The 144,179-nt window shown below is 42.4% G+C and overlaps 10 protein-coding genes across 10 annotated transcripts; 4 read left to right on the forward strand and 6 right to left on the reverse strand.

Annotated features, from left to right (window-relative positions):
* The first annotated feature begins 879 nt into the window (after positions 1-879).
* Positions 880-8,061, forward strand: LOC128711655 (FERM domain-containing protein 5). Its single transcript, XM_053806538.1, has 8 exons — positions 880-969; positions 2,159-2,263; positions 3,261-3,303; positions 3,702-3,875; positions 6,346-6,725; positions 6,801-6,889; positions 6,982-7,208; positions 7,439-8,061. Exons 1-8 carry the CDS (start codon positions 880-882, stop codon positions 8,059-8,061), a joined length of 1,731 nt encoding a protein of 576 aa, XP_053662513.1.
* On the reverse strand, positions 3,908-4,426 carry LOC128711658 (uncharacterized). Its single transcript, XM_053806540.1, has 2 exons — positions 4,127-4,426; positions 3,908-4,066 (listed from the first exon to the last, which is right to left on the reverse strand). Exons 1-2 carry the CDS (start codon positions 4,394-4,396, stop codon positions 3,908-3,910), a joined length of 429 nt encoding a protein of 142 aa, XP_053662515.1. The 5' UTR covers positions 4,397-4,426.
* Positions 5,529-6,165, reverse strand: LOC128711656 (uncharacterized). The gene is made up of 2 exons (XM_053806539.1): positions 5,938-6,165; positions 5,529-5,873 (listed from the first exon to the last, which is right to left on the reverse strand). Exons 1-2 carry the CDS (start codon positions 6,163-6,165, stop codon positions 5,529-5,531), a joined length of 573 nt encoding a protein of 190 aa, XP_053662514.1.
* A 4,243-nt stretch (positions 8,062-12,304) lies between the features above and the next one.
* LOC128712401 (uncharacterized) lies at positions 12,305-27,855 on the reverse strand. Its single transcript, XM_053807294.1, has 21 exons — positions 27,790-27,855; positions 27,289-27,409; positions 25,900-26,576; positions 25,788-25,832; positions 22,819-25,716; positions 22,369-22,748; positions 22,089-22,299; positions 21,632-21,990; positions 19,576-21,568; positions 19,337-19,495; positions 18,317-19,269; positions 17,810-18,226; positions 17,316-17,726; positions 17,136-17,247; positions 16,217-17,068; positions 15,258-16,142; positions 15,053-15,194; positions 14,177-14,976; positions 14,027-14,107; positions 13,359-13,945; positions 12,305-13,286 (listed from the first exon to the last, which is right to left on the reverse strand). Exons 1-21 carry the CDS (start codon positions 27,853-27,855, stop codon positions 12,305-12,307), a joined length of 13,131 nt encoding a protein of 4,376 aa, XP_053663269.1.
* Positions 27,856-31,232: 3,377 nt separating this feature from the next.
* On the reverse strand, positions 31,233-36,632 carry LOC128716237 (galactosylgalactosylxylosylprotein 3-beta-glucuronosyltransferase S). The gene is made up of 6 exons (XM_053811158.1): positions 36,527-36,632; positions 34,313-34,396; positions 32,678-33,040; positions 32,094-32,356; positions 31,630-31,984; positions 31,233-31,294 (listed from the first exon to the last, which is right to left on the reverse strand). The coding sequence occupies exons 1-6, from the start codon at positions 36,630-36,632 to the stop codon at positions 31,233-31,235; spliced, it is 1,233 nt and encodes a 410-aa protein (XP_053667133.1).
* A 3,154-nt stretch (positions 36,633-39,786) lies between these two features.
* Positions 39,787-43,884, forward strand: LOC128713942 (ubiquitin carboxyl-terminal hydrolase 3-like). Its single transcript, XM_053808815.1, has 7 exons — positions 39,787-40,045; positions 41,833-41,980; positions 42,049-42,592; positions 42,660-43,160; positions 43,232-43,374; positions 43,447-43,593; positions 43,668-43,884. The coding sequence occupies exons 1-7, from the start codon at positions 39,787-39,789 to the stop codon at positions 43,882-43,884; spliced, it is 1,959 nt and encodes a 652-aa protein (XP_053664790.1).
* A 2,206-nt stretch (positions 43,885-46,090) lies between these two features.
* Positions 46,091-47,166, reverse strand: LOC128712019 (peroxisomal biogenesis factor 19). Its single transcript, XM_053806913.1, has 3 exons — positions 47,100-47,166; positions 46,876-47,005; positions 46,091-46,790 (listed from the first exon to the last, which is right to left on the reverse strand). The coding sequence occupies exons 1-3, from the start codon at positions 47,164-47,166 to the stop codon at positions 46,091-46,093; spliced, it is 897 nt and encodes a 298-aa protein (XP_053662888.1).
* Positions 47,167-47,861: 695 nt separating this feature from the next.
* Positions 47,862-51,761, forward strand: LOC128711702 (protein transport protein Sec24C). Its single transcript, XM_053806584.1, has 7 exons — positions 47,862-47,984; positions 48,064-48,765; positions 48,838-50,235; positions 50,312-50,480; positions 50,546-51,145; positions 51,313-51,506; positions 51,618-51,761. The coding sequence occupies exons 1-7, from the start codon at positions 47,862-47,864 to the stop codon at positions 51,759-51,761; spliced, it is 3,330 nt and encodes a 1,109-aa protein (XP_053662559.1).
* Positions 51,762-54,050: 2,289 nt separating this feature from the next.
* LOC128713840 (phosphoglycerate kinase) lies at positions 54,051-55,582 on the forward strand. Its single transcript, XM_053808710.1, has 3 exons — positions 54,051-54,118; positions 54,200-54,548; positions 54,746-55,582. Exons 1-3 carry the CDS (start codon positions 54,057-54,059, stop codon positions 55,580-55,582), a joined length of 1,248 nt encoding a protein of 415 aa, XP_053664685.1. The 5' UTR covers positions 54,051-54,056.
* A 4,719-nt stretch (positions 55,583-60,301) lies between these two features.
* LOC128716095 (trafficking kinesin-binding protein milt) lies at positions 60,302-104,181 on the reverse strand. The gene is made up of 5 exons (XM_053811016.1): positions 103,158-104,181; positions 65,279-65,557; positions 63,002-63,202; positions 61,359-62,936; positions 60,302-61,287 (listed from the first exon to the last, which is right to left on the reverse strand). The coding sequence occupies exons 1-5, from the start codon at positions 104,179-104,181 to the stop codon at positions 60,302-60,304; spliced, it is 4,068 nt and encodes a 1,355-aa protein (XP_053666991.1).
* Positions 104,182-144,179: the final 39,998 nt, after the last annotated feature.

Consider the following 144,179-nt stretch of genomic DNA (forward strand, 5'->3'; position numbering starts at 1 on the left):
CAGTTGCACCAAACGCACCTAGAACGAACCCGTACGCACACCACGGTCGTGACCGCGCACACACAGTCAGGCAGACACACGCGAGCGAGCGAAAAATACGTCCGAAAGATATCAGAACCATCGCTGTAGTTCGCTGCCTAGGGTTTTGAGCGTTTGTCTGGCGTGAATTACGACAAACGTAACGAAAACCTCAGTATTGTTAGCAACCCGTTTTCGAACGAGCAGTCACGGGTCGGGAAAAGGCAAAGCTGTGGCGTAGCTTGTGGTGTTACGGAACGGGTATCGTGCAAAAGCTGCCTCTGTCGCTAAGAGTGTCCCAGTGTTTCTAGATTCCCGATTCCATGGAAAGGTGTGTTATGTGTGTCGATAAACCCCAACGTCCTATCATCCCGTACATCTCGTAAGCGCATTATCAGGAAGATAACATCAATCTCAATATACTGATCGTTCGGAGGAAGCATCGTTCGGATATCAACAATTTTGCTGGTGGAATAGCAGTCTCCGCGGAAGTAGAACCGAAGCGCCACCAAATGTTTTGAGGATCTGATCCGTACCGTAATCGTAGAAAAGCGCTGTGTCCATGCTGCACTCCCGCACACAAACACACGCGAAGTGTGGTGTCGTCCTTGCAGAATATTACCCAAAGTGTCAATTATCATCGCATCCCGGCCAACGATCTCTTCCCTGTGCCAGATAGAAACAAGAAACCTCAGCGACCTTCTCCGAATGGTGGTGTGTGCGTGTGCTGGACGGTAGACAGTTGCTCGCGTATGCCCGCGAGGCCCTTGACCGGCTGATTGCGTTTGCGAGAAGCAGGAGCAACCCAAAACATCCATTCGGCCCAGCACAGCTATCCCCGGTTCCGGCAACACGGCTACTATGTTCAAGAGCCGCAGCGAAGGCAATGTTGTTTACAAGTGCACCGTTCGACTGCTGGAAGATCTCGATGTCCTGGAGTGTGAATTTCAGGTAATGGTTCCTATGGACAAAACCTGGTGTCGCTAGCAACATTGCGCTTCTCTTGCATCCTTTATCGTGATCCAGTGTACGCTCACTCTCGCCCTCTCCATTATCTCTCTTTCCCTTCGAACCGAGCCAAAAATGTCAAGGACTACTATTCACATCTATTTCAACTGGTTCAAGGACTAAACGGCCTCTTGACCACCATCCATCCTGGGGCCTGGTACGAGCCCACCATGCAGTAGGGTGCTCGAACGGGGATAATGATTTTGCATAGACGCGGGGTTCGTGCCTAACAGCTAGATGGCCAATGCAACAAAGCACTTCTGTGTATCATCCATGCAATCACACCACCGTGCTCCGGCGTTTAAACATGAACGGTGGCGCTCGTCACGAAGCGCATCTATTCAAGTGTGCCAATTTTGCCGGCACCGTTCCAACTGTTCGTGCATGTGTGCATGTTGGGTGGTAGCATTTTTTTTTTATGTTTACCAGCCGTGCTTTAGTCCTGACCGTACCTGTGCGATGCTTTGCACCAGGCACAAGGAGCAAGCAGGAAAGTAAGCGCGGCACCGTTGCATGACTTATGACTTTTGCGGATATCCAGGACGGCTCCCCTGTGAGTGATGGTCCCATGAACGGAGGTTTACATTCTAGCTAAAACGTGGTCCCCCTCGTTCAGTATCGCTATCTTGACGCGCGGATACATGCGGTACGGTGTCATTCGTTCGTGTTGCTTACCGACACGATCGGCCACCGTATTTCCTGGTAGTGCTGGTGGTCGATGAACGTTCCACGAATAAACCGTCGATAAAAGTGACCGATCTAAAAATACTTTCGGTCTCGCGCGGCTATCGTAAACTTTACATTAATTATACATTAGTTATATTAATTCCATCCGCACGCCGGTTCCAAACACACACGACTGACGCATTCTCGTGTATCCCTGCTAGCCTTTTTATCCACATGAAACAGCATGCTTCATAACGCTAGGAGGACGTGTGCATGGTGAACGGAGGATGGTCACCGCGGTTTCTTGTGGACACCGAGCGTATGGTGGAAACTTTTTGCTTCCCGTTCCATTTTCCCTCCTACCGCTACACACGCGTTATCGTAACCTATGTTTTTTCTTTTTTGGGAGGAGACGGTTGGACAAATGGTTGGTGTGTTTTTAATGTTGAATGTCTTCTATTTTTAGCCACACCATAAGGGTAGTTTTCTCCTGGACTACGTCTGCGAGCAGCTGGAAATCACCGAAAAGGATTATTTTGGGCTCCGATTTGTCGACTCCGCAAAGCAGAGGGTAAGCATGGGAACTGGAAGAGGGATGTGGGCAGTAGGTTAATGTCTCGTGTTATTTGAATCGCTACCGGTGCTGTGCGATAGTGTTTAACAGTTAGATTACATACTTGTATTTTTGTGGTCAAACATATAAGAATACGATCGTTTCTACTCTCTCGTAATTTAGAAATAGAATATTTTTGGAATCATATTGATGATAAGCATGAAGTATAAAAAAATAATACATATGTTTATTCTAGCATTTGGCTACAAAAAATAATGCTTTGGACAAATTGGACAAATCTTACCGTTGCGACACCATGTGCAACGTAGCTCCCCTAACAGTAACCTGCTAAATGATAGATATCATAAAGGCCGCACCCGTCTAAATAGTACAAAATTTTGTACTTCAAAAACAAATTTTTTTCTTCAATCTTGGATAAAATCTCAGTCACCTTAGGTAGAACTATTTGATTATGTTATAAAATAAACTATAAAAAAGTGTGTTGATGCAGAAATGGACATAACAATATGCATAAAAGATGTTTTTTTTTGTTATTTTCTTAGAGCTAAGCAGCTAGATGCGCCTAAGGTTAAACCCGCTAAGTTCGGTGATAAAAAAGTGTTTAATCAAAACATTTAATTGCGTTTAAGTCAGGTCAATCAGTTTTTAAACTATGATGTCCTTCAACTTTGGTATTTGGACTTTGGTGGTTATGATGTCTCAACATGGTTTTGGGATAATAGCGTTCGAAGTTCTGAGTCGGTCGGAGCTACTCGTCCTATAAATTTTGAACGGAGTGTCGCATGAACTTCCAGAGTTACAACCCCCTTAAAATAATTAAAAGAAATGTTATACTTTAATGTTTCTTCAGACGATCTTACATCGTTCGATACATTAGAATTTATTCAGTTAACAATTTGTACGATTTCTCGGGTGCTCTTACAGCAAACTTATGCATAACATTACGTGTTTCTTTGAATCTTTCTTCCCAAATGCCTGTGCAATAACCTAACAGCATTGGCTGGATCTGGCGAAAACTATAATCAAACAAGTCAAAGGTAGAGTGTTTGAGGTTTTTTTTTAAAAAAAATCAGCTGAAAAGTATTTTGTGTGTTCTTTCTTAATTATTGTCTTATCTTCTTTATTTTGATCATTTATATTTCTGCTCATGATCATGTTTGCATTTAATGATTATGAATGAGGTATAATTTATATCTTATGGTGTGTAATTTATGAATCATCATATTATTTATTATTTTGAAATTTTTTGTCTTCATTTTTAATTTATTTGCATCAATTCGGATCGGACCAGTAAATTATTTGATATAACTTTTTTATGTCTTTATTTTTTCGCATCTTTCAACGTTTTTTTTTTTTTGTTTGCTTTTGCTCGTTTGAATTAACAAATAGATCGCGATCGGTGTTTATTAATTGTACCATCATTTCCCACCACCAGATGTTGATCCACTCGTGCTTTCGTTTCGTGTCAAATTTTACCCGGCCGATCCCCTACGGCTAACCAACAATGGGAAACTGATGCTGTACCAGCAGTTAAAACGCGATCTTCGGCATGGTCGTTTGTACTGTTCAGCTGGTGAGGCGGCCGCCCTGGGAGCGCTTATAGTACAAGGTAAGTTAAATCGAATGGTTTCAGCTCGCTGATTACTGCTTGTCCGTCACAGCGATTTCGACAAAATCGCACTGCATAGTCTGGTTGTGTTTATTCTGGAAGCGGAATTCCATCTGCCAGAACGCGTTCTCGATCGGGAACATTTCCAGCATCTGCAACTTTAGCTCCGATTTATCTGCCACGTAACGTCCCTGGGAAGCGGAAAAGAGAATGAATACACGCTACAAACGTTTGAAGACAGTTTGTCGAACCTTTTTCAGTGGACAGCTTAGCGCAGGTGTAAAGATGTCCATATATTTATGCAGTATCGGGTTGCTCTCGATCTTCGAGCATATATCTTCCATGGAGATGTGTTCGTACGTTTCGCAGGCCTCCTTTTGTAGGTTGCATCGTTTCACAAACAGCTGTAGATGGACGGGTGGTTCTATTTCCTGCGTCACGTCCAAGATGGCACTAAGCTCGATGGCGTTCGGTTTTCCAAATACTTTCACCTGGCTCAAGGTTGCCGCAGAATTTTCCATGTGTTTACAATTGTCGTACGTAATGACGTTGTAGAACTGAAAATCACATCGTGCATATGAAGGTCCCACTTTGATTTGCACTGAAATTCAATTGTTATTACCTTTGCCAATGCAACGGGCACGAATACAACCTGCGCAAGCACTAACGTTAATATCAAACCGTTTCTAAATGTGGCACTCATCGTGACTCTGTCGCAAAAACTGTCAACTGATACCAAATGATAAATGTAGTCCAGTGAGCGCATTTATATTTGCATCAACGTATTTATATGTTATCTGTGGCTGGGCGTCAATTATACGCTCCAGTGGGTTGTATCATTTTAAAATTTGTCACAACTCCAATGGTTAATAAATAATCAAAAAATAATTGCACGATCGGCCGATTAATGTTAAGATAACAGACTTTGTTTAGCCTAATGGATATTTAGGCTTCAGTTTTTACACATGGCCATGATTTGCCGTGTAATGTTGGCTTTAATTTTATGAAGAATGTACTTTGCCTGATTCCCGGAATAGTTTGTGTAGCAGAGCTGTGTTACCTCAAACAGTCTGTCCTTGCTAGGGAAACTTAAAACATGGATATAAAATTTAGAACATTCCACTTCATTCCTATCAGATGATATGACAAAGAAGGAAGAACTTGGTGCGAAATCTAGATCACTTCAAAATATGAAGAATTTAGGGTTGTTCAAACCATAGACCACCTCAAAAATGGTGGTCTACAAGAGTGTTGATCTTGGCGTGTCTCATCGAGCGGTTTTGGTCGGTAAAGATTTTGGTCCAGAGCGGAGATGTTCTTATGTTATGGATATAAAATAATAGTCCAATAGAAAACAATTGTATCATTGTGTGAAAGTTATTTATCAAACGAATTAAATTGGAACAAAGGTGTTGTGAATTAGCATTTAATCGAATGGACTTAAACAAAAATGCGACCAAGAAACGACCAACAGACCGTTGAGTAACGGACATAATAATAGAATAATAAAACAAATTTATAGTATTTTGGTGTAACTGGACATAAAGTGTAATAAATTGAATGTACGGACCAACATTTATTACTTTTCGTAGAATACCAAATAGAAGTCTCAAACGCACTGCCAGAAATAGATGCTAGTATTTGAAGTACACCTCAATGGTGAATCCGGTTGCTCTTCTTTCTGATCACTACAATTCTAGCCATCATTTCGCTACAGTAAACTGTTCGTCCTGTCGCTATTTGAGTTACGCTGGTTACAATTTTCCATCGGTATGCACTGCCCGGTAGATTAACGATCGCTGACATATCCCACTTGGTGTTGATAAACTGATAATCTCCCGGTTTAATCGGACACGTCATGGGCTGCGACATACTATTTAGAAAACGATCTCTAAACCCGGCATCCTCAAAGTAAACGCAAAGCTCATCCGTTTCGATCGTGTTGAAGAATTCACACTTCGATAGATCCATCTCACAGCGTTTGATGTTTGCTTCGTACTGTAGAGGTTAGATAGCAAATGATCTTGTAAGTCCAGTTCCTTCCAGACATGTGATTCCTTACCTTCAGAGGACCTTCAATTTCTTCCTTTGTACGAAGTGTGCAGTTAAATAAATTCTCGTTGGGTTTGTTATTTACGCTATATTCTGGTAGCATTGTCACGGCAAATCGATCAGCTGGATCACAGTTATTTACACGGTCTATTTTAAAGTACTTCACCGTCTCTGCGATGACTGGAACAATGGCGTTCAAAGTCAACACGTTCAACATAATAATCGTTGTGATAAACATAGTGCGCGATAGGTAAAATCTAACAATTTACTGAACTTGTTGGCCATTAATGTTCTGTTTTTATGCATTTTCTATACGTTAATTCGCAAATGCAGCTAAGTTAGCATACATGATCCATATTCAGTATTCTCCATTAATTAAATTAGAAGATTAATTCAATGATCTCTATCTTCCATCCAGATGAGCTTGGGGATTTCGATGCGGAAACACACACCGGTGAGTACGTGTCGTCCCTCAAAATTGCCCTGCGACAATCGGATCAGCTCGAAAAGAAGGCCATGGAGCTGCACCAGAAGCGGGAACCGGGCCAGGAAGCAGTCGCGGTGTACGATGAGTTTGTCGGTATCGCGCGCAGTTTAGAAACGTACGGTATCGATCCACATCCGGTGAAGGATCACCGTGGTACACAGCTTTACCTGGGAATTAACTTTTCCGGCATCAGCACGTTTGCGGCTGGACGTAGAACACAGCACTTCCGCTGGCCTGAGGTGCACAAGATTAATTTTGAGGGCAAGATGTTCATCATCCATCTAGCGTACTCGGAGGATCGGAGAGAAGTGGTATGTGACAGTGTACTGCGAAATTCAATTAGGTTTGTGGAAGAAAGAGATATAAATATTTGGTTTTAATTGTAGAAAAAACATACTGTAGGATTTAAGTGTCCGTCAGGCGCGGCCTGCCGGTACGTGTGGCGATGTTCCATCGAGCAGATGTTGTTCTTTACGTAAGTTTTCAATGGCACTACTCTATGGGAGACCGTTTGATGAGCATGTCCTAACAAAATTCTCCTTCTCTTTATTCTCTTTTTCACAACAGTCTTCCAACTAGCCAACACGCCTCCGTTGTTTCCGGAGGTGGATTTTTCTCTTGGGGTACCAAATTTCGTTACTCGGGGCGCACCGAACGGGAACTGATGTCGGAAGCACTGCAAGCCCTTCGCCAGCAGAAGCTCAACAATACCAGCCCGAGCAAAAGGAAAGCTCAAAGTGTGCCAGCGACACCCTCGAGCCCTCAGGGAGATTTGGCGGAAATTCGTAAGTCCCGTAAGTCACTGCCGAGCGCCTTCACATTATCCACTAATGTATTCTGTTGTGTTCTTTTTTGTATTTCATTACGATTTTAATGCTCCTGTCCTGTGCTATTTCACTGTGCATCCTTTCCTTTGTGATCTCTTTTCGTGTGTGTGTGTCTGTATGTGTGTTGGATTGTGTGTTTGTGTGTGTATCTCGATTGGCGCTTATCGTGTTATTACCCCGGCTTTTTCCCCCGGCAGGATATAGTAGCCTTCCACGATCGACCATGTCGGAGCCGCTGGGCGGTTGCGGCGATCATATGGCATCGTCCGTGTACTGCACCGACAATCCACTGCCAACGCTAGAGACTGTGTCGGAGGAAGCGCGCAAAACGAACGGTGAGAGTAATGATCACCTGTCCGATTACTACTTCCGCGATTCGTTCGACCATTCGTCGTCCGAGTCTGGCTTTACCGCGGCCAACAGTGCAAACGCGATCGGCGATCACCACCATCGGCACGGGGCATCCTCATCCGGTGGCCATCATTCGCATCTCCATCACCACCACCGTCAGGCGTACACGACGGACAACATCCCAGCGCTTGCCATCCATAGTGTCACGAACCATGCGGCCAGCATCATCCAGCAGCAGAACGCAAGCAATAGTGCGAAGAATGCGAAAAAGTTCTCGCTGGTGCAGGCATTCGTACCGTCGTTTGTATTCGTCGTGGTGGTACTGATCGTATCGGCGATCTACATCCTCGAAACCGATTCCGAGCTGTTTGCCTCGATGCGCAACTGGCCGGAGATGATCTGTTTGCGCTACCAGTACTACCAGCCGCTGAAGGAGTTCCTGGCGAAAAAGTTTGGTGCCATATTTTGATTCATTCTGACCGGACGCACGGAAGCTTCCTGCACTGGCGATGATGGACGGACAGTATGTGGGCAGGGTGACGGATTTTCCACCTACTATCCGCCACAGGAGTACTTTCGCGAGCGGGATACGAGCGGCGTCGGTAACGAAACACCCATTACGCTTACGCTCACCCTGCCGACTGCAAGGGCTATGTGAAGAGTGGTAGCTTCTGTGTTGAACCCTACGAATTACAATCGGATAACATCGAAAACACTAACCCCCAGCTCCAGTATTTGCTTGAACAGAGTTATCGGTTAACATGTGTTAGTATTTTTCCATCGCGCTAATATTTGCAGTATTTGTTGTATAATGTCAATCATTTTTTGTTGTATTAGCACCGCTTCGCATTTTTCTCTGGGATAACGTTAAAGTATTCGTTAAAATTCAGTTATTTATTTATAAGGGACGATGGCTAAGGCTTGGCACAACTAAACATTAATTCTTAATTACGAAAAAAGGGTCCTTTTTCGATATTTTTGGTCCGCTACCGTATAAGTATTTGAGGAAAATGGGAAACAAACCAACCTGATATACTGTTCGTATTAGACGACATGTTTGCATATTCTAAAACAATTCGCAACTTCTCAACAACGAACCAACCAACTCCAAATCCGTCTTATCTGTATTTTTGACGCAGTGTTAAATTAATGAGAGATGATATTAATGCGATCGGTTTGCTTTAGTTTGATTGTAAGATAAAAGAAAATCCCAATCGAACGCAACGATAGGTAAGCTGTACCTCCCCGCTACGCTAATGCATTATTGGTTTGAACGTGCTAAAAGTGGCACTTTTTAATGTAAACTTTGTTAGACTTATGCTTAAAAACGCTTGGAACAATACCATGATATCGCACTTTTTCTCAAAACGCGCCTTAGCATTATAGTATGTTAGTCGATTTTGTAACCAAAGCGTTGCGTTCTGATCCTGTGCACCTTATATCGGTTCTAGTGATGCAGAAAAAAAATACAAACACTCTACTTCATCGTACCTCTCTTTTCTGGGACCACCATCATATACGGTCGCACAACACCAACCGCGCCAAGGTGTCGTTCTTCTGTGGCAAATGCATGTGCAAAAGATTTAATTCTCGAAAGGATAGTTAAGCGCATAAGGAAATCCGACAGGCATATTAAAAACCGTCGAGAAGCGACAAACGTGACAATGAAAAGAATATGTGACCGAATATTGGTAAAACAAAAACATGGAAACAATTTTACTTAGCTTTTGCAAAGCTCCACTGCAAAACGAAGATGATAGATTCAGTAGGAAATGAGCAGTGGATGAAATGGAAAGTTCCCCCAGGAAGTAAATCGCCAAATACTGAAATGGAGATAATATGTTGGATGCATTAAGACGAGACTACAACATAGTCGCCAACCTAAAGAAAAAAATCTTACAACACACAAACGGGATGGTGGTGAATGTTAGAGAAATTTACTTAGAGATAAAAGAGTGTTACCTTCTTCCTCGGATTACTTGCAGTTGTAAAGTGCAGTTAGGCGTGTATGATATAAACCTACGACGAGGATGGCAAATGATGGCATAATTAGCTTGAGATATGCTTAAACAAGGTTAAATTCACATCGGGGAAGCGAACTGTTCAACGTTCAAAGTCAACGGCTCGAAAATTTGAAGTAAACAAGTATTAGCTATTTAGAATCGTAGGATAGCTCAGAACCTGCTTCATCATTCCAAATTATCGGACCGATATTGAATAAAACAGAAAGGCCAGTGATAAGATACGCGTAGGAAGATGCAGCAACGGCATCTCTTTGTCTCTACTTGTCCGCGAAACAATGGCCTGGCGAACATGGTGAACAAACAAAAAATAAAACGGTGAACGGAAACTAAGTATTAAACGCTAGAAATATCGTCGAAAAATATTATCGTTCCATCACTGTCTGCATGAAATCAGTCTGCTTTTGCTTATGGTCCTCCAGGTGCATCATAGCCTGTATGCTCGCTTAAGAGGGTTCTAGATATACACATTAATACGGAAGGACAAAAACTTCCAAATAGCAGCAGCAGGAGTGATTTTTGTGTGGCCAACAGCTAAAACAAAGCAGTATTTGCAGGAAGAAGATACATGAGACAGGTAACTAACAAACGTTAAACTCTGTTTCATAAGTGGAATATGTAACAATTAAACAGAACACATGTGCATGGTGACAAGCTACCGAGTGGAAATGTGGAATCTTTGAGCAGAATGCATTTTAAAAACAAGCACCAACACACCAACACAATACAAAAAAACGAAACAAATTGCTTGCCTTATTTGCTATCGCACCGCGAAAGATAGAGAAGAGAGAGAGAGAGAGAGGGTTAAAGGTGTCCCTTTGGTGACAGTGAACGTGAAAGCATGATTTTATGGTGCGATTGATTGTAGAAGAAAACGTAATGCTGCATTTAAGCAATTCATTAACTTTAGCTAGGTAATTTTGAGTATTAGCTCGAAACACTCATACACGTGGGTACCCAACATAGGGTAGCTTATGTGCGTGTGTGAAGGTGGACACCATACACGAAGGCGCAATTTATCAGCGATACGTCCATTACTGTTCGAATCCGTTCCGCAGGATGTTAGTAATTTCCTACGGCACACGGAAATAGCAGCTCACATTTTTACGGCTTGAAGAGAGAAAATTTGTACGCTTGAGTTAAACCATACACGAGTATTGTAGTGATTTGGCCTTCTTTATTTATTTCGTAAGATGTCGTTAGGGACAAACATGCTTTAAGATTGTTTCAAAACAAAACAAAATCCTTTGTAATTTTCGTCAGTAATTATACCCGTTACAACCATTGGAACACGAGATGGAAACTCTCCAACTAGCGACAATCATTATTGTTTCGTTGTTTTGCTTTCGCTTGATTTTTGTTTCGGTTAACTGCATTTAATTTGCTTTTTTTAAACTACCAACAAAATGCCACCGACTAGCTGGATTTATGCAAGCAGCAGTAGCAGCAGCCGCAGCAGCAGTAGAACATATCAGAATGGAGAAAATAGACTTAGGAAATAGTTATGTCCCAAAGCCCAAAAGCCCATGTAAACATGTCAACAAACGCTAACACTACGATCTGAGAAAATGATCTCCGAGTTCCTAAACTCTCCTCATTGCAACTATACCAGAAAAAAGATAAAGAGATGCAGTAGTAAACGATTTCCGGATGCCAATAATAGCCTCTCGCTTTTCCGTAGAAAATTGCTTGCTTTTATTTATTGTTTAGCCATTTTTAGTCAGTACAACAGCACCCAAAACATCTTACTTTTATTATTGACCAATTTGGGGTGCAACAAGAAGATCGCGAAACGCATCATAAAAACATTCACTCCTGTACGAATCGTTTCATTTATAATCTCTCAAAAGATGCAGCAATGGTTTAGTGTGAAATCCATCGTTGAAATATTTGAACGAACAGATTTAAATTGAAAATTCCCACGGTCAAGCCAACGCAGTACACGTTCGAGGAAGGAAATGTATGCAATACAAAACACTTTAACTAAGCACTGTTTTCCGCTCGACCTCTAGCGTGTATACAGTTTGTGAAAGCACTGTAACTTTCCAAGCTTCTCCCGGTTCCCTGTAGCGTGTAAGTACAAGTTAGGTTTGTTTTCGCAATAACAGTGCAAAACATTTAACAAATACTGAACTTTGCGCAAAGTTTAAAACAAATTTGGTACAGAGCGAAGCACGCGCTCGGAAGTGTTATGATACAACACGCAGCACGTTAAACTTCCTGGGAGTTACAAAAAAGCTCGATACAAGAAATGGACGTTACAAAAGAAAAAAACAAATAAATAAAACAGCAGCAGGCAAGAAAGGTAAACAAAACTTTAAAACTTAATTCTAATAGGTTTTAAGATCAAGAAAAGCAAAAGCTGCAACAAAGAGAGTTAAGAAGATGCGAAGGTGAACAAAAAACCAATTATATGTAACCAAACTGGATAGTAATAAAATGAGATAATCTTTCCTACACGCATAGTGTTTTTATTCCTTATACTTTCACAATCCAAGAAGCTTTAATTAGCTGATTTATTATTGTTGTTATTTGTTTTAATATATATTAGAACTATATATACGTTTTTGTCTCCTTAACTTAACATGTTCGATCAATTTACTCTAGAAATATGCCGCATAATGTGCATAAAATGTTTATAAGCTAAACGTTCCGCCCGTTCGGTTAACCCTTGTGCTCCACCCCTCATTATCAGAACTGTTCGTACTCATCTTCCAACATAAAGTCATCGTCTGGCTGCATCGCGGACAGTAACATGTCTTCCGTCATATCTTCATCGTCCATCGAGAACGGTGAAGGATAGTGACACGGCGTACACTGCATGTACGCCACACCGGTATTGTGCCCAGTACATTCGCACCATTGACAAGTGTTCGGTTGGGCCGACACCGCAATACGTTTCGCAAACACCTTGATAAACTTCTTCGTGTTGTTCGTGTTGGAACGATCCTGGCGCAGCTTGTGGCCTCCAAATATGGACCCGTCGGTTTCCAGCGCTAGCGCAATACATTCGCCGAGCGTTTTCTTCGGCAGCCGAATCTGTTGTCGCAGTTCCGCATCGCCCTTCAGCTCCTTCACGTCCTTCTTCGTGTAAGCTACCTTGCTATCCATTCCGTAAAATAGCCGGGAAACGCGAGACTTCTGGAACGACAGGTCATGATCGGCCAGGATGTGAAGCTTGATGTCGTTCTCGAGCAGAAGTTGCGCCATGGAGGAAAAGTCCAGTCTCATTCTGGATTCGATGCAACGTGAGCACGGTAGCAAGATGAACGTTTTCGATGCGCCCGGACGGAAGATGAGCTTCGAAGCCTTTATTATGGCGTCGAAAATGTCTTCGTTCGTACCATTTCCGATCGTGATGTGATCGAAGAACGGCTGCAACCGATTGTACGTTTCAAACACATTGTTGCCAACGACGACACTGTGTGGGCGATCAAACGGCGCCAAACCACCGAACGCCACCACCCCAAACAGTGTATCGTTAATGTTCAACTGCTGCAGCTCACGGTTGATACCCTCTACCAGCAGATTGATGCTCTTCGTCTGCACAAACTCATTGTTGCAGGACTTTGCTTCCACGATAAACACCACGTCAGCCGCACTCGGAACACTTTCGTTGCGCAAGTTCTCGAACGATCCCTCTGCTACATAGGTTCCATTCATTAGCTGGCAGCTGAAAATCGAAACAACCTCGATATGTTATTGTATCCCAAGAAAAAATCACTTCGAACACACAAATACGCACCTGATGCATTTGTCCGGTACGCGCAGTAGGACATTCTCGAGCATACAGGCCTGAATGTACGCCAAGGCGGCCGTACACGCGCCTCGGTACAGCTCGGTAGAGTTATCGTTAGAGGGCTGCAGATTGCTACCCAAATCCATGCACATTTCGTAGAATGGCGTAGCGTCGAGTTCCGAGAAGCAGGTGGAAAGGTACGACATCTTTTGGTGGAAAAACTCATCACACAACTGACTAAGGTTATTTGAAGCTCTGTAATAGTTGCTGGTGTGGTTCGTTGCGGTAACTTGCGCGTTGCAACCCGGCAGAGCCCAGCTGTTAAGGAACTGTTCGTCTGTTTCGCTGTACTGATTGATGGAGGTGATCCGATCGTCAAACGGTTCGTTATTCATTGTACCAAGCAAACCGGCAACTCTTCCAAAGTACCATCCGTCCAATTCCAGCCAGCATAGGTGATACCGAAGACTGCAAGCAAGCAGGAAGCCGTGTTGTGACTGCACGTACAGCAGGTCCGACTCTTGGAATACTTCCGTCTTTCTGCCTATCATGGCAGGCAGTGCAGTTGCTTCTTTGCTGTTGATTTTCACCGACTGTACATGAGAGTAAATGTAAAATCATTTTCGAAATACATTTTTCTGCTAGAGATTTTGTTTACCACCAATCATACATACCATCTTAAACACATCGATCGCAATTGTTTCTTCGTCTGTTATGACCGTGATCTGTCGGGATGGTTGCTCGTGGTTTTGTAGCTAAAATGAAGGGAAAAAGTCCACATGCAATGTTTCATCGCCAATATCACGCAATCTCTCGATACGTACCGATGGTTCCAAAAGCAACGTAACCGATCGATTGTGGTAATCATGTACCAACAGGTACCGACACATGTTCGAATCATTCAGCTCAAGCGATACGAAACGTTTATCAAACGACATGTAATGTCTCGAGCCGATCAGCAGTCCAACACTCTTAAACGGTGGTAACCACATTTGCGGTTTAGCAAACGGACAAATTTGCTGCCACAATGTCCAGACCGTCGTATTGCTACCGGCAAACAGGTCCTGCACATCGGTGATGTACTTGAATTCAGGAATCTCATCAAACTTGGGCGTTTCATTGAACGCATGCCACGACATGGGAAGCTTCTGTTCCAACTCTATGATGCCATTATCCGGATCGAAGATGAACTTGGTTTTTGCCTCACGATAGTGATTTTCGGTCTGCAATGCGGTTTGCGCCATATGTGACAGCTTCTTGCGCAGGATTACCCACAATTGATGCAAGCGTCTCTTAACCTGGAACTCTTCAGCAAGCCATTCCACCTTCGCTTGCGCTTCGTCATAGCGCTGTAGGAAGAACTCTACGTACTCGATCTTGCGCAGCTCCTTGATCTCTTCCTTCAAACCCTCCACCACCTGGTACAACTCCCTTGCAAATGGAACCAGCTGGAAGTATTTTTCCCACAGGAACCGCCGCGTAATCGAGGAGTACTTTTCCAAGTTCGTGAACATGTCGTTCGTCACCAGATCCTTGTATAGATTGTCCAAATCTTGGGTGAAGTTCGTGACCGTATTAAAGTACGGGGAGTCTGCAATTTCTTGCGTTTTGTTATACAAAAACGCTACAAGAATGAAAAGAAAATAAGTGTTGGAAACCTGACCCCCCCATTTTTGTATATATAGCGACGAACAACTTACTGAATATTTCATTCCCAACATACCAGCCGACCGATTCGCCGTAATGCGCTAGTCGGATTATCGTAGGTTCTATGTTCTGTAGCATCTTGTGCCAAAATGTTGTTGCCATCGCCGCAGTCTTTTCCCACATCTCCTGAATATTCTGTAGAATATTAAGAGTACATTAGACTGTATCGCTATTGCGACATCTCGGTTGATACAGTACCTTTATAAACTGCAGGTGAATGTCCTTCACGAATTTATCATACCGCTCCAGGGAGTTTTCCAACGTAGATGAAAGGTAACGCATGGCATCACCTTGGAAAATTCTTCCAACGATATCGATAAATTTCTGGTACGTGATTTTCACTCGTTCCAGCAACCAGGTGATGGATTTGCCGAAAGCTTCTCCAGATTCGCCCATTACATTCCACAGTTCGGTCAGAATCTTTGGCAGCGATGTGATCTTATTTCTTATCGCCAACTCGTCGAGCACCGTGATGGTAAAATTAATAGCTGAGCGTATGTAAAAATCATCCGCCGCATACGACGCGTTGAGAAACTTTTCCAAATCTTCCAGATCGCCTTGCAGTACGCTCAAACCAGCAACGTCCTCAAGCAACCCTTCTACGTACGGTAGTGCGGCCTCGCTAATGCTCGCCGTCGTGTCCTTTGTTTCTAAGTATATGTGCTTGATCCAAAACTCGGCATACTCCAGCAATCCGTGGTGCATTCGGTTCACGTAATCTTTGATCCAGTGCTGGACATCCGATTTGATCTGTGGGCGCCACAGCAAGTGTCCAGTAATTAATCGCGAATGGTTCATCTTCAGATAGTAGGTCACGTCTACTTCGCGCGCATTATCATAGTCTCTCCAGAAGTCGAAATAGGCACTGCGCGAATCCGGAATGATACCGTACATGTGCACGTTTTCTGAACCGTCGGGCGTTACGTTGATCTTCATCTGCACCAGTTTGTCGTCGACGTTAAGGTAGAAGAATCCTACGGCATCTACCTCCGGGCCATCCAAAAGCGTTCCATTGATCAGATACACCGGATACGCACCCTCTGCCTTAGTCCACAGGCGGTATTTACTTTGGGAAGTTATTCGCTATGGGGAGTGAAGGAAACACCAAAATGTTAGCGATAGTACAACTCACACGGCACCACGTTTCCACAACAAACCTCGTAATGCATTTCCTTCTGGGGCACGTTTATCCAGCCCAGCACATGTCCGTGCATCTGCGACAGATAGGCACGTTTGTAGTGCGAATTCGAACTAACGCCGTACAATCCTTGTCTTACGCCGACCGAACCGATCGAATCCAGGTCCAAGTCCGACGCATCGTGCCTGCTAAAAAGATGGTACGAATAGTTCCAGTAACCAACGACCGGTTTCAGATCGTTCAAATCAAAGCCCATCGCCATCAGATGCTCATCATCGTCATTGTAACGCAGTTCCATCATGGAGCTGAACCAATGCTTCGGATCGGTAAAGTAATGTGCATTCAACGTGACATCCTGCTTGAAACTAGGATGTCCCAGAGCCACACGTATGTGCTGCCCATTGGTGGTGCTGTTTAACAGGTCGCGCCACTCGATCCCGCCTCGAATCGTCCGTTCTTTCGGTATTTCGTGTTCGTCCTCGGAGTTTTCGGTGCGATTCGGGCTGTACGAGAATGTAACATCCGAATCGAAGGCTTTCTTCGTGTACGAGTACCATCCATCCGCTGAAATGTTACGCTTCGGGTAGGATATTTGTAGCGTAAAGTTCTGTGACGCCAAGTCATCGCGCGAGCGGTTGGTAAGCTTAAAATCGTACGCAATCCACACGTTGGGCGATAGCTGCAACTTGGATTTCTTTTTGCTCACGTTATTCTCTTCCTCGAAATCGGCCGTCAAAACTACGGTTCGGTTCGAGTGGATAGCTTTCACGAGATATTCCTGACCTATATCCTTCCTCATCACGTGCAGCTCTCCGGTAATGTTGAAATTGGTTTTATTGTCCAGCTGGAATATTTCTGCGCGCTTGATGTCCTGTCGAATACGATCAGAAGTTAGCACCAATTCGAAGAATTGCAATTTAATTTCAAATTATTCTTACCAGCGATCTTACGACCGGATCTAATGTGCTTAACGAGTGCACATAAAGTACTCCCACCGGCATGTATTTATTCCTCAGCGTAACATCTATCGTTTCCTTATCAAAGCCAGCCCTGTAAAAGACACATCGAAACAGTTCGATTAGTTTGACGACTTGACTTTGCGTAATTATAGTACTTACCTTGATTCCTCTTTCGAGGTGTACTGTCCGCTAAGCACCTTCTCACTGTTATAGTCAATCTCTGCATGACCGTTTGTGATTAATGGTCGCTGCGCTAGACCATACTTGACCTCAGCAAAATGTCTTGTTTGCAACGGAACTTCGATCTTTATCGTACCTTGCTGTTCGCGTGCATTATTATTATTCCGATAGGTTGCTTTGGCATCAAAAATAGCGCTCGATTCCGGCCACGTTCCCTTCAGGTACCGTATGGATTCGATCGGGTTTTCAATAAACTCCAGCTGTCCATGGATCCACGATACGTTCAAGAACGGAGTGGTGCAATTAAAATCTCCCTTCATGTTAGACAGATTGGTAAACGCCACATTAGCGCTTGCCACCTTTGTTGATGCCGGTATGGAAATATTGCCACTGCACAAAGAAAAAATGTAAGTAAAACAGGCAGGATTTCCTATATTCTCGGTACCTATGCCTGTCAGTATTTTCCTACTTACCTAAAGAGATATAATAAATCGACAATATTAAATGTTCCGTGTGCGGAAAATGCGTCTTCCAAATGCCAGGGCCCTCGTAATCGTGCCATCAACTCCCGGCTATCACCATTGCGGAACATGTTCAACATCGACTGAATCCGTTCTTTGCGAACATCGGGACCCCAATCAAACCGTACCAGTGCGCGAAGATCACCAAAAGCACTGTACTCCGTATGGTAAGCGTACCGTTTGCGGCTTTCATCAGTTTCGTACGAAGTTTCCATGTTGAATGTTTTAACCGGCTCGATGAAGGGTAGATCACCGTTCATAACATAGGCTAACGTGTGTACATCTCCCACCGGCTTCGGTAGTTGTACTTTCATCACAGCCGACAGATCGCGGATGGAAATAAAGTCGACCGAAGCATTGGCGCTGAACCTGAAAGAATAAACGAAAGATGGTGATTTCCCTTCTCATTTTGCTGGGACAAACAAACATAAAAGTACTCGGACTAGAACGTTTACTTACACCCAGACGTTATTCAAGTTAAGATCACCGCCAAAGGTTAAGTTATGGTTGTTTTCCACATCCGGGCTCACGTATCGCACGCCTGTGCGGAAGTAACGCTCGACCGAGTTTCTTAACACTCGATTCTCCAGTGCAAACTGCATGTTCGACTTGAGTGCCCAGTTCCACAGGCAGCTAGCATTACCAGACACGTTTCTAATGCTGTACCGTGCAACAACCGAACCCGAAATTGGTTGTACATCGAATATCATCTCGATATCTGTCTGATCGACTCCGTAATTTACCCACGGAGATTGAAGATTAAACTTGCCCAGTGCTTTTCCATTCGCTTCCGGGCTTATACCGATGTTGAAATCAACATTTTTCAGACTCGGTTCGGACGATTCCAAGCCCACCTTCATAAACCAATCGGACATTGCCGATAATTTGAAGCTACCGTCCAGTTTGGCTACTTTGGGACCACTTTCCAGTTCGAGATTTAACTCGGTGATGGCCGAATTCTTTGTGCAATGGTACTTAATCGATCCGATCGAACCTTCCGCAGAAAGCGGTTGAAACACTAGCTCCGCTCTGTACGGTATGTCCTCAGTGATCGTTGCATCACCCTCTAGTTGGAAAACGTACTCGTTGCGATACAGCTGTCCGGATACGGCGTACTCACTACCCTGGCGGTGCTGCAGGCGTCCATGGATGGACAAATTTTTATAATCCTCCATCGGTACACTAAGGTCAATCGTGAACATTTCACGGTTCCGCTCCGCTTTCGCTCGAATCTCCTCGGTCAAACCATTCTTGTCGTGGAATTTCACATTACAGTAAGCTTTGGGCAATGGTGATCGGGTGATCAAGAAATCGGTACTAATCAAATGAACCGGTAGGAAATTGGATTGATATTTTCCGACGCCCTTTATGTAATGTGGCTTCGCAAACGACCAGCTTCCATCCATGCGGAACTGCAAACAATTTAGAAACAACGTATTAGCAACGTAAACAAACTAAATTGGTGTGACTAGAACTTACATTGCTGTACAAATCACCGTCGTTTACCATGAAGCCCAGATCCATCAGGTTTTCGGTGTTGGAGAAATCTTGTTTATAGAACACACGACATGCATAGTACGGCATGAGAGGCGCACGCACCCAAATGCTCATGAATGTATCGATGAATTCATCTTCGCTCTGCAGGCAATACAAGAACATAAAATTAGCACAAAACATTAACTATTACAACTTTTAACAAAACGATCGTCATCCCTTACCTCAAAAGACAATGCCAACGAAGCATCTGTGGTCATGGTTTTAGCGGTCAAATTTCCCTTATAGCTGTGGTCTTCCAGTTCTAGCGTGCCGTTCAGGAAAACTTTCTGCAAATTTTTCATCGGTGTCATGAGATCTACCAGCGCTTGATGTTTATGCACCTCGGCCTCATCCAGACTGTACTTGTAGTTCACACGGAAACCGGTGTTGACCCATTCCGACCGGTTGTTAAACTTCACGTTCATGCCAACCGTTATATCTGTCGCTTGGTAAGCGTACTTCAGTAACATCTCCGACGTTATCAAACTCGCCACCGGAAACGGTGTCTTGAGACGCAAGCTGTTCTGCATGTTCAAGAAATCCTTGAGATGGAACCGATTCCGGATGTCGATGTCACCTTGCGGTAGTTTAAGTTTACCGATCACACGATACCGCGACTTTTGCTCGGTCAGCTCCAGCGTACCTACGATCGTGGGTAGGACAATGGTGTACAGCTCAACATCACCAATAAAGTTAAGCAAGTTCTCTTCTTCATCCTCCTCGTCTTCGTACTCGTCCTCGTCGTCGTCCAACTCATCGGCAGCTTCATATGTCCACTGATCGTCTTCGACCATCGAGGATGCCGTTTGCGACAGCAGCTGTAGTATGAGGTTTGGTTTCGGTTTCGAAATCGCCTTCAGACCCAGTTTATAATCCGAAAACTTGCCCGACAGTTCCACATCGACGTACTCTGGTCGCTTACTGTCGATAACGACTTTTGCGATCAACGCACTCTCCTCAAACTTCTGCAGCGGCGTGTAGATGCGATAAGAATACTCGAAATCCTTCAAATGTAGCTTTCTCCACACGCCTGTACAGCCGAGCACCATATTGTTCATACCGGCGCGGAAATCAATGTTATCCGATTGTAGTTTTCCGCGTAGAATCACCTTTTCCAAATCCTTCAGCGGTGTCGCAAGGTGGAACTTCACGTCAAAGTCCTGTGTTGAGACGACCGCGTACAGCAGCTCTATGCCGAGTGCAGTTTTCGGTGTGATCACCTCGGCCACCAGATGCCGGTTCTTCTCGCTCACACCAAAACGTCCATTAATGTTGCGATAGTTTACGTTCGACGAGGTAATGTTGGTGGTCAGCATACAATCGACCAGATTGCGCACGTGTCCCTCGACAACCATTTCGTACTGATCGTCGTCCAGCTGCACCTCGGCGGCTCCGGTGATGGCACGGTTTTCGTTGAAAGATATCTTGGTTACAAGTGCACCGGTCCGGTAGCTGTTGAAAGGGCTGATCAGTTTCAGTGATCCGGTGATATTGTTATAATGCTTATCCACATCGTACTGCCAGTTGGAATGGACGGACAGCACTTGTGGCGGCTGGTCCGCTGGTTTGTGCTTCATCGAACATATCGTCTCGAACCGATTGGCAGTATACTTGTGTTTCAGGTGCAGCTTTACCGTAGGCACATGTTGGAGGGTGCTGGTTAGTTTCGTGTCCAGCTCGCAGTCAAAGATCTTTTCGTTCGACAGGTAGTAGCCCATCAGCTCCAGGGCCAGTTGCCTATCATTGGCCCAGTGCGCAATAAGGTTCGTAATCAGCTTATTGTCCTTGAAGATGAATGTTCCGTTCAGCACATTTTGGGGCCAATCGTTAAAAGTTGAATTCAGCTCTAACAATAGTGACATTTTCGGGAACAAATCATCATCCTTACGGGCATCCAAATGCACCACAATCGCTTCGCTGGAGTTCCACGAGATGCGGGCGTTGGCCAAATATCTTGGATCACTCAGCATTGAGTCGAACGTCCCACTGAAGGTGCGGTTGGGATAGGATAGTAAAAATATGCCATCGTAAAACCGATCCCTGGGTGTGTTTAATTCGCCCGACAAAGTAAATCGCTGCGTCGGATCACGGTTAGCATCCCACTTGATCTCTACTCCGATTTCCCGCTTCAGTGCTGTCGAATAGCCTCGCAGGGACATGCTGATATCGCGAACTCTGCAAAAGTAATGTAAGGATTAATCACCGTCTTCACTCCTCGTCTACTCGCATTTCATTTACTTGTCAATGTGTAACTCGATGTCCAGTTGCTTCACCGGCACCGATTTTAAAAATGCTGTAAACTTATACAGCTCATCCTTCCATTTCAACCGCGCGACGCTCTTGGTGCCATTCTCGACTTGTTGCGTATGCTGCAGAAGGATCTGGTACGGTTTGTTGTCGTAAGAGGCTTTTACAGTCAGCTTGTTGTCATGCTCATCCTGGATGTATATCAGATCACCGTACGCTTCCTTCAAAGAAGGTCCAATATGTGCCGCCAGCTTCGCATGATGGTAACTCTTCACGTTCGAACTGCGGTCCTTGTACCAACCGCTAACGTTGAGGGCGTGCATCGAAAACCAAATTCCCGTGAAATCGAACTAGGTACAACATGCAGGTTACGAGAAACAAAAAAAAAAACACGGAAAACATTAAATGTCATTACAATGCAAAAAGCGTAATGTAAGTGTATACTTACACTGTGCTCTTTCCGGGATATTTCGTTTAACTTCAGACTAGCGGTACAGGGATGAAAGCCCGGCACGGTCAGATTGAACGTTCCGAAAAAGCGAAACATCTTTTGGCGTGGAATGAAAAACGACACCACACCTTCCACATTCCGATTGGGGGCGTAACGAAGCAGCATCCGCACTGTATGGTCTTTACCCTTTTTGGCCGTACTTTCGTGGCTAAAACATAATTGGAAGGTTATGCTGCGGTTTATTTGCACTCTACTGCAGAGCTGTATGTTCACTTACACAACCATTGCCTTCATTTCGGTCTTTGATTGAGTGCTGTTGACTTCGAACGATAGGATGGTACGTTCCATCAAATTCTCCATTGATTGTTGATTATTGGCCGCCATGAGCTGTAGGCCGCGGAATGGGTTGTCGCTGGCGAATATAATTTTAACAACGGTGTCGTACGCTTTATCCTTTAAATCCGGTGCATTGTTGTGCAGCAAGGTGAAATCGAAGCGGCCTATTCCCTGTACCAGCGTTGCATTTAGCGCTACATCAAATTTCGGGTAAGCGCTAGAACGTAAGTCGAAGTTACCGCGGTACATCATTAGGTCCTTCTTGATCGCTTCTGCCAGTGCATTGACGACCACATGCTCGACCTTGTTCGAAGATGAAAACTGCGTAACATATGTTTGACAATTAGTAATATAAAACAATAGTCAGTATCGCTGTAGTAAACCCACTTACCTGATATTCCATTGAGTTGTGTATCATGTACGTCGCATCGTAGGAAATCGCTACGTAGCCGATTGTTTTCGCACGCACCCGCTTTGTTTCAAACATGATCGTGTAGTCCCACTGGGAGACATTGTTCTTCGCCGTCTGCCTAACTTGACCGTTCATGCCGGCAATCCGTTCGTTATTGATCGACAGATAGAACAACGGATAGTACATCCGGCCATTGCGGAACTCCGTCCTGTTGTAACCCATTTCCAACGCCAAATATTTACGATCGTTCACATTCAACGACATTTCCATACGATGCTGTTTCGGGTTGTTGATGTAGATGCCGACCGCCTTATGCGAGATGTTACCGTTCACAAACGACATGCTGGCCGTTTTACGATGGGCTTCGTGCGTGACATTGGCGCGGAATATTCGTGGTATGTGCGAATTGGGCGTTTCGAACAGCACCGACACGATCGTATTATTCTGCCGTTCGGTCCAGCTGTACTTCAGCACAAACATCTTGGCCGTCAGATCCGCCTTCTCCAGACTGACGTCGAAGTTGATCGGTCCGCTGAGAATAAGACTCGGTACCACGATATCACCGCAGCTGGTGACGTTTGGCATGCTGTAGTTCGCACACATTTTCAAACCGATCGCCTGATCGATAAAAGGCCACGTGCAGGTGGAGTTGGAGTAGCGGCTCTCGATACCAGCCTGGCGTATTTCTCGCCTTCCCGTCGACACAAGCATTTCCGACCGGATGCTTAGGATATCGTTACGATCCTGCGGCAAGCTAACCTGCAGCACAGCTTGTTCCTTGCCGCGTATCTTTAGCTGTGCCGACCAGGCCGAGCTTGAGTACAGGTTGGTCTTCACCTTGATCGCCGTACCGGCATACATAAGATCGCTTTTCATCGTGGCCGTCAGGTCTATCGTCACGCTCGGTTTTATTTTTCCCTCCATGTCCACCAGAAAGTTTGAAAAATCTACTGCCCGTACAATGCCTGTCATACGGAGATCGACCGACGATGCTCCGACAAGACCCAGAGCCAAGGGCATCCCGGAACTGAGCGGTACATCGTACGAGGTGTCCAAAAATACAGACGATTTCGTGTAGGCACGCTCTTTCCCGGAAAACAAATCCTTTAACATTTTGCGCTGGTTCGCAATGCTGCACAGTTCCAAGCCATCGGTGTAGTAGCTCAGTTCGTTGCCAAATATCTTGACCCCGATCGTGAACAGCGGATCGTTGAAGTTACTTTTCAGGTGGTACCCGAGCTTGTCCACCTCGTCCTGTACTTTGCGCGCAATCAGGGCTGGCAGGCGCTCCGTTACGGCGGCACGTTTACGGCGCCCAACATCTTCAGTATCGTCCAAATCATCGCTCACCACCGCATCGTCTTCAAACAGCTCCAAAATTTGAGTGGGGATGTATTGGCGCAGGAACTTCATGTGCTTCATCAGTTGTTCATTCACTATCTTGGCGCTGTACGTTCCATTCGGACCGAAAAATCGGTGCACCGAATCTTCTAGCCCCTCAAGTCGCACATTCAGCTCGAGGAAGTTGATCGACTCGCCGAACAAATCCGTCGTCAAGTTCAACCGAACCGAGCGCGGTAGGTAGGATTCGGTACTGAAGATAACGTTACTATCGACCGTCAAGCCGAAGTTATACTCATCGAAAAACAGTGTCTGCTCGTAGTTGCGCGAAAACATACGCACGTCTCGGCGGAACTTTTTGCCAAAGTTTTCCCCATTCTCTGCCAGCAGGCCCTGCGTTGCGACCCGCACCGGTGACGCACTTTTGGCCAGGTTCGTCAGATGAGACCACACGAACGAACCCACCTGATTCACCTCCTCCGTTTTCAGCACGTGCTTAATCAGCTTCACCGACAAATAATCGGGACAACGCATGGCTTGCAAGTACGCGGCGATGCGCACCTCCACGTCCTGCTGGAACGAAGAATACACCTTCAAGAAGTAATCCTTCGTGCGGGTACAGTCACTGCGCCGAAACACGTTCACAGCTTCCACGCGCACCGACGTCGGATATTGGTCAGCTTCGATAATTTTGCGCAGCTCATAATTGAACCGCTCGTTTACCACGCCCATGTTGCTCAGTGACATTAGCAGGACGATCACGCGTTCATGTTTGCGACGATTGTGCACGAGATCCGATCCCGCATCCTGCAGCGTATCGAGCAATTCTTCCTCCAGATTCTGCACGATCGCCTGTACTACCTCCTCCTCCGCACAGTCGGCGTGTATTTTACAGAATGTGTGCACTACCGCGGTTGCCGACAGCAGGTACGTCTGGTTACCGGATTCCTTGCCGTATTCGATCAGCTCCTTCATCACCTCGAGCACTTCCTCGTTCGGGCGCGTCAGATAGGCGAACGATTCCATCCATTTGCTGGCAAGCGGATGGCTAACCGTTCCTTCCACGATGTGATCCTTCATGACTTTTACCGACGCGGCAGTACCGATATAAGGCAAGCTCTCGACCAAGTGGTTTTGTCCATTCTCGCAAATAGATTTCGAGCGCTTCACCAACTCGCTCAGTGCAGTATCCGACAGGACGCGGGCCGCAGTAAGAAATTTGAGAAAAACATCCGGAAATTCGCGCTTAATGTTGGGGAAACCTTGGGCACACAGCTCTATCAGCAGTTCCCGGGCCGCCTTGTTTTCGTTGTGGCTATCGCGCACCGACGGTGTGTGATCGTACAGCAGCGAGGAACGGTGCTGAATGTCAATCTCCTCGTTCGTATGACTATCATGCGAATACGCCTCCTCATCGACCAGCTCTAGTTTGTTGGACGTCTCGGTCACGGCACCGCTCAGCCCGTGGGAAAATGGTTCCAGCTGATGACGTTCGTAGCAGGTCACACTTTTATAGATCGAACTATCGATCGAAATCTGTGATATTTGAGTGACACATGTCAGTTAATGTCCCAAACTCCTAAACATTTACCACCCTTTATACTTACATCACAATAACTGGTAGAGTTGAGAATGGGCCATGCAACGTAATTCTGGGCGAAGAGAAAACATTTTACTATTACGTAACACACAGTAGTTTACACCTCCGCCGTAGCTTACCGAGCGAAAATCGTACGCCACCGTTTGAATAAACGATATGGTCTTGTACCGCCGCTTGCACGACATGATGTCCTTCGTCTTGCGGAATATCAGGCTGGTCCCGTTCCGACCGTTCGTCTTGTACTTCACATCGCACACACCGGACACATCGGTTTCCGTCGTTTCGTAGTCTATGTCAAACCGTGGCATCGTGTTTTGCAGGGTGGACAAAATTCCGCGCTTCAAATTCAGCGTCCACACTGGCTCATCGCTCTCATGGCACAGCTCGCTGATCGTGCCATCATGGAAGGCAAAGCGAAGCTCGAAACGCGTAAGCTCCTCGGCGATGGCTTCACTTTTCGGATGCACACCGCCCGGTTCATCCTGATCGGATTCGAGATTATCCGTTGCGCTCGGTTCCTCTCCATATTCAACGTCCGCATCGTCAGTTTCCTGAACCGCTTGGTCGCGCACCTCGATCGAGTATAGTCTCAGTATACCCTGGCAGGGTGCGTAGTAGTCTATCTCGACGACGGACGATATGTGTAGCTCTGAGACGTTATCACCACTACCGACCAGGGCGGTTTTCACGTACATAGAATGGTCATACTTGTACAAGGTACCAACAGTGTACCGGAACTTATTGTTAGTATTGGAGCACACGGGCCGTCCACATATGCGAGGATCTTTAAGAGGATCTGCAAGCACCAAGGATTTTTTTTTATTTTCTTTCCTGCTTTCGACTTCCGTACATGTTACAATTTGTTATAATGTCTTTTGTTTGCGTGAAAAAAGCATTTTCTATAATAATTCTTCAGGCTCAATAAACATTTACGTCAACTGAGGCATGGACTCTGTCCAAAAGTGAACTAAAATCTCTCAGTTCGAGAGAAAAACCCTCTAGAATAACGAGCTCTGTGAGCTGCTAGTCTAATGACCTGTTAACGAATTATGCTCTGCAGGCTCCAGTTGGTAGGACATGTCCTAAAAATCACACCGAACAACTCTACTTGAAAAGTATTTTTAGGACTTCCGGAAGACAGAAAGAAGGATTGGGAATTGGTGTTGCGACAATTGCTAAGCAAGCACCAATCAAATTACTTTCCTAAGCCCACAAGGTTTTAAGCCGGAGTAAGTAGGCGACCAAGAACTCCCATGAAGAATTACCGGTAGGATTACTCTGTTTCCAATATGTATAGTGGCAATCATAATTCTCATGATGCCGTATCTCATCATTCGTCCCACATTCCTGCATTCGGTTTCAGCCTTTAAGAATTGATCGAACCGTAACTTCAGACATTCTAGAATGTCAGGAACTTGTCCTCGATAGGCAATAAGGTTGTATGCTAAACTTTTGTTCTACGGATTGTATGTACGCCGTACTGTAAACTTTCTAACATTTGTACTTACTTCTTTTGTAACCGTCAACTGTGCTAATCAGTGCGAGAAAGAACATAAATCCACGCACTACACTTTTTCGCCGCTCCATATTTGCATACGCTTTAGTCTTCGGATATGCAAATAAACAATACTTCAGTAATCACTCATATTCCTCGAACACAGCACATGATTCGCATTCTGAAAAGATATCACACGAAAAAGATAAAAACAAATTGTCGGGCACCCGGTACAATCCCATGTATCGTTTAACTTGTTGCTTTTATTTGTTGCAAATATTAATTTCTTTCACTGATACTACATAACTATCAACCGTTCATTTCACTTCACACACACGATTGACATACATCCGGGCACCAAAATATTTATACACAAACTTTGAACCGATCACGAACACACAGTTCACATAATCTTATCATTTAAAAATTAAACAACACAGCACGATCACGTCCCAAATCCCGGAATCTGTGTCGTTCCGTGTGTAGACAGGACGTACGTTCCCTTTCTGCCCACCTCGTAATGCTCATTCCATCTAGACTGGTGCAGTTGAATCACTTGAAACCGATTGTCCGTCGACATCACCGTAAACTTGAACTTTGGCTGCGTACGTCAATAAGCGGCGATTGTTTGCTTGGTTTCCATTCCATCACTTAATCTCACACCGCTGCTTCTTGTGCGTAGTTTTCTTCCATGCTTCATGCAATCAGTGACTTTGTTGATAACGAGAGGATCATCTTCCTTTCAGCGCACTGACGTTGGGATGTCATTCACCGTGCCAACGTGGAACCAACTGATCTTCATCACACTGATCGTGCAATGCTGAGTGCGCACAATTTTCACCTGATCGGCATGATCAGTTTCACTTATAAACCCATTTTGCGGGCCAGCTGTCGGTGAAACACTGTTGAAGGTGTTTAAACTAACTGGTATGCACTTTAGTAGCACATGGTTCTTCGACGTGTCAGGTTGCGTAATCAAAGCATTCACGATCTTCTTTTAACAATTGGGCCCAAAAATTCCAACTTACACCTAACTAGAGCATCGATATCACCACAGATTTTCGATTACCTTGCGAAGATATCGTGTTTTATCTGCGTTCAATCGCCAATTCAACACCTCGGTGACGGTATAACTCCTAATCGCAGTACTACGGCACACACCGCTCAACTTACTGGAGCAAGATCACGAACCGATCCGTACCAAACGAACGAACAAACTGACTGAGCAGGAGTATGCCCTGGGCCAGAAATCCCTGCAACTGAGACATCAGCCCCGATAGTGAAGCGACGTGATGAAGATGAGCATTCTCTTTATCACCAGTCTCGTGTCAAAGGTCTTGTGCGATCGGTACAATATAGAACGGAAGAAGTTCATGGAACGACGGGCAGGACGTTTACTGATTTGTACGTGTTGAGCACTCTCTCGTGAAAGATTACGATAGCAATATTCTCCCAGGAAAGGAGTCTCGCGATTATGCTTTTTTCATGATTCCCGTCGCAATCGATGAGCCGTGAAGACAATGCATTATCAGACACGCTGAACAGAAATAGCCAGAGGAAATCAGCAAACTGGCAGATAATATATTGGTAAAAGTAAAGTAAAAGCTGCTGATAAGTTTGTGGAACGTTTCCCGATGCAGCCGACTGTATTCTGAAAGGAGTGATAGGGTTTAAATTGTATAAAAATTGAATTTATTATTACAGGGTTATTTATATACTGAATTATATAAACTAATAGTTTGTTAGTAACAGGGTAAACCCCTTGTTTTGTATACGTACCCGTCTTGAAAAGTTAAACGCAAACACGAAATATTACATTTCGTATGTTTCCCTTTACTTGTACCAATCTTTTATTTTTGTCCAATTTTTACCATCACATGATATCAAATATCAAAATTATAAAAAAATGTTGCTCATTTTCCATCTAACTACATGCCTTTACAGTTTTATGCTCAAACACTCTTTACAATCGATACGTTTTGTTTAATTATTACAGATCTTTTTGTTTTGTGCACTGGTACAAATAGATTAACGTTTTGTAGAACTGGTATTCAAATGCACCTACACTGGCGTCTGTTTTAACCATGAGGAGCAAGAGTAGTAAACATGGGCTGAAGCTATCGAAATTGATATTAAACAAACAATATCATTTATGTACATGCATTAGATTTCCTTAGATTTTCAGTTACAAAATTGTTGCTTGCACTGTTATGCAACTTGTAGTTTCGGACAAATATAAGCCTAAACATAAGTTGGTTGGACGAATCAATAAGTAAAACCGTTCATTAAAATCATTTGATTGTCTGGCACGGGGTTACAATGCAATGCAAGGGCAATGTTGAATAACTTTCTAAATTAAAATTTAACAGCGGAAACATAAACGAATTTCTACAGTGCTTACAAACATTGGAAGAAATTACCCCTTCATTTATCCCTTCCCGGGGGAAGCCTTTATCAATTTCAAACCGGTACTACCATCAGTGGCACACATTACGCATACAGATTCCAGATCTCATTTGTTTGTTTGTTTTTTTTTACCATTTCCGACCATTTCATTTTCATATTACTAAATATTGTGTCTTTTTAACGATGCATTTGTCAGGAGTCTAAAATCAACCGCTAACGCTCATTGGAACTCATTGAAGCTTAACTAATATCACAAGGAATCTAAGCTAAACTGGACAATCTATAGCTATCGCTATTTACCGTGAGAGTTTGGTTCTTTTCTATTGTGCTACCGATGGACTAGTATTACTGAGAGTATGCTAAATTACAACGATTTGTGTGCTTCAAATGAACTCCCAACATAAGGAATGTATCCGTATACAGGGATATACAGGGATGGCTGATGCTCAGCAACGATTTTCCCTCCCCCATAGTTGGTACCAATCAAATTCATGGAGAAGGATTCTAATGAAGCGTGGCAAACACACACACAAAAGGGTTTCGAAAAAATGTCTTCAACAGTACTTCCTACACAACCTAACTAAAACACCTGGTTTGTATGCTTCATACAACAAAATATCAAACTGTAATTTTCACACCAGCCATAGGTCTTTGTTTCGTTACATTTCACGCTTTTAGTAGATTAATTAAAATGCAAAACACTGTTACAGCGCGTATACAGCATTTGCAGTAACTTTTACAACCATTTTTGTGCGCAGACGAGTGGAATACAACGCTAAAGTTTTCATTCTTTACCAATAATTAAACAAACAAGCACGTTGATCATGTGTCTTTACAATTGTAAACCCTTGCAATGCAAGGGTCAGGAAATATCTAAATGATCAAAACACAACAAAAGAGAACTAAACGGTCGCACGAATAAAGTTAAATTAAAACAACCTTATTTCGTTTTATCTGTTCCAGTAAAGTAACAGCTTTATAATTATCCCCTCTTTCATCTACCTACATGTTTACAGTTCAAAGTGTGTTATTGTTCGTTTATGATTTGTTCTTTCGCTTTGCGATCGAATTTGCGCTCTTTGTTGCTTTACTACGATGTGATCGTTTTGCTTGTTGTGCGCGCTTGTCTGTGAGTTTAGCGACTGTTGTTGTTGTTCGCGATATATTTTTGGCATGAATTAATCATAGGCTTTAAAAGCTACTAACCGACTAAAGGAGTACCTAATACGTAGTAACTTGTCCACAATTTCAAGGCATTTACAAAGTACAATTATATTCGTTCTAGTGTCCAATTGTCACGTCACAAGTTATTCATTTCGGTACTCTGGGTAATCGGTACTAGATAGAAACGCACATGCTTTATGATCTGTTGCTAGTGCCGTGTATGCACAGGAGTCGATGGCATCGCATTTTAAAATAAACAATTTTACGACTAAAGAAGTAGTGGAGATGTTGCAGACGCATTTTCGTGCAGCTCACTGAAGAATTCAATTGAAAGCGTTTTAGAAGATAGTGACTTAGCCCCACTAGCCATCGAATGGATTTCACTTATTAGCTAAACCAAAACGACAAAGGTTTGACACTGCCATTCACAATGGCCTGGGCTGTGGTTCCTGCGAAGAAAAAAGACATAATTGCAACAATAACTATGAATGATATGTGATGTTTATGTTTTGGATTTTGAGGATTAACAGATACAACACATCGTAACAGCATTATCATGAACACTTCTCATCACATCGGATTTATCTTGAGCTAATATTGAAATAAACAATTTATAACACAAATATTATTTCTACAAATATGCCTGATCCAATCAATCACTTAAACCACTTGATATGTTAAATAGCTTTTATGCTGGAAACGATGCGTTCATAAAAAATAACAGCCATACACACACGACCTCACTTGCAATGCGATAACGTTTGCTGTAAACATTTACACTTACCTTCCGATTCGCTGATATGATTCACTCCCATGCTTTCCAGCCGGCTCAACAGTGTGCCCAGATTCAGCTTATCTAACTTCTGCCGGTCCATTGAGATTCGTACGGTCGGCGATTTGCTGCTCTTCGTTTGCGTGTGCCACACGAGAATTTCCGTGCAGTTGCGCGCCTTCGGCTCAATGTCTTCCAGCTTCAGCCCGATGCTCTTCAAAAATTCGTCCTCCTCATAGCCGGCCTTGTACGGCATCGTTGCGTTAGGGCTGAGTGCCAGGTACTCGAGACTGACCGCAAACCCGGCCATATCCACTGGCCACTTACGTTTGGCCGGCCACGAATCGAAGAAACCCTCCACGCGACCCTAGTTTAAATATCCAAGAAAAAAAAGCAAGAAGGAAACCAATGGTTAGTGTATCATTAGTTTCACACTGCTTTATTGCCCAGCGAGTGGCCAAGAGTGGTTTGCTTACGTTTCGCACGATGGGCGTACTGATGGCGTAGTCCCCAATCAGTCCCACCGGAAACATAGAAACTTTCTTCGTGTACCGAATCTCACTAAATAGCTTCAGATCGAACGTGTTGTCGTCATCGCCAAAGTAGAGGACGCCCGTTTTCTTCTGATTTTGCCGTATCCAGTTTAGTGCCGCACGTCGATTGGCGACACCGCGGGGTGCATTCTTCCGAGCACGGTACATCTCTGGCATGGGGCTAGCGAGCAGGGTGTACGGTATGCCTATGCGTCGAGAAAACAATAAAGATAAGGAAAATATTCAGCGGGTTACTTTTTTTCTAGTAAGAGATTGCCAGATATGAATACAATCTTGGCCACATTGCTGAATTTGGCCGAAAACGTAATTATTTTTGTCAATTGTAAAAAGCGTCATCTTTGAAGAAGTAACATTAATGGCTATTAGAAATCACTACAGTGTTGTTTAATATAAACTTATTACAAAAACAACATTGTGTGCAAAAAACAACAATGAAAAAGATTAAAAGATCACTCTGACGGAAAGATACAGCTGTGACTATTGCCCCGTCATGCCGAAATACTTACCAAACTTTTTAATATGACTGTTTAACGTAGCGCTACAACTGCTCGTGTCGTCGGCCACGATCCAGTGCAGCCGGGCCACGTGCATCAGCGTTTGTCCGAGTCGAATTATTTCCGGTATCTGCTCCCGTCTCGGGTAGGTCGGCGTAACAAAATATATCATCGGTTCGGTCCCATTGAACAGTTGCAACGATTGCAATAGTTGCTGGTGCTGTTGATGGTTCCGTTGTGTAGTGCTGGGCTCTTCCGTTGTCTCGGACAAGCTGGTTGTAGTGTACAATGACTTCCGGTGGTCTGTGTAACTTTCGTAGCAAACTACCAACTGCTCATTTTCCAGCAACAACGGATATTCTTTCTCGTAATCTTCTAAAAAAAGGAAAAAAGCAAAGCGAGAAAACCAAACCATTTGTAAGTTTACAGAGATTTTATATTAAATTTTCACTTGACTAATGTTAGGCAATGGAAAATACACCGAACTGGACTCTGATGCTAGAGGAATGCTACATGATTCAAATTTCATCGCGTCTTTAGAACGTCCGTGAGAGCAAAGCAATGATTGTAATTATGCGTTGAGAAAATGTCAATATAATGTGGCCCAACGTATGGCCACCTTTGGCGCCTACCATTCCCTCCTTTGAAACGCTTCACGTGATAAACATGTTTTTTGATCAGATATCAATATTTTCACCTCGTCTGGCCGGCCGGTATTGTGACTGCCGGGAAAAAAAACATCGAAACGAACTTGCAGGGGGTGGTAGTGTAACATCTTATCATTTATCATTTTAATTGCACTGCACAACCTTCAGCAAAATATCAGTTTCCCATACCCATTGTAAATAATCATTGTTGCTCTAATCTTGATGTTGTTTTTTGCTGTTTGACTTGTTTATAGATTGTAATTAAATAGTCACATGTTAAACATGAAAGAGCAGTTACTATATGGCTTCGAAATTACCGGAGTATCATGGTTTTTTATGGCACCATTTTATGTCATGCGGATGTCGCTTTTCTCAAACAAAGCAAAATTAAATTGCTGTGATTTGCTGAAGTCGAAACTTTGGCCTGATATGGCTCAGAAACTACCCACATCAATACGAGTGGAGATCCAATCATTATTGCACTTGTGAGGATAGCAACGAGAGTTCAGAATTGACAATAGGACACATTTACATCGAAGAACTTTTATCAGAGCTCATCAAAGAATTCCATCCATTATCACTAAGGATTTGTGGAATCAGTGATCTCAAGAAAAAAGTTACTGCGGCCAAAGGTAGCAAACTGCAATTTATTCATGGAGGCGGCCAGATGATGGCCTTATGCGTTATGATGCCACTACAACCGGAACATACTGTTTACGTTACCGACTAGAGCTACTGTACAAAGTAATACAAGCTACTGGTGATACATATAGGGAAGATAAATTATATAAAGCCCCAGGCGATGAAAACCACAACAATGCGGTGCTGTAAAACTAAGCGAAACCGGTGTACACACTTCGGGTGATTTTCTCCACTGTGTCAACAGCCACTGCAATTGGCTAGCCTTCCCTGACGGCGCGAGTGAATCAAAACAACACATCGGTGTTCCCGTGTTTTCCCTCGGTCCCCAATAACTCGTCTTATTATTGTGTGTTAGTACCTTTGCGTGGGAACCCTTTCTTGCTTCTCCATGGCAGATCTAACCGTGTAAGGACATTCGTTTCTTCGCTTTCGTGTTTTTTGTCTGCAAAAGAAAATTGTTCATGTAAATAGCGAGAAAAGCGAAATCGGAAAATTTTGTGTGCGGAGAGTTTTTTGTTATGTCACATGAAACAGCAAAAAAACACCGAATAAAGTTTTTTTTCAACTCCAAAACCAAAGCTGACACAATCCAAAACCCTTTAATAGTTAGCCAATTTTTTGTTATGAAGTTGATATTATGTTAAGTTTTTATAAACAGCATAAATTATTCGTTGAAGTCACAACTTTTAAACTCAGCTTGATCGATTATTTTAAACAGTAATCTCTTCATTCAACCTGCACAAAACTTAGTGATTTTATTTATTATTTTATTACTATTTAGTAAAATCTTTACATTTCTTAAATATTACTTACATTATTCATTTTATAATTTCTATGTATTATTCTTGTCAATGTTTACATATTTAATTCATTATCTATAATCTTAGTGCACACACACATTAATGGGTTTAATTTGGACAACCAGAAAAAAGTACAACTCTGCTTTCAATCGTTACCAGTAGAACTTTATCACTTATAATTTCATCAATCAACTTGCAATGTGCCCCTTAAACCAAATCCACCACAAGTGGGAGAGAAGAACCGATACAAGAGATAACGATCAGAGTTCCCCAAAAACGGTCAAGTGTGCAACAACACTATGTGTGCTTCAAAGCCAAACCATCCACGCTCGCGGTGACATCAAACATTAGTCATCGACAAAGTACCAAAGGGCACGCAAAGCGAACTGGCCAGCAGTAGTGTCTCTGTAGCAAAGCGAAGCACATTGTGCACGGTCAAATAGTAGAAGCGCCCCGGAACAGAGTCCAAAATTCAATAGCAAGGAGAAGCAAAGGGGAAAACCACCACCGCCACCGGCACCACCAACACCAACCGTTCTGTGTTCCACGTTTATCACGTGGCCTACTGCAATCCACTACACTTTGCGTTTGTTTCTTCCGGTAGTGTGCGCACACCACACACGACCTGCTTGGATGAGCATCGTTAAAACAATCATAATCGGTATAATTTCTTCACCAGTTTTGATCCTATTACGGTTACAGGTTGGGAATTGTCAGGTAATTCGTGGGTAGTTATAGATATTACATACAATTACAGCGCACGCAGGTTTCGTGCAATTTGAAACGGTTACTGTGTACAGAAATCATAATACCATTCATTAGTGTTATAATACCATTCATTAGTGTTCATTAGATTTCTAATCAAAACTATCAAACCATCGAACCAAACTGGGCACAACCCGCCGTCACAAAAAAAAAAACAAACCGCGACTGAACCATTGCGTTGCAATTTGTTAGCGAATTTAATACAATCTTTAAATCATGATTTTGTACAGTTTACACACATTTTATGTTTAACATAAGTTCAAGCTCATGAAAGCCATTAAAAATACAATAACTGAACATGAACTGAATGAATGCCTCTGGATCTTCACTGTGAAGATCCGTGACTTCTCAATAGACCATCATTAACCATTAATCCTCGAAGATCCATGAAAACCCGAAGATTTCAGACCCTTGACGATTTATGAATTCCCAAAGATTTACGACTGCTCAACGGTTTATGAATCACCACCAAACGAACTTACCTTCTGAAATAAGAATAGAATATGAAATAAGTATAGAATACTGATTAAATAACCACCGAGCATTGCTCGCTTTCGATTGCGTAGAGCAGTTGAGCTACTATTCTAAATTATACTTCGTAGATAACCTTAAATGGTTCATAATTTTACACAAACAAATTCTGCTCAATTATGGAACGCAATCGAATACAAGCAGGACCTAGGTTAAATCTTCAGTAAAAGAGTTCTTATTTCAGAAGCTAACAAATATTAAAATAAAAGTGTCAAAAAGCAAGACTTCTAGACGGTTTATACGGCGTCTTGGAGGATTTATAAATCCTGGAGGATTATGATGACTATTTTGAGAGTGTACTCACGAATAAAATGACTCTTTACTGAAGATTAATATCGATAACGCGAATCAAAAGATTGATTAGACACAATACTACACAAGCAAACACACACATACATATGTATATATATATACAAACACTCGACCCTTGTGCACCGCGTACAGCATAGCATACAATAGCCATCGCTTTAACTTACCTTTGTTGTACACGAAAAACACAACAGCGAGCAGCAGCAAGCACGGAACAGCGAATTTGAGCATTTTTTTCTGCCGTAGGACGGAAGAAGATCGAGCCACTGCCATTTTTGTCACCAACGGTCTGCGAAATTTTTGCGTTATTTTCAGCGGTAGCTTAGTTCCTTCAATACCGGTTGATGGTTTCGCTGTACTGCTACTTCACCGGTGGCGGAATTATTGGGAAACTGAGATACCACGGATCTCATGAACCGGATTTAGAGCAGATATGATTCAGGAATCTTTTTCACGTTCACCCTTTTTGCACGCTTGCTGCTGCTTAACCAAAGGTTGATAAAAATATCTTTAATCAATCAAAAATCTTCACTTGCTTTTTCTCTGTGTGACACACATCCCCGTCGGTTTAAGTGCTGTTGGAAGTATCCGTATGCTGAAGTAGTATCATTTTCACACGAGGATGCTTATCTCGTTAAGCAAGCACTTAGCAGACGTCTTTTTCTCTGAGTGATTGATTGTCACTCGTTTACTTTATTAAGAAAAACCCTTTCGGTACGCTTAGCACCTGCTTTGATGGGTCAATAGTTAATGCCAGAGGTACGTGTGAAGTGTTTGAACATTCTCGCACAATTAATCTGCCAGCTTCACGTACCCCAGAGTACGTGTGGGGAAGTTGCCAAATAAATTCTCGCACACTTCAGACACTATCAAGCAACACACAACAAAACCACAAGAGACCTGTTACCATTTTCTCTGTTACGCGTTTCACTTTCACTGGTTTCGTGTTGTGTAACATAGGAGGCTGATTTTTGCTGCTACTGTTGCACGGTTGAAACTAATAGGGCGCGCAATAGTTGAAAGAGCTTCACTTTCGAACCAATAGAAGCATAACCGCGTAGACCGGATCCAGAACTCTTGGCTTTTCGGCACGGAAGTTTGCGAACGAGCGAAAAGCACAACGGAAAGAAACTACAGCAGACAACTTTCCATTTCGCAAACTATTGTTTTGCGAGACTTTAAACGCTGTGCGAACACACAAACGGACTGGGGCGCCCGAATCAAGAGCAGCACAACGCGCAGCAACCGCACACCCCACTGTTTTTCTTGGTACTAGTTTCGCATTTGTCTCTGCTTTATGCTTTTTTGTGTATATTTTTCGCACACTTTGCCACTCTGCTCGTCGGCAAGGTTGGTAGAAGGGATCGGGACCGTGCTTGCTATTTTCCATAGCACGCACACCGCTACACTTTTGAACCGTGCACCTGTACAGTCCAATTTACACACATTATTCTACGCAATAAATCGTCTCTCCTTGGTCCTTGAATGCGGATGGAAGTGAATCCAACATAGTGTTATTGCAATTTGTATTTAAAATACGAAAACTGGATGAAAAAATGAGGATGCGTAATCGACATGTTTATGGATTACCAGGAAGTTGACAGTTACGGTGTGTGGTAGTGTTGGTGCAAACTGTTGACAGATGGTGCTGGCAGCTAGATTTGAAGCGGCTAATAATATTTTTAAAATATTAGTTACAGAAAAAAGAATTCTACCAATTCTTTTATGGAGGAGAATAATTAGTATATACGAATCGAAGGCGGCCAGGTTCAATAATTCATAACAGAAACAATCAATTTTGGTGTAAAGGAAGAACAGACTCTGCCTTCATCCGTTCAAATGTCTAGTGTTCATTTTGGGAAGGCCATAAGGCCATTTTACACGACTCTTCTGAATAAAAATTATTTTGTATGATGAGTTTTTTTAAATTATTACGCTTAAATTTTTAGATGAAATGATTGTGACGTGAGGTGAATCAAACATTTTGAAAATGCTTGGGTCACCATTTTAACAACATCATGGAAACATTTTGGTAAACAAGTAATCATCTGATTTAGATAAGAAAAAATAGATTTTTCCCTTTTCCTAGTGATACAACCCTTGAGTACGTTATCTTGAATTTAAAGAACAGTTAAAATATTTTCTTGCAATTTGCAATATGGAAGTCATTCCCCCCGATCAAGCACGGTTTCAACTAATTAATTTGTCATCCCGAAAACAAGTTGAAGCGAGTGATGTTCGATTAGATTTCTTGATAGACTTTTAAATATGGTTTATTACAAATTTATCAACAAGTAAATAATTGGTGTTAGCTTGAACATTCAACTTAAATTGAATTATTAAAAAAAAGTAAAATAAACGCAAAATTAATCTACCGACGATACAGAACAATTTAAACTGCACTTTGCCTTTTTCCAGCAACAAGACGTGTAGAAACTACGCTTTAGCCTTCAAGAACATCATATGAGCAAAACAACACACTATCAAACATACGCACACGACGCAACGCTGCCCTCTTGCCCGGGGGTTGTCAGTGTGCGTGTTTGGTTGAATTTGTGCTGCTGAATGGTCTGCTCACTGTTCTTTTTTTACTACCACTGCAAGTTTTCCGTACCGTGTTTCGAAGACGCTGGAAATATACGCACGCACCAACGTGAAAATTTAGCAGCTTAAAGTTAAATGAAGTGCGTTGCATAAATTTCAAGCAAACCCTGTGCGGCTGTGTTTGTGTGTTCGTTCGAGTGCCAATACGGATTTAATTGAAGCGTGTGAAGAGGAAGATATAGAGCGGGGCGGGGGTAGTTTGAGCGGGACGGGACGGACGGACAGCCTTGTCGTCCAGCAGGAGTGCTGTAGTGCGAGTGCTAGAAAGAAGAGAACACGAAGAATTTAGCAAGGTAGCACACACATCCGCTAAAGGGGCCTCCGGACAAAAAAGCGCAAGGAAACGGAAATCAACGATACGGGCAGGTCCTGCACCATCATTTCCATCTGCCCCAAACCATCCCCCCACCCCCACCAACAACTGGGATTGTCTGACTGCTGCTGAACGGGTGCAAAAACAACAAAAAGAATAGTTTCTCGTTCTGCTGCCCTCGCTCTCCCGCATGGTGAAGTGACCGACACACGCACTACGACGGTATTACACCAGCTGCTGTTTGGTGCTTGTGAAAAAATAGGAAAGAAAACGACCTGTGCGAAGGTGTGCTGCTCGTAGTGTGCTGAAAAGCAACAACCCCACGAGCGAAACGAAGCCAAGCATCGTCACGGCGGGGTTTCATAAGCGAACCCAACGTAGATCAGCCAATTTTGTCGCGGAAACCCTTAGCAACAGAATATCCCAACTCCAGCCACCTCCCCACGAGAGGAACAAAAGCAAAGCACCCAAAGCCAAGCGCAAGTATTGCTTGCGTGTGGTGTTGTGGCAATGGATTGTCCGCACATCGTCGATAACGTAGGTCTTGGTAAGGAATCGATCAGGGCGGTGAAGAACAGCAACATCGCAGCTACGGCCGTTGCTGCCGAACCCATCACCAACACCCCCTTACGCGATGTGTCGGATGCGGTAGTACTGTCCGACGTAGTAGTTGCTGCCAGTCCGACCACTGTTCTCACGGTCGCCTCTACTGCGTCATCGTCCTCATCATCATCATCGGCAGCAGCGTCAAAGCATTGGAAATGTACAGGTAACATGATATAAGGCAGTGACACACGGTTCAGCAAAGATTAGTGTTATCTAAACGACACCACGACGCTCTAAGAGAGATGACGAGACACGGACAGTGTCTCGCCACCCCCCCAAGTTCCCGGGGTGGATAAAAAATCTTGGAAACAAAGAAAGCAATAGCGCAGACTAGAACGGAGTGCGAGAATTGTGAAGTGCGAAAACGAAACAAAAAAACCCCTCACACTACGCTTCTGTGCTGTAGGCTGGCCGTCAGTCGCCGAATTGAAGAAGTGACTCGCCAATGTCCTTCACCGTCATGTCATCGCGTTGTGTGGTGAAAAGTTTTGTGAATCTGAATTTTTTGTCTCCCGTTTTATCAACATCTGGTTGCTTTGCTGTGTATGTGTGTGTGTTTGTGCCTTGCCCACTATTGCTACATTTATCCCAACTCCCCACCTATCCACCTCTGAACATGGGTTGATAGGAGTAAACAAAAAATCGATATTACATCACACGTTAAATTTATTGCTCCTTCGGACGCTACTCTTCTCTCATACCACCAACGTGTGTATAGTTGCATCTCTTTCGATCTGCGCGAGGGATTGGGAAAGAGAAAATTGCACTCATCGCAAGCCCTTTTTCGTTGTAGGGATTCGCACATAGACCTGGGGGGACATACCTTAATTGGTGGATCGCAATAATGCGTCTTTGCGAATGGCTCTCAATATCCAATTCTAGTTCGAATTACTTTTGTCAAGATGTTAAGAGTCGAGTATAGGAACCATTTCAAAATTCACTCTTATTTTCCATATGCACCCCATCCTGGTGGTGCTGATTCTGAGGGTACTGTTCCATGCGGGGGACGAATCCCAGTGCATTCTCCGTACATTGAACAAAATTGAGGATATAAAATGCATATTTTTAGCCAGTACAGTGTTACAGTGCAGACAACTCTCTTTTTCCTATGTGTGCTCCCATATGGTGTCCCTTTCTTTCTTTCGCTCTGTTTGCCAAATGCCACGAACGGATTGAATTTTATCCGCATGTATGCTTCTTCAGTGTATAAACTGCAGAAGGTACTACAGCACTCAGAAACGTCACATTTCGCCTGCCTTGCACGGTGCACTGCATCATCATTATCATCATCATCATCTGCATCCCATTCATGGCTGCAATAGCGCAAAATACACATTCATGGCCAAATCAGTGTAGTGTATCCATAATTACCGTCGTAGTTTTCCGTCTATATAACGTGTGCAGCACACGGCGAGGGAAGGGGCACTCTTTTCTTCTGTCAGAACGAATTGATAATGAGAAGGAAAAGAAAGAAATGAACTTGGGTCGATCTTTTGTAAGCGCACACCGCAACGCATCACCATTATCTCTCGCTTTTGCTGTCTCTCTCTCTCCGATGCTCCTTGCCTTTCCGCTACGCCAGTCTTTCCTGTAAAACGCGTTATACAGGTTTACTTTACCTGAGCATTCTTTTGCGTGTGTGTGTGTGAGTGTGCCCTACAGCGCGTAACGCAAGTGAGAAGCGACCGAGAGTAATACGCTGTACGATGGGTTATGTGTGTATGTGTAGTGTGTTATTGTAGGGTTGTCTGCTGTATCGATCTGCTGAAAAGTAATGCAATCGTATCAGATATCCACCGTTTAAATATAGAATACGAAGAATTTTTAGTCGATTTTTTTTTTAAATATATACAATCGCTATTGTAACTATCTTGTGCTACTTTTATGGCACTGTATTTTCTTTTAATTTAATTCTAATTACCTTTGTTTTATACCGTTTTTTTTCTATAGAATGTTCCATCAGCAAAGACAACTGGATGTGTTTACAATGCGGTGCGGTACTATGTGGTCGCTACGACAACGGCCATGCATTGAAGCATTCGAATATGAACAAAAATCACAACATTTGCATGAATACGTCAAACCAGTCAGTCTATTGGTAAGTGTGGTTGAATGAAAAAAAACTCACAGGCACTGTTTATCAACTTGCCCATTGCCTTATTGCAGCTATAAATGCGATGAATTTGTGATCAACGACACCAATGACAATGCACTGGAAGAACTCCGGCAAGAATTAAAGGAAGGCAATGGCGATCAGATGGATACGATCTCTGAAACGTCCTCCACGCTGGAAGAAATCAGTTCATCTAAATCGACGCAAGAAACGGCCAGCACATCCTCGTCGAGTGACTCCGGTTGGGAAGAACCATCGCCAACGGCACTGATTACACCCGTACCGATACCGACCGTTGCTATTGTTAGTTCGCGAAAGTTGCGTCCCCGCAAGCGTACAATATCGAGCGATAGCAACAACGAGAACGGTGCGACCACTGCCAAACGGAAGTCGATGCGGCGAGTCGTCGGATTGCGCAATCTTGGCAACACCTGCTTCATGAACTCAGTATTACAATCGTTAAGCAACATACAGGAGTTTAGCTGCTACTTCAACACGATGCCTGCACTGGAGATGAAACACAAACAGAAGTCGTACCATTCGCGCAGCATCAAGGAAACAATGGACGATGTGTTTGTCGTGGAGGAACTGCGCAAGGTAAATACTTCAATGATAAATGATGATTTAAGGATGATGTGAAACATTTACTTTCACCCACAAACAGGTTCTACTGAACCTTAGTCAAGGTGGCGATGGGTCGAAAGGTGCCATCTCACCCGAGTGTTTGTTTCTGGTCATCTGGAAGGTTGTACCACAGTTCCGTGGACACAGGCAGCACGATGCACACGAATTTCTGCGCTACATGCTTGACCGGCTTCACACCGAACTGCAACAGGTATCGTTTCCGGTAGAGCTTTCAGCACAGAAAGCAGGCGAACACAAAAATCCCTACAACGTATCGGGGTTAAGTCATCTCCAGGCGAAGGGCCGAAATTCCATCGTTACGAACGTGTTCGGAGGTGTACTGCAGAGTGAGGTGCGCTGTCTAATCTGTGGCATGGAAAGCAAAAAGCACGACCCATTCCTCGATCTATCGTTAGACATTCCTGAAAAGTTTTACAGCAAAGATCACGCCTCGGATGGTGGTGGAAATGGAGTGGATGCGACAAGTGGTGGTGCGGCGCCTGTTTGTCACATTGCCGACTGTCTGTCCAGCTTTACGGAGGTACGTAGATGACGTTGAGCAAGTTCCGCAGTTTGAGTATTAGTTAAAATTGATAATATATGAATTTGCAGGTAGAAGAATTAGCAGAAACTGAGCTATACTATTGCAATTCGTGCAAATGCAAACAGAAATCGACCAAGCGCTTCTGGATTCGTCGATTACCGAACGTGTTGTGTTTGCATATAAAACGGTTCCGATGGAACAATTTCTACAGGTACATCATATATTCTATAGCGATTTTTTTTTAAATTTAAACTGATCTGAATTGTATTCCATTGGTCCACAGAACAAAGATCGACCTGAGAATAGCATTCCCCATAAACGCTCTCGATATGTCACAGTTTGTGCTAAATAATGGACCGGAAACGAGGCGATCCAATTCTAGCTGCAACATTTACGACCTAGCCGCCGTTATCGTGCATCATGGCAATGGGTACGTAGCTTCAACGTACGCAACGTCCAAACAATCTTGTTTATACATATTTGCCTTCGGCTCTTCATTTCCAGCTCCAGCTGTGGGCATTATACGTCCTTTGCCATCAACAATGGTGTCTGGATGCACTTCAACGATCACACGGTGAAGGAGGTGAACAGTACGGCGGTCGCCGAATGCAAACCATACATCCTGTTCTACATCAAGCGTGATCCAACGAATGCCAACCGACTGTCTACGATCGGTACCGCGGCACCAGGTGCTGCAGCGGGACCCAATCAGTCGTCCTGAGATTAAGTTATTTCGTTTCCGTTCAAGACTGATTAAAATTCGTAACTGTTAATCTGACTGATGCTCGTTCGTTCGTGAACGCATTTTCTTTTCGGGGAGGCACCGGCTTTCGCATAACATGTGCATAATACGTTTGGATACAATAAAGTTTGGTTTGAATGTGATCGACGATTCGGTGCGAAAAGTATAAAGAATTCAATGGTACCCCACCAACAAAACCATTGCTACCGTGTTTGGTTAGATACCATTGTTTTGGGTTTACTTCATTTTAGGCCATGTTGCAGTGGTACTAAAAATGCAATACAATGAGTACCCCTAGCGTTGATAATAATGGGTACAAAAAAAAAAAAAATAAAACAAGTGTAGGCAAAACGAAATGATAAAACGTATGTAGATGCACAAATGCGAATGCGAAGAAAATCTAAACAAATTGCGATGCAACGGCGAAAAAACATGTATAGAATAATAGATATGTATAATGTAGAATTGGAAATAGTCTACAGTACGGCTATAACGTCATAAGGATTCGACGAAGTAAGATAGAGTAATTTAATTTTTATACCTAAAATTACCTTCTGTTTCTTTCTTTTACTCTACTACAACGTTTCCTATTTTCTTACTCGATTGCTGTCCCAGTGCTTTCCCTTCTTTTTATATGCTGCCTCTTTTTCCTTTTCTACAGTTTGTTCTATCTATTCGAGTCATAAAAAGAGAATATCGTTTCTTTACTTCTTGAAGATAATGGATTTGATATGTGATAAACAGATGCATTTTAGTTTTTGTAAGGAAGTCTTTTCGTTCCGAAAAGAGTGCGCGTACAGCAAGAAAATTGTAGAAAACGCCGTTATGCAAAAAGCAAACAAAAAGAAAAACGATCAAATTACAGTTTCAACTCACACGATGTTGGTACAGGAAAACGTGTTAAGTACTAAAGACACAGGAGTAGGAAACTAAAAAAAAAATCACATAAAGGCCGCTCAGTTTCGTACACTACATAAGCTATTTTAAGGCATTAAACCTAAGTATGAATATATTTTAAAATTGATAATTTATAAGATTCTCAAAGAGGCCGCCCCGAGTTATTGTGATGTTACTCCTGTTTTGTCTAGGTTTTCTCCTTTTCCTTTGATAGAGAGCGTTTCATCTGATTTTACTACTTCTTCTATGTGCTGGTTGCCATGCAATCTATAAGCTTTTTTATTCTGTTTCGAGATTTAAAATTACTAACACTGTATCAATCGCCAACTAATCTTCTTTCAGAAGACACCTTTTAGAAGTCAATCAGATGCAAATGTGTGAAATCTTCGCTGGATACAGATTCTTTTCTTTTCCAGCAAAAATGCATTATCACTGAACCGAAAGTAAACCCATCTTAAACTTTATTCCTTACTTCTAAAGTACTTTTACTTCATTCGATTTGTTAAACGAATAAAGCGGAAAATGGTAGTACGGAAACGCAATGTTGAAACGACAACAATATTACTATTACCGATCGCTGTGACATATAAAAGACGAAGTTATGACACTAAAACAATGCGTGGTACGAAACCGAACTTTTATAGCAGCAGACCGGTCTGGCGAGGTAAAATAAAGGAAATAGAAATAGGGGGATAGGGCAAAAAGGCAAAATTCATCTAACAAAACAAACGAACAGTTGATAGGAAAAATTTAACGCATCTTTAAGCCGGGATTTACATTACAAATTGAATCTATTCATTCAATGCTAAGCTTTCTTCTTCAATATCAACAGCAAATAGGCGAAGAGAAGCGAAAACAAAAAAAACACCTGAAATAAAACTTAATATTACGTGAAACAGCATAACACCGGAAGGTAGCGTGCTGTGAAATGGAAACAGATTGAAATGAAAAGGAAATTCAGTTGTTAAGGGTAAGTTATACAAAACTACACGGTTGTGTATACTTCTGTGGAACGCTCATGGCGTTTTTATTTTTAATGAAATAACAAAGTTGAAGCAACCCAAATACGGTTCACCGGAAATATTATTCGGCCCCCGGAGGAGAAAAATTTAAATCTAACAATCAAAGGCTCTATGCTAAGCTACCAGAAAACACACAGCATACCCGGTAATACACCTGCAGTGTCAAGCCAACACCATCCATTACACCGACATTGGGCCTAGGGCACCATATTTGTTCGCTCAGGTAATGGTCAACAGACTAATCCCGTCCGTTTGTTCCTTATGAGTTAACTGATCGGGCAGGGGTTCTGCTCACTAAAAGAGGATGGATCGATCGTGGGCAGGTTGAGATTTCCCGCACCCCCCATATCACCGACCAAATCGGTCGGTGGTTGGCCAAGATCCTGCATCGATTGCATCTTTTCCAGCACGATCTGAAACCGGTCCCGCTTCTCCTCAGCACTGTCGTCAGCCTTTTCCTTTTCCAGCTCTGCGCAGACTTCTTTCATCAGCTCTAGCTGCTTCTCGTACCGTTCTTTATCCTCCTTGGCTAGGGTAGCACCATGTTCCGCTAACCATGGTGGGTACTTAGCGACCAGATCCCGCATACTCGGCAACAACACGTCGGCCGACAGCAAGCTCTGCATCATATTTTGCATGAACGGTAGAAATGCGTTGTTTTCACCCGTCGCGTTCAGATCGATGTTGCCGAACATGTTGGCTACATCTTCCGGGCTGAATGGAGTCTGCAGGTTATCTCGACCCTCGCTCATCGCTTTTAATGCATCGCTAATACTTTGGCTAATCGAAGGATCCAGCGTGTTGACCGGGGCTGCTTCCGCCGCTTCAGGCGCACCTTCCGCACGTACCGCCATACCGGCCGCTTCTGCGATTCGTTGGAATCCGAGCATTATCTGATCGCTGTCAACCTTCTCGCCCCCACCGAATAACGCAGCCATATGCTGTTCAAACATTTTCGCTTGTTGGCTGTAAGGAAAAAAATTGAATTAATTAACATATGATAGTGAACTTACGTCCTAACGGGGGATGATGCTCGGAACCGTAACGGTACTTCATAAATTCTTCATTCCAAAGTTGCTCCGTTGGTGGATCTTCGTACAGCTCGCTCTGTTCACCCGCAGCACTATCAGTGGTCTGTTTTTTTGGTTCATCCTTCTGTTTATTGAAATCTTCTAGCGCACCTGTAATGTAACGGGTCGGGACATTGGGAATCATTATATAATTTGCACACACACACCCCGTTTTCCGGACACTATACAATATTGCGGTACTTACTGTCGAGCAAATCGTCCAATTCTTTGTCCCGCGAGCTGTCTTCGGTCGGTTTCTTAGATTCCGCCATTGGTTATACTACGTTTTGGTTTTGCGCTAGAACGACTACTCGGCGGGGACAGGAGATTAAACTATGCGGCAACCATAGGTGTACTATTGTACACCGTCCAAAAATTACTTCCTTTTTGCACGGGAACGTATCGAGAAAAACACGCACTGGGAATCTGATGCAAGATGAGAAATGAGCTGTCAAACTTCGGCAAACGTCGGGGAAAAACATGAACTTCGGGAAAACGGATGATGACCAGCACTCGACCCGACATACTAAACACGGCAGGGAAAACCTTCGTTAAATTACGTGGCACCGTTGACAGTTGTGGTGACACAATCAAAATAGACACTTTCATTTACGTACGTGGATATCAGCAAGGAAACAAAATTGTGTGTGCTCAACTCGAAAAAAGAATTTTCCCGAGTGCCGTTTGTGTATTTGCGTACCCAGAATTATGTTAATTGCCCAACAGTGAATTCACATTGTGTGGAGTTCTTGCGTCGGTAAACTGCTGATAGTAACAGAGCGAAAAGGTCAGTTGTGTGGGAATGCGCAAACCAAAAGATCCAACTCACCAACTGTGTTCGTGTGTGATGGCTTAAAACTGGCTGGAGAAAAAAATAGCTTCTCCCTAACATATCGGTTGTGATTCTTTGCAGAAAAGATTGTGTATTTTGGAATAAAAAGTTACGTGGGCGACATAATCCAACAGCATGAATCCGCAACTTGCGTACGGGCAATATCCGCCACAAACTTGGCCACAACAGCAAGTTGCCCCACAGGCGGGAGGACCCCCACCAGCGCCGATGCCTAGCATGAATGGAACACAACCCAATGTACGTAACAGATTAATGGAATTGTATAAATGAACAACATAAAACAGTTTCCTTAACGTATCTCTTTTTTTAATAACAGCATCAATTGTCCAACCAGATGCAAAATATGTCTTTATCGGGTCCTCCACCACCTCAGCAACAACAGGGTCCTCCAAAAATGGGTGTACCCAATGCGAATGGTCCCGCCATGGCCGCACCCCTACCATCGTCTAATTTTTCGAATCAACAGCCTCCTATGGTACGTCCACCGTCGACCGGGGGCCCAGCACCGGCTGGATATGGTCCACCTTCTCAGCAACAACCGGCACCACAGGGCCCGCCCATGATGAGTAATGGACCATCAGGGCCACCGCCTGCCGGTGGTGTTAGACCTCCGGCACCAATGACCGGTGGATACGGTCAAAGCAATGGGCATCAAATGGGTGCTTCCGCTCAGCAGTTTGGAGCAGCCGTGTCACCGATGGCCGCACCTGGTGGAGGACCTCCACGCCCTGGTCAACCTTTTCCACCTCAGCCGGCCAGTTTTCCACAACAACCGCAACCTACTGGATATCCAGCTGCTCCTGGTGGTGGTGCACCGCCACAAACACAAGGTGGTCCATATGGTGGACATCTTGGCGGTCCAGCGCCTCTCCAGCCACAGCAACAATTCCCAGGATCGGGGCTGCCTGGACAACAAATGCCTCCGCAGCAACAGCAGCAGCCACCCCAAGGATATCCGGTCCAGCCGGGTCAGGTGCCACCAATGGCCGGCGGTCAAATGCCTCCTCGAGTATATAATGTAAGAGATCTTCAAATTGGTAAAAAAATAACACATAACTCAGCAGATTGATTGTTCCTTTTTGTCCCACAGCAAATGCCGCCCGGTGCGGGTTATAATCAAATGCCTCCCATGGCTGGCCAACCTCACCAGCAGCAGCCACCCCAGCATCAGCTTCATCAACATCAACAGCAGGGGTACCATCAAGGTGGACCAGCGGGTATGATGGGTGGTCACTATCCAGCACCACCCCCAGTACCACAGCAGAAGCGTCTCGATCCAGAAACGATGCCCAACCCGATTCAGGTGATGGTGGAGAACCAGGATAACTGTGGTGGTATCTTTTCCACCAGTCAGCCCGGTCAGTTGCCACCGCTCGTGACGACCAAGTTCGTCACGCAGGACGAGGGCAACACCAGCCCACGCTTCGTTCGTTCGACGATGTACAACATTCCGCAAACGGCCGATATGATGAAGCAAAGCGCTGTCCCGTTTGCGCTTATCATTTCGCCCTTTGCACGCACGGTCGAGGGTGAATTGCCGATCCCGATCGTGGACTTTGGCGAGATGGGCCCGATCCGGTGCATCCGCTGCAAAGCATACATCTGTTCGACGATGCAGTTCCTGGACGGAGGTCGTCGCTTCCAGTGTCAATTTTGTAAGGCAACGACCGAAGTGCCGCCCGGATACTTTCAGCATCTCGATCACACCGGGCAGCGTATGGATAAGTACGAGCGGCCGGAACTAGTGCTCGGTACGTACGAGTTTGTCGCGACGAAGGAATACTGTCGCAACAGTACGCCACCCAAACCGCCCGCAATGGTGTTCCTGATCGATGTGTCGTACAACAACGTCAAGTCGGGGCTGGTGCAGCTTTTGTGCGCCCAGATGAAGAACATTATACGCCACCTGCCGGTAGATCAGAACCAGCAGCGTACGTCGATGAAGGTCGGCTTCATCACGTACAACAGTTCGGTGCATTTTTACAATCTGAAAAGTTCGCTCGCCCAACCGCAGATGATGGTGGTGGGTGATTTGCAGGAGATGTTTATGCCACTGCTCGATGGGTTCCTGGTAGATCCGGAGGAGTCGGCTACCGTGATCGATGCACTGATGGAACAAATCCCGAAAATGTTCGGTGATACGCGCGAAACGGAAACGATTTTGCTGCCGGCTCTGCAGGCCGGTGTGGAAGCGCTGAAAGCATCGGAATGCGTTGGCAAACTGTACGTGTTCCATTCGTCGCTGCCGAACGCGGAAGCACCGGGCAAGCTGAAGATACGTGACGATCGCAAATTGCTGGGTACGGATAAGGAAAAAACGGTCCTAACACCGCAATCGACCGTCTACAACATGCTGGCGCAGGAATGTGTGTTGGCCGGTGTTTCGGTGGATCTGTTTGCGTTCAACAATGCGTACATCGATTTGGCGACGATCGGACAGGTGGCTCGTTTGACCGGTGGCGAAGTTTACAAGTACACTTATTTCCAGGTACGTTGAGCGGTAATCAACACGAATCGGTTAGCGGATTTCTTATTGAAACGAACTTTCCTGTTCTTTTTAACAGGCGGATATAGACGGTGCACGGTTGGTGAACGATCTGCTGAAAAACATTTCGCGCCCGATCGCATTCGATGCGGTGATGCGCGTACGCACCTCGACTGGTGTCCGTGCAACCGACTTTTACGGTCACATGTTTATGTCGAACACGAAGGATATGGAAATTGCCAGCATCGGTAAGGCAGTGCCGCTAGATAATGTAACGTTTTGATTTTCTTAAACATTCGCGTTAAAATTTCAGATTGCGACAAGTCCGTGTCGGTGGAAATTAAACACGACGATAAGCTTACGGATGAGCTGGTGCTGATACAGGTGGCGCTATTGTACACCTCGTGCTCCGGTGTTCGACGACTACGCGTTCACAATCTGAACCTGAAGATGTGCACGTCGCTGTTGGATTTGTTCCGCTGTTGCGATCTCGACACCACACTGCTCTACTTCGCCAAGCAGGGGCTTACCAAGCTGATGGACAACAATCCGAAGGCGGTAAAGGATGCAATTGTGCACCGTGCGGTACAGCTGCTCGCCTGCTACCGTAAGCATTGCGCTTCACCGACCTCATCCGGCCAGTTAATTCTTCCGGAGGGTATGAAGTTGTTGCCGCTGTACGTGAACTGTCTGCTGAAGAACGATGCATTCTCCGGCGGGTCGGACATTTCCATCGATGATCGTTCGTACGTGATCTACTACGTGATGAGCATGGATTTGCCCACCTCGGTGCATTATTTCTATCCGCGCTTGATTCCGCTGCACGATGTGAACGTGGAGGGTGGCGATGCGGTCCCGGCGGCCATTCGTTGTACGGGCGATAAGATGCTTGAGGACGGTGCATACATTTTGGGTGAGTTGATATTGATGTACACTAGTTTTACTAGTGTTGGGCTTAATGCTTGATAAGAATCATTCATGTGAAACTTAAGTGGAGAATTTTTCAAATCAACGAGCCGAGATTCACTCAACACTATGTCTTACTAATGATTTATTTATATGTGGTTTTCTCTTTCTCAGAAAATGGTGTTCATATGTTCTTGTGGTTGGGATTGTCGCTGTCGTCCGAATTTACCCAATCGGTGTTTGGAGCACAGTGCACGCAGCAGATTGATACTGATCGTACGGGTTTGCCAGTATTTGATAATGCTCTTTCGAAGCGTATACGGGGTATCGTTGACAAGATCCAGGAGCAGAAGCGTCGTTGCATGCGAGTAAGTACATACCGATCGATCGCGCGTTGTTGATCTAAGTTCGTAAAATTGTTGAATACAAACAGGGTAATCAATTTCCGGTTTAATTTGTTCCTTCTTTCCTTCTTTCAGCTAACGCTCGTTAAACAGCGTGACAAACTCGAAAGTGTATTGCGCCACTTTTTGGTAGAGGATCGTGGCACTACCGACGGGTCGGTGAGTTACGTAGACTTCCTCTGTCACGTGCACAAAGAGATTCGGCAAATGCTGAGCTAGCTGGCCAACACCACTAGCAATGGTAATGCGAGCAGCGGTGGCAATATAGCAAGCAGTTTTTTCTCGGTCGGAAGGTTTAGATTTAACAACGGCAATGGTGGTACCAGCAGCGTCAAAACGGCTATCACTGCTGCTTCTACTATTAATACTACTTACAATACTACACGCAACACTGTTATGGCCAATTGTATCCATCCCGATAGCGGAGCCCGAACCAACGACGTAAATGGTAATGTGACCATGCATCATGCGCAACCATCTGTGACCGGTGGTGTGCACGTCGGAAGGGAACCAATTTCTCTCTCAGGACAGCATGCAAAGGCGAACAACACTTTCGACGGTACTTCGGTGCCACCAAACAATCGTTCAAAATTTATGAGTACAACACGTTGCGAAGGATATGTTGGGAGTCGCATTGCTTCCCGTTACGATGAGGACGAGGAGGATGACGATGGTGGTGCTGGTGGTGAAGATGTGGACCCCGATGATACCATTCCGGAGGAAGACGAGGAGGCAGAGGAAGATGTGGATGAGCAGGGAAATAATACGGTGCAGCAATGCGGAGCATCATGGCATCATCAACGTCCGTCTGTCCAATCGTCCTCTCAACAATTGCAATGCTCACGTCAGGAATATCGTGGAAGCGTCTCGCAGACACGTACCCGTGCAAATCGCTATCGACGCGCCTTCGGTGGCAGGTGGTAGGATGGCGTGCGGTACACACTTGGTGAGGAGTTTTGGTCAATTGTTTCACCAACAGGAAAAATTAGCTCTTTAGGTATTTTGTTATATTTGTCAGTTTTTTAGAACAATCAAGTGTATGCGAAAGTTCTTCTTTATTTTACAACGGTTCAGTTTCACTTCCAATAGCCTTTTTTGTATTTGTGTTATATTTAATATTTTTTAGTCCCACGATATATCGATATGGATGCGATTTGATTTAATCAATATTATGCAATGGTTCAGATAAACCGAATGCCATCATATAATGGGCTATACTAATGATTTTTCGATGATCACGTTTAACTGTTTCGTCTGCCTCGGTAGAACCATTCCGGTAATTTGGAAAGTGTGACCAGTAAATGCACAGATGGAAACTGGAACTGGTCTATTGAGAGAGGCAATTCGGCAGAATGGGAAACACTTTCGGAAAGGTGCACAGCAGCAGACACGTAAGATTGTATGTTGATATCGATTTATGAATCCAATGGTATATTATAAATAGCGAAATATATACAATTAGATCTTTAGTTGCATTCTTCTTAATTCGAAAAGCGGCCACCTTTACTGGTCCTCCACCGCACATTCGCTTCCGCTGTGGCCGTTTTTTGTTTTTCGCTTCATCTTTTTGAGACGCTTTGAAATAGCAGCCGGAGTCACCTGCAGCGTCGTTGCCATTCCTTCCAGTGTTTGTGTCCGATCACGGTCCAGCAGTGCCTCTATTGCGGAATCTTCAAACTTTTTCGGTTGCCCAGGTCGTTGGTTGTCTTCCAGGTTGAAATCTCCAGCCTTAAAGCGTGCAAACCACTTCCGACAGGTTTGCCCTGCCAGTGCATGCTCGCCGTATGTGTCCAACAGTTCCCGGTGACTTTCGGCGGCTGTGTTTCCTTTGAAAAACAAATGCAGCAATACGCCACGCAGAAACAATTTACTCGGCACAAAACAGGACACTCGTGAACCGTTGCGTTGACTGCACATAACTATCATGCCTCTTGTAAACAAAAATATGCTTCAAAGCATACCCACACAGTCAAAATGTTGGACATTCAACACATTTCTTTTGTGTACGAGTGTGAAGGAAGACAGTGAAGGATTGAATAAGCAAGGGCAGCCTTTTCGCTGATTAGTGGTGACTGACATCCGATTAAGCAGCTATGTTGATTGCATCTTCATTTCAATACGCTTTTTTGGGGCTCAAGTCGTAAAATAGGATACTTAAATAGCATTATTATTTAATATAGTTTTTTAAAGATTATTTTAAGCTATGTGGATGTTCTTTACGAAAAAAAAATTAAAGTTTTGATTTAGTTTGAATTGACGTTTTGTAACTAAACATCAATTTCGGAAGGTTTGCCCCCGAGTGGGCGTCCCACTGTGATGTCCTTGGTGTGACATTCAACATTTCAAGATCGGTGAAAATTTTACCAAACAGACGTTGGAAACAATAATCTTGTGCCGCTTGCCATCATCCTTATCGGTGCGCTCGTACATTGATTTCCGGGCGAATCCAACGTGAAATTGGTTCTATTGTACCGTCCTGCAAGAAGATTATCTCACCTGCTATCGACCGGAAAAATGGCTCTCAACAAGCTAAGCATTGAAAACGTCGATCTGAAGGGCAAACGGGTGTTTATGCGGTAAGTTTTTCCATTCCGGGGGTGGAACAAATCGATTCCTTTTCAAAGTAGGCTAATTATATGTGCTCTCCTCCGAAACAGTGTCGATTTTAATGTCCCAATCAAGGAGGGCAAAATTACCAGCAATCAGCGTATTGTGGCCGCACTCGACAGCATTAAGTTTGCGCTCGAAAAGGGTGCGAAATCGGTTGTGCTTGCGTCCCATCTTGGGCGCCCGGATGGCAACAAGAACGTGAAGTATACGTTGGCCCCGGTTGCGGACGAGCTAAAGAAGCTTCTTGGGCGTGATGTAACGTTCCTGAACGATTGCGTCGGTGCCGAGGTGGAAGCGGCCTGTAAGGATCCGGCGGCCGGGTCGGTTATTCTGCTGGAAAATGTCCGCTTCTACGTGGAGGAGGAGGGCAAGGGTGTGGACGCTAGTGGCAATAAGGTAAGCGGTAGCGAAAAAAGGACAGCAGCTCGAAGCTTATCACCATCGCAACGGGTCGTTGCAGCGGTATAAAAATAGGAGCAAATTGTGCTTTGTTTACTACGATTTGGCATTTGGACGATTTCGCGTCCAACCCAAAAACCATCCGTTGCATAATAATAATGTTCTCCCCCTTTTGTCTCACGGATGCCCCGCAGGTCAAAGCCGACAAAGATAAGGTGAAAACATTCCGCGAAAGTTTGGCCAAGCTGGGCGATGTGTACGTGAACGATGCTTTCGGTACGGCTCACCGTGCCCACAGCTCGATGATGGGCGAGGGTTACAGCCAGCGGGCGGCCGGTTTACTGCTCAACAAGGAGCTCCGTTACTTCTCGCAAGCCCTGGATAACCCACCGAGGCCGTTCCTGGCCATCCTGGGCGGTGCCAAGGTTGCGGACAAGATTCAACTGATTGAGAACCTGCTGGACAAGGTGAACGAGATGATCATTGGCGGTGGCATGGCGTTCACCTTCCTCAAGGTACTAAACAATATGGAGATCGGCGGTTCACTGTTCGATGCCGAAGGCGCCAAAATCGTGCAGAACCTCGTCGACAAGGCCAAGAAGAACAATGTGCAGCTTCATCTGCCGGTTGACTTCGTGACCGGTGACAAGTTCGCGGAGGATGCAGCGACCGGTACGGCGACGGTTGAGGGCGGCATTCCGGCCGGTCATCTTGGGCTCGACATTGGGCCAAAGTCACGTGAAGCATTCGCGGCCCCGATCGCCCGGTCGAAGATTATCGTCTGGAACGGACCGCCCGGTGTGTTCGAGTTTCCGAACTTTGCCAACGGTACGAAGTCGCTAATGGATGGCGTTGTGGCCGCCACGAAGGCGGGTACGGTGTCGATTATTGGCGGCGGTGATACGGCTTCGTGCTGCGCTAAGTGGGGCACCGAATCGCAGGTGTCGCACGTCTCCACCGGTGGTGGCGCATCGCTGGAACTGCTCGAGGGCAAAGTGCTGCCGGGTGTGGACGCACTCAGCAGTGCGTAAAACCCTTGCCGGCTGATGTTAATCCATTAAGCATTAAAGGTCACTGTCTCGTTATTATAATAATGTATTGTAGCAAGTTTTGTGTATTACAGCCGCCATGTCGTTAAAGTACCCATCTCACACCACCCTCTCCAGGGGGAACGATTAACCTGACGATTCGGCGAAAACCGGATCGCAGATTGTCGATGTAAAAGAATAAAACGTCTCGACGTCAAAACTTTTGAGGTTTCTTCCTCGTGGAATAGGCATGGGTTTTCGCAACCGAACTTGTTAATTCAGGAAGAAAACTGGATGCTGCCGGAAATGAAAGCGCTCTACGCAGAGACTTGCCTAACAGAACGATTAAGCTAGTTCTCTGAGCAAATATCGTAAATATGAAGACCGCACTCTTCCATCTTTTCGGACGAGCTTAACAATGAAATAACTTCACTATTATTTAGTTTAAACAGTGAACATTCTTGTTGAATTTATTGAACAATATGCTAGCTAAAGCACCGAGTTATGCGCTACGTTCATCTGCTGCAAATCTTCGAGGAGTCGATTTTTTCCCTTCGCATCGTACGTTGTTGAGGTTATAATTCTATTCGAGCGGCCTTTTTGTATCTGTACGTGAAGTTGGTAAGGAAATGGGTTATATTGAAATTTCGCACTGTTTGCCATTGCGTATTTTTACTTACGAATTATGCGATATGTGATATTATCGCTGCGAAAACATACAATATGTTGTATGCTTCCAAGGTGGCCAGAACATTGGTTATCCATTTGGATACAGCGATTGTAAATCGAAGACACAATTCTTGGTGCAATGGCGATTGCTTTCGACGCGTGCATGCAGCACGTCCACACGGCTTGAAGTTTTCGTAGGAAAGACGGGTTTTGGACCAAAGAAGCCAAAATGCCGGCATACAAACTTAACAGTGCCCAGGTGACAGAATTTGCTGGTAAACAAGGTTAACAAGCTCTAAACAAGGCCGTTGCAAGGTTTTACGCAACCAATTTATAGTTTTTTAACCAACCACAGTAAAAATGACCATCCCAAAAACCACCGTGGTACACGGGTTTAACGGTTATAATTTGCATTTGCTTTGTAACATTTTTGGAATCGTACATAAATTAAAATAAATGCCGGATAACTAAATACGCCAACTGGGTGTTCTTTCATCAATGAACAACTTGCCGGAAAATAAGGTATGGCAATGTGGCAGTTGAAGTTTAAAGCGTGTGGTACCCCATGTGTCAAAGTGCTGCTTTTCTTCCACCAGCTAGTTTCGCTACTTGCTCCTAGATGACGTGCACTTTTGAATAGAACGTTTGCAACTGCGATGTAAAGTTACAAAGTTATTGTAGGGCAATAAAACAAAGCAGTAATTTATCGTGACACTAAACAGTTTGAATTCCCACAAAAGAAACATGAAAACATGTCAGCAAATGTTCTATGTTTCTTTCACGATTCTTCTGGATTAACAAGTATTCAATCAATCACACCGTTTAAAATGGTTGAATTGATTCATTTTATATTACTGTAACAGTATGGTCTTTTTCTCAAACGGTGAAGAAGTTGAAATGACTTGGGCTAGAATTGCTTGCTTCATCTCTTCAACATGATCTTCCACGTTTTGTTGTAGAACAATCTATCCATGTAATTAACAGTACAGTAAACTTTCTCATTCTAGTAAGTTTTTAAGTTGAATTTGCATTTCTTTTTGGTTTTCTTTTTTAAAATAACCCCAAGGAACCACACGATGCGCGCATACCATTTTCCTGCCATTCAGCCATTGAGTACAGGGATAATTGGGTTATGTAATTGAATTTCGTTGACAGTTCCCAAATTGTAATGAAGGGTGTGTGTTTCTAGTAAGAACCCAAATGTTGTACAATCTAACTGCATGTGTAGGATTTCATGTTTGAATAAATCGTAATTTCATGATCATTTCATATCTTTATTTTGCCATTTCGATCTATATAAAAATAAATACTTAACTTTCTTTCGTTACAGCTATTCTGCAATTGGGGGGAGGTGTGTGTTATAACAACAAACTGTTCCACTTTTATCGGCCCGCAACTTACAGCATGTGCGTAAGGAGAGCGGCCCAAACACGGTGCGTTTTCATATTATGCGCGCTTTTCATTAGCTTTCTATATTTGTGAATTCGTTTCCTTTTTGTTTCCTCTAGTTTAATAATTATCTACAATAGCAGCAGTAAACTTGTATGTTTTTTTCAGATTTCCATCTATAACACCCTGCACTTTATAGTGTGTGTGTGTTTATTTCATCTTATGCACCATGTTTAGCACGTGTACGTGCGAACTTCCTTTGTCTCTTGGGTGTATTAGCCTTCACTCTATTTACACATCTCTCCATCATCATCCATAACAAACTGTTCAGCACAAAAACACAAACTAACGAAAGGCCTCTCTTCTCTATTGCCATAGCAACAAAACCTATGTTGATTCAACATTCCGTACTACCCCCATCGTTCTCTCATCACATAGCCTTTGCATTCGTTTAACGTCTCCTTTGATACGTGTCTTCTCCACCGTTCACAGCACCTTCTAGAGAAATAAATCGAAACAATACAAAAACTACTCCGGATATTCAGACATGGTATTGTGCCACGTGTTTCACGTTATCCTTTTACCACCCTTTTTACTAATGCGCGTAAATCTGGTTTCCCACTCGAAGAATAGTAAAGAAATAGAGTAAGACCCTACGAAAGATGAAATGATTTAAGATGAAAAGTTCGCTAAAGTCCTAATTATAAAGGAAGTATAAGTCCCATTCTTCGGGCAGCTTGTAAGCTACTACACGCACTAAAAAATCCGATTCCGACTGTAAATTTGCCTTTTTTCTGTCGTTTTAGTTTAGTTTGTCTATCTAATATCCTTGTTTTAGTGCACCTACAGAAAAAGAAAACAAGGATAAAGTAACTATCGGCTTGCTAGATCTGCCTCACTATTACTCTCTCTCTCTCGTGCTATCTCGCTCAAATGAATGTAATAAGATGAATGAAAGGAAATGTAAGAAAGCAGTAGTGTACAAGATGTTTTACTGTTAGGTGATAATTGTTGAAATATTACACTCCCTCTCCTTCCCATCCGCAATACTTTCCCTTCTGGTGATGGATCTATTTCGCTGATAGAGGCAGTTAAAAGATGCAGCAGTTTACGTTTTACAAAAAAGCTATATCGTGTGCCGATATATTTCAGAAATTGATGTGTTATACAGCGCAATGCAGTAAAGTTACACTGAGAGAACTAATATACTTAGCGTCACAGAGAGAAGGATGGAAAATAGTAACTAGGTCCGTCATTTATGTGTCACTGCAAAACATGAAGAGATACAGTATGGAAAAGTATAGTAGCGGTAACCAATATCTTTATCTCGCATTAACTGTTAGTGCATGATCTCATTGCAATTGATTCCGTCCATCAATGGGTTTGCACGAGCTTTTCCAGATTTTTTTTGGGGAAAGGTTCGGAACCGGACAGGAACTAATAGTGTGTGAGAAATGTTTACGTAATTCGACCATTTAGAGTTACCGTATTGCGTTGGGAAGGAAGGTGTTTACGATAAAAATGTATTTATGATAGAAACAAAGTATATTCGTTGTTGATTGGACTAGAAAAGCAAAATAATTCTTAGGTAATATAAAAAATAAGAACTGCTAATGTTACGCCCTACATTTGTTAGTCTTTTTTATAACATTTTTCGTGTGATGTGTAAAAAAGTTTTACTGAGCCATGCACCGGAGCTCAGTAGTGTTTGTGATGCGCCGCCAGCCACTACCAAATTACTGCCCTTGTAGTAAGCATCGAAAAGCTAAAATCATCGCCGTCTCAAACTGTATGTGTGTGTTTTAACTGTAGAACATATCTCGTTGTTCAGAAGAATCAGGATTTGGGTGTGATGTAGCGTTGAAGAATTGACAAATTAGTCCTACTACAATATACGCCATTTAAAGGTTAAGTATGAAACATAAATTTCTTTGGAACAGAGGCATGTCGTCCATGAGGCTGATTCTTTGAAAAGCGAAGGATTATTATTCTTGCATTGTGTACACTAACATACCACCCTTCGGGCGGTTCAGTTCTCGGTGGCATCGTATTTCACTGGACACGCCGGAATGTTTGATTCTACTTGAAGCTGGTAATACTCTTCTGCAGGAGCAGCACGAAATGAAAGCACCATGTATCTTAAAAAATACTGAAACTTCTATCAAATACAAGCGATGACGGGTAGGGCAGGCAGTGGTGTTCGAGAATACGATGAAGCATGCTGAATCTTTTCGTGCTTACTATTAATGTAGGGAGAAAACACGGTAGCTAGGGCGGTTTGGAGGTTGAAGTCCGTATTTCTCTCCGCAGTCCGGAAAACGGAACATATAAAGCACAAAATGGAGAATGTTTTCCGGTGAATGAAAAGAAGAATGAATGTTTCGTTAAGAATTTGACTGCATGATTATATGTGTGCGTAATATTTATGTACCGGATCTACTAAAACTTGGTTCAAATAAGGGAGCTTAAGTTACGTGTGGATACTATTTAAATAGGAAATAATTGATTTTTAAAATGATACAGCAAAGAAACTAATAAAGGTGGATAAACGACGTGGGGGCGACCATGATGAAACGAACTGGGTAAAACTACCCAAATTAACTTCAACCCGGATTAGGATCTGGTCCTCGCGCTCACACTAACTCACTAGTGGTTAGCGTCTAATTACAACAAACCACCTTTGCGTCCAAACAACAGCGAACTAATCGTACCGTACACGCTCTGACCAAGCGAACGACTTTCCTCCTTGGCCGTTGTTTGTGGTGCCGTTGTCGTTGATGGTGCTGCCGCGGCTAATTGCTGCTGTTGGTTCCTACGACCATCCTTGCCGCTTCCACCACTAGCCGTCTTTGCTGTTGGTTTGTTAGCCACCGTGCCAAGGTCGGGTCGCACGCCGGGCCGATTGGAACCATTCACTGTGCCCAAATCCGGTCGCTGGGAGCCACCGTTGGCGCCATTTAGTAGATTGCGGCGTGATTTTTGTCGCTGCATCTGCTTCAGTCGTGCCGCCGTCGTTGGTGAAGCTGTAGCAGCCACCGAACTACCCATCGTTTCCTTTGTACGCGGTTCCGATTCGAAGCTGGCGACGGACGAGCTGTCAGAATCGGAAGACATGGCCGTACTGATACCGCTGCTAGCACCGGACGATGAAGCCATACTCTTAAGGCTATCGTGCGACAGGCCCTTCGTCAGTACGGCTTTGATAGTTTCCTTATCGATCGTTACGAGGTCGTCCTGGTGTTGCTGCTGCTTACGTAGGTGCTTCAGGCTGGTCAGCTGTGCCATTGGGCTGCGACCACGACCGGTTGCTGCTGCAGTGTAGAGTGCGGATGTACCGTGCAGGGCAAGCGGACTGATGCCCGGTGGATGCTGGGGCGGTAGCATTATGTTCTCCAGCCCGATGCTCTCAACCTTCTCCATGATCTTGATAGAGCGCAGCGCTTTCTTTTCGAGCCGGGACAGAGCGACCTTGTTGCGGGATATGATTCTCGATGGTCGATCCGCTGGATCGGTATTGGAACCATGGGCCACGCTACCACTTGCACTGCCGGTAGAGGCCGTGAATCGTTTGCGCAAGATGTCAGCAGTCGATGCGAGCAGACCGGATAGCAATGGTGGTTCCGGTGACATAGAACGAGTAGGTGAGCCATCTGTAAAAATAAACGAAACGCACTTATTATTCTGAGCTCTTCTAAATTAATCCTAGGATTTTTGCACTTACCGGGACTATTGCAAGGTGTCACCGTCGGTGAAAAGTTGGGCCCGGCTGGCGTATTAAGTGCACTGGGTGTGACCGCTTTGATGCCCCGTTCGTTCAACATTGAGGCCAGTCCCATGTTTACGCTGAACGTCGAGCAGGAATTGCGACGCGACAGACTTGAGCGTGGTGTTGAAGGAGCCGTCGGTTGCCGCGTTGGACACTCGGACGTCATCTGGGAGGACATTTGCGAAGGCGGCAAGCTGAAGGTGACTGCCGTCGTACCGTCATCCGGATGTAGTACGGTGCTATTGGTGTACGTGTATGTGCAGCCGAATGATTGGAACCGCTTGCCGGGGTGGTCTTCAGTATCTTCGTCCTCTTCGACGTCCGAAAGCGAGTATGTCTGCAGACCGAGTTCGTCCAGTCCGCGTCCTCCCCGTATCGTGACGCCGGGACGCTCCTCGAGCAGGCCGCTCAGCGTTGGTGTTGCCAGCCGAGACCAGTGATGAAGCGTTTGCGAGCCCTCGATTGGTTTCACAATCTGCAGCTTCTCTGGAAGACGCCACTGACCATTACCGCTACCCGTTGCCGATGATGAAAGTCCCGAAAGTCCGGACGAACCGGTCGACATAATACTGTCCGGTGTGCGGCATCCAAGCGGTATGCCCGTCGGTTGCTCGTCGTAGCTGTATGTGCCCAGCGGTGCGTGTTGCAACATCGCGCGCCTAGCAAGAACTTCCGCCGGAGTAAGACGTTTAAGCGCTGCCTCCAGATCCTTCGCCCCAGGCGCTCCCGGTATACCCGTTTGTGCAGGTCCTGGATAACCATCCTCGGAATCGGCAGTAAGACTCTCGCGCGAGTAAGATCGGCCACCGAGTGAACTGCCACCGCCGTACATTGTGCTGTACACGGAAGAACTGCTCTTGTACGAATGTGTCATTGTCGTTATTCCGGCATTGCCGCTACCATTACCAGTAGTACCACCCAGTCCGGGATAGACGTACGGTGCCATGCGTGGCTGCGAAGAGGAACTCATCGTCATCGAACCGAGTTGCGAGAAACTATCACTGAATCCGTTCGGATTTGCACGACTAGCAGAGCGCACGGTTTCAAACACTTTTCGGTAGCCGGGTAGTTGTTGCTGTGCTCCCGAGCCGGACATTAGGCCACCCATCATGGAACTACTACCGAGCCCACCGCCACGCACCGAATCAATACCCGAATCCAGACTGTGCTCCGAGTACAGGGATGTTTCCATCAGTTCCGATTGTAGCGAATCCGGTGCGACGGGCATTCCCGTAATACCGGGAATAAGTGAACTGCGTGCGAGCGGTTGGGAGCGTTTGCGTTGACGGCGAAGTTGTTCTTGGGTTTCCTGCAGCAGGTTTAACACTTCCTGGTAGCGTAGCTTGAATTCCGCCAGCTCGCCCGCTAGGAGGTTCTGATTTTCTTTGGTGATGCTTAGCAGCGAGGACGCCTCCTCGTTCTCTGATGTCATCTGATGCAGTCGTATCTCGGCCTCCGCGAGCCGCCCTGTAAGACTAATGATCTGTTCATGCTGCAGCCGGTTCTCCTCCTTCAGTCGTTCGAGTTCCAAATCTGCGAAATGTATAGAGCACGGTTAGAGTGCTGGCAAACTTTGTGATCTAGTGAGTGATACTTACTTAAACCATCAAACTCGCTGTTGGCCGTGGTGAGCTGGTTCGCGATATCCGCCATCAGCCTGCGTTCCTGCTCCTCGCACTCGTCCGTTTCTTTCACTAGCTGGGCGGTTTCAGTGCGCAAGGATTTGTTTTCGTCCTCCAATTGCTTAACCTTCCGCTGCAGCAGCTCCAGGTTGATCGACTTCGATGCCGTCGGTGTGACTGTGTAGGAAAAGAACATGCGACGAATTAGAACTAGTCGCAAGGTTCTTGCAAATTTCGAACGCTCTCCGGGGAGATGGAGAATAAGGTGAGCGAAACCATCGCGTGAGAATCAAATTGACCCGTACATAAAAATCGAAAACAAAAGCACTTCGTCGCAGTTGTTGCTGCTACTACCGATAAGCTGTTAGCACTGGGACGCTGGTAACACGGCAACATCATCGAACGGACCAACGCCATCGATGGATTTTTGCTTATCGCTTTGTTTTCACTGTGCAGAAAGCACTAGTACGGCTGCTACTATTTCCATATAGAGACAAGCCCCTGCAAGGCTTGACCAACCGATTCGTGGCTGGTTGCTTTCTTCACTTGCTTGTCCTGTTCACTCTGGAAACAGTCCATCAGCAACAGCCCGGGACTTCATGGACGAGGTCGATGATTATCAATCGAAACCCATCACATCCTCGGGGAGATGATGCACACAAGCGTTGCACAGAAACACACACCCACACCCCGATTGAAGCGTTTTCAACTGCGAACAGAACACCTTTCCGACTGGACGGATGGATTCATATGGCACACGCGATGGGGCATGGATTTCATAACAGGCGTAGAAAATATACGAGCTTCCCAGCTTTTGCTTGCTTTCTCTATTGATTTTCAGTTTTTTTGGGGTGATTTCTATTTATTTTTGTTTTGCTTGTTTGGCGCATTCCGAGGACTTGGAAGGACGATTACAACACAACAAGAGCAAACCACACACGCGACTAAACTGTTACCAAATACGCGCCCCAGGTCGAGAAAAAAAGGGCACACTAAACATATTTCATCGATTTTTAGCTCGATATAATTCCATTACCCTGAAGAGAGAATGTTTTGTATTAGTACCTTGGTGTGTAGAGGGGACTAGACAACAATCCCCGGGGAGGGGTTCCTCATGAAAATATGAACCGTTTACGTGTTGAACTTAAAATTAGAACACTTGCCACTGAGTATATGCACCGCACTGCACCCAGTCCTGATACATTCGTATGCAAATTGCCTCCTATATTAGCGCCTGGTAGACGTGCAAATGACCCTATTGCGCCGCAACGCCATCGTTTGCGACTGTAAACCCCATCCAAAAGGAGCTCTGCCCTCTTGATAAGAAACTAAAGTGATTGTTTGAGCGATAACGTACACCACCACCATGTAAGCGTTGATTCTGTATCATTCCTAATTAAAATGCCGGCATCCTGAGGAGGCGTACTGTTTGGGTAAGAGGATTTCAATTTCACATTTGTCTCGCACGAAGAGATAAGACATGAGTTTTGTAGATGTCAAGTTCTTTGCTGCTTTATCTCGCTTCGGCAGTGCACGTCATCTTGCGGGTTGATCGTACACGGAACATATGATGCAATGCTATTGGTTTTGTTAAGCTCACGACTTACGGTGAATGTTTTATTACGGCAGAGATTAGAAGAGACACGAGAAGACTTTTTCCCCGTTTTTTTTTGCGTCTAAGTTCGTCTATGCGGCATTGCAATTTTGTCGTCGGTAGGGTTCACCGTGGTGATATTTAATCGACCGTTTCAATAGCTTTCACTCACGTCGGCTGATCACACACGTACGGGCGCGAAGTTTACACCAGTCCAAAGCTTCTCGAACATGGAGAAGAACTGAAGATTATTGTCTGCTATTTTGATAGTTAATAGCGTAAATCATTACATCAGTAAGTCAGATTGTGTGATGCAAGTAAAGGGCTGTGCTGCATTGTTATGCTACAAAACACAGAGCCTCGATCTTACGTGTTTTCCACAGACATGATCTTTCGCAGATGAGTGAAAGTGGCGTTGAAACTATTAATTTCGATATCCATTCTTCTGTCAAAAAAAGGGCAAAGAGTTCAAACACTTTATCGCTAATCGCAGGTTGGAACAGCTCACGCGCGGTGTTGTGTGTGCTACGTGTAAAGTATCAACTTTACACGTTTGGTTACAAGGATTTTTCTTTGGTAGGGAATTGTTGGATGTCCAGCTTCCAACAATTTTTATGAAAACTTCAAGAAGACAGAAGTTGAATGCTCCAACTACTTACCATTCTCACTGGTGTCGTCGGCATCGTTCGTCAGTATCCCGATCAGCTCGATCTTCTGATGCAGCTCGTGCGAGAGCTGCGCCCGGTTTTCGTTCGTAGTTTTTAGCTCCTGCTCCAGCTCGGCGACCCGGTTCTCCAGGTGCGTGTTCTGCGCTAGTAGCTCCTTGCCAATCTGTACCGTCAGCTCGAGGTCCTTTTCCTTCTCTTCCAGCAGGCGCGTTACAGCATCTATGTCATCGTACGCGCGGGTCATTTGGCTCACTCGGTTACCGCATAGGACTGTGGATGGGTAAAGTAGAAAACGGATGTTCTTGTTAGTAACACTAGCATATGCACGGAGAATTCAGTATTGCGTATATCTGTTCCATGTTGCGCTTACCGTTTGGAACACACTAAATATTATTTGCTTAGCAAATGCAACAATCGAGCTACAACTGAACGGAAAACGGAACATAAAACAAATGTCGGGGCACTACTACAAAACGTACTCTATGAGGTGCCCCCGATGGAAAGATAGTAATCAGTTAAAAAAAGGAAGAATTTTGTATTTTAAATGCATAATAGGTACCATCGGCACGTTTGTCGATCTATAAGCTTGATCTTTGACACGCGATTCCCAAGTTGCTCGCATGGCAAATCAGCTTTTGTTCAGGTGTTTGTTTAAAAATGGTTTGAAACAACTTTGTTGTCACGAAGCTGCCTTATTAGTATAGTTATCTGTTTCAAGGACGCTTCCGATATGACACACAAAAACGACCAAAGAGACGCTAGAATTGAAATGTTTAACACTTCTCGTTATGTTTAAAGCTCTCTAGAAGGGCTGAGAAACAAAGGGCATAACACCATAATTTCTTTACACGTAATCCAGTTCTCCCGATGGGGAGGACAGTTTTCCACTCCCTTAAATAATGATTATAAGTGGTTGGTTTCCCGGTTACGTTTCGTGGTATTGGAACGTAATGGAGTGTATCCTTTCCTTCACCCAATTAGCGCTCAGCGCTCGTCGTAGCACGGGAAGGTGTTTTTTTTATTTTTTCTTTAAGCTTTTGTTATGTTTTTAATGTTCGCCTTCCCAAACAGCAATTATGTTGCGGAATTGGTGCAGAAAAGAAATGGTCATTTTTCTTTCTCATGGTTACCGACGCTTAACGGTTTCAAAGTTAAACGAAAGGGCGAACGACGATGCAATTTGAAGATTTTTTGGATTATGCAATTTACAAAAAAAAAAAAACCAAAACAAAACCAGAAAACATCATTCGCTAAGGAAAGTAGCACTGTCCAAGCCTTTCTCGATTGAGAAGGGCAGGCTTGGCTGGCTGATCCAGTTGTGTGTCAGCAGTAACAGCGACTCGTGACGGAACCATTAAATAAAGCATTATGAACTATCGAGCAAACAAATTAACGAACGGGGCGTTAGGAAGCAGCATCTTTGCTACGCAGAAGCCGCACAAGATGTTATGTTTTTCCAACCAACTCCCATTTTGTTTTAGTTTATGAAACGATTTTATGACTTTGCATTACATAAGCTGTTTAAAATAAACAGAAATTTATGTTATTTGAAAAAATATATTACTATTTTTTTCGATTCAATTTATACACAATCGGAATAAAATAGACACGTTAAAACTATGAGTCATGAAACTTTAGTGAAGAAGCATTCGTATAATCAGTCGACTATCAGAGATTCATTAATTTTCAATAATTCTTTGACGATCCTTTAATCTATTATGACTCATGGATCTTTGAAGATTTCTGAATCTTCCGCATAGAGCTTCAAAGTCATTCACATAATGAGTCGAGTTTAAAAGATTCATTCATTCTCAAAAAATTATGATCATCCTTGAGGATCCTTTAATCTACAATGACTCATGCATCTTTGAGAATTCCTTCCTTCCGATTAAAGCTTCCAGGTCATTCATTCTCTTTAGAGACTCATTCAGAATCATGAATTTGAATCAGATTAACCCAACACGAGTTCAAATCATAACAATCACATCCATTTAATGGGAACACTATTTTATAACACCCCATAAATCGTGCCTGGTTTCAATGCCGTTAAACGGTAAGCAAATAAAATGTTAAACAGCAACACCTGACAATTCAACACGACAAATGGGCCATTCTTTTACCGAAGAAAAGGAGTGAGAAAGGCACAAAACTGTACAAAAGACGAAAAAAAAGAAACTCAATCAAGCAGCAAACTCTCTCAGCAAAGTACATTTGACATTGATGACTTCGTGACCCAAACGAAAGAATAGCAGTTGCGAACTCCCCCGCCCAGGCGCGATCGTGCCACCTTTAATGAAGTCATTATGCAACAATTCGTTTCTTTTCACTTCTATTATTTACTTAAAGAATACGATATCGAGTAAGTAACTGCGGGGCCGCACATTGTCAAGGGAGTGAAGAAGGTGCAAACTATTCACGCTCTCGGGCAGAGAGATCCAGCTTGTTAGATTGCTTCGCCCTGGATCACAGTATGACACGTACAGTACATTGTTTTGGAGAAAATGCTTTTAAAACCGAAACAAAGTTTGGATCCGGAGCCATCCGAACTTGACGTGTTTTAAAGAACGCATTAGCTCTTTCTCCGTACAGCAGCTCGAACAACAAACGCGGCAACATCACGGTGCTGTCTTTATTGAGAAGATCAAAAGCCAAAAAATTAAATGTCACGAATATGGGAATAACGAATGCTGTAACAATGTTGCCATTCATCACACCCTACAATTGAGACAAGCACTCCTCTTTTTCACTTGCCGTTTGCTGTGTAATGTCTTCATTCATTTTCGTTAGCAGCCCGAGCCAAATAATGTCCCGCTGTTCGTACAATCCATGCCCGATTCCCGCGGGCCAAACAACAACAAATCGAAGATCGTTATCGAAGCGCAGTCGACTTTCGATTTCGGTTGTAAGCGCCGGTGTGAAGCCACAATTTATTCTGTTGGTAGTGTTTTATTTGGCAAGACTTGTTAAAATCAGCGCAAAGATCGTGAGAAGAAGATTATGCTGGTTGGAGAACATTGGAAATTGCAGAATTATTTAATAAAAAACATTGGCCAAAACATACCTCAATAAAATAAATAATGTGTCAGTAGTTTACCGTAAATTCTAAAACCCTATGAATAAAAAGCTATCCGACACAAACAGTCTTGAAATTCTTCAATGTTTCATCATATTTTTTGACACGATCCAGCAATAGCACACGGACCTCTTTAGCTTATTCTCCAAATGCCAAACGAACGGGGCTGAAAAGTGTTCCAATTACTTAGCTCCCGCTTTTCATGGTGCACTTATCTCCGGATGAACCCCAGGCGGCTGCCGGGCGAAGAAAAGCTAATAAACGAGAGCTGTTGCTGATGTACGATCATTCACCGGCCGCACAACATTACATTACGAAACAACAAAACAAACGAAAGCTTCTTATTAACCTCCTTGCTGGCCTGAACCGGGGTGAGCGCCAGGGATTCGGAACCGTTTTCGACCTTTCACTTCGATAATTCGCCGGACGATCGAAGCTAATTCGATTGCGATCATTTCCTCTACCGTGTGGTTGTTAGCGCTATTTTCGCTTTTCTTCGCGTAGCGTGGAAAACGACCTGGACTACGGTTTGACTCGGGCGTCCTGGAACGTTTAAGCGTTTGGCAAGGTTGCTCAGTTCCGAGTGTCTTTAATTAGACCTTTGGCAGCCGTATCCTTCGAAAGGGTTGTCTTTAGATGTACTGTAACGTCCCTCTGGTACCTTCACTTTCTATCGTGTGTTCCTTTTCCTACCACAAAAATAATGCTGAGCCCGGTTTGAAAGCGAATTGTGTGCTAGAACGGCGAAGCAAAATTCCATCCTTGGTAAATAGCGAACGAGAAAACAAAAACATTGATCGTATCTTCTCGAAAAGCGATCATCTTGGGCATAAGCATTTACAGCAATGAATTGCACCCTTTGCCAGCCGGTCGAGCGTGGGATTGGAAAATTGGCTTCAGAGAATAATAATAAAATTCCACTGGTTTGATCGAACTGGCCCTTCTCGCTGCAACGAGCAAAATTGCAGCAAGTCAGCAAGTATTAAAATACTATTTCTCTAGTCACATCACAAATAATATCAACGATCCTGCTGAAAGGCTGATGGCCTTCTATAGTAAACCAACATCGACCGTTTTCACAGCTTAAACTGCGCTGTAAGTGGGCAGGCAAAGGTTCGTTCCGCTGACATTCGCATTGAGAAGGGAGAGTAAATATTTTCCCAGACTTTTTTTTGCGATGCAATCGAAAACGGGTAACTTCGAACCGCACCTTGTCGGCACCTGGCAGCTTTCATGAATGAGCGGTACTCGACCGAGTTGTCTTTACCGATTCTTTGGCCCTAAACGGAACCTTTTGGCGAGAGGATACACAAGAAGGGCTATTAAACATTTGATTGTGAATAGGGAGTAAAAGTTCAAACGCCAATAGATCAGACACTACTGCAACAGGTTTGCAAAGGCGAATCGAACACGCTCGGGCTCCCGATACGAAATACTAGACATGGTGCTGAGAAGGTGTGGATGTTAACTATGGTGTACCAACTGTAACATGATCGGTTCAATGGAAAACCCGCTTGTTTCTTTTTATTTCATTTGCTGTGGTTTTGTATCTGGTGAACGAATTGCAATTAGTGGCACCAATGCAGACTGAACGGGAACAAGATTTTCAGATAGGATAAAAAGCTTCCGAGCTCAAAGGTTCGAAGGCTCTGCTACGGAAATTTGTTATCCAGTAATATGGTTTTTCCATCGGGTTGTTCAACAATGTTGTGAGTTTTAAGAGAAATTAATCTTACATTATTTCTCTGAAAGAACCTTAGAAAATCATAGTTAACAAAATGAAGGGCCTGCAACTTTGACATTGTCGGAAAATGCCTCCAATTTGGTCTAATTACATCTTCAATAAATTATGCTTGGATAGGCAATATGATGATTTCAGGTTGAAAACTAGCATAATAATAGATTTTTAATTATCTGAAGTGCTTTATAATTGTTGTATAGTTATTAAAACATATATAGCTATGGAAAAAAACATTGAAGATATCTAGCAGACATAAAAAAAACACACACAACAAACAGAATTGCATAAAAATCACACACGCACACTTAAAAACAGGACAGAGAACACACTAAAAACCAAAAAAATAGCAGAGACCTCAACCAATCAACATCTCTTTCCATGTCAATCAATGAAATGTGGGTAAGAAATCATCAAACCTTGCCGTTTTCCATCACCTTGCAGCTCAACACCCGTCAGCCCACCCCCTTTACCAGTGGTAAGGGTTGTTGGCGATCGGTGGCGGTGATCCTCGGACGGTTCCCTTGCCCCACCACAACGCTGTCTCTTCGTGTCACATGCGAAGCCGGCAGAACTGACCAAAGCGGTCGGTGCAATGTGTTTCTCCCCGTGCAGTGCGGAAGAAGCGACACCACCATCACCACCACGAAGATTACTTAGCGTACTTTTCGATGTGGGAAGCAACTTCGCCGTACTTCGGTCAGCTGCTAGGGACACTGATGACGAGATTGACCGAGACCGAGACCGCGACCGTGCCCGGCGTATAGTGGACAGGAGCGTTGAAGCGATGCTTGCACCTCGGTGCTCGACACCATCATCCTCATCATCATTGGTGCTCTGCTTCGCTTCTCTACGTGGATGCTTTTTTCTTCTCGTAACCCAACCATTTTCCTCACGGTGTTCGGGCCCATCCTGGAAGTACTCGGTGGAAGACGCGGGTGAACTGTCCTGCAGACGTGCGGCGGATGGTGATACGGTGGCCGGTAGCATCGGTTCCGAGCGGCAACTACAATCGTCCGGTTCGGTTTCCGTTTCACTTGCGTTTGTGTCGGTGCCATGCTCGTCACCATCGTGTACGGCCAAGCTGGACGATTTGCGAGACTTTTTCTTGCGGAACACATTCACTGCACGGGAGAGCATTTTTGGCCGATTGGTTATGCTTTTGGAACTGTCTTTACCTTACATTCAGCAACATTCACGGTTAATGTTTGTGGACGAGCACGAATAAACGTAGTAGAATTATTGGGCGTTTTCGCTAATACGGTTCACAACTTTTTCGATCACATTTTTAAGAGATACTGGAGAACATTGATGAGATAACACTTGTAAATGATTGCTTTAGCTGCTTAATATTCATAAATATCCAATTATAGGAACGAAATGTATTCAGAATTGTTGACTTTTTCCATCTATCTACATGTTGTGAAATAGGACGACCACCCGTTGCTAAAGTTTTGGTCAAAGTTTTACTAATATTTAGAGAATTTCAAGCATTGATTCGTTAAACAAACAAATATGAGCATCGAACACACGTAATAATGTTTCGTTACCGGTTGAATCGCAAATTGCCTTGAACAGAACTCGAGATGGAACAGAAGATAATAATCAAATTACGATTAACCCACATTCGAAGCCATCTTCGCATCTTCGTCTGTGTCTGTGAAATATTTGCATGCCTTTCGCCTGTTCTGCTGCACGTGGAGCCATATTATTCGGAAACAATCGATTCTTTCCTCTGCAAAATTGCATAACGGACTAGTGATTCGCTCTGACGGGGACGAACCTCTTCAATAGCCTACCAGCTCCAGTAGCGAAACATAATTTTTTAACTGTTCCGTGAAGCAGCATGGTGCAGCTATCAGCAAAATATGGTTGAACATTATCTAATAGGCAATTGCGTTGAAAATCGTTTAGAATTGGACTTGCAAAAAAAAATATGAACAAAAAACAACCGAACATAATTATCTCCCAAGTCCAATACAATCCTGCTCCTCATAGTAGAGTTGAAGTGGCAGTGATTTCTTCCCCAAAGGAACATATTCGCTACAAATATATTAGCGACGCAAGGGAAGAGAAAAATGCATTAGCCTAAAAAACACGGAAAGATCTTCTGCCAACGACCGGAACAAAAGAGTTGCACCCGTTCGAGCCCGGACAGGTGTAACGGGGGTGCTGGAATAAAGCACTTAAAGTAATGCAAAACCGTGCACCGCTGCAATGCAGCGCACACACGTTGATGACCCGGCACACCACAAAGGGAGGCATGATCAACTATGGCGCAATTTAAAGTTCCGTTCCTAATTGGAACGGACTCCGTCTATTATTGCACGCGGGGAATGTGTCTGTTTTTTTTCGATCAGGAGTTCTCGCAGTTCTGAAGATGGCGGCAATTTTATGGTAAAGTTTCTACCGAGTTGATGCATTGCTGCAGGAAACTTCGAGAAACGCTGGGCAAACGAATGGCACAATGAATTCATTACTTAATAAATATGTTTTTTCATGGAATGACATAGTTTTGGATGCATTCAAGAGTTAGCTTCTACAATGGTTGCAAGCTAATGTCAGAAGCGTCATGTAATGAGCAGCAAAGATTTTCCACGGTCATGGTCATGGGTGATAAGTGACTGTGTGCAAATGATGCGCCATACTGATATGGTTTTCCCCTCTCCGGAGTTCAATTAATGCACACCGGGGTTGGTAGAAGGCTGAAAAAAATAAATCACATCGCACTCCCTCGTAATAAACAAATGTAATTCTTTGTAAGAGGGAGATGCATGTGGCAGTGCTGATTACTTTGAAGGAAGCTACGAAGCACTGGTGCTTCTTTTCTCAACGCTCTTACTCCTCTAATGGAGCAAGTTTCGATTGACACCTGTAGTGAAGGTAGGTAGCTGAGATGTGATCTCTCGCAGCATAGCTAACTGTAACAACTCCATGCGGGGGTTGCCCTTTTGCACAAAGAGAACAAAAAAAAATGCAACCTACATTCATTGCATTTACTGTACACCACACACGGTCGACCTTCCACAGCCAACTTAAATCATATTTACCGCATAATCGTGCATGTAGCTACAAGCAGTTAACATGTGTTCTCTTCGGGGAAAAAAGTCACAACCGTACACCGGGAGAAGCATCTAATGATGGTAACAATATAACCATGGTCCGGGGAGCTTTCATTGACAATCGGATAAGGGTGGTTGATTCCGTTCCTATCCCATACTGCACCGTCATTTCGAAATATGTTAAGATGCGTTGTCAGCAGACGAACCACGAGCAACGGAACAACAGCTTCCCGGTGTGTGTTAAAGGTGCCCCTCGCGCGAATGCTTTTGTTTCGTGTCATGGAAAACTTGTTGCAATTTACTTGCAGGCGCATCTCCCCGTTATGATGCAGTCAACCACACGGACAATGATAAAAAAAGCATAAAATTAGCAGCAAAAAAGAGAGATGTCAAGAAGAGCACACAGTTGCATTTCTGTTTACAATGCGAAATTACATTGCACAAATGATGCATCGCCCCGTGAGCTATTCGCGCAATGTGAGAAATTTCTGTTTAAAGTTTCATCAGGTTGCCTGGAACTATTCCTACGGAACGGGTCAATGATTTTTCGTCTTGTCCGCTGCTGTATGCTGGAATGGTTAAGATGTTCCAGGGCAGCTCATCTGTCGAAAGCTACAACACGAATGACAAACACAAAGGGTTTTGAGCTCAGTTTCAGTGTGTTTTGGGAAAACATTCCTTAATCTGTTCGTGAAGAAAACTTTACTACTCGTTTTCCATACTGCGCACACACCTCTTTTTCATTTCGTTCCTAACAGGGAGCAAAGGTAAATGGCCAGTGAGCGATGTCTTGTTACCGGCAACTGTTCACCTTTTCCGCATTGAGAAAGACCCTGCAGCCGGCGTTCTCTACCACCGTCGTTGTCGGAAAAACGGACCCGACCGCACAACATATTAGTGCCCAATTGATGTCCAATTATTTCGGGAAAATTGAAGTCTGCCGACGCACTGAAACGGTGTAGTTGTTGTCTGTAACGTTTGATGCGGTGGACTGGCAAATGGTTGGTTGTTTTGTCTCAGGAGCAATTTTCTCTTATGCATAATGCTGGCAGGAATGCTTACATGACCTGACCTTCCCGATTTTTATGATTTACTTTAACCACCACTTCTCCCTTTAGATTTAACTCTTTGCACCTTCAAACTTCAATATATTTGGAAAAATTTGGGTTGTTTTGCTTGTTTATCGGCAAATATATGGAGTTACATACACAACATCACATACACAGCAAGAGCTCATGCGCACGCGATTGAGTTGGGGTTGGAAAATGGGTTGCGAATTTTCCAATTTGCCACTTTTTTTTTGCTGGAAATGCAAACTCGCCCAACATCAACAACATCTCGACGACAGCCACACCATCACCAACACCCAACGAACAATCGGACGAGGAAAATTGATAGTTTTCACTTCACTGTTTGTATCTGTGCGGTGTTTGCGTAGAAAAAAAAAGCGTTCATACGCAGCGTGAAAATGGTATTATTTTTCACTTTCGTTACCCACCACCTCAGTTTTGTTCGTAAACTTTTTCCAGTTTTATCCTTCGTTGCAAATCGCGCACGCATAAAACACCGGCCAGACATTCGGTCGCGTCGTCAAACCAGTATCGCCATTCGTTTGCGGTGCGTGTGCAGAGCGATATTTAGGTTTTTATCCGGCGGAAATGCGGTAAAATGAGTTTAAGGCAACGACCAATTATCGAACCATTTCTCACTATCGACGAAAAAAAAGGAAATTATATTGTCGACTGACAAAAAAAAACAACTCTCAACCAGCTGAAACTATTTATTCGAGCACTGGTGGCCGGAAAAACTGAAGTCAGCAAAGCAACAATACGGCCGAATGTTAACAGTTTAATAATCTACACGTTTCATTTCACTGTGTGGAGCATGGAGTGGAATTCCTACCACTGTTTCTTCACACCTCTATAGAGAGTGGCGTTACAGCATTGTAAACGTTTTTGCATCACCATTCAAGAAAAAATAAACTCGCGGATTATATTATAGGTTCACACGTGACGAATACGCTCTGTTTAATTTTTTCAATTGCTTATTCAACGTTTTTGGTTTACAACCTTCAATCTAGAACCGAACTCCGAAACTGTACAATACAATAATGGTTACAGACGAGGACTAAAATAGACTGAATCATTGACCGTCTAACAACCGGTGGGTGCTTCCCAGTTAAAGAGAGCTCAAATGCAGGAGAGTATTGCCCAAAATGCGAGCATTGGATGCTGCGCAGGACCACGGTTGATATATTCAACGGAATAGGAAGCAACTCCGACTCCAGATATTCTAATGTTTTTTTTTTCTCTTTTACTCGATGTGAAGTATTTTGATTTCGTTATGCAATCTAATAAAAGTTTCTACAACACTTGAATGAATTTGTGAACGATGTGTTGAAGGCTCAAGACTAATACAATTCGATTTGTGATTATTTATTAAGTAGATGATTAAGTTCATCAATTTCTAAGGAATTTTCAGAAATATGCAATGCTTGTTTTATACATTTTCTAGTAATCTTCGCATAAGAACAATTTATTAAACCCAATATAAGAAAATTACTAATATAACAGAAACTTGAAGGGTTAGTAAGGAGATGATTTGGCCAAGAGCCAAGATTGATGCAAATGTTTCTTGAAAATCAAAACACCTTCTGCGTGATGATATTCTATGTCTAAAGCAGATCCAAATGCTTATTTATTAAAATTTAATACATTAGTTGGGTCACAGCAAAATAAACCATTGCGAAATATCTAATACTGACACTACTACTGCAGGCAGGCAGGAAAGAACAGTGAATGAAAGCGATATTGTGAAAGAAGCAACACGGAAAACGGCACAAACACACACTGTGACACATTGGCACATGCGCAATCGATGGGCCACACCACGGAAAACGATGGTAGGGCAAAGAATTGCGCTTGGATGTTGATGATTGTGTGTGAGCAAATAAGGAAACAAATTCTTTGCACTAACTAAACAACAGATTTCAATGGCGAATGAACAAGCATCGATGTGGGTTGAAATGGCCGTGCTGTACACAAACAAAACAGTCTAAATTGGAGACACCGCATAGCAAACAGGACATGACCAGAGTGGAAAGATTTCACAACATGACACGATGCACCTGGTTTTTCCTGCGCTTTTCCCCTTTGCAGACGTGAAATCTGAACTTCCGTCGTGCTGCAAAGATCGATATTTTCCTGCTGGCGATGAATGCTACCGAGCTCACGTACGCCAAATGATTCGGAGACTGTTCTGAGATATGTCCACCACTAATAGCGCAAGGATATTCTTGGACACATATCCTTGGAGTATTAAAAATATTTTATACTGTTGTAATGTTTGGATGCAGCATCCTTTGGAACTGTCGAGAATTTAGCATTGAAGACCAAACCTCTAATACGTAGTTGCAACACTTTCATAACATCCCTTCAAACTATTGGCTTTTGTACATATCGCTTCAAACACTCTTCCGGTTATGGCACATTTTGAGTAGTTGATTAATTTAAGTATTCAAACGCACTAAAACGCACACACATCCTGTTTTGCACCCTTTGTTTGTTGTTCCACGCAGCGATATCCGTCTACACGCAAGAAATGTCAAACGTTGACTGACTTCGGTTCGTTCGGTATATTGCTCCCTTCGCATGTCCTGGCCATCTAGCACACTACCGACTGCTTATTCTCCATTAGCCTCACAGCTGACTCAACTAGCACACGAAGTGTGCGAAGCGTGTTACTATTGATTGCACGATGGAGGTCATTGTAGGATACAAGAGATAGCAATATAAAAATTCTCGCGCTCTTGTAAAGCTTTCGTTAAGTTTTCTTCAAGGAATTATGGAATTTTGGTCTAAATTTGTTGTGTAGCCCTCTGTTAGTTTGCATCTTTAAACAATTTCTTAGCTATCACATTAAACTTTTGTGTAAAGACAGTAACGTGACACGCATCAGCAGATTAGGCTAACTTGACAGACACACTCTGTAACCGTAATAGCGTTTGTTTTCAATTTTCTTTTTCATTGTCATTTTCTCGTACATCCTCTGCATGTGGATTGTCACAGTCGTTTCTACGGATTCGATGCGTTTGTTTAGCGTTTAAAATGGATATCTTTTCTATTTACGACTGCCATCGAGAGAAGCAGCAATAATTGTTTCGTTTGTTTACCCACATACAGATTGGGAGCTTAAAACGGGTTTCACTGAAACGGGGCTTAAACGGCTATTGCAAGGCATCTACAATGCCACGCAACACATTTTCCTAAAGAAAATGTATAAGTCGAGAATGTATTGGAGGTTTAGTTTTCCCTTTTAAAAAGAAACAGATCTAATAAAGCATAAAGTAGCTTTAAAATAAGTCAATCGGAAACGGCGGCAACTTTAAATGTTGTATGCGTTAACCCGTGGAGTAACATTATTCCATTCATTGTCGGTACCATGCAACGGAGCATGTTGAAGTTTAACGTAGCAGGAAAATGGATGACAGTTTAAGACGGAAGCGAGTAGAGAAGATGCATGTTGAGACGATTATTTGGACGAAGGATGTACAAAACCCATATTAATTGTTTATCCGTTGTTGATCGAACGTTTACGTAAAATTGATTTTGCTTCGAATACGTTTCATTCAAGAGTGTTGCAAGCATGAATACTAATTCCGGCGATGCGTAACGGTGACGAGACGATCCACGGAATTGATTATGCTTTGTAACGAAACATCCTCCTCTGTGCGTAACAGCTTAACTCGAACAAACTTCAGTAGGAGAGAGAGCTTACAGTTTTTAAATAATTCCAAAAGGCAAACTATTTAATTAAGAATACTGACAAATAAAACATGTCATATGGATAACAGTACAAACTCTTTAAGTAAAAGTGTCAATGACTTCGGCCAGGTGTGTTGTGGCCGCGGTACACAAAGATGACTTTACGAGATCATTATCACGCAATTAAAAATGCTGTCGTGAGACGATTTGTTTTATTTTCCATTCAAGTGAAAGAAAAAGCTGTAAATTAAGCACAAACTACCATCATAAAACCAAAGATGAGTGCGCTCTCGGACGCATGAAAGCACAATTTCCGACAGTATAAAACAGCGGCGAGAATAATGTTGATTTTTGGGACTCTCGAAGCGAAATGAGGATTCAAAAAGGGAGTTTATGATCAAGATTTTCAGCACACAGTGAAATGGATGAGTGTTTTCGGACTAAAATGATTTTTCAACTTGGTGTATTTCAGAACAACGAACATGTAAAATTTTGAAGAGTTCATGCTTTAATTTGGATAGCAACCGAAGCCACACAATTCGCTACTCTGCGCACAGTTCTCACGTAATTTATGTTGATGAACGTGAGCTGAAGAATTGTGCAAATAAATTTGCCTGATGTGAGAAGTAAACTGATCGTTCCCGGTACAGCAAAAAATATGAGCTTCGTCATGGGAATGGCTTGCAGCAGACAGACAGACTGATTCTTGAAACTGTTGAGAATGTTTTTGTTTACATTTTAATTTTTATGTAGAATGGATTATTTCCATATGATTTAACTTTTGGGGAATAACCACGAACGCAATAATTTAGCTCCACGAGTCAGAAAACTTATCTTGATTCTATTTTTGTTTGATTGTTTTTGATATTGTAAAAAAAAAAACAAATGACTAAAGCAGAGCATATCGAATAAAAGAATACATATACGGGATGCTCTTCATTGATTATTTCTAAAGCACAGTTGTTCAGGTGACCACGACACGTAGGGTTTGCGTTGATCATTAAAAATAAATGTTCAATTTCCTGTTTCACACGAATCCAGGGAAACATTCAGAGCCAGATTTTCAAGACGGCACATGAAGAAAATTGGAACAAATGAAAACAAACTAAACCGCAGCTTTAATGCGAAAACGAGCTGTGAAAAGTTAGTTTAACCTCGGAACAGGAAAAGTGAAACGAAAATAATAAACGTATGTGAACAGAACGTACAGAAAGAAAGGAAAAACAAAGCACATTTACTCCACCGACCACACGGGGACGCGCGTTGGGCAACCTGCCCCGACGGACGAGCAAACCAATTCGATTTAGCTTCGGGTACCCACTTCCGTTTGCAATAAACATGTCCCAAAACACATCGTCTGAACTTTGCCTGAGCGTCTGGATCTGCGCGCGTGAGAAAGTATGGTCCGCGCGCATTACTTTACGCAACGAGAACAACAATTGCAATATAACATAATCAAGCTGCAGCATGAAAATCCGTGCGCATAGCCTTAATCATACAGTCACGTCCAAGGGGGAACTTCGTTGGAGACGGTTTATTTTTTGCAATGCCGCAGAATGTTTGAACGTTGTCTTGCAATTTTCCCCTTTGCGATTCGACACACTACGACATTCATCTCCGGCTGGATGCCTACGGTCTACAAAATTAAAGCGACTTGCAGAGAGGCCGTTCATTCAGCGGTTGGTGGCGCTGCTTTATCGTTACACCATTGCAATCTTTTAATCCCGTGAAAATCGTACCGACGACAACACAGTTCGTGATCGCCGCGATCACTCTTCCTTCCTTTGCCAGCATTTGTACGGAATTCCTGTTCCGAACCGTGCCGACGTGCTGTATCGTTTCTCTCCGCCAGACTTCAAGCTCAAGATTAAGGCAAAAAAAAAACATAGTGATAAACATATTTTACGCCGCATTCAATGCAAGCCCCGGCTGGTCGAAGAATTCATTGCGCGTTCAAGCGAAAGTGAACTAATCATGGCGACCTCCGTAGCGGTTCACGTCCGTTGTCACGACGGAGATGACGATGACCGCGAGGTTAAAATTGGAAAAAATCACACAGAAACACAGCGCGGTTTTTGTAAACCGGTGTCTCTTATGAACCTTTATATTTTGCGCAGGCGCCACCCTTTACCAATTGCCATTTTCTCATAGGAAAGCAACTCTAATTTTTCGGGGCGTTTTCCTGAGGTGTGTGCGCCCTTCTATTTTCCACGCTACGAAACGTGAAACTTAAGCGAAAGCATGCACCTTTCGTTATCGTTGGTGCATCGAATGGGAAAGTACTCGCTTTTGCGATGGCAACAGGTCAGAATGTTTGGACCAATGCTTTACTGACAGCGTAGAGTGATCAAAGGTAAGTTCGACTGTTGTCCCAATACGGGAAGAATAGTTGAAAAAATGGGTTTGAAAATCTGTCAGATAAAATCGGAATCTTGACATAAAGATTATAGCAAAAAAAACTGATGGCAACAAATGGAATCGAAGGGTAAATGTTTACATCAACATACAGGTAGTTCCCGAGATAGAGAGAGTTCTTGATGTTTAACAGCTCACAGAGTTTATTGTATAACATTCAAGCAAATAAGAAACATAAGACCTTCTAAGTATATCCAATAAACGAGTTACAGTATTTGTGAATGTTTTCTTACAAAATGTCGTCTAAAATGGCGAATGGATTATGTGCCTAACAAACAACTGTAAGGTTTAAGAGCATATAAACGGTATTGAATTCGAAATCGGGGGTTGCCCGGTGGTGTGTGGGTAGCGGCGCCGGTCTTCACACGACAGAACCGGTCCAAAACCCCATCCGGACCAAACCTCCGTACGCTGGACTGACTATCCAGCTACGGGTAAAAAAGTCAAAGAAAGCCATAAATGGCAGACCTAGAACTATTGAGGTTGTTGTGCCGATAAACAAGAAAAGAACTCGAAATCAAGACACTCGGACATTCGAGGAACCTAAATCTCCGAGGTCTTGCTATGACAGTGTACCTCAATTAACTATCTGAAGATGATAAATATCTCAAATATAAAATCTATAAAAAATTCAGCCACTAACAAACAAACACTAACTGCATTATTCAATTATAGCTGGAGAAACTAATTACATATCTGAAGGTATTGAATAGTAAACAAGCGTCAGCAACGTACATGTGAGCATTTATCGACTAAAAAGTAATTACAGAATACATCTCGCTCGCTTGCGTAACGCATGCGAGGTAAAACTTGGACCATTTCTCCAATTGATTCCGATTGGCATATACGAGCTGTGTAACACATTGTTGCCGGTACGTACGGAAATTGGATCACTTTTCCCAGGCAGAAAACAAGACAGTTGGTTGCACCTTGTTTGCATGTCGACCAGACCAAATCTCAAGCCTTAGCAACGAGTGCCTCCTCCGCTGTGGTACGAAACGCATTAATGTCTTCACCTCGCAAGAATTAGACGCGATCGGGGAAGGCATAATAAATTTCGCGATCACGGGAAGATGTCCGTTATTATTTTCTTTTGCTATGTGGGTGTGAGTGTTTTTCTTTTTTGCTTATTCCGTTCACACGCTGCCAATAGTGCCTCTTGCTGCCACCTTTCCGTTTGGCGTAATGTGTTGTACAACAACATTGTTCAGCAATTTATTTCGCGCTTCGGGAGCGAAAACACATACCACCCTGTTGGTGGGGGGGGGTGCACACGCACACGAAATGAACATTTTCAAACAATCGTTGGTACGAAAAAGAAAAGATTGAATGCAAATCAAACTGACCATTGTGCTAAGCTTCATCTATTACATGCTAGGGGAGAGATTTTTTTTTATGCAGTATGCTAGTATGCAGATCACCAAGAGCACAGGGAGGTGATGTACTATTCGGGGGAACTTTGAGGAATCGTTGAAGAAGGAAAACAGTAAAACAAAAACATTGTTCACTCTTTAAAGGGCCAAACTAGTTTCCCATGAAGGAAAAAAAAAAACAGCAATCCAATACTTTGGACACAGTGAGGTAAAGCAATTGATGGGAAAAGCTGATCGCACACAACGAGCTACCTCTCTCTCTCTCTCTCTCTCTCTCGTGTTGGCCGCCTACGCACTTCCGCGTGAAGCTGGCTTTTCACAATTTTGCATGCTGCTTTAAGATCGATCGTATCGATCAAAACAGAAGAGAAATATCATGCGCTTCTGTTGCCGCATTGCTGACTCAAAGGTGCCCCCGTAAGGCTTACAGGGTAGCTTAAGTGTCTACGTTAGGAAATAAATCCCAACATACGCCAAGCCGTAGGGTTGGCAGACACACGCTAACTATGGTGTCAACCTTTATCCCTAACGAATGAAAAGTAATTGCTACCACAAGGGGAAGAGACATTAATTCAGTGAGCCCGGAGGGAAAATGGGTAATCACGATTTTTCCGAAAAGCCTTTCAACTCCGAAATGTCACCGGATGGTTATCATCGATCCGCAAAAGGATGATTTATTGTGCGTGCAGCTCCTGGCGAGTGGCGAAGACTTCATCTTCTGGCAGAAATATTAATTGAATCGTTATCGAGTGTGGTTATTTGTTCCTTTTTGCCTTTTTCACCACTAGCAGCAAATGTGCAGACAAACAAACACAAGAATACCTTCACTTTCGAGGCTCGATGCACGAAACGGGGAATGTCACCAATCGCGGGCGCATGTGTTATTAACTTTACTTTCCTCCAACAAGCCTACGCGCATAACTTAACGCCAACGCGCAATCGATTGTAAGCATTTTGACTCCTGTTTCCACTTATTTGTTCCACCAGAGTGTGTGGCGAAAGGGTCCGAGCGGCAAAAATATAACTAACAAAGAAAGCGAAGCCAGGGGTGGATGGAAAGCATTTTCTGCCAATTATTTTCCGAGTGGAAGCTACAATCAATTCACTGTTCTAAACATATCATTACGCTGTAGGCTTTTGATTTCGAGCGAAGCTTTGTTTGTTCACCTCAGCTTAGATTGTAAAAGGTAGCAATTGTTTCTGGACTCTTTCCACATATACCTATGCCAAAAATGTTGTCAATTTAAATATTTGTGGAAAATTTTTAAGTTTTCGCATCGGAGCTTTATCTTTAAACTAGGTTACGCCTCGGATAAATACGACCAACAACATGCAGCAATACATCAATAGTAAGTCGTCGTCTAAGCTTAATCAAATAAAAATAATCGATCTTCGCAGTCTACTAAAGGGTACGAAACGGCACCTCCAGTTGTGGACGAGAAAATGTGGTTACGGATAATGCATTCACTGAGTACATCATCCCTCCAAGGGGTGCAAAGTAGGCTCTGTTCTTAATAGTCTGGACCCACCTGCCCCCTGAGCAACTTTTGACCTGGTTTTGTAAATGAAGGTTTCTGGGTTGCTACCAGCATATGACCATTTCCCATGCTTGTAATGTACTCGATTCACCGGTAACCTGCGCCGAAGCTGACCTGCGTGTGATCGGAGATTGATGATATGTAGGGTAGATGTGATAGAAAATATTCTCGCGAGTGGGTTCATCGCTTTAGTGCTCATTTAAGTCTAATGTTTCAAATTTGATTTCAACAGCAAGCTGAATGAAGCGATTAGTGGAAAAACGAGGCTTATAATTCTTACAATAATGCAATGAAAATGAACAAATAATTGAATTAATGAATACTTTAAAAAACGTACAGCAAACAAAGCTGCAAAAAGTAGCTAAAGTTTAAACGTAAAAAAATCCTTTGATACACCTAAAATGGAAAGGTCTTGAGAGAAGAAACAAAACTTTCAACTACCAAAACATGCAACTCTCTAAAACTGTGTCCCGATATATGTCATGCAATGTATCGGCCGGTAAACAACTTGCCTATCCATATATTCCACTTAACAAACCACTTTTTCACGCAAACCTTTCAACGATTGCATTTCGATGTACGAAAAACCGGTCCGTATTTTAATACTTTCTGGTTGTTCATTCCGGCCCAAGGGACCATTCCTTACATTACTGCAACGTTTTCCATAACGATACATGTTGAGGGATAATGTACACAATCTATCAAAAAGTCCCCATTTCATCGTTTCACTTAATATGTTTCATTCCGGTTATTGGCTTCCAGGTTACCGTGCAGTTGAGAACATGAGATGAAAATGTTTACGGTTGTTTTATGTGATGTGATCGTCCGTTCCTTGCTTTAATCAATGGAACGTTTTCCGATGGTGCAGCTCGATTGCTTGACGCGTCCAATCGATTGATACGTCCCCTTAGCCGGCTAGCCTAGTTTGGGACAAGTTTCCCAGAGTAGCTGGGTGGTAAAGTTCCTCAACTAACCCCAGTCATAACTGCAAAGTACAAACGAGTGATTTTTTGTTGTTGTAATCGCCTATGGCTTATCCATGTTTGTTCCGCAAACATGCCAACCCCGAAGGCTATGGAGCAAGCGTCACACACACGCCCGGGATGATTTTTCCTGAATCATCATTGATCGATCGATTGCCCTTACCCTTGGATGGCGGCGATCATGGCAATGGATTAACGATTGGAATTGATCGATTCGATCCCGTCGTGCCGTTTTGCAAAGCTGAGCAGTACTGCAAGAGTAAAAGATCACGATGAATTTGCCCTTTGGTTGTATTGGTTTGAGCTATCTTATTTAAGATTAAGTTGTAGGTTTTGACACATTAAATGCCTCAATAACTTGTGTATTGATCGAGAAAATCTCAATTTATTGATTCAGTTACTTAAAAAAGGTGCGCTATAAAAAATATATTAAACTAGTACCATACTTCAGGTGTTGTGAAAGGCTAAAGCAAAGCTATCTTTACAATAAATGCAACAACTTTGCAACTGAAGAGTGCAAGTGCAAATCATAAAAGCTTTTCAACTTAACAAATGGCTTGTTTTTGAACGTCATAAATTAAAAAAACATAGCAGCTAAAGCAGCGAAAATTTGCTAATAAACATTTCACACAGCGCTCATTGATGACACTACGGCGAGGGACAGAAAAAATACCTTCGAACATCATCCGCTCGCTGTCGTAACCACCGCAGGCCGAATGGTAGGACGTGGTTGGTTCGGTGAAGCGAAAAATTCCACTCCCGCCAACGGATCCTGGCGTGTGAGTTTCAAACACCATCTCATCTTCCTCACAAAACTGCCCCGTTGGTTCGTTATCCTGTTGCTGTTGGTGTCGTTGGGTAAGTTGTTCGTTTTTAAGCTGCACAAAATCAACATCTTCTTCAGCGTGTAGTTGCTGCTGTTGCTGGTCGTCGAAAGATTCGGAACGACGCAAATACAAATCAGGATCGCGCTTGTAGGAAGTGGAGCAACTGGTCGTCCGCAGTGCTGACCGATGTCCTTGGGAGTTTGTATCCGTTGGCACAGTTGGGTCTTGGTCGGAGCAACCATTTTCCAGCTCGATCGTACTTCGTTCGAGCGTTTCGATGTTCTTGGAAATGCCAAAGTTGGCTTTCGCTTTAGTGACGATGCCTTGCGTAAGCAGCTGGGCGAGTTCTAAGTTTAGCGGTGTACCGCACACATCATCCTCTTCGTCGCTGACATTTGTTCCGAGTCGTCTGCGATAGGGATGGCCGCCAGCGTCTTTAGGAAATTGACCATTTCTGCCATTAGCCCCTTCGTCCCGAATGTCTTCATAATCAAACACCTCGAAATCGGACGGCGTAGAGGAGGATTTATCCATTTCATCACCTCCACTTTTGGGAGATACATCATCTTCGTCCATTTTGAATACGATTAAACGGTGCCGTCCAAAACTAAACCATTAAGGCCAATGGACACATTACATATCGCGCATTATCACTTTCTTTCCCAATGAGCGAGTCGTTGCTGGATTGCTATCATTTCGCACGTTGCTGATTACAGCTTCCTTCCCTTTCATCACGCGCTTCGTTCACCATGTGTTGCTTCGGCTGTTGTGCGTTCATTTCCCATAAATATTTAAATTTCTTTTTCAACGCCACCAATCAAGCTGTTTGCTCTCTTTCTATAAAAGGCACTTTGTAAACGTTCACACCTGAGTTATATCAACGAAAGCCACAGTTGCGATTGTTGCTCTACTACACCTTTGGAAGAGTGGGGAAGAATGAATATTGGGATCGATGAAACTAACACTTTTCTTCAAATCTGATAACACGCGACTACCATTTCATCACCGATCCGAGGTCTGCTGTCTGCAGATTTGATCCGATCTTTTGCATACATCCCGTCGTATTAACTCGGCAGCGTACGTGCGCCGTTGCACATCTCGATGGTGCGTTCACGCCCGTTTGAAGGCGGAATCTGCTAACAATTGTTTCAATAGCAGTGTGTAATTACTCAATATCATTTCTCTAGCCGTATCAAGACATCATCACAATGCTGTTTAGACGAGAATCGGTATGACTTATTACCTCGTAATGCGTGCCCAGGCGAGATAAAGAGAATCGGAGGAAGGCATTTAATTTTCACACGCGTACACACATTCAACTCTCCGGGGGCTGGTGATGAAAATTTGCTCAGGTTTCGTAGAAATGAAAGAAAATAGCTAACTACGCGCACGTGCGTTAGAGTGCGTGCGCGCACGTGAACATGTATGATCCATTCTTTCGATTTTGATACAGCTGCATGGACGGAGCAACACAGCTCACCGGGTGAAATGGGTGCTAATACCTCGGGTGGCTATGGTTTCGCGAGCTGGGAAGTATTATTCAAATCAGCGGCGTACAAAGAGAGTGTGGTAAAATAAATCAAACTATCATAAAACAATTAAGGTGGCAGAAAAATGGGAGAAAATAAAGAAATTATTGACGTGAAGCATCGGAAAAAAGTATAACAAAACAAAGGCACAATGGAAACAACCGATAAAGTAAGCATCTTCATTACGTTGTTTAACCATCATCATCATCAGCAGCAGCAGCACAGATAAAACAAGAGGATAAAATAAATTCGGTGGAATTTGTTTTCAAAGACCCCAGTGCTATAATAAGTATTAAGATATCATTTAACATTATCGTTGGTGAAATGACAATTACAGCTATTGGCGTTTAATCTTTAAGGCTATCTATTGTTACCAATTAACAAACAGATAAATTGTATAAAATAAAGTGAAAGAAATTTGTAACAGTCCAATTCTTGGCACAGTGAATGTTCAAGCGAAAATTATGGTAACAGGAAATGCTCTTTTATTTATATAGACTTAGCAGAGATCTTTCGTAGACAATTAAACTATTATTTTTCGAGAGATTATTGGAATAAACCGATACTTCACTCTCAAAGGCAGAGCAATAAACAACTTAAGAAGTCTTAATAAACATATTACGAACAAAGACATCCATGTTAGTTCGCCAATAGTGTCATTTAATCCTAAAAAATAGAGTTTATCCCACTGTGGATACCGTAATACTTCTTGATTAGTTACTACGAACATAAGCAATAATCTTCAAACGCCGTCGGTACTCAACTGGTTATGAAGTACTCCATGTTACTGATTGATTGGAACACCTTGGCTCGTCCCAGGGCAAGGCCCACTTCTTCCATTTTGCTCAGGCTCATTGTTGCATTAGATCGATAAGGTTTCTTTGTCAGCAGCGGGAAGAATCAAACAAACACTATCGTAGTGCTTGGAATAAACATTTCACTTGCGTATCGGAAAACTTCACTCACGAACCATTGCACAGAATGTAAAGGGCGAGAAGCTAGCAAGGCGCAATTTGATTTTTGCTAACTATTCAATTCCAATTTTACGAACAAGCGACAATTAATAATCAATCAACAGAGTACGATTGTTTCACAAAACATTTTAACACCGGACACCTTAACTTGGTCAATTGTGCACACGGTTTACGACTATTTTTCCCCACGGACACTGAAACATGAACTCGTTTGAACGAAAACACTCAAGCTCCGAAGCCCTTTAAACGGTTCGCATGATCAATGCGAAGATTAACTGAAATTTTCACCAACACCGGCTGTTGTGACGCGCTGGACTGATGCAAGCGAACTGAGAAGCCGGTGGCGCCGTTAATGCGTCCAAAGGTAGGATTTTTTCTCGCTACAAACACCACTTCATCTTTGCGCTAAATGTTAAACAGCCAACACAGCGTCACCACCACCCTTGTAGCCACAAGCGAGAAGCCCAAGAAAAGCTTACCAAGCTGCGTTGCACTGGGTTTCGTGTTGGGTTTCGGCGCCCCACGATGGCAACATTTACTATCTCCGGCCCGCGAGAGCGCGTTGGCCGGGAGAGATCAAAACATTTCCCAGTGGAAATCAAAACAAATAGAAATTCACTCCACAGTAGAGAGTCACAGGCTGGTGAAAGAGAGTCCGCTGGAGAGAGGGCCATAGCGAGGGCATTCGGAGTACCATTGCGTTTTTGCCAGAAAAAGGCTAATGAAAACAACATATGAAGAGAAGTTAACAATAGCCTCTCAGAGAACTAGAAATGCACTCTACAGAAAGTGGTGCAGTCATTGCCGGTGAAAATGCATCCCAGGGCAGTGTTGCCAGACAGCGGAAAGATACAATTGACTATTTGTTAAACAATGATTTCTGCTACAGGTAATCTTATTGATGTTTGTAGTAGGAATAGAAAATTTACTTCAATAATGAATTTTTTAACCACAACTTCATTGATTTTTGGTAAATTTAATGCTTAAGAAAATATGTTATTTAAGCTCCTTTACAGCATAAAGAGCTAAAATAAACTTCAATTGTACAAAAAAAAACAAGCATATTAAAGTACCCTTCAACAGCTTTCTGCTCCACTCTACATTTAAATTATTCAACCGTCCCAAATAAATAATTAATGGCACAAAAAGCGCAAAGAACATTTCTCAGACGAATGGGGCGCTGCAGACGTCAGCGGGAGATAAGATTATTCACCCACATTTTGCTTTTGTCCATTGCCGGTTTAGGGTTGATAAGCTTCCGCAGTTTCTTTTACGAAACTCATAAAATCGTGCGATCATTTTTACACACTTTCTTCAAGCTCAACGTCCACTACTTAGTGTCGCAAAAGGTTGTACGCCGCCTGAAAAAAAAAACACACTATGACGAAGGATTTTACCTTATCAAATAATGCTTTACGCATGTCACGCGTTGATAGATAACATTCATTAATATTAATATTTAAAAATTCATCATAACCAGCACATGGTTGCTTGCTGCCTGGTTTTAAGCACAAGAGATAGTCAAAACAACGGTTGAAATTTGTAGTCGGAAGCCTTCACGGAATCGCGGAATGGCGGGTGAAAAACAAAATCTAATACCAAAAAAGAAAATGTCAAACGACAACGCGCGGTAGAAAATGAAAACTAACACTGGCGCGGCATTGCCAAGGGAAAGTAATTATTTTCTTCCCATCCTAATCAACGATAAATGCTCCAAAGCACACGGGTTTGTGGGCCATTGTGCTGTTTGTCAAAATTTCCACCCCCTATAGACTAGATGCACTAGTGCAACTGCATTGCTATAACCGGGGGGAAGGTCATCATTTTAAAGGCAGGGTTGTAAGTGACAGGTGAAGACAGTCAGGAAGCACTTCTCCCTCACTCACTTTGTATCTATGTTTTCTCGAAGTAAAACTCACAGGAAACTGCAATAAATAATGTGTGACACAGTGAAAATCGATAAATAAGCTTTGAAGCGGCGGAGGAGCTTTGATGTTGGTGGATTAACGAATTTATGTCCGTAGGCAGTAACGACACAATTAAACCAATTGAAATAGAAGTAATGCTTAATTTATCTTAGGAATTAGAAGAGACTACTATTCTTAGTAACCATTAACTATGCAACTAGCAACTTTATAAAACCTCTGAGATTTTGTTAATTCTCCCTTTTTTAATATAAATTCTATTTTTAGTGTACACGTAGAACTAACCACCCTTTCGCAAGGCTATCAACTATCCCACATCCAAAACTGCTGATCGAATCGTCATCGAGACAACAATCTGCTAAACGACCAATTATAATTGATCGCCGATTTTCCGCTCAGCACAAAGTAACCGGAAAACATTGGAAAACAAGGAAAATTTCACCGATCTTTTGGAAATGTCCCAATTGACACTGCCAGCAAGCGATTATGCAAATAGTTGAAGTAGTGGAAACAAGCGAAGCGAAACTATCACTGATTTCTAGCAAATGGTAGTAAATGTGAAAGAGAGTTTTATATTCAAGTGTGATCGAACATTCAGCGATAGATATTAAGTTTTATTTGAATTATCGGCTAACTTCCCAAATTGAAACGATTTGAAACGGTCAAAGCTTATATTTATGCAAAACGAACTCTTTCCACATTTTGCCTTTCCTTCCCGACACCGCCGGAGCAAAGTTTCGAATAGTTGATCTGCATATTTCATCACTAATCGGAAAATCGTGATCAGTTACCGCCAATCGACGGAAAGCGCGAGGAAACGAATGGGTGAATGTGAACATCAAACGAGTTTTCACGAAACAGAATTTAACGTCCAACCAAATATACTCGTCATTTGCTGCAACACATACCGGTGTGTCGTGACTACTTTTAGCTTACAAATCAATGAAATATTTGACCACTTAATTGCGTAATTACTAAGTGAATATTTCAGTATGATTCACCCAAAACCTTACGAGCTCGCTATTGCGGCATTATTCTTTCCGATTTTTTTGCCTTTGCCATTCGTTTGCATACCACGCAGTTAAGATTATGCCATGCGGACGGGGACCCAGCTAATAGTGCGGACTCCTACTAACCCTGTTTCGCTTCCTTTGTTGCCAAATTTGCCCACCGGCCCGAACGGAAGTGGTCTTTCAAGCATCCACTAATTAGCAACACTTTTATCCAGCAGCTACGACCTACGATGCCTACGCCTAAATTCAGCTTCCGTTCGTTGGATTGCGCTAATGCGGAGGGCAACAGCTTTAACACTGAGTTGCAAACTGAGATGAGCACTTTTGAAACGAATCAATCAATGCGCCATTAGTTATCCTCTGGGCATTTGTTGGAGCACGGCACGCGACAGAGACCGCGAGCTCAGATAGATGCGAATTATTATTTCATCACACGGGTAGTTGCTCGATAGATGATCTTTGTCGCGATTCCCTCTAGCCATCGGATGAGTTTCTGGTCATTGCAAATTAATCGACACGTCAAACCGAATTATATCAGGTGAGAGGTGAACAACACTTAAAGTGGAAAGTGAAAGTGTTTCTTACATCATTTTACTGGCGACTGGAAAGTGCACAGGACACAGGTGCATGGTGGTGATGGTTTTAAATTTTGCATTGAACGAGGTTTGATATTTATTACTCTTTGTTCATTAATACGTGAATATCTACACTATTAGAGCATCGATTCATTCGAAGCATCTATATATAATATACTTTTCATGTCGAGACTGCACTAATTTGGCAGTCCAATGAACATTTGTCGGAAAAATACCCCAAATAGGCATTTTAGACCATTTTTAGAAAATCAATATCAACCGGAAAAAAGGAGAACTTGCCTCCTAATCGAAAGGTATCTTTTATTCGTTGCACCCACCTTCCAAACTATGCCTAAGCGACCCATACCCCTTCGGTGCGATTCCAATGCAAAGGAAATAAAACGGCACCTGACCTAGTTTACTTTCCGGTTTGACCTAACACCGTTTCTGGTGACGGAGGTGAATGTTTTGCATCCATTTCATAAAGGTGAAATTAATTTACAGTTTCCTACCATTTCAGGCTTTTGGTTTCTGCGAAACGATTGCTAGAGAGTGGTCAGTCGAAATTACTTAGGAATTTGAATAAATAGTGTACATTATCAGGCAAGATGTACAATTCTTCGCTCCAACACAGTCTGGAGATGTTTTAAAAGTTACAATGCTCGGTTACTTGTCGGAATGGTAATATTGAACTACCTTATCAAGAAACATACACGAATTCGTGATCGTTGGAGTGTACTGAAACTTGGAGGTGGGACAATTCATTGGAACACTTTTCTCAATGTTAAACTTGTTCCACAGGCCTGGGATTGAACAGAGATTGAAATCTTCGGTACTCAGTTGGAACTCGCTGTCCGGGAATTGGAGAGACCATAAGATTTTACAAAGACAACATCATGATCGTGATCACGTAGACACCAACATTCCCTCTTCTCATGTAGTTTTTCTCTTTTTGTATTATGCATCAAATGTACAAACTAGATAAGCGGCCCGAAAAAGCCGTATATTTCCCTTCGGAAAAAATACTCCTCAAAATGTATCCGAACGAATCGCTGTGTTAATTATCCATTTCGAACAATTAGAACTGTTTTGCAAATAATGGCGGAAACTTTTCGCACACAACAAACTAGTGCAGGTTACGCCGGGTTGCGTTGAGCAATGTTGTGGCCATCACCCGGTAAAGAAGGTGGCAAAATGATCATAACAATTTTGGAGCTTGCTTGCGTCGTTTAAAACAATTCCTCGGTAGTCTTTTGACACATTTTGTCCATTCAAGATAAATGCGTTTTTTTTGTTTTAGAAAAAAAAAAGATTTCATCTTGAGAGTGAGATTATGAGCTTCACCAGATGTGATTGCCGCTTATCTTGCGTTCATTCCGTCCGCTAGGTTTGATTGCAATTGCCAGATAATTTGGAAGCACTAAAAAGGTTGAAGTTGTCTAATGTAAAAAAGTAGACAGAAAATGTACAATGAGATGGAACATTTAAGACAAACAAATAGTATTAATTACGCCCTTTGGAGGTGAGGTCAACAATAAGTTTAAGGGAGAATTGCCACATCATGTACCAAATATCTAAGCTATTGCCTCTATAGGATGCGGATAAGACTACAGCGCGGATGATTGTTTTTTATGACCAAAACCTAAAACGAAAAAAAACATCATTCATTTATCCTTTCTGCAATAGTTTAGGACATACCATCCTATCTCCCGGGGGGCCGCAGTTGATTTGTGTTTCTTCATTCCCAAAGAGAAATGGCTTTTGTCTTGCGTATCAGCAACCTTTATCTCGCACTCGCCACAACAACAAAGTCAGTTGATCATCAAGGGACAAACAGAAAAAAAGGCCAAAACTTGTCTCATATTAATGCCACTTGATGCGAGTGAAACAATGGGTTAGTTTCATTCCTCAAAACGCCTTTACCTTGGCATGCGGCTACAGCAAGGTGTGATGGGACGCCATATAGACGCACTTCGCGGGGCGCTTCTCGCATAAATGAGCGATTTTTCCTGTCCTCCATCAACGCATCTCCGGGATAGATCATAACAGTAGCTCGCTATATTTGTTTTCCCTCGCAGCTTCCTCCCGGCCTTTGCGGTACACACCGCTAATGAAACCGTCGATTAATTGCGCGCGCTGCTCTCGCCAAGTGTCAGGCTGACGATGAGCGTGGGTGCGAAAATTGTGACCCCGTCCAATTAATTCTCCATCTTCAACATCTCGTTTCCTTGGGCGAATATTTCCATATAATGAGCCTATTTCGAACTATGCACCCCTGGTCTGTAAAGTCTGTGAACCTTTGAGTCTTTGCCTGAACCATGCTGGACTTTGCGTTTCAATTAACCTCCAAAAAATGCCCGAACCCAAACTGGATCCAAACTTTCGCCTTCTTCAGGTAGTATCACAAATATGGCGTAGGTGGTCGTTTGCCCTTTCAGTTCTGATTTTGAAAATTATCACAAGAGAAAGTGAGTTGAATGTAGCGGGTGTATATATCTTATCACAAGCCGATTTCCATTTTCAGATACATTGCTACCTTTTCCGCTTGTCTGGTGCATCTTTTCGGACAAGGCCTATAAAGTATATTTTGAGTACATACGATTAAGGTTCATATAACTTAGCTAGAAGAAACGCATTAAATGTAAATTGTCATTGCAGAGTTCTTTATCCATTACAGAGAAATTCGTTATTTTGAGAATAAATCATGTCTTATAAATATAATCTGCATTCACTAGCAAGAGATGCTATAGGTTTGCCATAATAACTGCAATTGCTAATCAAATCATTACTAACACGTTGAACCGTGACATTCGATATTGTTCATCCATATGCAACTGCCAAAACAAATTAAAGTCCTTATTTTCCAAATTAATGACACTCAAAATTGCATAATATGTTTTACATAAATGCCCCATCAGTCCGTTCACCGATCGTATGAAGTATTGTCAATCCTTTAAAACGGTAAACAAAAACCGTTTTCATGTTACACGTCGTTTCCCTGCCCAATGACTTAATTTAAATCACCACGCTCCGATTGCAATTCGATTCCAAATGCATTAATCAACAGACATCAAAATCAACCATACCATACCGCCGCGGGCCTGTGTGTGTGGTACGGTACGCTTTTTTTTGCAAAAAAGGGCAAACGCTTGGGTGAAATTAAAATCATCGAAAGTGAAATGAATCGATCGAAAGATCAGGTTCCCATTCCGTTTCGGACACACCAACTCGCAACATAAGCCAACGGCATGGCCCGTCCCGAAAAGCATGTTCGTATAAGTATCAGCATCAGCTGGCAAACGTTCTCTTCTTTCCTTCAAAGTGGTTTCCAGACTCGAACGGAGATTAATGAAAACAGTGTACCACTTTCACTAGGACAGTACAGCTCATAGTTTCATTATTTTTTGCCCCGCAAAGCTTCACTTTCGATGACATGTAGCCAATATCATTTCGTTTGGACATGACATGAGGTAAAGTTCAGCGAAAAAAAAAAACATCTGAATCTGGAAGTAAATCCTTAGCGGTTGTTCCTTTTATTGCGTTTTCACGATCGCACGAATTGCAAAAAGCGATCGGCAAACGATATCCTCGCGATTACATTCATTACACAATGAGCGTCATCTCGTGTTCGTCGTGGTTGTTTGCCATTATTATGCAGACCCGTTATGTCGTTGCAAAATGCTGTCCCTGCTGAATGGTAGAAAAGAAGGCAAAACACAGTCCCATTTCGATTTTCGATTATGTCTCCCGTAGGGATTTTCTTCCGATGCGACGGGAAGCTTTTTCGTGTCTCTTATGAAGTTCCTACGCATGGTTTTTGATTTATCATCGAAAGGAACCACTCACGTCTTAAGTCTTTTCTGTTACCGAAAGAAGAAGGAAAAAAACAAACACGACAAATGGAAACCTAAAGTACACTAATGTGTTCACTCATGTGTTCACTCATGTGTTCACTGCAGTGAATGTGTATAGATTGCAAAATAATCCTACAATTTGGTTGGGTTAACCATTAAAAAATGGAGAAAATTCCTTCCTCAATAGGATATGAAATCATACGTTACAGTTTAAACATCTTTAAGATAATTGCATCTTTTTGCAATTGGATTTGAAATTGTATTGGATTATTATTAGAAAATGGATCTTATCATCATCATTAAAATGTATACTTAAGCAACCTTAAGCTGCCTTCATGTAAAGGGTCAACCTGATAATCGAAGGACATTACAGAGGACCTCCAATACATTTGCTAGCATCGTGTACGTAGAATTTATCAATTCACTACGCTGCAAATATTTTTTAGGTTAATATAATTCTATTAAATATCACAGTGTTCTGTCTCAATACAAAACCTTAAAAGGTCAAATATTACAGTTACAGTTTTTACCTTTAAAAAGCACACAGCATGACTGTAAGCGATATGGACATCACAATTATTTGAATTTATTTTTGCTGCCTTTGAGATAAACAACAATAAGTAATAATTGTGTGTAACAGTGGGTGGGGAGCAACGAAAGACTACCGTTTCAAGTGCACTTTCATCTGAGTGCATACAAAACTACTGCACAGTATGACAGCTGGTGGTAAATTTATCGCACCGTAAAATGGTTCCAATAAAACACGACACCAACCGATTCGGATCGCATTTCGTATTAGGAGAGTTGCGCGTCCCGTCTACGCGTAAAACGACGAACCATTTACCTTGCAAGTGTTTTTTAAACCGTAACCAAACGTTTATCCGGCACTGAGATTGCATTGCCAGATGTAATTCCTTCTGTTTATCGCAGTCTCGAGTACTAGCAGCAAGCTCTATTCGCATGGCAGATACCTGTTGTTTGAAGCTGTGTTCAATTTGTATGAATTTAACAGACAAACACTTTCGTGTCTGAGCACTATTTGGAATAAATAGCAGCCGGAAATTAGTTTTTAGTGTACACAAACGAGATGAGATTAACAACAAGCATGCAAAGTGGTGGTGGAGTTGAGATAAAATATACCGTTGAGGTACCTATACTTCAAAAGTGTGTATGAAAGCCGTTTTACTAATCATGTGCACACGTCACATGAGGGCTGTGTTAGCAGCAAATGACGTGACGATCGAAATCACATGACTGTCAAGCGACAAAGACCTTGAAAAACGTTAGCAAATCGGTACACCAGAAGTTGAATGTTCTTTATGCATTAATGTCCATTTATTATTTTTCGAACTGCGCCAAAAAAATCTCATTTACTGTTCTTCATGCTCCACAAACATGCCAAACAATGCTCTAAAAGCAACCGAACAGAGGTGTCGATGACATAATTGTTGCACTCGGTGCGCTATGAGCAACAGACACAACGCTTCGGGATGGCGTTCGTGAGGTTTACTCATCCGTGTGAAGTTTATATATGCGTTTTATTCGCGTAGTATGGTATTAGTGTTACACCCAGCAGTACGTTTGCATTGTGTTGGTGGCGGGCATCAAGATGTAGTGAAGGAATTGATTTCTTGGTTCACGAAATTTGTGCACGGAACCATGAAAGTTGACGTTCACACATCTCTCTCGTTGTGGCCTTCCAAAAAAGCTCCTTCAAAGGCGTAGTATGGAGCAGCCGCAGTGGCAGCCTAGTACTTTCGATCAATCCAATCCTATTAAAGAGAAATTTGGCGCCGATGCTGTTAAATAAAGAAATCATGATCCACGCAATTTTTGCGGACGTAAAACTAATCTGGGTTGGAAAGTGTTTACAGCCTTATACGGAGTCTATGCGAGTTTAAATCAAACACCCCATTAACATTAAAAGCACCGAAACCACTAAATCAAGGTGTATCAGGTGATTTCAGATCGAAAGTTGAGTAAATCATATGATAGTAATCAAACATGTTTCTGCTAATTAAATAAAAAAGTGCAAATGAGCAAATACGTCAACAAAATTCCAAGCTATTAAATTTTGGACGATCGTTCTGGTTCGGTTAGGAACTTCCCCGTTCTCGAACGTTACATAATAATTTGGACTAATGCCGGGTTCCTCTAGTTTTGGCTAGTTAAAATAATGGTGCAGCCCACTAGGTAAGTTTTATATATCGGTGTAGTAGTAATATCAATATTTCCCTCCACTCGACCAATAAGATCACGGCTGGGTGAGTTGGTGGCCACGGTACTCCGTAACAAGCAAACATAAGCAGTCCATTCGCCACGCCAGTACGCAATCAGCGTGAAATTCACGGGCAGTTTTTTTTTCTTTGGTTCATTCCAAACCCTCCAAACACCAGTCTGCCACTATACAAAAAACTGACGGAATAGTGCTAAAAAAAGATGTTGTTTTTGCTTGGGTAGTAACTATTACCTCAACCATTTTTCCCCTTGTTGAAAGATGGCTAACTATTCGTGTACCTTCTTTTAAGCATGACCTATTCGTACCGTTTCATACCCTCATCATTTGCATTAAAATTTCATTAACTACGGTCCCGCATGCTTCAAGTGAGCGCGAGAAAACGGGAAATCGATAGACTTCCTATATGCCGTTGCTTTTCTCCCCGTGCTTTCCGGCAACACCGGTTACTGCAGCAACTCGGACAGAATCGATTCCACATTCCGGGCGACCTTCAACTTCCGGCCGGCAGGAAATGGAACAGGTCACTCGCAAAATCACTCCCTCCTCTCATAAAGAACAACCCACTTCCTTAAACATTGTAAGAGGTTGTACAACGCCATTCTATTTATTAGAAATGTACTGCTGATGGATGAAACTAAAAGAAAAACCAAATGATAATAGGTAATCAAAGAGGAACATAACGTGGAATGGAAAATGATGAAACAACATGTCGGGAAAAACAACGAAAAACGAAACGCTACCTTCTTGCGAAATCGTACGGTGGAATGGTATAACGCACACTTATGTTTGAGCAACACGAACAACTTCGCAGACGGTGTAGAGGAGAATTACGTCCAAAAACCAACTACCGAAGGACACGCTCCGCGTTGCTGCTTGGAAGCTGTTGCGCTGGCAATAAAACAGCGTTGAGACGGAATCCTTTTTCGCTCAGGTCCGTTCCGTTCGATCAGGAAATGGAAGCGTATCCTTGCTGTCGATACACGCAACCAAACTTAGCACACATCTGGAACATTTAAACTTGATCGGGTGTTGACTTTATCGGTTGGTCCACCGTATACGTGATTCGACATTGATTTTATTTTTTGTGTTGCTGCTTCCAGACGATTCGCACGGTTCATTCGCTCAATTGATGGAGATGATTAATATCATCAAAGGCTTCATACTTCACATGCAAACATGACGCTGTACACACCACCAATCGCACACGCACATTTCTCGACCCCTATTCTGAACAAGGAACGATCTTCACGAAAAGAGGGGATAACATTGAAACGAGCTAAGCATATTGCAGTAACACGGAATTTTACACACTTCACCACATTGTGAATGCGTCACTTCGACACTTCGACTGGAGACTACACACTTTCAATTGGAAATATTATTAATTGGAGGTGGAAATTTTTTTAAAACACTACCGTACCATGGAATGAGGAATATCACGAAACATTAGTAGTAAAAACACGCGAACTGGGAAACGAAATCACATCACAAATTTCATAAAACCACGGAACGCAGAGCTTTGTGCACATCGAATGTTATGAATGTTTACGAAGAATTCAATCCGGGTGTAAACGGAAAATCCGAAAACTGACAGCTGGCACCCGAAGCATTTTCGAACACGACTGCAATGTTTCGAACTAAAATGTGTGATGGAAATTCAAACTGAACGTAGGGGCAAATAACAACATGAAAATTATAAATAGAACACCTAGAAACAAACGAATAAAATAAAAAATAACTAAACCTTGTTTTCAATTAATGTTGACATTAGACCACTGCACTGCTAGTCAAGTCGTTTTGTTTTACTAACAGCGCCGCCTAGCGGGCAGTAGCGTAACCAATCCACGTTCGACATATATTCGAACAACACAAAAAAACCGGCACGCCCGGCGACTTATGCAATCCGTGAAGCATGAAGCAACATACAAATTTTCGCGGTTCAGGCATATATTAGTGTATCTAAGCAATCATTTAAATAAAACTCATTATCGTGGACTTCCATATAAACTTCCATATAAAAAAGGAAAACAATCACAACAATACCAAGTTACACACAGGCCCCATAAATGATTTGTGCCCACAAAAAAGCGATAACTAAATTAAATTGTCGTCGCCACTAACATTATGCCGTAGCACGCTGGTTTGGTCACGCGATTCCCTTGGATAATCTGAACCCTCAAAGGAAAAAAAACTATCATTTAACATGAAGCAAACAAAACTACATTTGAATATTGACATGGGCGTTGATAAACTAATTCAATCTTGTGAGTAGAGCACAAATAAACCTTTCTCTCCATTTATTTCGCAAACAAGGAAGAGGTTTGTTAAATACAGTGCTGCGACATACTGAGGACAATCATTTGCTTTACATCAAGCTGCATAAAACATATCACCAAGGCTAGGATTACCTTGGGACAAAGGTTCCAAACCCAAAAATGGACCCGATCGATGACAACGATGCTATTTTTAATGCTTCCTTTGCACGATATCAGCTGTTTCGGTAGGAACACTCACAAGTGAACAATCCCCGTTTAGTCTTATCAAAGCGGAAAATACAGCGAGGTAAAAAGAAAAACTAACAGGAGATAAAAGTTTTTCGCTTCCATTATCATAATATTTTAGGTAAATTGTTTCCTTCCACCAAGCGAAAAATGTCTCAAGTGTTTAATTAGCCTAAAAAATCTACCTCTCAATGGGCTCTGCTCTACATCGATTAATTATAAAAGCAAATGAAAATCCAATAAACAGTGAAACGTATTATCGGTTACCATTTTGCATCGTTGTGTGTTCCGGGCCACACACTTGAGATGCGAACAATTTTGCATTAGTGCAAGGGGGGAAAAAGATCACGTGAAAGCCATAAAAAAGCGATGCAATTTTGCGATCCATAAAATCGCACACGGTGTACATCATGCCGGTAGGTTTCGCTTGCCTTCACGTTTGTATTGTTTAAGCGAGACCACTCGAGACAGGAAATATGCACATTTGAAACAAGACAGGAAAAAGATGAAAAATGGCAAAAACTGAATCGGCAGCTTAATGGATTCATACGAGCGTCCAACTGTCTGTGTAACTACCGGCATATGATAAAGGAAAAATCCACAATTTTCCTTATACCACTCTTCAAAATTGCTGGTGTCGTTCGTCTCTGCTCAAATGAGTTTACTTTTGCGAAATGTATTTATTATTTCATGCCCTCATGAGAGATGGCATATGGCGATGGAATCGGATCACGGGAGGGAACAAGCGAAAAAAAAACTTTGACTGACATTGAAAGTGAAAAGGGTTTGGAACTGAACGCGGGATATTTCTATTACCACTGCTACTTTCATGTTACCGATTTCCTTCCGCCGTTTGGTTGAAAAGGCCAAACTTAATGATGAGAAAATTGAAAATGAAATATTCCAATAATTTAATGCCTGCGTGAAGATGATCAAGATAGATAATGTACTTTGACGCTTACTTTATGGTTTGTTTGTATGCGATAGTCAATTGAAACTTTTACAACAAAAAAATAGCCTCAAAAATAGATATCACCGAACACCTCTAAACAATGCAAACGAAATTCCTCTGAGATAGAGACTCAGACCAACTCTCTTCGGATATGATTAGATCCGAAGGTGGAAGTCACGATGTCTTAGATAACGTTATCGAATCCTCCTCACTTTCAACTGTTCGCTTCCTAATTTCTACGCAACACATTGTGAGTTCTCCTCTATGCGCGATTGAGAAATAAGAAAGTGCACTAACCAGCTAGCGGCGATGATCATTTGACAAATTACCAGGAACTTCCCGAAGGACGTAATGGATAATATATCATCGCAACATCGCATATTGCGGCAATTGTCTCGTTGCTTCGCGTTGAAAAGACGTCTATTTGATAAAAATCACTTACGAAGCATCCGCAAGTAAGATGTAAGATATCAATTTATTAGCCAAAGCCGTTGGAACATCATCCTCATTAGTAACCACCTTGGGTTGAAAGATCGTCTCGAGTGAAAGGACACCGAAACTTTGCATCCGGATAAACAACCGGCAGTCATAGCAAATAAATACATACGACTGGTCAATGGTTTGCCAAATCTTGTAGCATTATTAACCAAACTGCACGAACGATAAGACCTCCCGGCAGGTCGGTTTGCAGACAAAGTAAACCCGCGTGCTGCACGAATGCGTACGTGCGGGAACGTATACATCTTAGCCATGGTGGTAACTTTCGTCTGAGGCCACTTGCAGAAGGGGCATGTGTGATGCAGCACACGGAAGCATTCCCACATTTGCCACATTTGGCATAACGTGCAGCCTGGATGATAAAAAAAACACAACGCTATAGCTTCTTGGCAACGCACGACATTCGTCATGTTTTGACAGTTCGAAGAAGGAAGATATTACGCAAACGGGACCGGTTTTAATCCCATCCGTGCCAGAGACCCGCAAGTACAACAGGCCCTAGCTGTTGTTTTAGTGTCCCCAGGGCACTGAACATGTTGGTCCTTTCGCATCGATAATAGCTGAAGGAGCGGCTACTGGACACCATTAACAAATGTAAAGGTCTTCCCACAACACCTTTCACTTTGCAGACGAAAGTGAAATGATTACTGGATGTCGCAATTTGATGGACGTCAATCAACCAGATTTCGTGGAACACCCCTCCATTGATAAGACAAAAGATGCAAAGCACATTTTCAGTAGGTACTGATTTTGTCGAGCGATTGATGAAATGATATCAGAAAAAACTTTGTAAGATTTTCGAGATTTCGTGATAGCTATAGTCATCAACTGAAGCAAAAGATGAATGATGTTATACTGATATGATGAGCTGGTCCAATTCAACTGGTAGAAATTGCCGGGTAGCTGCTACTACTTGGCCACCAATTATTTAGTTTTCTGCCCATTTCCACCAACTAGAAGAAGGTGCAGCAAGACAACTTTCGCCGACACTCGCTTGATGAAAATATTGATAGCGAGCATGCAGTTATCTGTCTTTTCCTGTCATAGTACAGTAATGATGGCCATAGAGCTTATAGATCAATGGGGAGTTGTAGTACTACTAGCCTGAGAAGTCACTAAATAATAATACCTTTTCCTGTAAGGGCTTGTCAAGCTACGTGATCGTCATGTTGCCACATAGTAGTAACGAAAAAGGGCGTTTCTATTTGAAGCTTCGGATATTAAACGAAACTTTCGATTTTAACACTGTACAAAGTATTAAAGTACAGCTATTAGGCTGTTAAACTGTTTTGATCGCAACTTACAGTCGTGAGATCGAATAAATTAGCAGATCAAGATGATTTGAGCTTCAAAATGATGTAACTAAAGCGATTTTCAATCTTGTTAAATAGTTTATATAACTTTAAACATACAAGCTTCACCTAATATTACTTACTGTTGGTAGATATTGAAAATTATGTTACATTGACTGGATTACTCACCTGGAAGAGAGAAAAAAAAACACAAAAAATTAGACATGTAAACGTTAGCAACTTGTGTAATTTAAATAATAACCTAAATTTAGACCTATAGGATGAAGAGCACTCTCAAACATTTAGAAGAATGCAAAACAGCAAAACAAATCACGCATCATTGTTTGGCACGGGGCCAATGAAACATGTTCTAAATATTGGTAACCTAGACCCTACCAAAGAAACGTGGTCCCATCTATCCATTCAACAACGGATCTGGGTTACAGCAAGAAAGAACAGTGGCTGCGGAAAGAAAATTGCTTACACTGAGGTTGACACTGCAATTTGCAACTCCGCTTTCTGCCCGTGCTGCCCATTTGTCACAATTGCATAAAAAAAGACGATGCGACAGTGGTTTAGCAAGATCAAGTATCATTATCATTACGTGTCTCTCAGGGTCTTCCGACCATAATTAACACCGTTTAAGCCTGCGACACCGGCACCATTCCGCCGGGACATTGTATCGAGCACGGGCGCTCAACCGTAAGTACACCCCATCGTAGTGAAGCGAAGTTTGATTGACCTACCTTTCTCGCCTGCTGTCCCCGAACCGGCGGTGGAGTTGTGTACCACTTTTAGATAGGCCAGTCCGTTGGATCCTCGCGCGACATAGTACGGATAGTCGGGGTACTCTCCCGACAGGCTTCGTTTGTCCTCTTCTTCGATAAAAACTGACGGATCGGGATGTACTCGATCGGTGTTATGCTTTGCCAACGATTCCAAGCTGACACCGTACAGGGCTTTAACGAGCGGCGAGTCTATCGACTCGCACGATCGGGGAAGATCCGGTACACTGCCACCTAACCGCTCCCGTAATCTCCGCAACCGATCGGATGCTTCCAGCTCCAGCTCCAAAAAACTGGGCCGATCATTTTCCTCGTCGCTGCTATTATGAAAGAGCGTTTTAGCTTCACTGTCGGAGGATCTCCTGATCTGGCTCGACGATGTTCCGTCCGCGTCGGAGGAGATACTGGTGACGGTAGAAGCGCTACCACTTTCCTCGCTAATACTTCTTAAGTAGTTTGAACTATCGTTTAAGGATGGCGGCACGTTACAAAATACTGGCGTCTGGCTCGACTCGTTGTACTGTAGGAATCGCCGCAGCTGGCGGAACTGGAAATGCTTGCTCTGCAGGTGTCGTTCGAGCACGGTGAATGTGTTCTGGAAACCGCGGCTCGAGTCACTCGGCCGGCTGGAGATGGACGCGGGCTCCGCATCATCCACCTCTGCCAACAGACCACCCTTGTAATCGTCATCACTAGCACCAATACCGATCAGTGAAGATGACAAGCTGTCAGTTTCACGCGCCCGCGATGATGACCGAACATCTCCTGGATGTTCACGGATTAGCGTACTGTTTAGAAAGCCTTTGCTATTCTGTCCACCAGCATCATCTCCAGCTTCATGCCACTGAGCATCACTGCTGAACAGCTTTCGGTAGACCTCTTCCTCATCCACCGTTGCATTTCGAACGGCAAAGGCAGCGGCTGCCACACTTCCACGAATCACACCCGAATCGGTAGTATCAACTACCGGAGGCACTGTAGACATTATTGCTATGGAGCACACACAAAACTTCCGCACGCGTATTGATCACATTCTTCCAGCGCGAGAAGCTAGCGCAACCGCCTTAGTTTGATGCTCGTGACCAACTAACCGGCTACACGGATGACTGCCAGCAAGGACTCACTTTTGATCACTTGTTGTTGCTTGCTGTTAAATAATTATAGCCGTCAGGTCACTTTCCTCCATGCGCTAGTGTTTTCATTCTTCCATCCACTTTCCATCCAACATCCAGAAGTAACGCATTTTCTGCAAAGACCTATTGTCGATCAAAACAGGTTCCCTACGTGACGTTTGCGTTGCGTATCCCTTTTGGTGGGGGGGCCAATAAAAACACGCAATTGTTAGGTACTTATGAACAATTCACAGATGGCATACGGACAGGAAACAGCAGCAGCAGCATCAGTAACAAAGGAAGAACAACAATCTTTCGGGAATCGAGCAGTGCCTTAAAACAAGCAAGGAGGATAATGATCGAACATACTGTTCATACAAGGCACCCGAACACATCCCGCTCAATTTCTTCAGCAGATGGAATAACACAACCAAAGGTGGAAAAAATACAAAACTCCTTGTTGGCATAATAATAAACACGAAATACCATATATGATGAGCTGGAAAACAGCTCGTTGTTGAAATCGGAAACCAATGCGCTTTTAGTAGGTTTCTTCTCCCTGGTTTTAAAGTAGTATAACAACAAAAAAAGAAGTTAACTAATCGGAAATTTTATTAAATTTAACCTCCTGTTAAATGTCACGTGTCACCTCCGGACACACAACCTGACATCTTGCGATCGAAATAATTTCAAATTGAAATGAATAATGCAGCTGGATTATTTTCCAGAAATAGCCAAGCACAAGTACAGGGATCTCAGGGAGCAAATGTCACAAATAAAGAGACACATAAAGCAGAAATTGCAGCAAAGATGCGAATTTCGATGCGTACGTGTCTGAATTACATTGCACTTGCTGTTGCAAAGAAAAATACACCACTCTTCTCAGTTTGGTCAAACCGACCGAGGAGGAAAGTGGAAATGTCGACAAGGTGAACTGGTAGCAGAATGCATTTCTTCCAGTTGATTACTTTGACATGAAGGAAATTATAGTCTCTGTTGTCTGCTTCATATGATGATTTCTTGTGTTTTTGCAACATTTGAGCAGTGGATTGTTTAATCGTATTGAGAAAAACTGATCGGCGTTATTTAATAAATTTTGTTTCATTAATACTGAACTCCCAACTGTATTAAGCGTTTTATTGATAGTTACTGCATAAAGATCTGCCTTCAGAGTAGATATTTAAAAGACATCCATAAACTACAGTAGAATTGTTTAACTGCAAAAACAAAAGTAATTAGATGGATAGTAACTTAGACGACTAATCCAGTAGTTATAGTGTTAAGAAAAGAAGATTTTTAAGTGAATAAAAAATCCAACTTCACCATATATTCTAAAATATTATAGCATATCATCATAGAATACCATGCCCAATTTTTTGTCAGTACTTTTGAATGATAACTAACATTAAAGAAAATCGTGAAGTTCCCTACAACTTCATTGGCATATCTTCAATAACTACAACCATACTTTCCGCCATATGTCTTGTTTTTGTTTTTTTGCCATAAAATACCGTGTTGATTGCCATTAGATTATCATCCCCCAAGTGGATACTCCCGAAAAAAAAACAGTGTTTACATATTGATAAGCCCACATCCATATCCCATCGAACGCAACATAACCGCATTATCGGAGCAGAACCGACAACCGATGTCCACCGATGTGTTTACCGATCTTCACCTATCGTTTCCCCACGCAATAATGGCTTCATTTCTGCAGTGGGGTGAAAACTTCGGGTGGCACAATGACCAAAGGCTGTAAGGAAAACGCATCCATATATGCCAGATGCCACAATGAAGCTTTTGGTACAGTTTTTGATGAAAAAAAAAAACACACACACAGCCCGTTAATGGGGATATCGTCGTGTTTTAATCGATGTCATTAGTGATGTCGATGTTGGGGGCATGAAATGAAAAGTTTCCGCCACCGCTTCAAACAAGCCACAGTCACAAGTTTCTTTTGTTTATAAATTCACACAACGAAAAAAACCTTCCAAAGGCAATTGGTCGTTGGAAATCCAAAGCCCAAGTTTCGAACCATCGCCAAACTAACTGTTTCCCACAAGTAGGTTATAAAAGTAGATCGATTAAAATTAACTTTTGAACCTTCAATTGAATGATGCATTTCAATGTTGTGGCCAAATGAGTTGTATCACCCAACTTAATAATTATTACTGACCTTAATTCAATTAAATGTAGGCAAAAAAGGAACTAAAACTGTTAGCACATCGAAGGGTTTGCAATCGTGTGCGATCAGTCTTAATGAAGTTGTATTTCTCACATTTGCTACGCAATGGGCAAAATGTGGCTCAATTGACTCCCGAAACCAACGGCAATGGCCCGTCCAGAGCGTTAAGGGTAGCGCAATTAACCGCCAACAATGAACGCGATTAAACTGTGACTAATGCTGCCGGTTTTGCCGGAAAATAGCAAAAACCACTGCTGCTGCCGATGTGGTTTTAGCGAGAGCTTTTCTTTTCGCCTTCTCTCTAATTTGCATGCTGCTTTTGCGTACTTTTGCACCAATTCTGTTGTTGACCAACCGCGTTACAAATGTCCCCGGCAAGTGGTGTGTTTCGCCCAGCTAGTTAAAGGTGCAAAATAATTATACACCAAGTGGAGTAAGTATTCACCTGCACTGTACACGTAACGCGCCGCGTGGTAACGGTTAGGCGGACGGAATCTTTCGAGTAGCTAAGAAAATCGATACTCGGACTGACGGGAATCTCTAGCTTTCGTCTGATATCAAACTCAGACTGCTAAAGGTGACACAGTTTGTGTTCCGTGCGTTTGTTGACATTACAGTGTTCGCCAATGGATTTTTTTTTCCTCCTACGTGATGGGTTGCTATTAAGGCTAGGGGATTTGGGTTAGCTAAACAAACTCCACACCTAGGAAAATGTCATTGATCCTGGCGTGTCCCTTTCTAACCAATTTATTTCGTCCTTGGTTTGTGGTGCGAACAGCGGAAGAGCATTTCCGAACAGGTTTTCACCTATCCTGCTGATAAAAGCCACGTAAAAAAATATTTCATTTTACTAATATTCATAAATTTATTTAACATAAATTCTTCCCCGCTTTTGGAAATAGTCAATCAACAACTGTTAAATAATGACAAAATATCTACAATTTTGCCCAATCATCTCCAATTCGTCAATCATTCGTTGTTTAAAACTAAAAACCATTCTACCCCTTCAGAATTACTACTGCAGGTTATTACATAATTAAACTGGTAGAATATTATGGAAGGTACCTTGAATGGTTATGAAGTATAAACACGAAAAAACTCCTGTCTCATTCGCCCAGCGCCTTTGTGAAGATTGGCGACTGACAGCTCTATGTCATTACAGTTTAGAAAGCGTTTGCTCGTGACCACAATTTTCTACTGCGTCATGATACGCTTTCAAAAGGCGTTTCAATCGAGTATTGATTTACGCCCAGCGTTGTATTGTGACAAACTGAACTGTCCAAGATGTTACTGAGGGAAAATATGAATTCATGACAATATTTATAACAAGTTCCTATAAAATCTGTCTCATTTCAACATAATTTCCTATTAAAAAACTACTCTATCACTCGAAAGGCAATCGTTTTTTTTTTCAGGGAAAAACTATATCGATTTCATATGCCCAATCCGACATTAACTATAGCACCCTTTAAGACTAAGCGCACTTAGCCGTATCTTATCATCCCTGTCATTAATCTGTCCAATATCTGTCATCGTAGCAATAAAGCTGCCCTTCCTGCAACTGTTGATGGTAAAAGCAAACTTCAATATGCATAAGCGAAATAGTAAAATGAAAAGCTAAAAAACCCACCGTGAAAACGTGATCGTCGATGCCGGTTGTGTGATCGATCGGGAAATAGGAGTGCACGTGACTATGCGAAGAATCTGGGCCAATTTAGAGCGGCCATCGTCGGCATCATTGTGGAACTAGCCATACTCCCAAAGTCTCTCCCCTAATTAAGACATAATTACTAAGCTGACGGCAGCGTGTCCGAATGGTAGCCACTTGCAATACGCAACACACGAAATATGCGAGCGCATTTTTAGGCAAATTAAATGCATTACAGACTCCGAATGAATCGGAGCCCCGGTAAGCAACGAGATCCGAGAGTAATCCGTTCCGCAATCACTCACCGCGATCGTGATCGTGTGGCAGGAAAGTAGAGATGCCCAAAAGGATGTAAATAAAGTTTCATCGATCTTTGGGTGCGCATAAACGAAACCCCCTAAACGGGCGTGCAATCGATAGCCGGATTGGGCCGATACGCGTTTACGATCATCTCGAGCGTCAAACGAGGAAGCTACAATTAGCCGCATTATTATCGGTGGACGAGTATTCGAAACAATGCAATAGCACCTGCTACGCAACAACGCTATCACGCCGGCTACCGTTTAATACCCTAATCGTTACACCCTCTGTTTTCACTCATCCGCATGCTGCTGTGTTCACACATTGTACGGACCTCGTAGATGGTTTTCGTAAACCGTCTCGGGGGAGCGGTCGAAACGGCACGTCAAGAAAGCGCCATACAAACGGCCGTGCTGCGTAAAAAATGTGATAGTATGCGCGCGTGAGTTTTGTGGAAAACGTTTCTTGTTTTCTTGGAACACCACATGCCTCAGTAACTCTAAGGTCCCTGTCGATTTAGGGATAAACCAGATCCATTCGCGCAGTGAGCATGTGTCTGTCGCATCGCTTCGCCTGACGACGGAATGCGCTACAAAATGCAATATGTGCATTCGTGTTTCGTCCCTGATTGACCATTACGGGGGTTTAAGTTTTCGAAGGAGTTTATGTTTCATGCAACTGTCACTGGCCGTATATTTAACGCCAACATAAGCTGACAGTTTCAAATTTAATCTAGATCATTTTTTCATCCCGCGCTTGTGAGATGGAGCGTGATTTACGATGACGGTGGCTACAATTGGCTGGGAGGATCAACGAGTTCGGATGGATTATGTGGTCACTTGTTGCTACACCCACACGACGAGCTCGTTAGCTGTGGAGTTTATTGGACGCATTTCACTCGCTGGGATTGGTAAGATGAAATATCTTAATTCAATTGGACGTATTGGATGCATATTGCGTGTGTATTATGAAATAATTAATTTTCTACGTTACTTAGTACGATCTGACAAAATTTTGATACAAGCACTTCATTGAACTGTTATATAAACTTTTATAAACTTAAATAAAGACCTCAAGAAGATGTCTCGTATAAATTTTGATCAATTCCTATCGATCGCCGAGCAAACGGAAGAACTGTATCGAATTCCAAATCCTCAGGAAATTCCAAAAATAGATTCTTGGTTTACCGTGGATCTCTGTAGTCCCCTGAGGTATTGCTCTCACAGACTTCAGTTTGGGTAAACATTAACATAATCACAAACATTCGAACGCAAGACTCCATTCCCTTGGGTTTCTTCCGCTACCTACCTTTGTTACGCACTTGGAATTGGGAGAAAACTATTCCTGTCTAGCTGAACAAATGCATTCCCCTATTGCGTCAGGAATTTTCAAGTTCAGCATCTTTGTTTAGGATAGAATATGGTGGTGATGTTTTCTGTTTGCATAGGGTAAAGCAAAGAGGACCATCTATGTAAAGACACCACATAGGAAAAGATCCAAACTTGGTCCAAGTGCTAAGAACCGTTAAAAGAATGCAAACAGTGGCGTTTGTCGGACGAATTCCAGTTTTGGGGACCAAATACTGCGAAACAGAATCTACAGAACGAACCATTCTGGCATGATGTCGTTCCATAGTCATCAGACATTGAGAGACCTCATAAATTCGTCCACGGGAATAGTTTATTTCAATTTGTAGGTCACAACTGCTTCAACATTATCTTGACAATAAACCGGATGTATGCACAGCATTAACAGAGCAACATTTAATGTTTCGTTCCAACAAAAAAAAACATGCTCATTTACAAACAATTATGTAGAGGATGAGAAACGACTGCAACGAAATAAAAGAAATGTCTCTCAAGAGCTACGATGTGGCAAACCGCAAGTCAATAGAATAATAATCGTCTTGTCTAATGATTCGGACAACACTTTCTTTCGCATCCGCGAGGTGGATCTTTCAACCCAGGTAGGAGGTGCAAATTATTTAACCACGAAAAATCATTAACACCCCTTATTTCTTTTGCCCGTTGCCTTCTCCGTTTGGCCTAAATGATGGGTGTGTTTGACATCTTGAAGACCATGACGGTTTGAAAGCCCTTTTACAATTTCTTTGGAAGAAATGCGCTTCCCTTTACCGTCTAAAGAAGCGATGATTATTTTACTAATTGTCACAGTGGGCATCTGGGAAGGCTAGATGGAGTGTAAAAATAGTTATTAAACATGACCAACAACAATACGGAGGGCTAGCGGTTATGATAATGGGTTCTGTCAAACATGTAATTGACATCATTTTCGCGGCCCGTTCACATTCTCTTCCGGGGTTATCCAAATGGAGGTGTCCAGTTCTCCGCTAAACCTTATTTAACCCATTTTATCTGATTGTAGAACATCTCATGAAAGCTTTACTGGTGAATTTGTTGACACCTTTTGTAAATTGGTGGGATGATGGTTGGGTGTAAAATTTATGACTTACTTCCAGCAACAAATTAAGATCGTAGAACATACATATTTATGATAAGAAATCCTACAAAAAAAGGCTTAAAGTCATAAATAAGAGACAAAACTATAAAGAAACTTCACAAGCTGCAAAATTCGAACCACGTACAATGTTTATCAGGTGTGACAAGTAACAAACAAAACAACAAAAAAAGAACATACAAGCAGTCGTGACATCATGTACCACTTGAAAACAGGAATGAGTAAAAAAGTAAATAAAATACCCTCCTTATTTGCTAAAGGACAAAAACAAACGTAAGTCTTTTCCAGTCAAACCGCACAAGATAATTTATCAATTCGCTATTTTGCAAACAAATTTATCAAAAGTAGGAAAAACGGAAAAAATCGCATCAAACGACAGCAATCACGTGGTGGGGTTTTTGCTGGCTGCAGTTTTGTTTACTCATCAACCCCCCTCGCATAAGCAGCCGTGAACGTTTCTGTGTGATTTTGGGATTGTTTCATCGTGCAGGCACAAAACCAAGCGTCACCAATTAACGTAACACCCACCCACCTGTGTTCGACCCAGTCCGATACGCCCCACGTTCAAGGGTAACACTTATTATCTTAACCGGTGGCATTAAAAAAAGGTCTTCCCTTCGCCTCTCATCAGCGTCTCAGCCCTTGCGAGACGGCTTGGAGGCTTTGGAAGAGTGATACCGCAATCTTATCGGCGGCACACGAGCAGTGATAGTGTGGATATGCCCCATGTCTGGAGATTAAAAGAAAACAAGGTTTCTCCTTACCATCTCTCTCCAACCCTCGGACCTGCAGTTTGGACATCCGCCATGCAAGCAAAAGGGAAAAAGTGGTACGTGATCATCAATTGAGATCGAGTAAGAGAGTGAGAAAAAGGGAAAATTGCTTGGGCACAAGCGATGCTTCTATTTTCCAAGCACGTGGCAGCCGGCCCTCGGGTGGTTAAAAATTGTAGATGGCAGAAAGATGCGCGGGTGGGCTCTGGTGCTGCCGCCAGGCGTTCGTTATGTTGCATGATACATTGTTTTTCCTTTGCTCTATCCATTCCATCAACACCCGCACTTTGTGCAGGTGGTTATTGGTGTGTATTCGTACTCCTTTTTTCTTGTACCGCGCGCAACCAAACGCACCTGAAATGCATGTGTTCGGTTTTTGCTCGATTGCATTCGACCAAAGTGATAGCGATGTGTGTCTGTGTGGTGAATTTAAGTTGTTTGAGCCATCCGAACGCACAAACGCCAAGAAACACCAAGGCCGCGTCATAGTTTACCCACCAAACCTGAGTCCGGGGGAGTGACGGAGTTGGGGGCAGTTTTTCCCGCTCATCGGTTGGATGAGTTCAACACCAGCCGAATTTCTCTCCATCGGTTTTTTCGTCCTCTGAATTCGGAAAAATCGACACCACTCTCGCCTACACATCCAATTTCCCACCTCCCGTATGGGGTTGCCGGCTGGTGGAAGGTGTTGTGCTCGCGGCAACAACAAAACCAATAGTCGCCGAACAGGCCCCGAAGTTTTGGTGTGCGAGAGGTTTACTTCGGCAGTACGTAATGAAATGGAAAATAAAATAAAAAAACAACGACAAAACTGATCGCCACATGAGTCGGGGGTGGTGGAGTCTTACAATGACGCTGGTGGCTTATGTTTTAACGCGCTTTCTACGTTCGAAAATGGACACGGCACGGCACACATACAGCCACCAAAAGCTAATCGCCGGCTTAGGGGTTACGGGCGCGCGAATGTTCTCTTGCGTCCGATTGCGATAATGACCAACGCCCCCGCCCAGGAAGTGGATAACATATGGAGGAGAGCAACAAAAACACTGGCGCGACGTCATCTCGTGGGGATTGATGTCCTTGATAAACTATTGTCTGCATTCGTGATACTCTCCAGAGAGTACATGATGCAGTTTGGACGGTTCTCTAGAGATGAGTAGATGAGAGTTCCTGTTGGAAGAGTTGTGTTCATTGTTGCTGTTGTTCTTGTTACTTAATAATGCTGTTGCTGCTGCTGCTACTGATGTTTATTGTATTCATACAGAGATTTTCACCGACACTTTCACAACAGGTAATTTCTTCATTTCTAACTCGTCTCAAAGATTCCCACACTTATTTAATAACGAAGCAAACTTTTCCGACAAGGATCCGTTCTGACACCGAGATACGTAATAAAGGTGAGGATTTATTTTTCTCTTGCAACTCTTGTCATTTACGCTGTTGTTGCTAAGGAGACGCAATTGAACACTACACTTTTTTCGACCTTTGTGCGTCGCAATGAAACGTTGGAAAACGTTCACGACCAGCACCAACAAATCCGTCAGAGCAGGCTTTTTTACTTTCCGCCTGTACTTTTCACTAACTTCTTTAGGATCTTCGTTGTTCTCCACCTCGCATTCACCAGTTAAACCGTTTCACATTCTAATTTTAATTCTAACGTGCACTTTTTTGTGTTGCGGTTACTTCAGCAATCACCCCGTGTTCGGGCGTGTACTGTGTCAACGTTGTTTTACCACCCCCAATTGGAAAATATCACCGGAAATACACATCTATCATGAAAGGATACGTCCTGGACACGAGGCACTCACACTGTATGTTACTTCCTACAAGGGTTAGCTCGTGAAGTAACAATATACGAAATCAATCAAACACAAAGTACCCACGGCGCGCATGTTTCTGACCACGAAAGGTGTACCATTTAGTGCAGCTTCTTTTTTGCTTTGTCGTACAACACAGACACCGGCTTTTCGACTCCGCCGACAGGAAGAAGCCCCGAATGCAAATGCTCGAAACGCGTATGTAGGCACAAACCTTTCGGAACGCGCTGAAGGAACTGCCGCCGATTGGATTTTACTGAGAATTTCTATAAATACAGCCTGTATATGCATCACATGATGGGTTTGTGGCGCGAGACGAAACACGCGGCCAGGTCGGACAGCTGACGAGACAACGCACTGTGTGTTCCACGAGGAGAACGATTCGATTCGATTTTGACTCACGCTCTCGCAACTTCGAACAGACGTCAGACGAGCTGACCTCAGCAAACTACACACACGCCCGGCCTAACGATAGCAGCGACCACATCACCATCGCCTTGCATTGGCTATCATATCGAGGTGCTAAAAGAAGGATTGACCACCGGCACACGTCGGTAACACACGATTGGTGGTCAGCCGGGAATTGATTTATCTATATCCACTGTGGACATTCGCACCAACATCCGCCGGATGTTGTAGAACGGTGTACGGATAAAGGGTACAGCTCTTACACAAGATCGTATTTCAGACGGTGGACAGTAATAAAAACAATTCGAACTAATGTAAGTCCTTTCTCGCCAGCATCTACAATTCTAACCTAACACAATTCGGGCCACACAACCAACCGCCACACAGTGTACGAGAAAACAAACTAACACCGCGAACAAAAAGGCGCCCGGATCGACGCATTCCAAAAGCGCTCCCTCTCGTCGTAGTAGGTCAGGGTTGCGCAAACCTTGCGATGGTTGAGATCACATTAAAGAATGTCATGATTTATTGGCTTAATATTTACCACGTCACATAAAACGGGCAAATGTGCAAGAGATTAAAAAGAAATTAATTTCGAATTTTTTACGCGAAAAAATACGGAATAAAATTTGCGATTCCACTTTAAACCATTTGCATAATCTAACATGCTGAACAAATATTCTGAAGCCCAATTGTACAATAGATCATTACGAAAATATATTAACAACTAAAAATAAAATTTAAAACTGAATAAAATAGACAGATCAATCCAAAAGACGACAAATGCGGAATGCCATAATGACATAATTTAACTTAATTTTTGCTAGGTTCATAGGTTCCATAAAGATAAAAATGTATCACTCACATACTCATGATAAACATAATAAAGGACGAAAATAAACAAATTTAAAAACATTGAAATCCATATAAATTTACCAAATGAAATGAAATGAAAATATTTACCAAGGGCAATGCATTCTTGTTACTCACTGGATCGATCAGTTTGCCAAACCCTGAAGTTGATTTTTTCTCTCATTTTCTCTTTCTCGTGCTCCGCTGCTTGTGGGGCCAGCTCCACAAACACACAAGCATTACTGCTCTGGCGAACATAGGGTTAACCCCATTTGCCTCTCTCTCTCTCTCTTTCAGATTCACGCACGCATCCTTCTGTGGAATACACACATGACACATACCGAAATGGTTGAAGTGTTAAACGGTCGCCAAAACGATAAAAACGATAGAAAGGCCAATCTCCGATCTCCGGTCCCACTGATACCAGCTCAAAACATGTGGCTCTCTCGGGGATCGTGTTGCTTCTCCGGTTTTGATAGTGTTCAATGAAACCATGAGCACCTTCACATTTAGCAGTGTTAAAAAGCGAGAGAATGTTAATGCCAGAAGCAGCTGACTCAATACAAAACAGCAAGAATTCGAATTCCATCCACGGTTCCGAACGTACTCGAGAAGCTGTGAACATGTGTTCAACTGTCAGCGACTCGACGTGGAATTAAACGGGACGAAGAGAATGCAAATTTCTTGAGCAATTGTAGGAAATTTACGCAATAAGGTTTATCGTGGTACCTTCCGGATGCAGTTGAGATGAATTTTAAACTAAACGGTTTCAAAGTGTATTGTAAACAGAGAGAACTTTGCATTATGTTCCAAGAGAATATAAATGGCAAGAGAGAAGTTGCTCTCTAATACAATGAAGAAATGATACAACTTCCACCAACGTTTATGTTTTCTTATCAAAAGGTTAGTGCTCTCACGGACACAATTACAAAGCACTTGCTTCGAGAATAAGAACGGTTGAACGGTGTAATTCGTTTTGTGTTTGGGATCTCTGTTACTAGGAGGCTTACTAGACCACTGCGATCCTGTCACTACCGAATGATTAACATCTCGTGGGCATTGCAGTCAGGCGAATGCGCCCAAGGCACGTGATTAACAATCCTACTTGGATCGATTCTTTCAAGACACTTCGGATCGATAGTGTTGAGTTCACAGGCATACCAAAAAAACCGGTCCCAGGGAAAGAAAATAGCAACGAATGCCGACACTAACCAGCATCGGTTTGGAGGTTTTTGTGTGCACAACTATTCTAGGGGAATGCGTGCCCATGAGGTAACAGGAATTTAAACCACGAAAACCTCCTGCAGTGAGTTTGCGAACAAAATACAGCCTTGTACTAACGCCAACAGTGGTTTGCAGCGGCCAGACAATTTTGGACATGGAAAGGAATTTGGCACAGCGATGTGTTTATGGAACTGTTTTTCAATCTTACCTCTCCACTGTTCTGCAGAAATAGTTCAAGGTGACAAAAATTGAACTCTTGCCATTTATTTTTCAAAAATGAAGCTGAATAAAAACGCAACAAAGGAAATATCTTCTCAATCCTGGACAAAGTCTCGGTGCAAAGTAGTTATAGGAAAGTGTCATAAATTGAATGACTCGATTCAGAGTCTTGTTTGGACAGAAGCTCAAAAGCACCATAACGATACATTGGTATAGAGAAGATATACGGCCATCCTCCTATTTACCATGCGAGTAACTCATACGCCACTCCGAACGTTGTTCTCGATCTGTCAACGTTAACGTCAAGCTAGCCAGCAAAACTATCGTAACCTGCATTGCCCGGAACTAACGCGGACGAGGTTGTGTGGTGGTAGAGCAGACAAAATAAACGGTGAATTTATGATTTAATGTTTCCTCACACAGCACCAACGTGCCACGTGAGCGATGGGCAAGCAGTGGAGCAACCAGGGTTAAAGGTAGTCGGAGGTGCGTCGAAACTTCAATGGACAACAGTCCACTTCCAGCACTTCATGCGTACTTCGCATGTGGAGCTGGAAGTGATGTGTTCAGCATTTAAATTTCCTGCATGACTTCGAAAACATTATTTCTCTTTTCTCTCTTTTCGTTTGACTGGTAGGGAACTGGCGAGACCTTCCTAAATACCTTCGGAGACATTAGTCATTGAAGCAGGGAGAAAATATGGAATACAAAAAAAAAAACAACCTTTTCTGAAAGAACCGGTCTTGGGTAGCTGTGGAGAATTCCAGCAGTGAGCAAAAGATTCATAAATGTGCATCAACTTCATCCGATCGTCAAAGAGTAGCGGTGATTCATACCCACCGGCATAAGCGGCAGTTGAGTGGAATCGTTTCTCAGGTTGCCGGGGTTCGTGTGATGCATCATCGCCCCAGTAAGAACTCTTTTTTTATTCAACCGGCTTCTTGTTGGCTTCTTCTATTAGACTTTCCGCTTACGAATGCGGAATAATAATTCGTCTAGCGCAGGAACGTTGCAGATCTCATTAAACATGCATTGTTTGCAACATAACTCACGCCCCAAAGCCATGTTTAACCAGTAGTGCTCCACAGCAAAAATGCCCTTCTGCCGACAGTTCTGCTGCTAACGGTCCGCTTTTCGTCTTCAACGTGCGGTTTGAACGCGTGAACAAAATAGCATTTTCAACAGATCACTTACCACAAAAGCATCCGTTGGGAGCGTGCATCATGAAAGGGTATTATAGGTTATTATGTTCATGCACATACCGATCGACGGTTGCAACAAAATGGGTGCGTTCTTAAGCTGTTATGCAGAAAAACAGAGAGATCCAAGAACTACTTCTAGCTACCTATCCCACACATTTCGTTCCACTGCCAATCTGGCACCTGGCTAGGTCGGCTGCTGGTATATTTACTTGCACATTCTAGATGCACCTTCAGAACTATTTTTTCAATAGACTCTCTCAAATAATTTGTATGTAAACACATTATTTTTTATGAGCTGCTTGCACGATTGCAGGGTGAAGATAAAACAAGTCAGTTTTTGTTGCTCTAGAGTCTAGACCATATCGTTGTATCGGTACCACTATTGGCATGGCTCTCCTGCTTTTCCTCAACCCACCGTCCCACTCATTATTATGCCATAGAAATTGCAACAGGAACGCAAAAATGCAATCCATAACGGTGTATCGTACACCGGTGGTCAAGGGCTTCGGGCATATTGGTTTAGATTTCCAGGTGTGCATGTTGGCAGCCTGAAAAGTAGAAAATCAAGTGCAGTATGAAAACACGAATAGGTAGCGCTGCAGGTTTCTGCAGCCATAAATGCCTAGACCAACCACGATCGATCATCAACAGGTTTGGAAACTGGCGAGCCTGAAAGAATGATCTTTCTTGTGCGTGTGCTGATGATGATAGCATTATGGTTCATTATCTAGTAACAAACAGCGGATAATATCTGTTGCACTGGAAGTGAGAAAAACGATCAGCACGGTGTTGTAGAACATCGACCGAAGAGTGGCAAAGAAATCGCAAACAGTAAACAATTTAAGCCGTTGTTCTCCACTAATGTTAACCAAAAGTTAATAGCTTTCTTTATTTACACTGCGTGTTTAATGGCCAAGCTTTTGCCTGCGGGTTTTTGTTTTCAAAATACCTCCCAGATCTTCTCGTTTACAAGGTGCAATTCTCTGGATAACAGATAATGGGTATGAGTTTATTAAACACACAACCATACTACCATATTTAAGTTTTGCTTTTGAAGTCGAATAAGCGAACTCCATCTGTGTTCGCCTCCGTGTGCGCACCCGCGATCGCTACGTAAAGGCATAAACTTGCAACGCAAAAATTGGCAAAAATAGCCAAAATTACCAATACACACGTTTCCCATTGCTGTGCGAATGATCGCACAGTCCATCTTGTCTGTCAGTCAATGTAAAACACTGTTGGGCCAGAAGTGCAACATGGCCTACCGTGCCGGAATGGTGTTGATTTTTCGCTATATTTAAGAGGTTTTCGCGTTTGGTTTCATTTGTTTGCGAGGTGGTTCGTATTTTTTTTCATTCTTTTTGCTGTTACAAACCATCAAACTGCCGAGTTGTTGCGAATGTTAAATAACAACGATCGCCACCGCACCCGATTGACAGTCGGGTAAGTGTTGAGAGCTAATACGCAGACAAGGTTGGATGATGATGGTGGTGGTTGGGGTTGCTAGTAACGTTCATATTCAAAGATACCTCACGTTTTTTTTGGTGGCCAACGCCCGAATGCAAAGAGCCATGTAGCCGTCCAGATGCCATCTGTGTGCATTGTGTGTCATAAAGATGGTGATCGCATCATAAGATCGCTATTGACAAAAGCGCTAAACAAAAAAATTGTCACAAAATGTGTGTTTTTTGTGTAGTAAAGTTAAACAGCTTCCCAATAAAAGTGTTATTTTATCGTGTCATTCATTGTACACGTAATTCTTTAAGAGTGAAGCTTGAATTAAACAATGACGAATTTAGTTTAAATTTAGTCGCCCTGTGCTGTTTCAAATTAAAACGTATCTGATAATTTGATAAACATTTTAACCTATTTCTGCTCCACATTTAACGACAATGTTCGAGAGAAATGCCTTTCAAATCCGCCTGTACAATGCTCGCTTTTAACAAGCATTTAGTACAAACAGCGGCAATCATAATTGGCATCAAATTGTACCCAATTTGGGGAGCTCGTCGATATCAAAAAGGTACCCTGAAAAATGACCGTGGGGTAATATTGTGCAACAGGGGAGGCAATTTTCTATTGGTGTACTTTTTCAACCCTATCTTTTCAGCGGGCCCACAGCATTTTGAGATTAATGTTGGTTGCAGGTGCGAGAGAGATTGATCCATACACTTATAAATGCCAAATTATCATTGCGCTTCAATGCGGGCGAACATTGATATCTCACCGCCAGTACAACTAATTCAGTGAAATACATAACCAACAATTGACAGCCAGATGATGTTTGAGTTGAATATTCAATGCAAAAATATCAAAAATCTTGGAAAATTCGAATGAATTTGCTAAATGAACGTTTCATAAAGTTCAGAGCTTTGAAGCACAAAACAAAGGGGATCATATTGTGTTACACAAGGAAGATATAGTCATAATCTTTGAGCACCAACAAGCAAGCTCGCAAGAAGCCCCTCATGCTTCACTTGCGAACTGATTGTTTGAGTAGACATTTTGACACCGTTTGACATAATCCTCTGTAATACCAATTGCTCACTTGTTCTGCGCTTTAGTGGAACACAGGATTGTTCTCACTTATTACGTAATGCAGAGCTGCGTTGAAGAAGCCATAAACGCATCAGATTTTTAGACTTCCTTTATACATCACAGAAATAAAATTTCAACTGAACCATCAATCACCATTCTAGTAATTTCCAAAGACAATAATCAATGGCTTCTTATCACGGTCGATAAGGTTTTGCAACTATGACTGATTCGCAAAGAAAGTAAAGAAAAGAGCACCCGATATCTCTCGCACAGGAAATTGTGTTTCTAGAATGCATTTTCTTATCATAACCGGCACATTCATTGTGTTCGATAAAATTTTCAATGATTGGACAAAACAAAACAAAATGCATCCAAATTGGCGTACGTGCTGATCCACGGTTCGTTGCTTATCAAGTGATTTAATCCTGTTAAAAATTCAACGCAAAAAAAAAAACAAATTCGTTGAGTGGAAAATTTCAAGCTTTATGTCCGAAGAACAAATGCTTCCTATTTATCGCCAGTCCATTAGCCCTGATCTATAAAAGATACGGTCAAAAATAGCTTTGCAATACGTATCTCATCTTAACAGGATTCGTTACACAATGCCTCCAGGTAAGCGGGAAACAATCCGTTCAGGATAATAATTACCGGATAGGAGATTTAATTTTATACCGTTTCTACCAATTTTCTGGAAAATTTCTTTCCCAATGAAGCCATCAAATCGTGTGACCGACTGACGGAAATGAGATGAAGTGTTCATAACGATGCCCAAGATACGGTTACTTAATCCAACAGCTCAGAATTTCCATCATCCATCTTGCACGCATCCGTGGTCTGTAGTTGTCTAAAACGAAACAAGGTTAATACAGACAGGATTTGTACCATGACGATACAAGACGATCACTCAAGATCATGCAGGGACAGCGTAACTGCCAGCATAATTAGGCAATACCTTGTACCGAAGGGATCGTTTGGGAAATAGTTTCCATCGCGGTGGAACCTGATTGAAACTTTCAGCATCGTTAAGCTTAAGGTCCGGATTTAGCGGTACTTTTGTTGCCGATCTATACCACATTTTTTTCCAATTTATGGTTACACCCATTCGGTGGGATTTATTTCACGAAGTTAATCATCCGTTTAACCGCTTCATTCATTACTGCTCGCGGATGGGGTGTGTTTCATACTGGGTGCTCTTGAAAGTAAAATGTACATATTATTTTCTATTTACTATTTGCAACAACGCAACGGTACAATGGATTACAGTGCACTTGAAGGGAAAGGAAGGTAGGTAGTTTAAAGATAATTAATGTATCTTCTTTTGCTGTAAAGGTTAGGAGCTATTTGACATCACTTATTGTATCGATACGATTACTAAAGCAAACGAGGTAAAGGATGTTACGATTTATGTCTCATCAAGTAGAAAGATGTGGACATTTCCTACACAAATGTTACAACATCGCTAACAAGCGAATGACCTAGCGGTCGGAATAATGGACCGGATCAGTTGCCTTTTGGCGTAATGAACAAATTGTATCACAAACAATCTCCAAGCAAATCGTGTGTGATCACACAATAATGAGTTGTCTACAAATTACACCATCTTAAGTTAATTATGGGATAAGAAAACATGGTCTTTTGGGACGATCTTTCCAACGAATCTTCATCAGTATGCCATTAGTTCGTCAAGGGTTACATCTTGCCATTTCTTGGAAGCTGAGCTACAATAGTTATCAAAATAAAAGCTCATTGATTATAAGGTTTAAACTAATGAACCATTCTCCGTCGGTACTACAGAAGAAGCGTATGAGAAAATCGATCATTTGAAATATTGAACGAAGGCTATTAAATGCCGTTATGTACATTCTCTGCTGCCGAAAAAACGACAGATGCTGTAATTATTTCGGATGATCACAACGGCTCACTTACGTGACTACCGGTATCGTGACAGTATGTCCACGCTTTACGTTAAAATGTACTAAAATAACCACATATTACAGAACATTTGAACATTTTAATACGATAACCATTGTTTTCGAGATCAACAATACTTATGCTGCACTCGTGATGTCAATAGAGGGTTACCTGGGGTATTGAATGCGTATTTTGTATTTAAATTAATCTTCTAGCTTGTCCGAGATTAATTGAACTAGATTTAATGCTTCACTCAAGTATAAGTCCCTGACAATATGTAACTTAAACCTAACAATGTGTAACACTTAAAAATAAATAAAAAATATGATCGAAATCGACATTTTCCAATCAAATTATACGTTGCTTCATGTGCAAATGAAAAATCATAGCTAGAAAAAGGCTTTTACGCGCCAATTAGCTTGCGTTTATTTTGCATCGATCGAACGCCAGTGAGGTGTCGCTAGAGTCACGGTTGGATGCGTTCAATTAGCTGTCATTGAGCAAAAAAAAAAAGAACGTTCCAACGTTACCACACTAACTAGACTTTAATTTCCTTCTTTCATGCGAAATTAACCAAGAGTTGCTTTTTTAGTTAAAGTAAAGACGCAACCATGAAGTAAAGAAGTAGGTAGACAAATGTTTCCTTTCTCCGTTCACTAGTGTGTCTTCGGTTGGAATGTAACCGATAAGGAAATTAGCCTATCGATCGGAATGCACATTTCCTGTACCATTCTGGGGTGTACAAAAAAAGGGGAAAATTTCCTATTTTCCAAACAAAACCAGTTCGAAATAGTTGAGTGGTCGTTAGTATTATTCACACTTGTACACATGTAGCTTAAAAGCAAAGTTGATGATTGATCATGATCGACATCGTCAAATCGATTCTATTCTGAGAGCTGTTAAATTCTAGGTTAAGTGATGTTCGTACATTAATAGAAACGATCTTCCCAGTTCTCTTTTAGATTTAGGTTAATTTGTTGAAAAATTGTGCTATATTTCTGAATAACGCATGACGAAGTATAATTAAAACAAAATTGATATCAACAATGGCTTAGCGTCACGGCTTACCAAGATAAATCATTAACAGTTGTACATAGCCACGATAATTGAATACTTAACTTTTAATATATATAAAACAAAAGTAATATTATACTATTAACATTATTAATGAAATTTAAAGAAGAATTTTAAAACTCAATTTATAATACAACGCACGTGCCACATACAAACACTGCCTTCATTTGGAACTGGCACCTACTAAGCGTACTCCTCAAGTAATCATTGATTATGACGCTTTACTAATGAAAAACAAGCACCAAAGGCGAATGAGAAATGACCATGAAAGTTAAACTTGCAGAAAATTACACTAAACGATTCAAACAATCCTGATGATAAGTGAAAATGGAATAAAAATCCATCCCGCACCAAGCCACTGGGTTAGTGGAATTTTGAGCGTGGAAAAGTGTTGTCTCACATGGGCACTTTCTTCAGTTGCGCGTTACTCGCTTGCTTCAAATCGGACTCATTTTCATTGGCCACGGACACTGGTGCTGGTTGTGTTGCACGATAATGAGTTAATGCAGTAGCAGGTGAAGGTCACCTCACTGACAATTGTGAACCTTTGACGCAACAGAACGATAACCATTAGGGTGTCCATTAAAGACGGATTGTCATAATCGACCAAATTACCTTTTCTTTCCATCGGGAGCGTTATTTCTTAACCGCTCCAAAAGGGTTCCAAAGGGGTAAAAAGCATTTTTGGAAACTTCCCACGTCCTGATGTGAACTTAATTTTCTTCACCTTTTCAATCTTCCAAAATTCATCAACAACGGAGGTGAATTTCTTTCAAGAAATTGCGTCCTCTAACGAAACGCCACGCTTGGGGCGCTGGTGGCCACCAGGGTTAGGCGGAATGCGCAAAAACACCTTCGCAACCTGGTCGTTTCTTAATCGATTACAGTAACAACGTGCGAAGTGTCGCGCATTAGCGTCAAGTATCTGTCAATTTCACGATGACGGCTTTGATGGTCAGAGCAAATGGAAACGTTTGCTTTAGTGTATTAAATTTTCATCACACTGTGGGAAACCAGCGTAAAGGATGGCCGTGGACTGATGATGAACTGATTGAAAGAGCCGTCATGTATTAAAGATGTTATATTTATCTAGATTACTCTAGAAATCTCACCGTGTTGCTCCCAAAGCGGATTTATTCATCTTGCCTTTCAGAATACTGATAAACATATTTCTCGAACGCACAACACTGGGCGTGTTGCAAGTTTCAACACTTTACCATATGCAACCACAATGCTAGCAAAGTTGGAAGGAAAAATTACCTTGTTAAAGCATACAAAGGTTGATTTGAGAGGAAAGATACAACGTTCATTGCTTAGAACACCTGACAAAATATTCAACTGATTATATTTACGTTGGGATTATCAATAATAACGGAAGCAAATAAACTTCATAACTATAGCTATCTCCACTACTCGTACCTCATCTGCAGGTTAATGGCGATAATGATAGATAAAAAAAACTACTTCTTGACCGCTCATAGTTAAACATCTGGAGATTAAATAACATTGCATACTGTAAGGAATGCTCGTACAATGCTCAAAGTCCGGCAATATTTCGGAAATCTCCGACACGGAAACATAAATAGTGTTTAATTAATTGACATTCAAGTACGCCTCAGGACTCATTACGAGAAAGAAATGTCTTGTGTGCGCAGTAAGCCAATTCGATGCTTATCTCGAATAAAAATAAAAAAATAAGATTTGTTTTGCATCGCACACTTATCTTGTGGCAAAAATGGGTACATTCATCCCTTAAAAAAAGACATTCCGCTTCCTTCGACCGAGAACTTTGAACGGAATCAATATTGATAATGGAAGAAGACCATTTTGTTATCAGAACAAATTCACATCTTACATTCATAGCTTTTTGCAATCGTGTCTACCCAGAAAGTGCAAACTGATAAGATAAACAACATGACCACTTACCTTACAAACTCGTGCATGATGACGCTCGCACGGAATTGAACAGTAAATTACAAGGAAAGGATTGTTTCCTAATTCATCTAATCTTCACGTGAATTGAGGATTGGTAGGGAAATTGTACCACACTGAACAATAATTATAAAATATTGAAAAAAAAATGTTTGAATATGACAGAAAATAAATTTACTTTACACTTTTAATAACACTTTTTTTACCATGTGAACCCAAAAACATTCAAAGACGAATATTTAAACTGTTGGATTCGTTTCCTTCCATGTGAGCCACAACTCAAATCAGCGCCATCGGGCGGAAAGTTCGACAAACTCTTCAGCCTATAGTTCCATCGAAAGCTAACAGAGGGCTCTTGCAAAGGCGCACCATTTCCGTGTGGTTTGTGTCTCTGCCAATGTGAGCAGATGATGTAAACCGGCGGGGAAAAAATCGAGCGTACGCCAGCCAAATAGAATACTTCCCAAAAATAAACGTGATGTGTATTTATAAAAAAACATAGCTACTTACGGAAATAGTTAAGCGCCTCTCGCGTCTGCTCTGTCGTCAATCCGAGCCCTTCCGTCGGTATCGGTAGCGCTGGATATTGCACGAACCAATCTTGGTTTTCGTAGCCCCCGAATGTGGTGGTTGTATCCGCCCGGATCTTGTACCGTGGGATTTGCTCCTCGAGAAGGGAGAAAATTTCCACCTCGGGAAGATCGTCGGTACTGCATAGTTCTGTTGGGGAAAAAGGTAGAAAGCACCAAAATTAGTAGAAAGACAAAACAATTGCATTAAAAATTTTAGGATTTGAACTATAAAATCATCTAATAAAAAAAACGGTAAATTAACTGCTTCTATACTAAATATCCATCTATCCCTATGTGCGTTTCTGCATGTTTTAGTGATTGCGCAATATGCGTTCTATTTGGAGAGTTACCGGAACTCGCGGACAGGATGTCATTGTTAGTTGGACGGACTACGTGTTGAAACCTCATTGATAGACAGCAGCTGTTTTTAGAAAATGCTTACTCTACAAACAACACGTTGCAAAGATATGATCCCATAGCGTTCACCAATGCATCACGTGGTTTGGGAAATGCAGGGAGTGTGCATTCAGTTATTTCGAAAAACATGTAAATGTCATTTAGTTTAAATGGCGCAATAAAAACGAGAGAAAATGCGTTTCGAGTCACCACTTAAAAGAGCAGTGTTTTTATATTAGGTAGATATGATGTAACATCATAGTATATTCTTTGTTTCACCATTCCATGCACAATTTTTAATTTAACCACCAAATACTCAATATACTTCGAAAATGCAAGTTGATTTATTAACCCTTTCCCACTACATTTTGTTTTAGCTGTGATTTTCCAGAAATCAAGAATTGATTCATACAATCGAAATGAATCAGCTACGACTATCTTTTATCAATTCTTGGTTTGTAATCGCTTGCCGTTACCGGTTGTCAAATACGATGCTTATCTTCGTACAGTGTGCCTATAAAACAATATCACATTGCCCTACAAATTGGAAATAGTGTTGCCTGTTTCCTGTCGCTGATTAAAACCCTCTTCTTTTGTGCTGGACTAAACGTCCATACACGACTTTCGTTGGTTATGGTGTTGCTGCTATTTCATACTCTCTACTTTTAATCGATCTTGCCAACTTTTCAAAAGCGAACATCGCAAAAACACATCTCTGCAGCTGATCATCACTGGTCCGCATCTCTCCGTTGTAATAGCAGCGGAATTGGAGCACAACATTCGGTGAAATTGAACACTTGTCGCAGGTCATCGGAACGAACACAACCATCAAACCAAAGTCTAGCATCTTTACATTCAATTGACTTTGAAGACAATATGTTTTGTGCTTTTGAACTTGAAATAACCATATGGTTGTCTTCAACGATTCATTGCTTATAAGTCCAAGGACAATTGATTTCGCAATATTCTAATATAACACCAATCATCTTTTCCAATTACTACAATATTCAGAACCGAGAGATGGAAAACAGATAATTTTCCAATGTTTTCATTGCAATTTCCACTGCACACGAGTACGTCTACACGTGCGGAGCAGCAATGTTTATTGCAACACATCATGCAACCAAGCAAACACACAAGGGTTCCATCGGATGGCCACAATCTTCACATCAGCATAACTACTCTTCATTTTGGTTCGCGGTCGGGGATTGTGTCGACACAATGTGCCGGGGCACAATTTGAACGTTTTCACCACCGGCTAGCGGTTCTGCATTTCGTCGAGCCGTATGAATTCATTCACACATTTGCACATGGTGTGCGCGATGCGTTTGAATGAGTTCGAAATCCACACTTCGTTCACAGTTGGTCACAATTCATGCGCAGTTCGATGCGAATAAGCGAGAGTGATGAATAGGCCATCCGGTTTTTGTTTGGAGCATTGACCAAACAAACAGGTGTTGTTTGTTGCAATGGTTTACACACATACATGCCATAGAAACAGTTGGAATCGAAGAAACGAAGGAATATCCCTTAAACAATTCTAGCTATATTGTATAATATTAGAAAAGAAGTCATTAAAACCAACTCTTGATAACAATAATACTCACCAGTTATGCAACCAACGTCCCGTTTTTCTGTGATCTTAGAGGCCTGCTGCATAAGCAACCGTTTGCTTGGCAGCCCCGGCAAATGCTTTTCGATTGTCGCCTGAGTGTTGGGGCTCAGGGGTATCCTGGCCCCACATTGTGAGGCAGCCAGTTTGGATTGATACTGTTCCTGTGGAAGAAAACCGAGAAAATCAATCAGTTTTAGTTGATTCAAATGGACTAAAGCTTGAACCTGGCAGAGAAAACAATGGGTTGTCCAACATTACTTTCCAAGCCATACTGAATCCCAACGTAACATTGTGTGAAAGTTACCCTTTTTATGTTCCCATAGTACAACGGCAAAGTCAAGGTTATGCTGCTGTCAGTGTTAATTTGCACTATAACCTTTAATTCGATGGCGGAATTAACGAGATCTTGAAGCGTGCAACGTATAGCGAATTTCCCCAACCAATGCATGATGCCATTCCCAACATCATGTTAAGTTATGTCCATCTCGTTAAACGCTGTTAGTCAGGTACCGTAGTTTTAAGCATGTGAAAAGGTCACGTGTGACAAATTTTCCGTATCACAACGCAAAAGGGCAGGGTTATCCCATTGTTTCCGCTCCTTCCCATCGGCTTGCCGGAGTGCTGAGTGAGCTGGGTGTGCGAATATCTTCGCCGGTGACATAATTACGCGTCGTTTAAATGAGCATGGGGTGGAGCAGCAGAAAGGGAATGAGCTTTACATAACTAGCAAGAGCCATTGAACTACTAAATTCGAGCTGCGCTTGATTTCAAGCGCAAAGTCCATTGCGGCAGTTTCATCTGTTCGCCGCCGTACGCCAACTTTTTGGGCGATGTTCGTAACGATTGCAAGCGATTGCGAATTAAAAATATCGTACAACATTTGCCACACTAACGATCTACCGTGCTGGGGCCGTTAACCACATCATAATCAACGCGTCTAAACAAACAAACGGCGGTGCTTGGGGGAAATCTATAAGCCTCGCGATGAGCGAGATAATAAAGCAGCTTGCATGGTTGTATAATGTGTTGAATTAGATTGTCTCTCGTTGGATATTTAATTTAATTGGGAATAGATCGATTATAGTAGATCATTAAATGAAAAGCAACAGTCTGACTTATAATGAATGATTTTTATTTAATTTTATTATACCTGTTATGAATAAATTCCCATTTCAACCCACATTGACCCCATTGCACACCAGCTCATTGTACTATGTTACACACCAAAATCGTCCACATACATCATTCTGTCAAAAATTAGAGCACATCTTTCAAGATCAGTGTAAAACAAACAGCATGCAGGAGGGTAACTACCACTTTCATTACTCATTCGACTGCTAAACTCTTCGCCAAAATGCTTCGTACAACAAACTCTTCGCGGGTTTGGCAACGTATCAATGCAATTCATGTGCCAAAACCCATTATAACAAACCGAACTCTAGGTGTCAAACACATCTGCTGTGGTGTATTTACACAACTGCACCATTTCATTTCACTATAGGGTTAAAACTTTTTTACTCCTATGCCTAGTCAATGAAGCAGATAATAAATGGAGTGTAAAAATAAATCCCAAAATGCAACATAATAAATCACAAAAAGAGTACACACAATTTAAAATAGTTCCTGGTGGATTCGATTATGCAACTGTTAGTTCTACAACAGACGATTTGTGCGAAACCGGAAAGCTTGACCCTTTGAGACGACGCGTATTGATTTTTCTGCGACTACACGACACATTGGGTCAGGTCAGGAGTTTAACGAACCCACGTCGGCTTCCGGTGCGACGTGTTTTATAGTGCATAATTTAATGCACCTGCCAGTCGACGAAAGCAATCGGTATTTTGCATGAAATGCACGTATTTTATTTCCATTTCGGATTAAAAATATAAAAACATCATATCTTACCACCCGGAAATCCCTCCGGTTTGATTGAAAACTCCCCCCGTGGTGATAAACTGCCGATTTTAAATATAAAACGTCAGCGATCGAGATGGATTAGAGGACAAACGGCTAAACATGCATTACGGATGTACAATTATCTTACAAGACGTACCGACAAAAGGGATATTGTGTATTTAATTCCATCACGGCAGACAGACAACACCTTGTGATAAGGAACAAAACAAGAAAACAAAGTGTATTTTTGCTTGACTGATTACATCGCTTGGATCTAGTCGTGTCTGGAGCGTCCCGACAGAGCGAATGATAACAGCGCCGGTCTTTACTCGATGGGACCAGTACCAAATCTCATGCGGTTCATACGCCAGGACTGATTATCTAACTACTGCTGAATAAAGCCAAAGAAAACTAGAATTGACTTTCCTAAGATTTGTTGAGATATCTCGCATGTTTAGCTTTTTGTTCTGTTATTTTAGACATGACGAATTTTGTTGAAATTTGTACAAAATTGTGAATAGAAAAAAAAACATATATTGACTAGGACTCTAATAAGGCCATATTAATTTCGATGGCGATAGAATCTGCACTCCACAGGAAGGGGGAAAACAAATTCACTCGCCCCAAAAGGCGAAGAAGTCAAATTTCAGATGAATAATAACTGTCCTCAATATAAAACAAATTTTCAACAAAATTAACATATTTATTGAAAAAAAATCAAATTCCTTTCGTATGACTGGATAACGTAAGGAACCTCCTAACGAACAACTTAAGATTTTCCCCAATAAGAAAGCAATAACTTCTTTTTTTCTTCATTATCGGAAAAACAATCTGGAGATGTCTAGGCCTGCTATTTCTAGTTTCCTATTACTTCCATTTACCCGCAGCTGGATGGTCAATCCTGCGTACGGAGGGATTGATCCAGATGAGATTTTGGACCGGTCCTGTCATGTGAAGACCGGCGCCGCTACCAATACACCACTGGGACGCCCCGGTAAGAAAGCAATAACTGCTTATGGTTAATTAAGTATTGTTTTCAGTGTACATATACAACAAACAATTAGCAACCAACAAGTGTGAAGGGGAACATAGCACTACACTGCAGAATGGTTACCCGTTACAGAACATGATAAGGTAAGCTACAACCACGTCCAAAGATCTGTTATTAGTTTGGGAAATACAACACGCCAGCATTCAAATCATAACTGAACTTGCAGTGAATTGTTCCCAGTTGCGTTCCTTCCTTCAAGCTATTCGGCCTGATTTTGTAATAAACTTACGCATAGTGGCGAACTGTTGAGGGTGTACCGTTCCCGAAAAAATCCAACGCATAGTGTAGCCTTAACGTAAGCGAATACACTGACGGACTGGAGGAGCATACCGGATGGAGATGCTGATGTGCTACACAGTTCATATCAAATTCAATGCATTCGTCTTTTTGTGACGATTATTCTTCGCCATTGTGTGTGTATTTTTGCTAATTAAAATCACTGAACTCACTGCACACCAACGAGTACACAAGCATTTTCATTTACACCTGGTGACCACTGACCATCTTTTCATTCGATAAGGTTTGGAGAAAAGGGAAACACACGGCAGGGCCGTGCAAACAGAGAACACAAATCTTGGACACCTTCAACACAAACCGTTGCACCTTAGTTACACAATATGCACCGATTTTCTTGGCCCGTAACACAAGCAGCTTCTCAACACCCAAGAGCGCAGAGTGTTAACCAGCGAAAATCGAACACTAATCGAAGCGAAACGAAACTAGAGCAAACGGGTCCACGATCAACTTCAAACCGTCGCCGGCAAGACGCTCTTCTGGCAGGTTGATTGGTTTGTTTTGTTTGTGGTTTCGTGTACATCTTGCAACGATCTTGTTGTTTGTTGGTGTAAGAAGAACAGCATAAATAGAGAATGTAAATATTTTCGCGCAAAAAGTGTTAATTTATAGCAAAAAATAACAAACATACGTAAATATTTTTAAAGATTCCATATTTTTATGTTGATTCATCATCATCCAAGAAACATGACCATTTATGTATTCAATAAAACTTCTCTAAACAAACCAATGGTGGTAACAAATACATTGATTAACTAACGCCGAAGATTTTCACAATTGAAAAGGAAATTTGTTGCTTAGCCGCTCTAGGGTGATCGCAGTGTCTCTCTTCTTCAATCGCTAGCCATGAACCCCAGCATCTTCCTCCCATACGTCACCAGACAACTCTTCTCCTTTGTTAGCACTGCGTTAGGGTTAGGCTTTGTTCGCAAACGAGTCGGGAAATTATATCAATTTCGCGATCACACACTCACACCCTGCCCGCTGCGAAAGAGAAGATCGCGCCTGTTTAAACGATTCGTCATGAGGATCACTTTGCGGGTGTTACGCTCTGACGCCAATTGGTCGCGAAGTTTCTCGTTAGCGAGATGCGATGCACTTCGTTTACGTTTACGACGAATCAAAATAGATCCACCGGCGATACACACACCACAACACCGGGACATGGTTTTTCACATTGCGCCGGAAGCGTCGAAAAGGCAAGGATAGGGTGAGCAAGTGCACTTGGTGCGCACCGCGAACAATGCAATAAATCTTTCAGTAAGATATTTTGATCGACAACGGATTGGATTAAGCCATGTATCGGGAGACTTGATAGAAATAGATACAACATTGGAAATATTTTCCGTTTAATTTTATTTCTTGCTGATTGAGTTACTCCGTATATTTCTTTAAACAGCGAACCCATCTCATATCTTGTTCGTTAACCTGACTATTTAACCATCTCAATTGTATTACGAATTGTATCAACATTAAAGCTCAAACATATGAATTAATTATAAAATGATAACAGAAGTTTTAATGATACAAAATTAAATATAACATTTGCACATTATTTACCATTGCAGATAAAAGAAACTCACACAAGATCACACCGATCTTCTGATCACGCAAACTGCTGCTCTCCGTCAGCCAATTCTCATATGCCAGCTAAGGAAATGAACTTGAAAACACAACTTTTCAGTGCCAGTGCGTTCGTTAGATAACTGGTTTCACACGATTTTACCTTATTCGTGACTAGACACTGTATGTCGCGATCTTTACACAAGAAAAAGGGCTGCACAGTTTTCCATCTGTCGGCATAGAAACCATTTACGAGGGTATTCTACAGCATGAGCACAACAAAGAAAAAAACATCGACGAGAGTTCATAATTAACACCAACTCTTCCCGTAACGAGCAGTGCTTACAATGTGTAAACAACATCGACAAACGAATTTTTCTTTCGATTGCTAAAATAAAAAAGAACTCAACTTGAGCACGAACGGACGGTCACCGAACGTAACATCGAACGTCAATGCTACACACATCGAACGTTTTGGGTGAAAAAAACACCCCGGGTACATAATAGGTTTCAGAGGGATTCACACCTTGTGCTAAACATTGTAACGGCATTTAAAGTTGTTTAACATAGGATTTACTTGAAGAAATAAAAATATGCCATTAGTATGTATATTGATCTATAATTTTAAAAAAAACTTGATTAAAAAAAAGTTTACTATCATGTCATTAAAATAGTCAAAACACAACATATTCAAATCCGTCTCTACAGGAAGCGGAAGCTAAAACAGAATTCTTTATCGCGTTGCTTCATTATATCATCTGCCTTATGTCTGGCAACATAAGTGTATGCAAAAAAAAAACGAAAGAAAAATCAGGAAAGAATGGATGAGTAGTTCGAAACACAGAAGCTCAAAGCCGCATAAATTATTTTGCACAAAACAATGCTCCACCCAACCCCCACGATCGCTCGTAGCACAGATGCATAACACGTGCCAGAAGGCACCTCAAACTATGAGCAGCACTAGGAAAAGCCCTTTCACAGAGCAACTAAAACATAACTTTAGCATAGCATATTCATTACATCACTGCCAACGGAAAGCTACTGCTCAGCTGATGTTAGTGTGCAGGATGTACGTATAAAAAATGGTGCAAAATTGCGGGAAATTTTGTTAATGAACCGAAAATAACTATAACTCCCGCTAGTGTCTAGAGATGCTGGCAGCAAAGCGACAAAAAAATGGCTGACAAATTGTCTCTCGTGCTGGCGTTAAGAATGATCTCGTGAGGGCCTACGTCATTTACGAGGTGTAGCCAACATTTAAGGCACCCCTCCCAGACCCAGCTCTCCTTAATCCCAGTGTCTAGTGCGGGCGGATGCCAAAGCTGACCGATGATAGGCAGGGGTGGCCGAAAAAATATAAATTTGTCGATGATGCACGACATCATATGACACTCAAAGCGTGAGATTGCATAAATCTGCTCTGACGATAAAGCAATTTTTTGTGTTGTTTCGCAGATTTCTGGTTTAAAAGAGCAAAAGGTCGTCTGGGTTAGCGGCAGAAATAAATTGTTGTTCATGATGTTTCGCTAGTCTAGCTCATTATGTGAGAGTTATTGATTTACCAATGCAAAATAAACCATATTGATTATCATGAGCATGAACAACTCAAACATATTGATTCTTTAACTTGTCTTTGTTTAATAATCTGATTTAAATAAGGAGAAATGCAAAATCATATCTAAAATCCTATTTGTTTAAGAGCAACTCTTTACTGCAGTAGTACATATTATCTATTTGGTTTAGCATCAGGACCTTAAAATATTGCTAATATCTAAATTTAGCACGTCAACAAATGCTTTCAACTGTCCACATCTTAATGATTTTACAAATGAGCGAACACTGTGTTAGCAAGGACATTCTAACTGCTCTGACCTGGTCCAATGAACTATCGCGTAAAAATGGCATATTTTAAACGACAACACAAGCACATAACAGTTTACAACCACCAGACATACACACACAGCGCGGCCGAACAACATCGACACACTTGTTAGCCATAGAAGAACCCCATTTCGCCAATTTGACTGACGGAGAAAAGCTGTCTTAAATTGGCACTTGCTGTTTGCATCGATTTTCCAAACGACAGTTCAATGTCACACGTTTGCCGTCCGTTTTTGTAGACGGCAAAATAAAGCTCCCCCTCGTAAAAAAAGTGTCTCAAATTACACTAAACGTTCTTTAAATATAAATAAATAGTCACTAAGCGCCACTGTCTTTCCTAAGGGGGCGAAAAACGAAAGAATTAAAGGTAATTTTTATCGGAAATTTTCTCTTTAATTGAAGAGTGAAGTGCATAAATTAGCGCAGTATAAATGATATTACTCACTGAGCAGACACTATTGTCAATGAAACACATACTACTGCCGTACTTCCGAAAGAGAATTGGAATTTCCGTATAATTCACCGATCACAGGTCACTTTTACACTGCACAAATAATTGATCTTGTCTGATGCAAGCAACATTCACTGACTGCAGTTAACCCACACGCATTCAGAGCCGTTGTACTAACACGTTCAAACCAGTCCTGGAGTAGATATCGGCACAATCGTACCGTCGTATCATCCTGGTCACAGTTGCCGGTAACAACAAGCATTAAATTTGGCGATTTCATGACGCAAGCAACCAGCGTATTTGTTTAAACGTTGTCCCCCAGTTCCTGCTTTCGTTATGGGTAAAAGGCGCTTTAAAAAACAAGAATTACATTTGTAAGTCCAACAAAACGTATAACGCACCATTTCAAACACGTGATTCAAAAAGTTTGGTGTAATTTCCACCAACAAGCAGAAATCTTCCAGTTGGTAGTGGTATCGGTCCCACTGCCACAGCAATCGATTCGCATCCCAGAGCACCTCTGCACTCTCCAGCACCCTTCATGCACGGCTACCGAGCGCAAGATAAACGTGTGCGCCAAATCACGTATGCACTTTTGCGAATGTACCAACGTTTTTGGCCCTACCTCATGCGAGGTCACGGTAAATTCGCGAGATATTTTGGCCCATGCAGCCATGGACGAAACAATAACATTATACAAAACAAACTGATAAATATAGGTAAGCAATTTAAAAGCGAATTGTACGAGATTAAGCTACAGAAGTTGGAGTGTTGTTTTAAAATATAATTTCATATTCAGTTTTAGTTTTGCGTTTCTATGAATATGAATTTGATAGTTGTAATTTGGGAATACCACCAAATTTATAATATTAATAATTCTATTTTATAAAACAGTTGGACGATCAAAATGATATGGGAACTAATACATAGGAAGGCAACAAATTCCTTACCAATTTCTGATAATATGATTTAATTTTTTGCGGGCTCGTTGGTGTATCGGTAGCGGCGCCGGTCTTCATACGACAGGACCGGTCCAAAATCTCATCCGAACCAAAGCCCAGTACGCAAGAACTGATCATTCCGATACGGAAAAATAATGTCAACGAAAGCCAGTGATGGCAGACCTTAGACCTCTTGAGGTTGTTGTGTCGATGAAGAAGAATTACATCATCAATTTAAAAAAGCGACTTTTTCGTCAAATAAATTAAGTTTAGTCTAGGTTTAATATTAAATCTTCAATGCAAATGTAACAGAACTATTGTTATCACTATGTATACATTAACCAAATTGACTCATGGTAAATATTAATAAATAAACTTGGAGAGGTTGGGTGCATCTGAATGACTTAAATCGAGTCTCATTAGGATCGGTCTTCACAGAACAACTGCCAAAGAACTTCATAGGGGAGACTGCTTGATAAAAATAATCTGCCATATGCCGGACATATCCTGGGAGATCTTCACTCAAGCGCAACAATCAATACACATCCCAAAGTATGGCTTTGTTTTAATTTTGGTATATCGAACAGATACTACTTGCGGGACACATCATTAGGCCAAAAATGTTGAAGTTGAAGAAGATATTGTACTAATCCGAACCGAAGTACAGAAGCGAAGATAGGTTGACGTTTATCGCTGAGTAAAATGTGTTGAATATATGCTATCTTGGAAAATAATGCATTTCTTAGCAAACAAACGATAGAACTCCCAGCTAATATTTAATTCGTTCAAGTGTCCCCAAAATCAGAATACATCCAATCAACCGGACACAGATTATTGTGTCTTTTTGTGACATTTTTTCAATTTTCTTACGACCATCCATGTCTTGCTTCTTTCTTGTTTCGCTTAATCTCGCAGCATATTTTCAAACCTCGCCAAGAATAGAGCATGGGCCCAATAAAATGTCGTCAGAAGCAAACCGGCCAGACAGAATGGAACCATTCGTGAACATATTCAACCCTAGCGCTCATCATGATTGGAAAAACAAGCGGAGGCGATAGAAATACAGAGATAATCATTATTTCTTGTGTGGATCTTCCTTATTTAATAGGAAGAGTGTTAACAACACTACATCGTTAAGCTTGTGGTAAACTTTGGGTTTACACCATAACAAGTAAAAATAAAATAAAACACCATTAAAATGCTTTTAATCCCCGAGGGAAATCGTTCATGCAGCAAAGAATTGCACAATGCGGCACACGAATGGAATCAGCCGCTAGTCTAGCTGTCATATGATTAATTGATAACAAAGCTTAATCACTTCCAGCGTGGGCAAACTTGGAATATAAGCTAAGGGATTCGACTTGCTTAGTTCACGAGACAAGCCTTTCTCTCTCCATTGAGTTCTTATCAGTCCTCGTGACGTCAAAATGTGCGCTCTCAAAGTTGAAGGACGTTGCCAACGGTGCAGATGTCGGGTTTGGAGCAAGCGAGAATACTCTGTTGAAATCTCTTCTACTAGAAAGCCCTTTGCAAATAAAAGGGTTACCTCATACAAGCCATTTGGCGAACGAATCTATCGCACAATTGTGAGAGATCGTCAACAAATCAAATAAAGCTTCTTCAGCTCTCCAAGGTGTTATTGGCTTTTCCAAAGACTACACTGCACTCCAAGACTGCAAGCCACTCTAAGATATCGTAGGTGGAATAAAAATGCACCACAGATCGAAGAATGCGCGCTCGCGTGTTGATTCACGTGTTATTATTAGAAATTTCGTTGGAACTCAGTGGGAGAGTCGTGCTGTGAGGTGTTTCACGTTTTGGTGAGGTTCTATTCCCGGAGTCTACCAATGAATTGGATCGGATGGAAAGACTTCTTCGAAAATGCTACCGCGAAAAAAAATGTTTTGATATTAAAATTTTAATTTAAATTAGTCCACGAGAAACTCTTTTACAGTTGAAGGAGTTGTATGAACATTGAAGAAAACGAAATATTAGCCATTCCTACGCGTAGAATTTTTGTGTGGGTAGTTGAAACATTAAACCAGAACGCGACGAAGACTCCCATCATGCAACGGAGTTTATTTCCGTAGACATACCCACCCGGTCCTGATGTTAAGTGTCAACTTTACGACTACATCTTCGCTGGGGCATACAGTTTGAGGCGTTGCTTATACTTGTTAAATGTCGTCTTCCTGCCGGCAAATGCATCGATGCATGTTGCACACGATGTGAATGATAATTTAGTATGACAGGAAACAGTAGCAGTTTTGGTATGAACATCGCCAATCCTTTTCTTTATACAATAACTAAGTAAACATAAATAAATCATGTCACTTTTCAAGCTAGTTTTTACCATAAACTATTTCATTAGCCGTCTTAACTATCTTATATTGAAATGTAAATTAGACTATTAAGAAATATAGTTTATGGCGCATAAAATTGGACTAAATTAAATCTTCGAATCGCTGGCCCTGCGTTACTACAACGATGTTGAAAGTGAAAAGGTTATCATATTCACCGAAGAGAATGCCGTTTCATACGAGAAAACCAACAAGCGAGCAACCGGAAGCTTCCGCTAGGGCAATACGGTTACATTTCCACATGGGAGCCCAACGGCAACGGTCACAAAACTTGGATTGTGTTGCAGAGGAAGATGAACGCCCTAATTAAGTGGCAAACGAGGAAAATTGAAACCAAAAGAGCGGATCATTTTTCAACCCGGTAACAATTTGTAAGCGGCAGGCACGTGTTGTTGCATTGTGCAGCTCTTTTGTTAAAACCGTGAAAGTACATCAAGTTGCATCGAATGAACACCAGATACACGGCCGCGCCGTTGTATGAAAGTAAATGGAGGTGATGTATTTTTGAACTGATGCTCGTAACTTTTAGGCAGATTTACTTGCCATCGGTTGTACTAAGCGCTGTAAGATGGAACAGTTTATCGATTCCGAATATAAACCTTTCTTTTTTGAGAAGCGAATAGATTAAAGGTTTTCTAGGGTAAGACTACAGTGCGGTTGAGATGCAAATTCATTGGAATTTATCTAAAAAGTAGATAAATATTCGGTTGTTAGGCATTGGTTTTGGTCATTCAATTCCTTTGACAAGTATATGGTTAAAAAAAAAGCGTATCCAATTAAAAAAAGTTTAAGTACAGATACACACTCAGAAGTTCGAAAATAAAGACATTTTTTAGATTTTAAACACAAAATGTACCACTTATCGGATTACGAGTATTTATATGTGAAGGTATACATATTGAAGGTTACATAAATATTCATTTTGAGTGCATTCAAAACTAAAAACAAAAAAAAATGTATGAAAGTAAATACTTGAAACTAGTACTTATCAAGATTTTAATTAATGACAATGCAAAACGGATCGGATTCTGGAATTCGATCCTTCAATCGAATCGGCGACGAATATAATTTAAATAAAAAATCTTGTACATTCCGAGTTCCGAGTAGGATTGAAATCCAAAACAAGAGGATCTATTTGGATCTTTCACGTTCAGCTTCAATTTTCAATATTTTCAAACAAACAATCTGTGTACCTCTTCTGCTTATAAGATCAGACCTACGCCGTAGCGATTAGTGTTACATCTTAATACCTTAAAAGGCGATACCGATAAAGAAATTGACGATAAACTGATTTTTTGTGGCCTTATAATTGCGACGCATCGGAACTTAATTGCAAACGCAAAAACCTTTGAACGATTGTTCGATTTTTTGCAGCAGCAGCAGTTATCAGTTGCCATATGCCAACACCTACACCGCAAGATCGCGGTAAAGTACCTTTAGCCTGGGCAAGATAACATCAAACTTCAACCGCGAGTGATAAAGTCACCGCTAGACAACCCACCCTTGTTATCTTGTTCCCAAAACGTGCGTACTGATGAGTCGCCGTGTGGAGATTAACGCCGAAGTACTTACACTTTGCTGATGAAATGATGTGCGCCGGTTTGTAGCTGGTGTGCGATGATTGTACGGGCGATGATTGTGCAGCAGTAGTTACAACTGAGCCAGTGGTAAAGTATTCCGGCTGGTTGATTTGTGCATTTTTTGATTTTCTTTTATTAGCTCACTTTTGTGCGCTTCGTTTCGTTTCTGAAAAAGAAAAAAAGGCAAAAGGTCAGAAAAAAGCATTTTGAAATATAAAAAGGTATCCAAACTTTCGATAACAGAAACTATTTAGATAGCAGGAAGATATGAACAAATTTGAAACAGCCATTGGAAGGAACAACTTCACACAACTTGGAGTTCATTTTATCGTGCCTTAATTGTTGCCACTTTGCCGGTCGATAAAATTATGCAATTTGATACGCAAAGTCGGTCACCCATGTGTGGGATGGGAAGCTATCCCCGGTACAGATGCACTTGCACCGTGCAAGACTTGTAGACCGGTTCTGCATGAACAACTAACCTCCAGCCGTTCGTCACCTTGTGTGAAGACCCAGAAAAGCGGTAAAAAAGCAATTCGCACACTCCCAATCTTGATATTCGTGCGTTTCTGGTTCTTTCGCTGGCTCCAGAGTGGCGCACCGTTTAGTTTCATATTTCGTGATGTTTTTCATGAATTAAACAAAGCATCGTTGTCGCTGCCATCGTATAAAAAACGCACAAACTTCATTACCCCCGTTTGTTTCTGTTTGGAGTAGTTCACACCTGGTACTAGGGTACTGAAAGAGGAGAACGCAACAGCGCGGCTCAAGGTTAGGGTTAACCACGGAAGCTTGGAAATTAACAAAATGGCCTGCGAAGAATTGGCTCTGTCTTTTGGGGCGCCAGTTTCACGGTGACTGCATGAAAAGACATCATCGTCATGTCTTCAGATATCGGCACAAGGTCTTTCAAAACGGTCATCCAAGTAGACCAAAAATGTCTTCATAGCAGGAGTCGAAGTCATTTCGATGCTGTTACTAAAATGACAGAAAAGGAATGGTGTACTAAGTGTTGTATCTCTCCTTTGTCGAACCTTCTTTATATCGATGAAATCAGCTGCAACACAGCTCGCTCGCACACATACACCCGTCGTGTGGCGAGAGCTGACGATCGTGCGTAAATTGTGCGCGTTTGTTTGTACTTCGAAGATCGACTTGCACGGTCTCTATACCCGTAGAAAGGAGGGATGACATAATCGAGCGTTCCGACCAAAAACGCTCCGAAAATTCAACTTTTAGCGATAAGTCTCACCCGAAAACCGTGTCACTCGCTACTGAATACTTGTCCAGCACGCAGATTTACCTTTTTTTCTCGTGCAATTTGGATGCAGTAGGCTCCAAGTGTGGCTTGCTTTTGAAGATTATTTCTTTCCTTGGCACAGATGACGAAAGATGACGGATGCTATCAAAACACACACAAGCTTTCGCTCTCTCTCTCCGTCTCACACGTGCGCACACAGTTGATACGGTGCAGGGATATTCTGTATCCTTTTGAACGCACTGATTTTATCCTGAAGCTCAATTTTCCCACGCTTCCTCACATCATTTGATCGCTGTACAAAAACACATTTACTGACGTATTTGCGTTAACTATCAATCAACAGAAGGAAGAAGACGAATGCGTTGGTTTAAGGTGCTAACGGGGATTTTTTGGTGTAAATTCTGCTTATATTTTCTTTCCCTTAAAGAAAAATCAAGCACAGAGACTTCTTATTTTTCGGTGCAGTTTCTCTGTCGTCGATTCGTTCCGCCACCTGATTCCGGTATGGCCCCTTCACTTTTTTGGGTGTTTTTTCTGCTGCTTTGAAGAGGTTTTTCTATCCGTTTCGGACGGGGGGTCTTTCCGTCGGTTTTCGTGAAGAAAATTTTCACCACTGTGAGAGCATTTATGACCAATTTTTACGGTACACACACACTCGCACACAAGCGGCAAGAGAGCACACGTTGCTCAGCTTGCTTTGTTTTGCTTTTCTTTTTACTTCTGGTTACGTTTTTTCACTACACGGATCACGAACTGCACACACACACGAATTTGCGGATCGATTATTTACCATTCACAAACAGAATTGAACAAAAACTGAAATCCAAACACTTTCTAGAGGCTGCCAACCACCGTACGATGATGGTGAGACAGCTCCGTTACGTTTAACACCCGTTTTAATTACACCGCAAAAACGAACAACTTTTCTAACAACAATTCGTCACTGTGGGACTAAACTTTTCTGCAACAAACAAATATAACATGCAAATATCGCAAAGAACGAATTGGTGGCCTTTTCTGCCGTAACTTTCCCACAAACACACACGGTTAGTTGACGTCGCCGTTGGTGTCGAGGCCACCGTGAAACACTCACGTAATTTACGCGCACACACGATGATTAACGAACATGACTAATGTACACCACAGAGATATTTGACGATTTTCACTAGCGTTCTAGCGTGCGGTTGCTTCCGTTGCTACATGACAACACAAGATTCTTTGGCCAAGGAAGCTGGGATGAATTTATCAGCACCATCACTGACTGACGCCGAAACGCTCCAAAGTTATCCGTGTGCGTTTTCATGGACGTTGGCAACGTTGGTTCGGATATTTTCTTTCTATTTCAGCGATTTCGACGTTCTTTTGGGTTATACCGTTACGACCACACACGGTTCGTTTGGAAAGGAGTATTTTCTCTCACTTTTCGAGAAATCAAGGAACATCGTGCACACTAGAGGAGATCATTGCATGTTATCTTTTTTTGGGGTGGGCAAGAGAGCAAAAGAAAAAAAACTAGCCCGTCAATTTTGACGTTTCGTTTGACATTTGCTGTCAAATTTCGGTGACAGCACACGGTATCGTACGTTTGGCCGCGGCTGAATGATTCGCTAAGATAAGCTTACACGTAATTGGGTTACTTATGAAAAATTATGCTTATTATTATTATAACAAGAACAAAACGTTATCAATATTTAGCATTGATCCTGAAAAGAATATTAACAATTGGGGTAATTGAGTGAAGCATAGTGATTTTTTAGATGATTCACATCATATGGTTTTCTGTTTCATATTGATTTGTAGGAGAAGAATACTTAAAGTTTTTTTTAAATATATGTTGATTATCTAGAGAAGCTTTTGGTAGTGTTAGCTTGTGTCAAAAATGATTGAACATAGAATTTTTGTTCAATCTTTTTAACACCTTGTCAAATTCATGCAAAGAGTTTTCCATAGAGCATCACCTAATTTCGGATGAAGCGTCGTTGAACGGCTTACATCAGTTAGAGGTAAGTACCTTAGAGGCTCGTGTAGCTTCCTAATAAGCATGGAATTTCTATCGAAGACCGCTCTTCTTAAATTAACAAGCACTGAAGTTCCTTTGGTTGGTATGTGTTGTCTTCATGCTTGATGTTCAAGCAGATGATTGATATTTTTTATTTGATAATCTAGCAAGTTCAACCTATTTTGTTAGTTTTTCTTAGTTGTTTGAGGCATTTTACTTGACCGTAATTTACCGGTAACTGACAGTCAACTCTGCGCTTTCTGTTTACCGGATCTACTATATTATTCCATTTATGCAGAAAGATGAGAGCGTTGAACATCACAAAAGAATAGTTTCACCCACATCATAATCAAAAGAATAATATTGAGGAAAAATTCATCTCATCGTTCATCCGGTAGGTTAGAGCAATCAAACCAGATTGATGTCCTGGAGACCAACCATGACTGTACTAGGGAAAGGTAAAAAGCGCAAAATAAAACCACTCCAAAAAGCAAAGCAAGTGTAGGTTGAAATCGTTCAGCGCCTGTGTCTATGCAACGTGCATTGCATGCCGCTCGTTGTTCATTGTGGGCTCTTTTTACTCTTTGGCTCGATTGGATACAACGCCTTGTTTGCGGCATGCAAGCAATAATCAGTGAGTACACAAACCATGAGCGTAACGTTTATGGCAGATATTACATCACGTTTCGGAAATCACCACAGTATGCTAAATGGCGCTGCAGTACTGATGCAAAACAAAATCTACAAAACTACAAAAAGGAAGTAATCTAAAAGCACCAAAACGCGTAACCTAAAATCCTGTTGTTTCTCTTTAATTTTTTGTTTCATGCTTGTATTTTTAGCATAGCAGCATATACCAAAAAGTAGATGTAAAAATATGTAAGATACAGTGCTCGTTCAACTTCATCTCAAATATTTCGGTACGAAGGCAGAAAAGGTTTATATGTACCTTTCACGAGAAAAAATTATTTAGTTTCAAAAACAAGTGTCAATTATGTTATACGCGCACGATTGATCTCATCTTACCGTGGACTTATCAAATCGTTATCGAAACTCACCTTTAACCAAGGGTGTAAACGTTCTCATGTAGCAAATGCCTTTCAGATCGCACGCTTTAAGGACACCGTTTTCTCCCCTCGCTTAACAATAGTTTCGGCATGGGCATAGCATTCCACCATATCGAATGCTTCCGCCCGATGGTATGCGTTCCGTCAAACACTGGAAGGGATCGCCAAGAGATGACGGAACTCGAGATACGCAGTGTGAATTGTGACACACCGATGAGCCGTTAGCAAAACTTATTTGCAATAAATTTGCCATGGCTCATAAAAAGAATGTCGCAAGAGCAGTGGGTACGGTGGCGGGTGGTGCTTGCGGTCCGGTGTGAAAGGGTGACGGAAGTACGACGATTTGAGGAAGATTCGGAAGATTCGTAATAGATGCTTTCACA

Source organism: Anopheles marshallii, chromosome 3, assembly GCF_943734725.1.
Source record: "Anopheles marshallii chromosome 3, idAnoMarsDA_429_01, whole genome shotgun sequence".
Classification (NCBI taxonomy): Eukaryota; Metazoa; Arthropoda; class Insecta; order Diptera; family Culicidae; genus Anopheles; species Anopheles marshallii.

Coding starts and splice junctions, on each gene's coding strand:
- LOC128711655 (XM_053806538.1), top strand. CDS start 880: ATGTTCAAGAGCCGCAGCGAAGGCAATGTTGTTTACAAGTGCACCGTT. Junction 970..2,158: donor TCCTGGAGTGTGAATTTCAG/GTAATGGTTCCT, acceptor TTCTATTTTTAG/CCACACCATAAGGGTAGTTT. Junction 3,304..3,701: donor TATAATCAAACAAGTCAAAG/GTAGAGTGTTTG, acceptor TCCCACCACCAG/ATGTTGATCCACTCGTGCTT.
- LOC128711658 (XM_053806540.1), bottom strand. CDS start 4,396: ATGGAAAATTCTGCGGCAACCTTGAGCCAGGTGAAAGTATTTGGAAAA. Junction 4,067..4,126: donor TAAGCTGTCCACTGAAAAAG/GTTCGACAAACT, acceptor TCCGCTTCCCAG/GGACGTTACGTGGCAGATAA.
- LOC128711656 (XM_053806539.1), bottom strand. CDS start 6,165: ATGTTTATCACAACGATTATTATGTTGAACGTGTTGACTTTGAACGCC. Junction 5,874..5,937: donor AAATTGAAGGTCCTCTGAAG/GTAAGGAATCAC, acceptor TAACCTCTACAG/TACGAAGCAAACATCAAACG.
- LOC128712401 (XM_053807294.1), bottom strand. CDS start 27,855: ATGTCGACGGACAATCGGTTTCAAGTGATTCAACTGCACCAGTCTAGA. Junction 26,577..27,288: donor AGTTGACGGTTACAAAAGAA/GTAAGTACAAAT, acceptor TGGTGCTTGCAG/ATCCTCTTAAAGATCCTCGC. Junction 17,727..17,809: donor GATTTATTATATCTCTTTAG/GTAAGTAGGAAA, acceptor TTCTTTGTGCAG/TGGCAATATTTCCATACCGG.
- LOC128716237 (XM_053811158.1), bottom strand. CDS start 36,632: ATGGCAGTGGCTCGATCTTCTTCCGTCCTACGGCAGAAAAAAATGCTC. Junction 34,397..36,526: donor GTTTTTCGTGTACAACAAAG/GTAAGTTAAAGC, acceptor TTTCTTTTGCAG/ACAAAAAACACGAAAGCGAA. Junction 32,357..32,677: donor CAGTCATATTAAAAAGTTTG/GTAAGTATTTCG, acceptor CTCGACGCATAG/GCATACCGTACACCCTGCTC.
- LOC128713942 (XM_053808815.1), top strand. CDS start 39,787: ATGGATTGTCCGCACATCGTCGATAACGTAGGTCTTGGTAAGGAATCG. Junction 41,981..42,048: donor TCAAACCAGTCAGTCTATTG/GTAAGTGTGGTT, acceptor GCCTTATTGCAG/CTATAAATGCGATGAATTTG. Junction 43,161..43,231: donor GTCTGTCCAGCTTTACGGAG/GTACGTAGATGA, acceptor ATGAATTTGCAG/GTAGAAGAATTAGCAGAAAC.
- LOC128712019 (XM_053806913.1), bottom strand. CDS start 47,166: ATGGCGGAATCTAAGAAACCGACCGAAGACAGCTCGCGGGACAAAGAA. Junction 47,006..47,099: donor ATTGGACGATTTGCTCGACA/GTAAGTACCGCA, acceptor GTTACATTACAG/GTGCGCTAGAAGATTTCAAT. Junction 46,791..46,875: donor TGGAATGAAGAATTTATGAA/GTACCGTTACGG, acceptor TTTTCCTTACAG/CCAACAAGCGAAAATGTTTG.
- LOC128711702 (XM_053806584.1), top strand. CDS start 47,862: ATGAATCCGCAACTTGCGTACGGGCAATATCCGCCACAAACTTGGCCA. Junction 48,766..48,837: donor TGCCTCCTCGAGTATATAAT/GTAAGAGATCTT, acceptor TTTGTCCCACAG/CAAATGCCGCCCGGTGCGGG. Junction 50,481..50,545: donor TATGGAAATTGCCAGCATCG/GTAAGGCAGTGC, acceptor TTAAAATTTCAG/ATTGCGACAAGTCCGTGTCG.
- LOC128713840 (XM_053808710.1), top strand. CDS start 54,057: ATGGCTCTCAACAAGCTAAGCATTGAAAACGTCGATCTGAAGGGCAAA. Junction 54,119..54,199: donor GGCAAACGGGTGTTTATGCG/GTAAGTTTTTCC, acceptor CCTCCGAAACAG/TGTCGATTTTAATGTCCCAA. Junction 54,549..54,745: donor TGGACGCTAGTGGCAATAAG/GTAAGCGGTAGC, acceptor GATGCCCCGCAG/GTCAAAGCCGACAAAGATAA.
- LOC128716095 (XM_053811016.1), bottom strand. CDS start 104,181: ATGTCTACAGTGCCTCCGGTAGTTGATACTACCGATTCGGGTGTGATT. Junction 63,203..65,278: donor CGACGACACCAGTGAGAATG/GTAAGTAGTTGG, acceptor TTTCCTACACAG/TCACACCGACGGCATCGAAG. Junction 62,937..63,001: donor CAGCGAGTTTGATGGTTTAA/GTAAGTATCACT, acceptor TACATTTCGCAG/ATTTGGAACTCGAACGACTG.